This window comes from Urocampus carinirostris, chromosome 2 (genome assembly GCF_059441175.1).
Source record: "Urocampus carinirostris isolate Australia breed hairy pipefish chromosome 2, RoL_Ucar_1.0, whole genome shotgun sequence".
Lineage (NCBI taxonomy): Eukaryota > Metazoa > Chordata > Actinopteri > Syngnathiformes > Syngnathidae > Urocampus > Urocampus carinirostris.
In genome coordinates, this window is record NC_142350.1 from 7612725 (window position 1) to 7747193 (window position 134469).

The 134469-nt window shown below is 39.6% G+C and overlaps 9 protein-coding genes, 1 long non-coding RNA gene and 1 pseudogene across 15 annotated transcripts; 6 read left to right on the forward strand and 5 right to left on the reverse strand.

Annotated features, from left to right (window-relative positions):
- Positions 1-11964: 11964 nt before the first annotated feature.
- Positions 11965-24525, reverse strand: cdc42se1 (CDC42 small effector 1). 2 transcript variants are annotated; one of them, XM_088328662.1, is made up of 5 exons: positions 24372-24525; positions 19281-19450; positions 15809-15913; positions 15660-15731; positions 11965-13769 (listed from the first exon to the last, which is right to left on the reverse strand). In XM_088328662.1, exons 2-4 carry the CDS (start codon positions 19332-19334, stop codon positions 15663-15665), a joined length of 228 nt encoding a protein of 75 aa, XP_088184788.1. In that variant the 5' UTR covers positions 19335-19450; positions 24372-24525; the 3' UTR covers positions 11965-13769; positions 15660-15662. The 2 variants fall into 2 exon arrangements, with proteins under 2 accessions (XP_088184788.1, XP_088184790.1); XM_088328664.1 differs by lacking the exon at positions 24372-24525 and adding an exon at positions 22308-22332.
- Positions 24526-25228: 703 nt separating this feature from the next.
- On the forward strand, positions 25229-29919 carry mllt11 (MLLT11 transcription factor 7 cofactor). Its single transcript, XM_088328661.1, has 3 exons — positions 25229-25379; positions 27563-27710; positions 29528-29919. The coding sequence occupies exons 2-3, from the start codon at positions 27570-27572 to the stop codon at positions 29621-29623; spliced, it is 237 nt and encodes a 78-aa protein (XP_088184787.1). The 5' UTR covers positions 25229-25379; positions 27563-27569; the 3' UTR covers positions 29624-29919.
- A 1490-nt stretch (positions 29920-31409) lies between these two features.
- On the forward strand, positions 31410-46928 carry gabpb2a (GA binding protein transcription factor subunit beta 2a). Of its 2 annotated transcripts, none has more exons than XM_088328659.1 (8): positions 31410-31658; positions 33449-33556; positions 33623-33790; positions 38864-39058; positions 40987-41131; positions 43130-43303; positions 44831-44949; positions 45646-46928. In XM_088328659.1, exons 2-8 carry the CDS (start codon positions 33449-33451, stop codon positions 45961-45963), a joined length of 1227 nt encoding a protein of 408 aa, XP_088184785.1. In that variant the 5' UTR covers positions 31410-31658; the 3' UTR covers positions 45964-46928. The 2 variants fall into 2 exon arrangements, with proteins under 2 accessions (XP_088184785.1, XP_088184786.1); XM_088328660.1 differs by lacking the exon at positions 31410-31658 and adding an exon at positions 31872-32485.
- An 875-nt stretch (positions 46929-47803) lies between these two features.
- LOC148370874 (acidic leucine-rich nuclear phosphoprotein 32 family member D-like) lies at positions 47804-58207 on the forward strand. 3 transcript variants are annotated; one of them, XM_088328665.1, is made up of 7 exons: positions 47804-47998; positions 50085-50234; positions 50346-50468; positions 52732-52894; positions 55120-55250; positions 56289-56346; positions 56452-58207. In XM_088328665.1, the coding sequence occupies exons 1-7, from the start codon at positions 47945-47947 to the stop codon at positions 56523-56525; spliced, it is 753 nt and encodes a 250-aa protein (XP_088184791.1). In that variant the 5' UTR covers positions 47804-47944; the 3' UTR covers positions 56526-58207. The 3 variants fall into 3 exon arrangements, with proteins under 3 accessions (XP_088184791.1, XP_088184792.1, XP_088184793.1); XM_088328666.1 differs by having other exon boundaries at positions 55120-55211; XM_088328667.1 differs by lacking the exon at positions 47804-47998 and adding an exon at positions 48033-48181.
- Positions 58208-59264: 1057 nt separating this feature from the next.
- Positions 59265-59428, reverse strand: LOC148370875 (U2 spliceosomal RNA; annotated as a pseudogene).
- Positions 59429-59594: 166 nt separating this feature from the next.
- Positions 59595-80400, forward strand: LOC148370876 (uncharacterized). Its single transcript, XR_015849738.1, has 4 exons — positions 59595-59746; positions 75858-76069; positions 76304-76355; positions 76516-80400. It is a non-coding gene; the product is annotated as an uncharacterized LOC148370876 (long non-coding RNA).
- Positions 68206-85245, reverse strand: LOC148370877 (pleckstrin homology domain-containing family O member 1-like). 2 transcript variants are annotated; one of them, XM_088328669.1, is made up of 12 exons: positions 84431-85245; positions 81046-81285; positions 76395-76536; positions 75864-76016; positions 73174-73314; positions 72696-72800; positions 72315-72413; positions 71952-72242; positions 71793-71890; positions 71505-71661; positions 70913-71025; positions 68206-70846 (listed from the first exon to the last, which is right to left on the reverse strand). In XM_088328669.1, the coding sequence occupies exons 3-12, from the start codon at positions 76509-76511 to the stop codon at positions 70243-70245; spliced, it is 1878 nt and encodes a 625-aa protein (XP_088184795.1). In that variant the 5' UTR covers positions 76512-76536; positions 81046-81285; positions 84431-85245; the 3' UTR covers positions 68206-70242. The 2 variants fall into 2 exon arrangements, with proteins under 2 accessions (XP_088184795.1, XP_088184796.1); XM_088328670.1 differs by lacking the exon at positions 76395-76536.
- A 395-nt stretch (positions 85246-85640) lies between these two features.
- tatdn1 (TatD DNase domain containing 1) lies at positions 85641-89402 on the reverse strand. The gene is made up of 12 exons (XM_088328671.1): positions 89125-89402; positions 88992-89057; positions 88877-88926; positions 88532-88595; positions 87958-88104; positions 87832-87874; positions 87683-87768; positions 87577-87617; positions 87438-87514; positions 87299-87369; positions 87108-87234; positions 85641-86034 (listed from the first exon to the last, which is right to left on the reverse strand). Exons 1-12 carry the CDS (start codon positions 89189-89191, stop codon positions 85932-85934), a joined length of 942 nt encoding a protein of 313 aa, XP_088184797.1. The 5' UTR covers positions 89192-89402; the 3' UTR covers positions 85641-85931.
- ndufb9 (NADH:ubiquinone oxidoreductase subunit B9) lies at positions 89397-95090 on the forward strand. Its single transcript, XM_088328673.1, has 4 exons — positions 89397-89578; positions 93527-93719; positions 93817-93930; positions 94814-95090. Exons 1-4 carry the CDS (start codon positions 89490-89492, stop codon positions 94943-94945), a joined length of 528 nt encoding a protein of 175 aa, XP_088184799.1. The 5' UTR covers positions 89397-89489; the 3' UTR covers positions 94946-95090.
- Positions 95091-95825: 735 nt separating this feature from the next.
- LOC148370880 (uncharacterized) lies at positions 95826-102719 on the forward strand. Its single transcript, XM_088327783.1, has 6 exons — positions 95826-96039; positions 98816-98929; positions 99089-99214; positions 100193-100365; positions 100616-100731; positions 102119-102719. Exons 1-6 carry the CDS (start codon positions 95946-95948, stop codon positions 102288-102290), a joined length of 795 nt encoding a protein of 264 aa, XP_088183909.1. The 5' UTR covers positions 95826-95945; the 3' UTR covers positions 102291-102719.
- Positions 102720-105831: 3112 nt separating this feature from the next.
- On the reverse strand, positions 105832-118431 carry LOC148370881 (guanine nucleotide-binding protein G(I)/G(S)/G(T) subunit beta-3-like). The gene is made up of 9 exons (XM_088328674.1): positions 118246-118431; positions 113550-113653; positions 113323-113468; positions 113164-113227; positions 110759-110915; positions 110619-110685; positions 110355-110556; positions 107622-107838; positions 105832-106400 (listed from the first exon to the last, which is right to left on the reverse strand). Exons 2-9 carry the CDS (start codon positions 113616-113618, stop codon positions 106294-106296), a joined length of 1029 nt encoding a protein of 342 aa, XP_088184800.1. The 5' UTR covers positions 113619-113653; positions 118246-118431; the 3' UTR covers positions 105832-106293.
- Between the last annotated feature and the right edge of the window lie 16038 nt (positions 118432-134469).

Here is a 134469-nt window from a genome sequence, read left to right on the forward strand (position 1 = left end):
ACTGCACAAAATATAAAGACAGAGGTACAAATATAAATGACAGCTATGTAACTTTCAAAAAATGACCACTGGATGTTGCTATATCTTGTAACCCATAACGAGTGCTAAAAAGTTCAACGAAGAACACAAACTTCGGAGACTCAAAGTACCGTGTTTTCCGCACTATAGGGCGCACCGGGTTATAGGGCGCACCCCCAAAAAATAGTTTTTGGTCCTATATCTTCCATAGATAAGGCGCACCGGATTAATAAGGCGCTACAATGGGAACGTCGACAAAACAGTCAGATAGTTCAGTCCAACTTATTACCCCCTTAACATTCCCAAAGCTTGCAAAGAAGCAAATACGTGTCGTAGACACGTGCGGATGCGGTGTCTGTACGATGTCACTCAAATGCATCGTTCCAAATATCATTCGGAAGGTTAAAGTCTTGGGATTCAAGAAATGCCAACCATTCCTTAGTTTCTATTTTCTTTTTCGCTCGCAACTTTACTGTGCATATGACAATAAACACTTGGAATTGAGTTTAATTTAAAAAAAGACCCATCACAGAAACATCGATATCACTCTGAAACAAGATACTGGGAAAATATATAGCCGGAGTAGCTCACAGAAGTCGTTGTGTTCAATAATAATGTGCAACCATGGTCCTCTTATATCCGTGAGTGTAGTAAATCCAGGAGAATAAAATATTTACAAATACAGAATAGTAAAACATGCTTTCTCTATGCCGTAGACAACCAACCAAACTTGCTATTCACATTCATCTTTTTCGGCCAATTGCAGGCTTTGTTTTGTCCCTTTAGCCTATGCAAGCCCGTAAATGATAAAAAGGATCCGCCCCCTTTACCTCCGAATAGCTTTAGCCAATAGTGATCGATTCAAATAATGATTAACACATTGGTTAGCCAATGAAACGCCGGTATATAAATCCCATCATACACCGCGGACTACTTCACGTTCGGGGGAAAATCTAGTCGGCGGCTGTTGCATTAGTTGCAAGACTTTGCGACACACCATTGAGCCATATATAAGGCGCACTGTATTATAGGGCGCATGGTCAGCTTTTGAAAAAAATTAGGACTTTTAGGTGCGCCTTGTAGTGCAGAAAATACGGTAACCATACGCCACCACTTTTCTTCTTGTTTTTTTTCCCAAGCCTTTCTTAAAAGTGGGGTGTGTCGTTTGCGGGGTCCACAAAAAGTTGAAAAGTAAATATTTTCTCTTTTAAGAATCTGTTAACAATGGCCCACTAAGTTCACAGATCCCTTTTGCTTTATTTTCCATTGAGCCAATCTGCTTTAAATATGCTCTTAACAGTCCAGTTCGGGGCGGAACAAACCCCCAAAAAGATGGAAAAGAAGAGTTTATTTGAGCGTGTCTGAAACAGAAGCAAAGCAAGCGTTACTCTGCTGCCACCTCCTGGCTTAAAGTCATGATTGCAGACTTGAACATTCAGATAACAAACCCCTGCTTCAAGGCTTTTGGTTTTGGGGGGTACCCGTAGAAGCAAGATGATAGAAAAATATCTCGGGTCCCTTTAGGTTAGCCTCATTTTATGTAAAAGAAGTACACATTTCTTCTTCTTCGGATTTTACGATACATTTGTAATCATTTTTTACATCCAGTACTTCTAGAAAAATATAATTAATGGGTAAAAGATATATGCCATTATTTTTTTGTTTTTTTCTGGTAAAATAAGAAAATAGTTTAGATCAGCTAATTTATGTGAAAGATATTGACTTCATTTGATTTATTTTAGTATTTTTTTGTCGTGCAATCATAAACTGTCCTGAAACAAAATAAGTTGTTGAATACATTTCCATGTACAGTACTACTTCATGAGCAGATAATTAGTACAGGACAGTCTTAGAAACTAGAACTTTCTGATATGGTTCTTTGTTGTCTGTCATGCAATTAAAATACAAATCGAAAGAAATATTGCAATATTTCATTATACTACTGCCAATAATGGCTTACAGTTTACTGTTACATGACCAAAAGAAGTACTAAATGACAAAATGCATGCCAAAATAAATACAGAAATAGATAAATGACAAAATACAGGACAAAATAAATGACTTAAATAAATATCAAAATAGATAAATGTCAAAATGCAAAAATATATGAATATTTTATCCATACATTTTCACATACATTTACATAACGTATTTAGGTATTAAGTGATTTGTTTATGTTTTTATTGTTTTATATGGCATGTATTGGTGGGAATTTATTTGTTTATTCATTTGTTTCTACATATGGCATTATTGGTCCTGGTTGTAATAGCAGTCGAAACAGCAAGCACCTGGGGGTTCAATACAGCGATCGTCTTCTACTAGTAACTAGCTGATCACAAAGTCAGTACTCGGTGATCTTGGAAAATAGAATCAGGGCTTTGTATTTGTCGGGGCACGCTGCCATCTAGAGTTCAGATGCAGTTAATCAACAGTAGAGGAGTACAATGTTTCTTATTCATACCTGTCAACCTGTACGTTTTTGCCGTACAAAGTACGTTTATTATGCGTTTTAAGGCGTGTACGACATACAAGGAAATCTGTACGGAAAAACGCAAATTTGTCAATTCTGGGTACCATCCGGTATACTCCGACTATCACGAAACGGCAAATCAATCAAGTCAAACGAGTTCGCCGCGGTAGCCTCTCTCTCTGTATCGTTTCTTTCGTTGCAAACGAAGCAAGCGGTTTGATGCTACTGTGCACATGCGTCTGCCGCCTGGGGATTTCCCATCATGCATTATTCCGTGGTAGTTGTGTAGTGAAAGGAAGTCCGTCTCTTTTTAGAGAACCGGCTTTTTCGGCTCAACTCATTAAAGAGAGCCGGCTCGCAAACGTCTTACTTGCTTTGATGCATTGCACCACGAATTATTATGTTGTAGAAAGAAGTTAAGAAAAACAGGAAGAATAAAAGGAGAAAATGAAAAAATACAGGTTTGTGGTTATCCCTTTAATCAGTATATTACCAACAATAATTGAATGCAGAAAATGAATTAATAATTTGAATAAAAAATTCTGCTTAATTTTATTTGCATGTATTTTTTCCTTCTACAGTGAAAGTGCAAGCTACTTAATTTTCGAACTTTTTTATGATAAACCTGATTCATGTCGAGCAACTCAGTATCGCACAACAAAATGTTCATCAACAATATATATGATATAACGAAACACATGTACAATATAACATGTTGAACTACGTAAATAAACACGTTTGGGGGAACAAAAATTGGTGTAAGATTATTTTGTATTTTGTAGAGAAAATACGACACTTTGTAAGGGCATGGAGCCCCGGAGGTTGACAGGTATGGTTATTTCTTTCGATAGTGTTTTAAACGAAAACTTTGGCCACGAAAAACAGACAAATTGAGTCCCGCTGTTGACACTTTTTACAATGTGACTATTTCCATTTACGTTCATTAAATGTATAACGATCGTCAACTTTCGGTTACACAAATCGGGACAATTAAAATATCCTTAAATCAATATTCTTTGTTTTTAGTATTAGGTGTGATTAAAGCATCCTGAAAACATTGGAAAAAGAATTTGATGTTATGCATTGTTTGTGGTAGGATGATCATTTTGACCTGCTGAGTTTCTAAGTAGCTCGCATGCTGAAAATTGAGAGCACCCCTGGCACGTAGGCCTACAATTGGGGTTTTTGCTAAAATACAATCGTAAAACACGAACATTTATACTCATATCTTTTCATCATTTTGCATTAATGTGACATAGGAACTTACTTTCAAAACATCCAAGCCAGCCTCTTTAGTTAATTCACGCCGAACTAAGATTTCCGACGGACCATGAAGTCCACACCGGCCCCGCAACAGTACAGTACAGTACCTGGGTTTCGTCATCATTTGAGAAAATTCTGCAGACTTTTCGCAAACAAAACCGAAATGGACGCGCTGAAATCAGCCGGACGAGCTGTAATCCGAAGACCTGCTACAGTTAAACAGTCGTGGGCTGCAACAAGACACATAAGTAAGCAATAAATGTGCCTTTTAACCCGGATCTAAACGTAAAAGTGTAAGTCTTTCAAAAGAAAATCTGATATATTCTTGTTTATTGTTTATCAATTTGCGCGTTTTGAGAAATACTACTTCTAAAAACGTTTTCAAATATATTTAAAAAAATGCTACACCAAAATAAGATCTAAAATGTAAAAATATCAAGAATGAATGTGAATATAAATCAGTCAGTAATAAATGATCCATAATTTGAGTAGGTTGCACTTACATCAGTGGAACAGTGTGTATTATTTGACCATGAGATGTCGCTTTTTTGTGCCATGAAACCAAAAACGAGTGCTAAAAAGAAAAGATGAACTTCAGGGACCTGGGTTAGGGTTAGGGTTAGGGAACGTCGGGCCCTCAAGTAGTGGCGCCCTCTAGCGGATTTTTGAGGTACTGCACTCCCATTGGAAATGCATTGGCCATAGGAATACATGGGCGCTCGGTCCACTACAATGTAATTCCCTCACAATATCTGCCCCTGCGTGGCCGCGGGATGCTACTGCAGCCCCGTTGGGAATGAATGGGCCGTTCGGAGGCCATAAATACAGCGCCACTGCATGGATTTTGGCGGTACTGCGGCTGTCGTTGCAAATACATTGACCCGTTAGGGTTAGGGTTAGGGTTAGGTTTTTAGGGTTAGGTTTTTGAAACAATATTGCTTTCCCAAGGTCCCCCCAAAAAAATTCTTCTGGGGGTCCTTGGGAAACCAATTTTTTAGCACTCGCCATACAGGAAAATATAGCGTTTTTTTTTGTGTGTCTTACCTGCGTTCGTTTAGTCCGTTAGGGTTAGGGGTTAGGGGTTAGGGTTTAGAGGGTTAGGGTTAGAGGGTTAGGGTTAGAGGGTTAGGGTTAGAGGGTTAGGGTTAGAGGGTTAGGGTTAGAGGGTTAGGGTTAGAGTTAGAGGGTTAGGGTTAGGGTTAGAGGGTTAGGGTTAGAGTTAGAGGGTTAGGGTTAGGGTTAGAGGGTTAGGGTTAGGTTTTTGAAACAATATTGCTTTCCCAAGGTCCCCCAAAAAAAATTTTTCTGGGGGTCCTTGGGAAACCAATTTTTTAGCACTCGCCATACAGGAAAAAATAGCGTTTTTTTTTTTTTTTTTTTTTTTTGTGTGTCTTACCTGCGTTCGTTTAGTCCATTAGGGTTAGGGGTTAGGGGTTAGGGGTTAGAGGGTTAGGGTTAGAGGGTTAGGGTTAGAGGGTTAGGGTTAGAGTTAGAGGGTTAGGGTTAGGGTTAGAGGGTTAGGGTTAGAGTTAGAGGGTTAGGGTTAGGGTTAGAGGGTTAGGGTTAGGTTTTTGAAACAATATTGCTTTCCCAAGGTCCCCCAAAAAAAATTTTTTCTGGGGGTCCCTGGGAAACCAATTTTTTAGCACTCGCCATACAGGAAAATATAGTGTTTTTTTGTGTGTGTCTTACCTGCGTTCGTTTAGTCCATTAGGAAAGGGTTAGGGTTAGGGTTAGGGTTAGGTTAGGGTTAGGGTTAGGTTTTTGAAACAATATTACTTTCTCAAGGTCCCCCCAAAAATTTTTTTCTGGGGTTAGGGTTAGGGTTAGGGTTAGGGTTAGGGTTAGGGTTAGGTTAGGAAGCAATCTTACTTTCTCAAGGTCCCCCCCAAAAAATTTTTTTTTGGAAGGTCCTTGGGAAACTAAGTTTCTGCACTCGCCATCCAGGAAGCTGGAGCGTTTCTCACCTGCGTTCGTTTAGTCCATCTGGGAAAAGAGTGTTAAGTCTTTCTATCCAGTGTCTTTCTGCCCTGCGTCTTTCCCTTTGATTCCAATTGCTATTTGTTTGCAGGCCCCATATTTCTAAAGCCTGTAGTCCATGTTGAATGAAGTGGGCGACAAGATGTGTATTATTTTGTCTAATGTTCCTAATGTTGTAAATGTGTTGTGCTAACCTACATCTGATAGAATTTCCTGTCTCTCCTATATATTTAATGTCACAGTGTTTACACTTTATGACATATATACAGTTTTCCGTAGTAGGTGTGATTGTTTGTTTAATTAGGTAGTTTGTGTTGGTGACGGTGTTCCTAACTGTGGTGGCTTGTTTGTAGAATGTGGGGCCCTGCGTTTGTGTTATGTTGATTTCTGGTAATTTACTTTTTACTAAGTAGTCTTTTAGGTTTTTGTTTCTTTTAAAGGCTGAGATGATTTTGTAATCTTGGATTATGTCTGTGTTCTGTAGTGTCTGGTTTATATTTTGTCTAATTTTTCTGTTAGCAGGGTTAGGGTTAGGGTTAGGGTTAGGGTTAGGGTTAGGTTTTTAGGGTTAGGGTTAGGGTTAGGGTTAGGGTTAGGTTTTTGAAACAATATTGCTTTCCCAAGGTCCCCCATAAAACATTTTTCTGGGGGTCCTTGGGAAACTAATTTTTTAGCACTCGTCATACAGGAAAATATAGCGTTTTTTTGTGTGTCTTACCTGCGTTCGTTTAGTCCATTAGGGTTAGGGGTTAGGGGTTAGGGGTTAGAGGGTTAGGGTTAGAGGGTTAGGGTTAGAGGGTTAGGGTTAGAGGGTTAGGGTTAGAGTTAGAGGGTTAGGGTTAGGGTTAGAGTATCCTCTTGGTCGCAGTGCCTTGAAAAGGGTTTGGGTGGCCTTTTCAAAGTCCGTACGTTGCGAGCAGATTCTGTGGAATCTGAGCAACTGTGATTTTATTAAGCCTCTGTAGGTGTGCTTTGGATGAAGGCTGTTTTTGTGTAAGAGTGCATGTGTGTCTGTGTCTTTAAAGAAGACCTTTGTGTCTAAAGTTTGTGTTTGAGTGAATGAGGGTCCCTTATAAGTAGCTGTTGTCTAGAAAATCTATCTGGTGGTCATTTGTGGAGTGTTTGACCGTAATTGTACTATGGTGTGTGTTGAGCATTTCTATGAATTTTTGAAATTCTTCTTTGCTATGTGTCCACGTTCCCCAAATGTCATCTAAGTACCTAAAATAATTGGTGGGTAGTTTGTCGCATTTTTCAAAAGCTGTTTCCTCCCAATGCGCCATGTAAATGTCAGCATAGGCAGGTGCAAACTTTTTACCCATGGCTGTGCCACTGATCTGTAAGTAGAATTCCTTGTTGAATTCAAAGTCGTTCCTAGTGAGGTTAATTTCTAGGAGTTGTATTAGTACTGTGTCTGGGCGTTTGTCGTCCGGGTATTTTTCCATCCAGCGCTTTACTGCTGTTAACCCTGCGACCGTGTTTATGTTTGTGTAGAGGCTATCTATGTCTATGGTAAATAAGATTGTTTCCTGCGTTATTTTAATCTGTTTTATTTTGTTTACGAAATCATATGTATCTTTAATGTAGCTATTATGTTTTGTGGATAGTGGAGTGAGAAAGTGGTCTATGTATTCCGCGATCCTGTAGGATTCGCTGCCACAGTCTGAGACGATAGGTCTTCCTGTCGGCACTTCATACGGAATAGTCCACGTTAGTGGTGATTTGTGTATTTTAGGTAGCAGGTAAAATCTACGGGGTCTGGCTTCCTCTTCCCCTATTAGGTAGCGTTTTTGTTTTTTAGTTATATATTCATTTTCTAGAAGTGTTTGTAGGATATCTTCTATTTTCTGGGCTGTTTCTGGGTATATTGGTTTTGTTAATTTCTTATAATGTGACGTATTGTTTAATTGTCTGTGTGCTTCATATATATATTGTGTTCTGTCTAGGATAACTATTGCACTACCCTTGTCCGCTGGTTTAATAACTATCTGTTTGTTGTTAGCTAATTGAAAGAGGGTTAGGGTTAGGGTTAGGGTTAGGGTTAGGTTTTTGAAACAATATTGCTTTCCCAAGGTTAGGGTTAGGGTTGGGGTTAGGGTTAGGGTTAGGGTTAGGTTTTTGAAACAATATTGCTTTCCCAAGGTCCCCCAAAAAAAATTCTTCTGGGGTTAGGGTTAGGGTTAGGGTTAGGGTTAGGTTTTTAGGGTTAGGTTTTTAGGGTTAGGGTTAGGGTTAGGGTTAGGGTTAGGGTTAGGGTTCCAGCCTTTTCTAGGTTTACAAACCATTGTTTAGGCTTAAAGAAGGGTTTAAAGCAATTTTAGGATTTCCATATAGTCTTTAAAACTAGTTTTTAGGTTTAAATAGGGCGTTTATAGCATTTTTATGGCTTCCGGTGTCAAACTCGTTCTTAGTCTTCATGATAGGGGATTTAAGTGCTTTTACGAGTTGTAGCTAAGGTTTCAAACCAGTTTTTAGGCTGAATGAAGTTCTTAAAGCGTTTCTATGGTTTCCAGAAAGTTTTTGAAATTAGTCTTTCGACTTTACAATAGGGTTATTAAGTGTTTCTGGGGTTTCCAGCTTGGGTTTTGAACTAGTTTTTAGGCTTAATAATGGGTTTTAAAGCGTTTTTAGGGTTTCCAGGTAGGGTTTTAAACTAGTTTTTAGGCTAAGGAAGGGTTTTAAAACCAATTTTCAGTTTCAAAACAGGGTTTTAAATTAGTCTCCAGGCTTATTTGGGTGTTTTAAATTGTTTCTAGGGTATTCGGATAGGGATTCAAGTTATTTATGATGCTTGGTTTTAGAGTTTTAAAGTATTTCTAGGATTCCAATTCGGGTTTTAATTTGTTTTTAATGTCGAATTAAGTGTTATAGGTTAGTGTTTTTACGATTTCTAGCTAACGTTTCAAAATAGTTTTTAGGCTTAATGAATGTTTGAAAGCATTTCTAGTTTTTCTAGAAAAAGTTTAAAATGTATCTTTACACTTTTTAATAGGGGTTTAAAGTGTTTCTAGGGTTTCCAGCTTGGGTTTTGAACAATTTTTAGGCTTAAGGAAGGTTTTTAAAACAAATTCAGGTTTTCCAAATTGGATTTTAAATTAGTGTTCAGGCTTATTTGGGGGTTTCAAACTGTTTCTATGGTTTCCAGATAGGGATTAAAATGATTCATGAGGCTTCGTGATAGGGTTTGAGAGTGTTTCTGGGAATTCCAAAGAGGGATTTGTATTAGTTTTTTGGCCTAATTAAGGGTTATAGGTTAGCGATTCGGTTAAGGTTGAACAGTGAGGGCTAGTGTTACGGTTAAGGTTAGGGTTAAGTTTCAGGTTAGGGTTTGGGTTAGGGTAAAGTTTAGTGTTAGGCTGATGGTTAGGTTAGGGTTAAAACTCTTCTAGGGTTTCAAACCATATTTGAGGCTTTATGAAGGGTTTGAATTAATACTCAGATTTCCAGATAGGGTTTTAAAATAGTTTTTAGGCTTAAATGGGTTATTTAAAGTGTTTCTAAATTTTCCAGATATGGTTTAAATTTAGTTCTCAGGCTTCATTATAGGGTTTTAAAGCATTCCTAAGGTTTCCAGGTAGGGTTTCAAACTAGTACTTGGGCTTCATGATAGGGGTTTATAATATTTCTCACTAAGGTTTCAAACTATTTTTTAGGCTCAATTTAGGTTTTAAAGCGTTTCTAGGGTTTCCAGAAAGGGTTTTAATTTAGTTTTTAGGCTTTATAATAGGGTTTTAAAGTAAATCTGGGGTTTCCAGTTTGGGTATTAAACTAGTTTTTAGGCTTTACAATGGGTTTTTAGGCTTAAGGAAGGGTTTTGAAACCAATTTAAGGTTTCCAAATAGGGTTTTAAATTTGCCTCCAGGCTTATTTGGGGCTTTTAAATTGTTTCTGAGGTTTCCAGATAGGGATTCAAATTATTCATAATGCTTGGTGATAGGGTTTAAAGTATTTTTATAGATTCCAATTAGGGTCTTAAAATAATTTTTGGGCCTAATATGGAAACCTTAGAATTAATTAAACCCTTCATTAAGCTTGTACAAAGGTTTGAAACCCTAAATAAGGCTGTAACCCTAACATTAACCCTAACCATAACGCTGACCCTGACCCTGACCTTAACCTTCAAACTGTTATAATGCAAATTCTAGCCCTAGCCCTGACCCCAGATTGTTTTACCTGTCTCTTCAGGTTACTATGGAGACGGGATGAACAACTTAATCGTCTTTACCCCTTGCTACCTGCCGGAGAACACTTTAGAGAATTATCACGATGTGATGGATAACCTCTTCAGGTATGGCCCTCACTTACTCAAAAAACGTGTTGTTCTTCTCGTTTTTTTGGCAGATGTGTAAAAAATGCTTTTCCCTGAAAAAAATCCTATAAGTTTCATTTCCTTTCCGTTTAAAAAAAAACCTCAAAAGTATTTTCCATATAAAACCCGATAAAATCATTTATTTAAAAATATCACTTTGCGTTTCCCTATTTTGTCCACCTAAGGGCAGCAAAGAGCTGTTTAACCTGTTGAATTATTTCCTTTTTGTCTTCTCACCAGCTCGAATTATATTTTGGCAAAGCGAATTTAAATTACACTGACGTTATTATCTGTATTTCAATATGATTGTGATACAATAACGATGATAAATACCCATTTTTTTTAACAAAATAGGCGGTCATTATGTAGTTTAATTGTAATGTTTAATATCTAAACGAGTGATATGGATCCAAACGCAGTATGAAAAAAATAGTGATTAAGATGTACAGAACACTGATATGTACAGAACACGCTGTAGCAGCCCGAGAGCTGAAGTGCCTACGTGGCGGCCATATTGGTTGGGTAACCGTTCCCGCTGAGAGAAGGTATGTGTATTGAAAATAAGCCAGAACTTTCTCATTTTAGAACCGATTTTCATGCAGGTAACTTTTTTGTCAATGTCAACGCGTGCTTTTACCACGAAAAATGTACTTTAAAAAATACCCAAAAAATTTTATGTATATATATTATTTTAAATCATGATAACAATAATGAACAATCATTCAAATAACAAAACAACTGCATTCAAATTTTAACAATTTGAAAATGATTGAAAAAAACTATTGGCAAATTAATTTTATGAGAAAGGAAGCATCAGAGTTTTTCTCGTTGTATTTTTTTAATCGCTGTATTTGTTTGTGTTTTTGTAGACTTAGGAAGAACCTCAAAGGTGTGTTTGTGGTCAATCCCACTTGGGCCATCAAAGCGCACATCACCATCATCAAACCCTTCACCAGGTCCGTACCTGACGAGTTGATGTCACATGTGACCTATATATTTCAAAGTTCAGCAGGAAGATAGTTTAACCATAATCCCATCAAAAAAACAACAACAACAAAAAAACACGCAGACGTTTGTAATTATACTACAATACTTGAAGAAGCTCACGTTGGGCAGGCATTTTACTACTGCGGAAGCCTGAAGGAGTATTTTGTGATGCTAGCTTGTCAAGGCCAGTGTTTTTAGGATTTAACAGCCCCCTACTGCAAATGTGATTGTCGTAGAGTGTTGTAAATCTTTGACTTTTCCCCCTGTTTTGTCCTCTAGCCACTCATGTAAGCCAGTTGCCTGCACATTGTGGCTCTCTGCTAGCCGCTGTTGTTATCGTTAGCTACTCCTGCTTCGTCATGAGGCAAACGTCAAATAGTGATTCGGGCATATTTGACTTTTCTTACGGTTTACTTCCCATGCTATTCATGTTAACCATTTGGCTGCAGGCTATGGCTTGTCGCTGGATCAGGGGTCCCCAACATGGTGCCAACAGGCACCAGGCTTCCCCCTAAAGAAAGCTGAGGTGCAAGCAGACCTGTTCAGAAAATAGCTCACCAGTGCTGGGTCATTGTGAATTTGTGGTCAAAAATGTTTTAGTGGTTGACTGAGTATATAACCCTACTTCAACCAATTGACTTGGGAATATATTATTTTAGAAATGCAAATCAAATTGGGTTTCCTTTGAAGTAGTTAGTTACAACAAGGGTCTTTCTGCTCGAAGAAGTTGGGAGACCCCTGCACTAAATTCTATTTTTGTTGTTGGCATCTGATGCATGGTTCAGGCTTCAACTTTTCTCTCACAGTTGCCTTCTCCAGCCACTCACATCAGCCACATGGCTACAGGCTATAGGTGCTCTTTCTTGTGTTGTTGCTAAAAAATGGAAAGCAATGAAAACACAATGCAAGATTTTAAAGATTACACTTTGACAAAATGTCATTTTTTATCATTTAATGAAATAATAGTACAATTCTTTTTATTTTTTCACGTTTCAAAAGTGGTTCGTTGTAGAAGTTAGCAGGACCTGCTCACACCTCCCTCGTGTTTATGGCAAGACAGGAAACACTGCGGCCATTCATAGTACAGGAAAACCATGTGTGTGTGTGTGTGTGTGTAGTCAGGAAGGAAGTGAGGTGGTCTGCTGAGGAAAGTCCATAAACAGAAACACACAACTCGAAGCGGCTCAGTCCTGGTATTTCTCATTAGCTCGCTGTTACGAGGCAACACAGGCGCCCTCTCCTGGTAAGCAAAATAACTCATAGGTCAAATCCTTGAGTTTTGCATCATATGTAGGTGAGGAACTTTAATAACACATACAATTTGTGTTCTTCTATCATGACATAGGGACAAACTATTTCCTCCAGCTGTCTCCATCGTTTCCACGACAACACACGTTCACACAACTGCAGTTGTGTGCAGCTGTTACTAATATGAAAAAGATGACGTAAGTGTACGATGACACACACACACACGGGAAGAAAAAAGCACAGAAAAAAATCCACACGTGTGCAAAAAACGTGCCTACTCACATACAAAACATTCCATTTTGTTGCACTGAGTCCTTTTAAAATAAAACAGAGCATCAGTTATACACACTGAGGAAAAAAAAAATCTTACCCCGTTATCAGAAAATTTCACTCAAATTATTTACATAGTTATTTTGTGGAATAAAATGGCGGGGGGGGATCTAAAATTAAGAACAATGTACTAGTTAACTAATTTTGCTGGTTAAAAAAAAATATCTAGCGAGTTTAAAAAATTCCTTGCTCTCATTTAGGTTTTAGATAAGGGGTTGGCCTAATAATAATAATTATAGTCTGTAGTAGGCAGCGCAGCACAGTTCTCAAGTCATGAGATCAAACCTTCCTGTGTGGAGTTTGCATTTTCTCCCCATGCTTGAGTGGGTTTTCAGTTTCCTACCATATTCCAAAAATATGCATCCAAGGTTAATTGGCCAGTTCAAATTGTCCCTAGGTGTGAATGAACGAGCAAGTTGTCTCTCTCTCTGTGTCCTGCGACTGGCTGACAACCAGTTCAGGGTGCCACCTGCCCACTACCCGAAGACAGCTGGGATAGGCTCCAGCACCCCCGCGACCCTACTGAGGATAAGCGATGCAGATAATGAATGGATGGATAAGCTGGAATTTGCAATAGTCTGTGGTCTGTGCAGCCCTTTGGGACTTCTTGTTATTTAGGGCGTCACTAATAAATGTGACTTAACTTAAAATGAGCAAATTAAAAATGAATTACACTTAAAATGTGCAAAGTTTTCTGGGTAAGATTTTTTTTGCAGTGCAACTAGCAAACAACGCTTTGCTAAGCTAGTAGCGAACAACATTCCGTGAGTTTCGATCACATGATCTGAAGGTCACCCTGAGCTTCTTTTGAGGTCAAAGTTCGTATAGAATGCGGTGACATTTCTGAACAAGATAAAACAATCTTTAGAAATAAAGCTTAAACGAGCCAAACGTTAGCGTTAGCATCTGACATGATCAGGAAATGCTCCAGTACGTCGGTCCTTGATGTCATTGTGACCGACTAATGGGAGTCCAGCAATTTGAAATGGAACCATGAATAGTCCAGCAAATGCCTGAGAATAGCATTGTGGGAAGTCTAGTCCGGTAATGAGAAGTGCCGCTTGACTCGAGTTTAACCGTCTAGTTTGGTCCCTGAAGTATTTGGCACAAGTGGCGAGTCACACCCGGACGCAACATCACCAGTCTGTCAGCAATGCAGGACACCTAAAAAGAAGTTTAAAATGAATACACCGGAAAAAAATAAACATTGAAAACATCAAATAGAAATAAAATAAACCAACCCAATCGACAGAAAATTATAACTTACGTTAAAATTAAATTTAAAACATTACTTTAGAAAAATGTTTCCCTCTAAGATGCGCGCGTGCGCAATTGCGCACTGCTCGCACATTCTCAGCGCACAAGGAAATCTAGCCAGCGCACAAAAATGAGGGCTCAAAATTACTAATTAAGAAGCGACTTAAGTCAAAGTTACAGTGCATGAGGGTAAAAATACACGGGTTCCCCTGACGTTGTGTCCTAAATGTGGTATTTTGAAGACGAGTCAAAGTAGCATGAATTTGAGTAAAATTAGTAGTTTGTCGAGAACCGGCTTCTTCGGCTCGGCTCTTTCGGGTCCTAAACGGCTCTTCGGGTTGTTTTTGCTTCTTTAATCCCAACATGACCAAATATTATGTAAAATTATGCACAAAATGACTTAAAGGAAGGGGGGAATAGAACAAAAAAGAAAGAAATACCAAAATGAAAAAGTAGTGAAAAGCTGAGAAAAAACGAAGGAAAACTTTAGAAAAAAGCCAGAAAACAGAAAAGACAGAAATGTAGGAAAAAAGTAAATAGAGAACAAAAAGAAAAAAGTAACAGCTCGGAAAAAATTAACACAATGAGATTTTTTTAAAGGAATTTTAAAAAAGTAGAAAAAAAAACACGGAAAACAGAAGAATAATTTCCAATTATATCAAGTGAATCTTGTCGCCAACACTGTACTTCCACTAAAAAATGTGATTAGGTACAGTTCTGTGTCTTACAACCGACTAAATAAGCCCCCGAAAATGTTAATATTATGCGGAGAAAATATATCAGGAAATAAAAAGAAATGGATATCTTGTGAAAGAATTGCAAGAACAAATGACGTTTGTAGGCCGTACAACCTTTGCAATAGTACATGAGTCAATTCATTCAAAAGAGAAAAATAATTTTGCATTGCCGGAAACTCCGCAAAATGTAACTTGATGTCAAGTTTTGGACATGTTTGATAATTAATTATCTTGCCACACTTGGGATTATGGTTGCTCACTGTTGTTTCAAGCGTTGCTCACCGACTTTGTGTGAACGCTCAGACCCGTGGAAAATTAGAGGGAACATTGCACATGGCAGATCATTTTTCTTATTTTATAAATACTTTTTGAATTATTATCTTACAAAATATTGTTTTACAAATTTGTCAAAAATCGTCCGTACATTTTGCAAAATAATCAACGACAATCCAATGGCAATGGTGTCCGTAACTTCAAAAGTATTCTACTCAATGAGGCCATCTTCTGGCTGAGATCATTATAGCAGCATCTGTCAAACTGCCTGTGTGCCGCATACACGTATATGTCGTTTTAAGAATAAAAAAACTACCTTTTTCGTCTTTTTGGGTTAGCATTTGGACTGCATCTAAAACAGTCTTTTTCTCACTTTCACTGTTTTCATCGTACAGTAAAAGAAAGCTGTGAGCATGCGCGCTATATCACTCTCCAAAATTAACAATAAAAAAACCTGCAAATTATTTTTTTTAATAAATTACAAAATTAAAAGATTAAACATTCCAAAAATAAAAAGGAAGAATTTAATATTAAAAAATAGTAAGATTGAAGATATAAAAAGATTACAAAATCAAAACAAGTTAAAAAAAAAATACAAAATTAAAATTATATTTTTTTAAGAGATTTAAAAATCAAACACTAATAATAATTTTTTAAATTACAAATGTATCAATTAGAACTAAAATCAAAATAAATGAAAAAAAATTACAAGATTACAAAATGATAGCTTTACCGAAATGATCAATTTAAACATTTTAAAACCCCAAAAATATTAGTGTTGCCTTACCGGCTATAAGAGGCTGTTCCTGCCGTTCATCTTTGGACATTTAGACCTCATCTGCTCCTGAACAGTCCCCGACTAGACAATTGCATAACAACAAAAACACGCAAATAAAATGAAAGTCAGTTTTAGCGCGTTCATCCGATTGTCCTTACGGGCTGCAGTCCGTCGGCCATCTCCCCCGAACCGATGTGCGTCAGGTGGATGAAATTTGTAGGCTCGCCGATCATGCTGCGGTCGATTCGCCGCCTTCTCTTTTTCTACACGAGCATACAAACATGTTAGCAAGCACAGACACGCACAAAATAACTTAAATGTTTGAACACGCCGGCATCATAGGCCAAAGAAAACAAAGAGTGACTCAATCGAAGCAATGGGATGTGGGGTGGCGTTGAGGAACACTAAAAAATTTTTTTCCCACAAGGTCCCACGAGAGCTGGGTGACGATTTTGTCATTTTTTTGGGAGACCTTTCAGAACAATTTAGAGGATTTGGTTTGGAGGTGAGCTCATCACAGGGAGTGGCGCCACCCTTGTGCTGTGAACGCCTCTCAAGGATATATTAGCACATTTTGCAAGGGAGGGGGAGATCATAAATCTAAAATTGTCTGGCGATCAGTTCAGGGTGTACAAAGGCATTGGGATACTTAAATTACTTTTAAAAATACACAGAAATACAGTGCCTTGCAAAAGTATTGGCCCACCAAGAACTTTTCAAAATGTTGTCATATTTCAGGCTTCAGGCTTATGGATAAAAAAAAAATCTGAGACACAATCATGAAAATAAACCAAATTTGTATCTAAAAAGGTTTTTTTTGCCCATAATTCCTTACAAAACACCTCTTTTGAGCACAGCATTTTTCAGATCTTTCCACAAATACTCTATAGGACTGAGGTCTGGACTTTGTCTTGGTCATTCGAACACCTTTATATTGTTAGTTTTAAACCATCCCGTTGTAGATTTTGTTTAGTGTCATTGTCATGTTGGTGAACTTGTGCCCCATTTTCCTGCAGACTCCAACAATTTTGCGAGAATCACCCTATATTAGGCAGGCGCATTTAAACTGAGACTTAATGCACATTGTTAGTCATTTAAGTCAACATTGGATCGTTCGGAAATCATCAGGTAACTTCTGGAGTAAGTGGGCTGAGCTAGAGAGCAGAGGCCAATATTTTTAAAACACCTACTTTTAGGTTTTTTTTCCGTTTTAAACAAAATATAAAAGTTGAAGTCGTTTTTTGAGGTAGAACCATTGTGTCTCACATGTTGTTAATCCTTAGAAAAATATTTTCAGCTTTAAGTTTGAAGCCTGAAATGTTCCGAAGAGGCCAATACTTTCGCTAGGCACTGTGGGGTTGAAAATTTTTGATGATAAAAATTGATGTAAAATAAACTGGAAAGTACCCCTTCCTAAACAAGAATTAAAATATATTTGCCATTTCTCCATTTAAAGGGACAGTATGTATTACTTGACCACTAGATGTCGTTGTATGGTGTAGTGCAGGGGTCAGGAACCTTTTTGACCGAAAGGGCATTGCAGACGACGCTGGGCAAGGTGGAAGAGTGTAGAGCTCTGCTCATTCCTACCACTAACCCAACCAAATTGCTCTTGTTGCTGTGCTAGAGCTTTTGGGTAATAAGTTTGTATTGGTTTAATGTTTGGTGTGTGGTTTTTTATCATAAAGTGTCTAAACAATGAACATGGATTTTTTTAACAACCTTCCGTATAAAGGATTCTGTAGTGACTAACAACCAAAGCGGGATTTGTTGGTGAGACAACTTGGCTGTAAACTGTGGGTAAAATTGTGTCCGATATGTACTGGACCAAAACTTCATGCACCGGTAATATCTCGGTTTCGCATATGCGACAAACGGCTGTGCCTGTGACCATATAATAAATAGCAGCACAAGTTCCATTTTATCTCTGTGCCATATGTACTCATGAAAAGAACCATATATGGCTCGCGAGCCATATGTACTCATGAAAAGAGCTATAACAGGGCCCGTGAGCCATAGGTTCCCAACCACTGGTGTGGTGCAACTGAAAATGAGTGCTACAAAGCTAAGGAAAGTACAAACTACGGAGACTCAAATTGACCAAAATGCACCATTTTACATCTTTTTTTTGCCTAGCCTTTTTGAAGTTTTCGAGTACCTATAGCAGCAAGATGTCCGACAATAATGTCAGCTTTCTTTTAGAAGAGGCTCGTGTTATGCCATAAAATGTTGACTTTGCATCCTTTATTACCTGAAGTGGTTGCCAGACAGTCACAGGGCACACAGAGACAGACAACTCGCTCACTTATTCACACCCAGGGACAATTTGGACCAGCCAATTGACCCGACATGCATGTTTTAGGATTGGGAAAGGAAACCAGAGTGCCTGGAGGAAACCCACGCAGGCACGGGGAGAACATGCAAACTTCACACAGGGACGTTGCGGTAGCTGGACTTGAACCCTGCACCGTGGGGCTGAACAATCCAGCCTCCGTGGCGCCCAGTTGACTTTGCAATTATTTGGAAAAAGAAAATCACATATATGACTTTTACTCATCATATAAACCAATATTGGTTTTTTTTTTTAACGTACCAGGAGGAGGCTTAAAATATTGTTCACTGTCCCGTTAAAAATGGGAAATTTAAGAGGAAAAAAACCCCACACATTTTTTTGCAGAAACTTATCCCACAGATTTGGGAGGAAAACAAACCTCAAATATTAAAGTAGAAAAATGTGTGACTTTTTAAAGAGGTAAATTTACAGCTTAAGCAGTTAAACAAGAAAAAAAAAACGATTAAAAACGGATCCATGAGAAATTAACTATAAAATTTGCAATAAAAACAAAAAATCTCCAGGAAATAAAGTGTTAAATTCTACAAGAATAAAATACAATTTAAAAAAAACTCCAAAGATAACAAGAAGTTGAGTCATATATTTGTTTCTCTTTAAAGTGGTAAATTAACAACTTTTTCAATTTTGACAGAAAAATCAACGCATTCACAATAAATAAACTGGCAAATTTGCCCTAAAACTGAAAATTTGATGAGATATAAACTGTATAATTTGCGGGGTAAAAGATAAAGTGGCAAATTTTAGGAAAAAAAAATCACAATCTACACTCATGAGAATTTTTTTACAAAACACATGGCCTTCTAAATTGGCCTTCACCCAAATTTACGAGAAAAAAATATACAACTTTAAAATATGTCAGAGAAACAGAATTTCCCTATTAAAAAAAACAGACACAGTGAAGAAAATAGTGCAAAAATCAACTTTCCATTAAAAAAAAAAGCCCAGGTTTTTCTACGGAGTGGTTGTCAAATCACGAACTTGAATAACCCTTTTCTCCAGGTAAGCCTTACAATATCATTATGGGGACCAGTCTCTTAACAAAAGAAGTTAAAAAAAAAATTGCTTTTCCTGCCCGGCAACATATAATGGAATGAGCTCATCAGTGTGCATGACTGGACATTGTTGCACTGTCAGAACAGGACAAAGACAAAACTATAAATACAAACGGAGGTGGTGTCCACTTCCTTTGAGTTTTTTTTTTTAAAGTATAGACAATCGTGTTTGAATAATCGAAGCTTCATCAATTGCCGACCGGTCTTTTTATTTTATCATCTCACCGGCGGCGCTTTGGCCATGACGCAGCACGCCATCTTGTGCCAAAATTCGCTCATCCCGACGGCCGCACCAACTCTGCCGCCGCCCTGCAGGCCGGGACCAGGAAGTGCAGCCGGCGGCTAATACGGGGACATTCAGGTGGGGATGCGTCCAGCTTGGCCCGCTGGAGGATCTGTGAAAATAATAGTTTAAAAGTCAACATTAAAGCTAATCATGACGTTATAATTAAAAGGCTACACAGGCTGAAAAATAACCCAATTTGGGTCACGAGTTGACACATCCACTACTTGGGCTAATTCGGCCCACAATTGTTTTTTTATGCTTTACAACCTTCAAATGCGGTTCCCAATATCTGGGTTTTTACTTTAAAAAAAAAACAACAACATAAATTAAGGTTATCTAACACGTTATGATTTGGTAGTTTGTTTGACAGAAAAGTTCAAAAGTTAAATTGGGTCAATTTTTTCTAAACCAACAAAATGTAAATCGTTTGTAACACACATAGATTGTAAGAGAAAAAAAGATTGCACCAATGAATTCTTGAAATAATTGAGTATTTTTTGTACAAAAAAATAGATCAAATTAGTCCAGGTATGGGCAGCAGGGCAAATGGGTGTTTAGTGCACAGCCCCACGGTGCAGAGGTTCATGGTTCATGTCCAGCTACTGCAACCTCCCGCTTGGAGTTTGCATGATCTCCTTGGCCTGTGTGGGTTTCCCCCGGGCATTCCCGTTTCCTCCCACATTCCAAAAACATGCATGTCAAGTTAATTGGTCGGTCCAAATTGTCCCTTAGGTGTGAATGAGCGAGCGAGTTGTATGTCTCTGTGTGCCGTGCCACTGGCTGGCAACCAGTTCAGGGTGTCCCCTGTCCACTGCCCAAACATAGCTGGGATGGGCTCCAGCACCCCGCGACCCTACTGAGGATAAGCGGTGCAGATAACGGATGGATAGTCCAAGTATTAGGAAGGGGCAAATTCAGACCCAACTCTCTTTGATTTTTTTTTACCAAATGTCTAATCGAGAAAACACGTGCTTGGTGTAAATGTTTAGAAGGCCCGAGTTTTACTCTTTGAAACGCAATCTGGGAATCAGTACATCGTGATTGTTTTTGGGGCGTGTTTTTAAAGTTAAAACATTTTCTAATATCCTATTTTTTTAAATGCAGTGCAATAAAAACAGTGGGCCCCCAATATAGTATGTTGTATTTTAAAATAACAACATCAATAAGGGTCGTTTTGTTGTAACTCAAAACCACACATGAAAAAGTAAAATCAACTTTAAAAAAATAATAATAAAGAAAATTGGGTAGTTTGTTTAAAACACACAGTGGTTCAATTGTAAACTAACAAAAATGTTTGAACCCATGAAACTATTAGTTTTTTCTGCACAGAAACAATGTCAAATTAAAACAGTTTATGAAGGGCAATTCTTGACCCAATTTGGGCTCTGTGTTTTTTTATCATTTAAGAGTGCAGTTTAGATAGATAGATAGATAGATAGATAGATAGATACTTTGTTCATCCCCGAAGGGAAATTCACATTTCCAGCAGCATCCCTGGGCTGAGAACAATCGAGAACAATCGAAAATAACACGGGAGCTGCTGGAGTGGCTGCCATTCGTGACGGCGCCGGAAGAAAAGATTCAATTTGAATCATAGTTTTTTTGTGATTTTTCTTATTACTATCCCAAACCAAGAACTTGAAACATTTTCACCAGGACACAATTGCATACTTTTCAGGCAAGTCGAAAGACGAAAACAAACACGTGGAGTGTGTGAGTAAGTAAACACAGGGTGGGGTCCTAGCTGACACAGGAAGTCTCTCAGCCCAGCGAAAGAGATCGTTAGTGTGAATAAATAAAGACGAGATTTTCTTATTTGGACGTTTTTCAGTGAGGTATGTAGTAAAAATGTGCGTTATTTACCATTTAAAGGTTTTTTTCAATTTTATTTTACAATAAAATTTCTCTTTTTTTCTATTTATTTTTTAGAACAAACACTGGAACTGTAGTCAAAATAACCATTAATGATTGCAACTGTATTTGACGTCTACAATCTGCAGTTATTTGACTTTAATCAATATGATCAAAACTGTTCTTCCGATAAGAGATGTCAAAATGAGGTGCAACAACTCACCGGTTCATCATCAACTAATTATTAAATTACCGTAATTGAAACTTTTCTTTGATTTGATAAATCATTTGGATACCTTCTGAAATATAAATTCTTGACAATCTGATTTTTAGCTTCTCAAAAATGAGACATTAGCAGATTATAGCCGTCAAATAGAGTGGCAACAATTACCCAGTTAACCATGATTAATTAATCAATTTATTGACACTTTTAGGTGTAATTTTAAAATACCTAATTCCGGACAAATTCGGCTTTTGTTCGACTCCAGCAATTTGCTTTTGTTTTGAAAAGTAATCATAATACACTTAGTTGATCGTTTTTTTTTTTTTTTTTTATAACAATTTATTTCATTTTTTCCTGTTTTACACTAAGTATTATTCTGATCAAACAGAAAAATTGGAGGTTAAAATAATTTGATTTTAATGGTTTCCTTAAAGCAATTACATCAAACCTCCAATTTCCTTTTAAGTGGGCAGTCATTGAGTGCCATTGACGGCAATAGATGTCAAACCTCCTTTTCCCGGACGTTTAGGCATGATTCAAACATCCGATCAATACATTAATTTTAGCGTACGATAAAGCAGGAATGCGAGTGCAACAAGCAGCTTCACGCTCGTGGACAGGAATGTTCTCCGGATCGCCGCGGGGGAGGAGCTCGTCTGATCTGACACTAGCCACTGCATTGGCTAATCAAAAACGCAGCAAGACGACACTCGTGACCTAGCTTGCGTGTGAACGCGTCCCATGATCATGTAAATTCGAGTAACATTCCAGAAATAATCGGAAATTATTACAGATTAGACATCATTGGAAAAAATGCCCTCTTCAATTACATTCTGACAACCACAGTTGACAAAGGTCAAGCAGAAAATTAACACCAGTTGTGACGACTCACTTCCTGTTCCCTTTCAAAGGAAGACACCAAAACACAAACAATTAGGTTGCATGGCAACTGACAACAAAGGAAGAGCACAACAGGTAATCTAAAATGACAACTAGCCAACTTCCTTGAAGAGGATTTTGAAACTACGACCCAAGTGACGTAATCGCTTGTCTGGTAGATGCTAATGAATGTTAGCTCTGCCACGCTACATACTAACAAACGAAATAAAAGACAATTAGCCGAATTTATTGAGTTGTGTATTCCTAACATTAGTTGAATGAGGAGCAAAAATTAGACAATCAACAACTAAAAGCCTACAAAATTAATTGATTTGATCAATTTCCTAATAAAAGCTAGGTTGACGATTGTTTTATCATCTGTGTGTGGTTAAGATCAAAATTACATTTCAAATTACTATAATCGCTTACCAATGCACGCTACAAACTTCATGACCCCAGTGTATGATGGGTTGAATAATATTCGACAGTCCAATATCCCATTTTTGTCAGGCCTGGCGGCTCTTTTTTCATCATTCTGTCAACAAAAAAGGGAACTGCAATCGCAATCCATTATCCCCAACTGTATATTGCTGCAAACGGGAGTTAGCGATGCACATTTTTGTCAAGTCTGACGGCTCTTTTTTGACAGTCTGTCAATTAACTGAACTCGTGCTGCCGCGATCCATTTTCCCTGATCGCGTATTCCTGCAAGCCTGAGCTGGCAAATAGGTACTTTTTATAGTATGGCGGCTCTTTTTTTTCCTAGTCAATCAAAAAGTGAACTGCACTTTTGCGGCCATGATCTATCATCATTGCTGGCATATTGTTGCAAGCAGAGACATACAGCGTGCACATTGGTTGGGCCAAGCGGCTTTTTTTTGTGCAGTTACTGCATTTCTGTCTAAAATGAACTGCACTCATGCCACAGCAATCCATTATACGTAGATCTATATTGCTGCAGAATGCACGTTGATCAGAAGGCGTGCTGTTCTAGCTCACCTAGAGGCAAAATAAACGACTGTAGCTTTGATCCATTATCATCAACTATTGCTGAGTGCGGGGGCTGACAGGGCGCTTTTTTTCAGCCGAAGCGTGTCATTTTGGCTCACCTAAAATGAACTTCACTGTTTTGTCCGCAATCCAATATCCCCGGTCAACTATTGCTGAGAGCAGAGGCTGAGAAAGATAAGCTGTTTCATGCATGACAGCTTCTTTTACTGTTCTTTTGGCCCTAAACAAACAGCCGCCATCCATTATCCCTTCTCAACTACTGTATTGGTGCTTTGAAAGTTCTGGTCCCCATTCACCGCAATAAACCAAGTATTAAAGTACGACTGCCATATGTTACATACTGTTAGTCTAAAAGTTAAATGTCAAATAAAAACACAATTGTGTAGACGTTTTAAACCAATTAATTCAACAAGAAATAGTTATGAATAAAAAATGGGTCATTCTGATCAAATTAAGAATGTATACCAACATTAAAATTAATAACTGTTACTTTTATCATTTAAATGAGACGTCCAACAATTTCTCCGATACAAAAAAAAGACTCCGCCCTCTTTCCCAAATACGGTTTGCACTTCCCCTGGAGTACGGTAGTTTAAAGCTTTTAGACTCTCAGTCATTATATTCAAAACAAAAGAGTAATTCTGATAATATAAAGTATGAAGAAAAAATATGTTGTATTTGTATTTAACAGACGTCAAAGTACTCAACAAAAAAATTGAAATACTGTATCTCCATAATAAATACGGAATGACAAGAATGACTCCGCCTCCTTACCCAAAAATGGTCCGCACTTCCCTTGAACTTGTTTCAAACGTTCGACAGACTCGAAAGTCATTATTTTATCAAAATGTATCACATTTCAATCAAAAAAGACACTTGAACGTTAGTTTAGCATTCTCCCAAACACAAAAGACACTTTCATTTCAGTTGACATGGCATTTTATCGAAGAGTTTCCAAATGACGTGTTGTCAATCATTAACTCCTTCAAACGGCCCCCTTTTTATCTGAACTTTGGCACATTCCAGGAAGAGTGACACAAGCTAAAGAAAAGGACAAAAATCTCACCGGACTCTCAAAAAAAGCAGCCAAAACTCTTTAAGTAGTAATCCACCGAGCTCCTCTTTCTCAGACTGACTCGAAGTTTGAGCTTTTTTTCCTGCCTTTTCGCCTTTTTGAGGCGCGGCCCCGAGACAGGAAGTCCCGCCCTTCGGTGCGAAGCCGATCTCTGTTTACTGTCGCCCCCTGTCGACGATAAATTGACAAAGCAGCGTGATTCCGACCCGAAACTCCTCAGTGACGTTAGCTTCTATATGACGAACTTCTCGACATATTAAAGTAGTTAATCCTCCATTAAAAAAGAAACGATACCATCAACAAAGTGCCATTTTGAGCACATTCTTGTTCTGCGCATACATCGCTTCATTCCATTAATTGTTAAAAGTGTCGATAAAACCTCATATTGTTGGAATATGATATAATTAAATTGTCTCATCAGCAGCACCGCTTATCCTAGGATAATGAAATTGTGAATGTGTTTAATTGCTGATAAAAATATCGACACAATTTTTTCAAACGTCATATTATTAGAAAGAGATATCACGAAATTGAGAATATGCTTGATTGCTGTTAAAAGAGAAAAATGTTCAAACCTCACATTGTTTATTTGCCGTTAAAATGTCAATAAAATTGTTCAAACAAAAAACATCTAAAAACTACAAACCGGAAATAGAATTTGAAATCATAAAGTAAAGGCTCTACTTTATACAAATGAAAGGTAACGAAGTAAACAAAATAGCTATTCCATCTACTTTTATCGTAGAAAAAAACACTGCTAAATATTTTTTAACCATTTGTAAAACAGGCATCCTTATAGGTTAGATTCCTGGACTTTTTACGTTGTTTCTTTCTACAATATCTAACAGGAAGTAGTCGTGCTTGTCTCCGTGAAGGTGGTGCAGCTGGACTTGAAAGCTCCTCTCCAACCTGCCGACCATTGCACCATCTCCATCTTTATCTTTCCAAAAAGACCTTGACATCACAGTGCAGTTTCTTGAATTCACACGCTGGAATAAGGTGATTTAAAGCTTTATTCTATAACGAAATTGATACATTCGGGCTCTTACGGCGACGCATACCATCGTTTAATTCATTTTGTAAAATTCTTGATAAGTATTACGCTTTGATGCAAAAACATGCGTGCGTTTTATTTTTATTGTAATTAAAGGAATGTGAGGGTGTTGCCAATGTGAGGTTGTTAATCTTTGTAGAAAAATAAAATAAAAAAATTAGCCAACGCCTATATGATGTGATAGGAATTCCGGCCCTTTTTTTATAGAACTGGCTTTTTCAGCACGGCTCACTAAAATGAGTCGGCTCTTTTGTCTATTATTTGTTGCTTAATCGCTATTTTACCAATTATTACGTAACATTTGCACGAAATCACTTGATAATTACTTTTAGAAATGTATTCTATTATCAAAATACAATAGTGACTATTTTTTCACTCCGTGTTGACCTTTTAACTGCTTTAAAATATTTACTTTTTCCCCACACTAAGAAACTTTAATGCCAAGCAAAACAGAATCCCTGGAAAACACTCGACACTGCTAAATGTAACAACTAAATTATGAAAAAGAAGAACAAATCTTTGAATTGGTCACGTTGTGTTTGGTTTTTTCTGTATATCAGAGGTGATAACTTTATATACCAGCTCAGTAGCCTAGATGGTAAGGCGCCCGCTCTGAGACTGGGAGGTCGCTGGTTCGCGCCTCGGCCGAGTCATACCTAAGACTTATAACATTGGTAAAAAAAAAAAAAAAAAAAAAAAAAAAAAATGGCGGCGCCCTCTGTTGGCTGCGGTTGCATCGGCTCGCTAGAACGGGTCAGGTGTATCGACATTTCGTTCTGTGTACATTGTTACAAAGAATGACAATACAAAGGAAATTATTATTATTATTATTATTATATACTTCTATTATATCTTATAATTGTTTATTTTTGCCAACTGGGGGGCAACTTTAAGTTCCTTGTAGCAACATCACGATAATGAAGGTGATTCTGATTCTGATATATAAGTCAAGTCAAGTCAAGTCAAGTCATTTTTATTTGTATAGCCCTTAATCACAATAAGTCTCTAAGGGCTTCACAGATTAGTACACTATGTTACACAGACTATTTTTCAGCCGACAAGAAGAGTAGGTTATTATTCATATGCAATGGAGTAGAAGTGAGTTTTAAGTTTAGATTTAAACATCTCAGGGGGAAGAGCATTCCACAGCACCGGTGCCCGGATGGAGAACGCTCTCGAACCAGCAGAACACTTCTTTGCTCTCGGGATCACCAGAAGACCGGCACTCTCAGATCGTAGGCTTTGGACCGGGACATAGGGGCAGATCAGATCTGAAAGATAAGAGGGAGCAAGTCCATGTATGATTTTGTACAATACTAAAACCCTAAAATAGAAACATTGGATCCCTAAAAGAACAATATCAATATATTCACAGACGTAAAAAGTTATAAAAGTTATACAATACACTTTAAAAATATATATTTATACACTCAAAAAATATAAATTAAAAAACATAGAACCCCTTAAAGAATTTTTATTGACGAGTTACAGGATAAAAAATAGGTCTTAAAGGGAGCCGCTCCTGTCGTTCACTCATAGAACCGTTCCAATAGCGAACGACACGTCAATATTATATTGGAAACGGCAAAAACAGAAATGATCAACTTGAGGGATGTATTAATTGATTTTGCATCTTCATGATCTCATCTCATCTCATCTCATTAGCCGTACCGCTTATCCTCAGTAGGGTCGCGGGGGGCTGGAGCCCATCCCAGCAATCATCGGGCAGTGGGCAGGGGACACCCTGAACTGGTTGCCAGCCAATCGCAGGGCACACAGGGACAGACAACGCATTCGCTCATTCACACTTAGGGACAATTTGGACCGGCCAATTCACCTGAAATGCATGTCTTTGGAATGTGGGAGGAAACCGGAGTGCCCGGAGGAAACCCACGCAAGCACGGGGAGAACATACAAACTCCGCACAGAAAGTCTGGAGCTGGATTTGAACCCACGACAGGTTCCCATGACATGAACTGTGCCGCACAAGCGCTAACCACTGCGCCGCCGTGCTGCCCCATCTTCATGATGAGTGCAGTCAATGGCAATGTTCTTAAGAGTGACTTGTCAGTTTAAATGTGTGTGCGTACTCTCCGCTCAGCTGACCCGCAACCTTTCTTTATTCCAGGTGCATCATGATGGAGATACCTAACAGCCAGTACGACTCGTTCCTCTTCTGGAGGCAACCCATCCCGGCTTTGGACCTTTCCGAGCTGCAGGACCTCGGCTTGCTCGATGCTCCTCGGAACCAAGCCGGAGACAAGCTGGATGAGCAGGTGAGTTGGGAAGGGCTAAAGATTTTACTGATGCCTTGACAGTAGACCCCCGGGATACGACATTACTGTATATCGTTCTATGGTGGGCACTGCGAAGTGAAAATGCCATACAGCGGGGACAGAAACCTTTGCGTAGCTATTGTGTCCTCTCTGTTTAAAATGTGATTTTAAGGTTTTATGGACTTCCCCCCTTGTCATATTTCAGATTTAATATATCCCTATGCAATATGCAACTGTTTTCCTGCTCCAACCCTTCACTCAAAAATGCTGGTTTACCAGTGATCCCAAGAGCCAAGAAGAAATCCTCAGGTTCTAGAGCGTTCTCCATTCGGGCCCTGATGGTGTGGAATGCTCTAGCATTAAGTGTTTAAATCTAGGCTCTAAACACACTTATATTATATAGCATGCTAGCAATAGCAATTATTAATGATCTTGACCTTTTGAATTTTTCCTTGTCCTTATGTAGGTGATAGGGTTATAGCAGTCTGTACAGCCCTTTGAGACTTATTGTGTTTAAGGGCTGGACAAATGGACATGACTTAAACCACCGTACACCATATAAAAACATTACAATAACAAAATAGCCTGTGGTAATTAGTATTTACGTGTAAAACCTGTGTATAGGGTTAAATAAAAGTTCACAAGGGGAAATAACATTTTAATTCACTGCATTTGAGCTAGTAGAGTGGTGTAATGGGTGGATGCAGAGAGGTGAGGGGACAGCGAAGGCGGATGAAAAGTGAAACTAATTTTAAAACTTCCACTCGCAAGGAGTGAGGTGCCCTCAAAAGATGTCCTCTTTTTAAACTCACACTTTTAAATTGAATTTTCAACAATTTTCCATACAAACATGACAAAAAAATCCACCCTAATTCAACTAGAAACAGACAAGCAAAAGAGCAATTCAACATTATATGTGGAAAAAGAAAAAAACAGTTTACTTAATTAGGATTGTGGTGAAATGCACTACGAACATGTAGGCGTTACAGATTCTGGTTGGGATAAAAAGTTACCAAAGTCATCTCGACACTCATTAGTCACATTCAAGCCCTTAAAACGCAGGTTTGTTGTATTCATCAAAGCTATATCTTTAGAATATCATCTTCCTTATTTTTAATAATAGTCCCATACAAGCAAGTGTTGCCTTATTCATATTTCTCGAAAATAGAAAACTTGTATTGTAATCATGATTTTGCTTCTCAAATTAGCATCAGTACAAGCCTCGGACAAATAGCATATAAATACAGCGCAAAAATATAGTATTGTGTATCACTGATCGTAGATTGGGTGTGGCCATGCAACTTAGCAAGGGTTGCCAATCGTGTGCCTTATTCATATCCTTTGATAATCTAACATTCATTAGCATCTACCAGACAAAGAGAACACAAAACATAGTACTGTATCGGAAACTTTTTTACCATACGGGATTCTGAACTGAGTGAAAAGAAAAGCATTGTGGGAGGTAGTTCAGCCAATAGCATGTAAGCATTTTCATGATTCCATGAAGCAAATAGTAGACCAGCATTTATTATGTTGTCAACCAATAGCAGGCAGGCATCTTAGAGATGTAAGTCTACATTAGAATTTGTATTCTATATAGTTTTGGGCACGCAAAATAATTTGTTGTTGATGTCATATTCTACGGAACATGCACAATGGGGAAAAAAAACATCTTATTTCAGATCGTTAAGTGAAAACGTCATAATGTTAGTCCGCCCTATCACGGACGTATACTTTATTTAAAAAGTTTGTTGTATTCATCCAAAATGTCCTTCCATTGGATAGCATAATAGCTTTTGCTATGTGTTTCGCTGCAGGGCGAAGAGCTGAGCGAGTTCTCGTACTTCAACTATTGGAGGGATCCGATCGCCAATGTGGACGCGCTATTGGCTGACCTCAACCTGCTGCTCTAAGCCACGCCCCTCTGCCCCCACTCCCTGACGCATTGTTCAAATTAGAGGACGCAATGTGTTTTAAGTTGCATGTTGCGTGATTGGAGTCTGCAAAAATACAAATCTCAGTTTGGGGTTGCATTAGCTCATGACTTGGATATTTAAATATTTTTTATCACATTTAGGTTGCTATATTAATAAATTTCAAGCTGTGTTTATGTATTTGTTTTCTGCTGCTTATTTGGTGTTTCACTGGATAAGAGAAACTCTACTATTTGAATGTTTGAAAAATAATAAAATATTTCTGTTTATTGTAACTGTGTGGTCAATTAATAAAGTTGACAGTTTTCTTTCAAATAGTTTGATCAGCTTCGGCACAGCAATTTTTTTTATAATTATATATATATATATATACTATAATCCATCCATTATCCTCAGTAGGGTCGCCGGAGCCCATCCCAGCCATCCTCGGGCAGTGGGCAGGGGACACCCTGAACTGGTTGCCAGCTAGTCGCAGGGCACACAGGGACAGACAATTTGCTCGCTCATTCACGCCAAGGGACAATTTGGGCTGGCCAATTCACCTTGAACATGCAAAGTCCACACAGGAGGTTTAATCTCATGTCCTCAGAACTGTGCCGCACACGCGATAACCACTGTGCCGCTCCTAATTATATATATATATATATATATATATATATATATATATATATATGAGGTCGTGGGAACCTCCTGCGTAGGTTCAAATCCAGCTCCCGGCCTTACTGTGCGGAGTTTGTATGTTCTCCCCGTGCTTGCGTGGGTTTCCTCCGGGCACTCCGGTTTCCTCCCACGTTCCAAAGACATGCATTTCAGGTGAATTGGCCGGTCAAAATTGTCCCTAAGTGTGAATGAGCGAGTGAGTTGTCTGTCCCCGTGTGCCCTGCGATTGGCTGGCAACCAGTTCGGGGTGTCCCCTGCCCGATGATTGCTGGGATGGGCTCCAGCACCCCCGCGACCCTACTGAGGATAAGCGGTGCAGCTGATGAGATGAGATCTAATATATATATATATATAATTTATATAATATATTCACACCTTTTTAAAATATATTCATAAGCTTTTAGTATACTCAAGAAAAACTACACAAGGTGCATCTGAAATCCCATTTTATTCTTTCAAATCAAGTAACGACAGTACAGGACACGATTACTAAAACAAGCACGGTGGTTTCTAAGCAAACACGGAGGCACAGGATTGTGGTAATGTTTTTGTTTTATATATTTTATTACAAAAACACAGAATAAAATCCTAATAAGCAATGTATTTTTCTGTTTTCAAAAACTGACCTGAGTGTAGCAAATCAAGCCTATACGTTATACACTTATCTTCAAGACTGATTTGCAGCCTGTCAATAGAAATCCCGCCCTCGAACGTTTTGATAAAATATTCTAAAAACAATTGGGCGAGTCTCAATAGTCACACATCATTTTAAATCATAAAAAGACCAAAATGGGACCGCCACTGTACACTAATGGTAATAAAAGAAACATGAAAAATATTAAACAGCTAACCGCTAACAGCTAAACGAGTATTTTTTTAAAGTTAGACGACGTTGGTCCTGCACCATGCTTTTGTCATGAATTTCAAAATAAAAACGTGCCAGGAAAGACTGTGCACTTAAATACTCGCTGTATTTAGAAATACTGTGCATCAAACAATTCTCCATAGACTGCAGTACAAACTAAGAATACAGTAAATGTGTTTCAAATTCCCCTTACCGCCGTAACGTGAAAACACTAAACGCGTTTTCTCCTTTATTTTGCATGCTTCGCTCACAACATCCGGGCATGTTACGGCGGTCTTCTTACTTTCGCCAGTAAACAATATTCCTGCGGAGGCGAGCATGCGTCGGAGTCGGTTAATAATTGACATTTAAATAAATAAGTAACCGATAATTACATTTCTTTTCTATTTTAATAGCGATCGAAACACGAGTGTTGCTGCATTTAGCCCACTAGCTTGCTAACGTTAGCATAGGACTGCCGCCCTGTGGCTGCCAACAAACCTGGACGCGGTAAGTCGTTCTTCTTCCTTATAATAAAGTTAAAAAAATACTTTTGTTTTCAAACTCCAACGTCTGACATATCATATGCTTACAAATTCTCGTCCCGAAACCTCTTCGAAGCGCGTCGATTTTCCGTACTCGAAGAAAAAGCTAGTTAACCGGATGTGGAAGTAGTTTTTTTCTCTGCGTAAAATAGGACATTTCTCGCTGACTTCCCCCGGAAAACCCAACAACTTTATATCAAACAGTTTCCTGTTGGTCGCTCGTTACATATTCTTGATCGACTCTAATTGAACTAAGTCATTATTTGTGAACGAGTGATGGGGGGGGGGCATACGTGGCACATGGCAAACTCTTTTCTCTCAGGAAGGCGCGTAAAATGGCTCCTCGGCCCGGCTGGAAAAGCTTCGTCTTTCCCCTTTGAAAAACATAAAGAAACCCCTGCACCCATTATCGGACGCCGCCACCCCGCTAGCTTTGTTGCTACCTTTAAAGTTACGCTTCTTGCTAGGGATCCCAACAGGAAATCATTATAGTTTGTTATTAGATATTTTGACTAGATAGCGCTGAGTTTTTAAACAGTATTTTGATATTAACAACCCATTTTTTTATTTTGTTGAAGGCTTTGAAAACATGCACAATATGCATTTTAAGCATACAAAGTTAGACTGAGATAATTATTTTTAGTGAATGCAAGGCTATAATAAAAAAAATAGTTTTATTTCCCGAGGGTTATGCAAGTTAATTGCTAAAATGCATAATCACTAATCTGTCAGACTGGAACCAAATGTTATATATACTGCAGGCCCTGGAATACGACATGAATCCCGTCTGAGGTGGGCATCGCAAAGTGATGTATCTGTAATATATGCAAGAGCGTAGTTTTGGCATGTCCCCACCGATATCTAGTATTAATAAATATTTTGTCCTCACCAATATTATGAAATCAATTTAAAAAATGAGCTATCTCTAAACCAATCTCGAGAAATCATTATTTGGCCCGTATTATTCATATGTGATCACTTATAGGATTTGCTATGTCCCCATCAATCCCAGGATCAAACCTACGCCCTTGAATATATGCGTATAAGATTTAAATAAAATCATGAATACATATAAATGTCAAGGGGAATTTAAATTTATTTACCTCTGGTGTGACATAACTTGATTGGTTGAGTAGAGTGGCAGGTGGATGCTGACAGAGGAAAGACGGTGACGGCAGATTGAAAATGAAACTGATTGTACTTAATGAGGGTAGCAATGTGTGTGCCTTCTTCATATTTCTTGATGATTGGAAGCTTTGTTTAAACAGATTATTATTTTTGCTTCTCTGTTTAACATCACTGCAAGTCTTAGATTCATAGCGGAAAAATACAGAATTCTATCGCCAATTCCCAAAGTCTAAACAACATTTCAGTATTTAATGAGGAGAAAGGCATTGTTGTTTACGTAATTTGATGTTGATGTCGTATAGTGGGGAAAATGCTGAAGAGAGGGCCTTAAATTGAAACCATGAAGAGTGGGTGCTGTATCCTGGGGTATCCTGGATGCTTAAACTATTTAATGTTACATTTATTGTTAGATAATGAACTTCTGATGACAATGTTGAAATATCTTGCCCACCTGCCTAAATTATTTTTACATTTCTCCTTGCTAACTTGACATCCAACTATAGTGTTCAATAATAGAAAGTAATAAACATTCCAGAGACCCCTAATCAAGATGAGCGTAAAACTAAGTACTTCATGAGTTTGTAAATAATATCAGTTGCCAAAGATTTGAATTGCAATTGTTATCAGATGTCGCTGGTGGACCTGGGTAAGCGTCTGCTGGAGGCGGCGCGTAAAGGGCTGGACGATGAGGTGAGGAACCTGATGGCCAACGGAGCTCCGTTCACCACCGACTGGGTAAGGTGTAGTCGTGAGGGTTTGATTCTCAAGACATGATGAGCGTTAATTGGAGCATCTACGCAGCTCGGGACGTCGCCTCTACATCTTGCTGCTCAACACGGCCATTATTCGACCGCAGATGTTCTACTGCGAGCTGGTGTCAGTCGGGATGCTCGAACGAAAGTGGACCGGACGCCTCTTCACATGGCCGCCGCCGAGGGGCACACCATCATTGTTGAGCTGCTGGTCAGGGTGAGTGCTTGCAGTCTTGACTCTTTGGCCCTCTTTGATTCGTTTGCGATCTACAAATTAAAACAGAATTTGAGTTGAATTATTGTCTTTATTGTCGTTCTACAAAAGTGCAACAATATGAGGGATTCTCCCTTCAGAGTAAGAAAGCAATTTAGAGAGCGTCTGGCTAGTTGCACTCTATCATTGGGGCCCCACGGATTTAGCCAGGTTTCTACAATGATTAAAATACTACAATCCCGAATATAGCAGTTTCCCCCAAATCCTATTTTCAGGTCATCCGTTTCATAGGAAATGGGCCTGGTGTTGGTGTCTAGCCAGGTTCGGCAAGGGTGGCTTTAGAGTGTTGTTAGTCTAGCCTAGCAATTTGCTGGAACTTCAACTTTGCTTTTGCTTTCTCCTCCAACACCGCCTCAGTCGATTCCTGGACATGATAACAATCCACGAAGTACCCGCTAGGGATCACTGTTGCTTGATGCTCTTCTGACTTTCCTGAGAATCCGATTGGATTGATGATTTCCTTTTCAACGTAACGAGCTGCTAAAAGCTATTCTGGTGCAGTTTATTCTGACCGGACCCATTGACTTTAGAACCTGCCCACTCTGGCTGTTAGGCTGGTGTATGCTGTCAGTCAATCACAGTCGCGCGCACACAGTCACGCCAACCCAATACACACTGTGCGACGTGCAGCATTTGCTGTGTGCTCTCTGATGACCACAAAAAAGAATGGGGCGGTAGGAATACACCGGGGAGCCGAGGGGGCGCCAGCCTGCAAAAGTTTGGGAACCATCGGCTTAGGGTATAATAACCCTTTAACGTTCCGACCACCTGCTGGCGGGCCATGGGACTGTTGATAAATAAATCCGTGTCTGTATGATGTCACTGAAATATGACATGCCACATATTATGGTCAAATTCTAATTAAACGCATGAACTATGAAACAGTCGTAACTCACCAATTACGTCCCCCTGGCCGTCATTAAATTAGTTGAATGTCCACAAAAATGGCTTTGCTACATCCAAGACAACCCAGAGAATCCAACTGTAAAATATTCACTCCAAAAAGCACAATAATGCTGACAGATTGAAAAAATCCGCCCAAAGGCATTTCTACTTCGTTGGATGTTCCTTGTGGTAATCCGCTTTTTCCGCTCCAAAACTCCCCATTAAAAATAAATAGTCTCGTAAAATAATTCCAAAAATGGTCATTATTCTCTGACCTTTTGATTGACGCTCCTCCCTGTTATGTGTTGAAGTGTCCTTGGGCAAGACACTGAATCTCTCATACCCCCGATAGCAGTTAGTTCCCTTGCATGGCTGACGCTGCTATCGGTTTGTCAGTGTGTGTAAAAGGAAAAGTGTGAAGCACATTGTAAAGAGCTTTGGAATATCTTCAGTGACATGAAAAATGCTATATAAATGCAGACCATTTGTAGATTTGTAGATTGACACCACTCTCGGCCATTAGCAGCCTTTTTCACGGTACAGCCAATGTTCCCTCTAAGCAGTGCGCGTGCGCAATCGCGCACTGCCCGCACATTATCAGCGCACAAGAAAATCTAGCCCACTCACAAAAATCTGGGCTCGAAATTGCTAATTAAGAAGCGAATTAAGTAAAAGTTACAGTGCATGAAGGTAAAAATACACAGGTTCCCCTGACGCTGTTTTCTAATTGCGGTATTTTGATGTCAATGTCGAAGGAGAACGAAATTGAGTAAAGTCAGTAGAGTTTTTCGAGAACCGGCTTCTTCGGCTCGTCTCACTAAAGAGAACCGGCTCTTTCGGGTCCTAAACGGCTCTTCAGGTTGTTTTTGCTTCTTTAATCCCTACACGACCAAATATTATGTATAATTGTGCACAAAATGACTTGAAGGAAGGGGGAATGAACAAAAAAGAAAAAAATACCAAAATGAAAAAGTAGTGAAACGCTGAGAAAACGGAAACAAAAGGAAGAGAAAGAAGAAGGAAAATTTCAGAAAAACCTAGAAAAACAGAAAAGAAAGAAACAAAGGAAAAAAAGTAAATAGAGAACAAAAAGAAAAAAGTAGTAGCTAGGAAAAAATAAACACAATGACATTTTTTTAAAGGAATTTTAAAAAATGAAAAAAAAAACTGGGAAAAATAAGAGAAAGTTTGTGTTGCATTCAAATAAATTCCAATTATACCAAGTCAATCTTGTTGCCAACATCATACTTCCACTAAAAAATTTGATAAAATACAGTTCTGTATTGTGCAACCGACTAAATAAGCCCCTCCAAAATGTTAGTATTATGAGACAAAAGATACCAGGGAAAAAAATGAAAATCTTGTGAAAGAATTGTTGTAAAAACAAATGATGTTTGTAGGCCGTACAACCTTTGAAATAATACATTAGTCAATTCATTCAAAAGTGAAACATTTTTTTGCATTGCCGGAAACTCAGCAAAATGTAACTTGATGATAAGTTTTGGACATGTTTGATCATGGATCAGTTTCCACACTTGGGATTGCCGTTGCTCACTGTTGTTTCAAGCGTTGCTCACTGACTTTGTGTGAACGCTCAGACCCGTGGAAAATTAGAGGGAACGTTGTCCACAGCCCTTATTACCCTATGTGGGCCTGAGATAGCCTCCTGTAGCTTCCAATATCCTTCACCAGTAGTAACCGATTCGAATGATGATTGACACATTGGTTGGCCAATACAATTCCTAACATAATTTCATGCCAAAATAAATGTGTGCAACGCATTTTGTTTTTACGCACTATTATTACGTGCACGTTTGCACAATCATTCATTGACTTCTGGAAAGAAAGGTCTAACATTTTCAACTCTTTCAAAATGTCTATAAAATTGGCCAAAGAAAATACACAGTTGCAGAGTTTTAGTAGCTGTAAACTTGTTGTCTCCAAATGGCCACGTTTGGAAACACCTTAACCTACCCATAGAAAAGGGTGTTAAATACAATGTTTAATTTTTTAGATTGTGATCAAACTTGTCAAGGTACCAGATGAGGCTGCAAGATACTGTCACCCCTGTTTTTGAACTAAGATTGCAAAAATAAATCCTGGCGAGAGTCAAACCTACTGTTTCTGTGCGTTCTAACTCCGTAAATTCCTTACTATAAGCCGCTACTTTTTTCCCGAACTTTCAACCCTGCGGCTTATTCAGTTATGCGGCCAATTTATGTAAGTTTTCTAACGGCCGCCAGCTACGCTCGAGTACAAAGGGTAAGATTTAGACCGGTGGAATATATGGGCCGAGGAAGACTGCAACTTCTTGGCTTGTGCATGAATTAAATTAGCGTAAACATACCCCCATCATGAAAATTCAAAAAGATAGGCACATCAGAAAATCCACCGTCACTAACGGGTTCCAAAAAGCCGGTCTGCTGCGTGACGGAGTGGAGGGCACAGAATCAGGAGTCGATGAGAGTTCCAGCGACAGTGACAGCGCGAGTGAGGCTGCGGGAGCGTGGGACGACGTCTATATCACAGTTTCTTTCCGACACTGAGGAAGACGACTTTGATGGCTTCAGTTCTAAGGAGGAAGATGAGGATGGTTTACCGTGATTTTTACAAGTACGGTATGTTTTTTTACCAGACCCGTTTACTGTGTTGCTAGCGTGTTGCTACCATTAACTGCCCTGTCACAGGCACTGTTTGGGATGAAAGTTATATTATTATTATTAAAGCTTTGAAAACTCTCTCGGTGTACCGTCTTTCTTTGTAAATATGTGTAACCATGTATAATATGTATTTGCAACTGTATATTTTTGTAATGTATTTATTTGTATTTATTTTAGATACTTATTCTGATATGTTTTGCACGGGCGAATGAAAAAGAAGGGGCGGAACAAACGCGGGGTGACGGGAAGTGGGGTAAAGGTGAGACCTGTTTGTGGACGCGGCGGACAATAGTGGATATATCTTTTTCCCACCCTCTGGAAATATACACTTTTTTCCTTGGATTACTTTCAACGGGACCCGGACTCTGCAGGTCTGCATCAAACTTTAAGTATCTGTATCATTTTCCGTTCATTTTGCCGGCTGTGACTTTTGGACTGTGCACTTTAATGAAGGACATTCAGTTTCAATCGCGGGACTTAGTCGGGTTTGGGTTAATTTTGTGTTTGTGTTACATTTTTTAATGTGGGCGCATGCGGCTTATATACAGGTGCGGCTTGTGTAAGTACAAAATCGGTTTTCCTCTTAAAATGTGGTGCGTGCGGCTTATAATCAGGTGCGCTCTATAGTCTGGAATTTACGGTAGATAACTTGGATGTTAGTAGCACTTGCAGTGATTATATGAACTGGGGTGAAAAAAAGAGTCTTACCTTTCAAAAGAGAAGAAAACATATTCTTTAAATTGTTCAAGAACAGAATTCAATTTATTTTGGGTACGACTTGGATTGTGATTTTAGGCAAATTTTACAGGAACGTTAATATTGGAATGAAAGAATAGGGCCTCGTATCAGTAGTGTAATAAAGGTAGTAAAATAACATTAAGCAGCAACAACAACAAAAAAATCCCAAATAAGTCACGATGTCTATTTTCAAAGTTTTGCATGTTTGTTTAGGATGGCGATTGCCCTGGGTAAGAAACAGTCTCAGAGCCTGTTAGTCCTTGTTTTAAGGGACTTGTAGCTCTTATCAGAGGGCAGTCCTTGGTTTAGCGCATATTTCTGATAATTTAGCCGCATTAGCAAATTCTATCACTTTGCTGTCTTGCAATGCTGTCGCCACTATCATCACATTAGTAGTATATATTATATAATTTAATTCCAGTGTTGAGGGAAAACACTCTTTGGTGTATCTGATTTATTGGACTTCAAAGGAAATTAATACTTTGGAAATTTTATCTCGTTATTGTGTTCATAGTTGTCAATAAATCATTTGAGTCGTGGTGACATGTATTCAACGACGTTAGTCACTTTCAATGCTTATTTTGAGAAAAAGTTAAAAAAAAAATCTTACACTGGTTTTTATTTATAAAAAAAAAAAAAAAAGAGGTGCGCGTTATACACAAGGTATTCCCTCCACACCCTTTGAAGACCTGATCAATTTTTATGCCTGAAATTGTTCCTCTGTCATGTTTAGAGCGGCGCTGACATCAATGCCAAAGACATGCTGAAAATGACGGCGCTGCACTGGGCGGCGCAACACGGCCACCACGGCGTTGTGGAGACGCTCATCAAGCATGGCGCCGACGTGCACGCCATCAGCAAGTTCGACAAGACGCCATTCGACATCGCTGTCGACATCCAGAACACTGAGCTCATGCTCCTGCTGCAGGTCGGTCACACCATTCATCAGCCTTCACTTTCATTGATTGACATTTTTAATTTTTCCCACTGATCATCACATACAAGGTTATACTGAGTTCCAAATCAACAGTTTTCATAAACATTTGACAAAACAGAAGGAAAAAAGGGCTGAGAGGAAAAAGCTGCCGCTTGTCCCGTTGACAATGAAAACCCCTTTCACATTAATCATGTCATGCAATCAAGTCAAGTCATGTTTATTTGTGACGCCCTTAATCACAAAGAGTCTCAAAGGGCTGCACAGATCAAAGACTATTGCAGACTAAAGTCTATTATGACACCATCCCCTGATCTAAAACCTACATGAGTGCAAATAATACATAGATATTGTCAACATAAAATATAGGTTATTCATATGCTATTGAATAGAAGTGTGTTTTAAGCTTAGATCTAAACCTTTCCACTGAGGTTGCAGATCGAATTTCAGGGGAAAGAGCAGGGGGCCTGAACGGAGAACGCTCGAACCTGCAGATCTCTTCTTGGCTCTTGGGATCTCTAGTGGACCAGCATTTTGATAGCAAAGGCTCCGGACCAGAACATAGGCTGAAATTAAATCTCAAAGATATGAGGGAGCAAGTCTATTCATGAGTTTGTATAATACCAACAGAACCTAAAAATCACATCTTAAGATAACAGGGAGCCAATGCAGGTTAGCTAAAATCAGGGTAATGTGATCAAACTTTCATGTCACAGTTAAAAGCCTCGCTGCAGCATTTTGTGCTAGCTGAAGGCTCTTGATTTTGGATTTCGGGAGATCGGAGAGTAGTGCATTACAGTAATTGAGACAGGAGATAACAAACGCGTGAATTATAATTAATCCCCGCATCCGACTGATACAGCATATGGCGAATTTTAGCGATGTTGCGAAGAGCTGTTATAGTAATACTCTTTACATGTGTTTGAAAGGACAGATCGGGGTCAAATATGTCACCTAAATTTTTGACTGAGACACTCTGGGTGATATTATTTGTCAATGTTCACAGCCGTTTTTGAGAACAAGTCATGGCATTTAGATGGACCAATAACTAGCGTTTTGGTCTTTTCAGAGTTAAGGCGCAAGAAGTTGAGTGACATCCGTTTTTTTATCTCAGTGAGGCAGGCCTCCAAATTTCCACAGTTTAGTGTGGCAGATTCCTCCATCGGAAGATGTAGTTGAGTGTCATATGAATCACATCTCATCATCATACAAGATAAATAATAATTTGTTTTATAAGGAAGAAGAAAAATCTAAATATTTTTCATTGAATGGATAGAATTTCTTTTCCTTTTCATTTCATTGACTCTTAATCTTTTTGCCATGACATCTGACCATTTTGGATTATGTTTTAATTTAATTTATACGAGAAGGGCCAAATTTCAATCTTGATCCGATGAAACCAGTCCATTCCTGGGGAACACCACACTTAAGTGATTGTTGATTTGACTACCAGCATTTCTTAGCTTTCTCTATAGTATTGCATGATCAACTGTGTCAAAAGCTTTTTCATATCAACATAGATCCCAATAGCAATTTTTTTTTCTATTACTGTCGTCATTGATAACGTCCAGCTTTTCAGCAAGAGCTCAGGCAGTAGAGTGTTTCTTCCTGAATCCGTATTAACTATCACCAAGAATTCTGTATTTTTTTCTGAAGCGGTCTAGTCCGATTGTAAAGAGTTTAAGTATTTCTGAAAGTTGATGGAGTAGAGGAATAGGTCAATAGTTGCCAGTATCATGTATACCTCCTCCTTAGTGGATCGGGTCGTCTTTCGCCATGGTTCGTCATGGTTTTGGGAAAGACCCCCTTCTGGAACGACGAGTTAAAAATGTATGTCAGCGATGAAACAATTGAGCATAAAAATTCTTTAATCACTTTCATATTTACTTCCTGCTTTAATCCCGCCCTCTATTTGTGTGCAGGAGGGTATGCAGAACCAAGTCAACATGAACCAAGTGAGCGTCAACATGGAGTCGGGCAACGGCGGCAACCAGCCACAGTTCATTATCCAGGGCATACAGGGAGGGGTGGTCAACCTAGCTGACCTGCTCAATAAGGCTGGCACAGGTACGCACGTCGGACACCAGGGAAGGATTTTTGTAGAAGATTAAACACACAGTACTCCAACGGGATACAGCAACTTCACTTTACACCTTTCTTGCTTTACTTTGTGGATTGTGATTTTTTTTTTCTTCCTCTCTTTACGACATATTCCTTTATGACTTTAGCGTATACAACTTAATTTCGTATGAAGAGTTATGTCTATAAAATGGCTGTCTGCTATTGGTCGACGTCATAGCAATGGTATGCTATTGGTATGTGTTACGGCATCATAAAAATACTGATATGTTATTCGTGGAACTACGTCCAACAATGCCTTTCTGTTTTGTGATTCGGTCTTGTTTCGTGTGGTTCTAAAGACTTCATTAGCTCTGGGTCCCAAGACTTGTAGTGATGTTAAATGGAGAAGCGAAATTATGATAACTATGTAAATAAAGCTGGCCGTTTTCAAGATGTACAAAGAAGGCATTCTAATCACTACCCGTGCAAAAATCCATTGCTATAATCAACAATGTGTTTTTTGTACTGGATTTATTGTCTGTGAGGTCCAAGGCATGCAGTTGTGTTAAATGGAGACGCAAAACATGCTAACCGTGAAACCGAAGTGGTCATTATCAAGAAATACAAAGGAGGCACCAGGATCACTGCCCTCGCTAGGTTGCATTGCTATAGATTACTGATCGGGACTGTTATTATTTTTTTCGTCTCCTCACCTCTCAGCATCCACCTGCTACTCCACTCGGCCGCGTATATTAATTTGTTATTTAATCATACTGTTTGACACTTTTTACACACTTTACTATGACCACACGACGGATGGTGCCGGTGCAATGACGGATGGCAGTAAACCATAGTAAATATTACTCGCCATAGGTGTGGCCAGTAAACAGTAGACCACAACAACAACAACAAAACTATACTATTCAACGCCAATGGCAATGACTAGTCAAACGAATATTGTGCAGCTGTTGGATGAGGTGTGTCACCTTGTCGAAAAGCACAAAGAGCGCTATTTAGAGAAACGAAGGAAATCCTTAGCAGGACTAGCTACCAACCTATACAGTCTCGCTCCAAAGATATTCTAACTCAATCGTCCAGGCTGATTGAGTCAGTCACGCGATCTGAACCACTATATCATAAATGGAGTAGCCCCATACACCGGTGCTGATCTTAAAGCTTATAAAAGTCTGGATGCTTACCGATTTACTAATGTTGGCTGTGTAGGTTTTATCCAGGGCGTCATTAAATTTCAAATCAACTGTAAGCGAAAGCTGTTCAAATTATTCATCATTTATGGTCATTTTGAATAGGCCATTGAGTTTATCCACGGCAGACGACAAACACACTCAGCTACAGTAGCACCTACTAACTTATTGGTAGCTTCATTGAGTGTCTTTAATGTGGCTCATACCTACTTAATGTAAAATTGCTCAGAAATACACAAAAACTTACCTTGTAAAAAATTCTCACTGCAAACGCTGGAGTACTTTAAGGGCTGCCAATCCCCTGATTGATTGCAAATATCCTTCGCTCTCTTCTGTCTTTATCAAAAGGGATACGACAAAATTCTAAATCGGGCTCCGAACCTTGCCTGTTCGCACAGCCCACCAAACGGTAAAAAAATCGTGGTTATACTGTTCTCTCATTGTTATTGGTATTTGGTATTCAGACGCTTATTCAACTCCCTTTCGCTCCTGTGCTTTTGGCGTCCGTCATGGTGCTCATATTTCTGAATTCACATGCAAAGGGCCAATACACATGTCTCATACGTAAATAGTACTTACCATATACTATTTCATTCTTTTTTAAAGTTTTAATCTGGAGAACCGCGTGTTTGGAAGACATCAGCTAATTACCTGGGTTTCCATTTCCCACTATGCGGCAATACACTTTGCGATCCTCCGAATGATTCATGTAGAAACTGGGGGTCTACTTTGCAACTCTGCTCTATATGAACATAAAAAGTTGCAGCATCAAGTCATCCCGCTTTTTCTCACCTATCAGAATCTGAAGAAGCCATGGCTGCTAACGCTCTGGACAGCAACATCCAGCATGCTGCTGTGGTTAGTGAGGGAGGTCAGAGAGTCATCACCATCGTCACTGACCAACACGGAAACCTCCAGACCACGGGGGGCATGACACAACCTTTCTTCGTCACAATGCAACATGGACAGCAGAGTAAGTGAATTAAACAAATAAATGGGCTGGCTTGTGTGATGTCAAATGCCATGATCACATGCTTTTAATGCTTTAGTATTGAAAAACCATAGTAATGGAAATAACAATCCTAACACTGCACTAATAAAACTATCCACCAGAGGGGGCCAGGACCACCGACATGGAGTACAAACCAGCCTTTATAGTTATCAAATCAATTTTTAAAAGCACTTTTCAGACAATAAAATTCAACTGAATATATATTATTTTTGATTATTAATCTTAAATATACAATATCATAATAAAAACCTCAAAAAGGCTGCGCAAAAAAATCGTAGTAAAATGGTGTTATTTGGTCACTTATATACGCCTTATTTGTATTCTTTCTTTTTAGCCCTTGTTTTCGGTTGATCTACACCAGGGCTGTCAAACTCATTGCACGGCGGGCCGAACAAAATAAACATTCATTGAATACACTAGAACTTGACAATTTTTTTAACATAAACATGAATTCAAAACGGACACAAATATTATTCTAAAACCAACAAACTTAAACATTAAATAACTAAACATACTTGGTACTCCATTAAGTTATTTTGTCGAAACGAGACGAATTCGAAATATGAAAAAAAAAATTACAATATTTGTGCTTTTCACCACAAATGTGTGCTTTTGCTTTTAGCATTATATTAATTCAAAACAGACAAAAATATTACTCCAAAATAAACATACATAAACATTAAATAACTTGACGTACTTTGTTCTCCATAAAGAATATATCCTATTGAAAAGCTTTTTTCAGCATCAATTTTTCCTTTGACCATTGTGATGGTTTAGCATCCACGTTATCCACGCCACGAGAAACACCTTCCTGCTTGTCACCGTTTAGCCTTCCTTTGCACCGTGATATTTAGATTTTTGTCCCTGGGCGTCACTTCTCCACTTCCTGACACTTAAGATTCACTCTGCTGGTTCGAGAGCGTTCTCCATCCGGGCACCGGTGCTGTGGAATGCTCTTCCCCCTGAGATTCGATCTGCAACCTCAGTGGAAATGTTTAAATCTAAACTTAAAACTCACTTCTACTCCATTGCATACGAATAACCTACTCCTCTTGTCGGTTGAAAATAGTTTGTGTAATATAGTGTAACAATCTGTGAAGCCCTTTGAGACTCTTCGTGATTTAGGGCTATACAAATAAAAATGACTTGACTTGACTTTTAATGGCCTATGTGTTGTTTGTTACTAGAATAGTTCGTTAATAGTTTTAACAGTGGGTGCGCTTGTCGGGCTCAAGCAAATCAATTGATGAGGGAATGTATTTGTAAGTCTTGCGGCGGCAGCTGAAGCGCTGCATTCTGGGATTTGCGGTTTGATAGTTTTCCGTGCTTCATCTTGCCGGGCCATTTTAGTAGATGTATATAAAATTATTTCATGGGCCGGATTTAATTGTACACGCAGGCCACATGATCCCAGGTACAAAAAAAAACCCCCACCAATATTAAAACCTTTTTTTGTGTCATGTACCATTTCCCGACTCACACGTGCAGTGCTAGCGGTACCCGCCAACACGGTGACAGAGGAAGTTGTGACAGAGGAGTCCCAAGCTCCGCCCTCCAGGAAGCGAAAATTGGAAGTGGCCAATAACCACAACGACACGGGAGAAACGGTGAGTGCGAACCAACGGGGTCAGATGGGAGCTTGAATTATTCTGTTGTGGTTTCATGGATTGAAAAGTGCTTGAATTTTGGGTAAGGTGCTTGTAAATGCTTGAAATTGTTGTCATGTTTCTCAACAAGTATGTTTACAAATGACCCTACGCTCCGGTGGCTTCGCTTTGCGTTTGCTTTTCTTCCCTCGTGTTTAACGGCAGCTGGCATTAGTTCGTACGGCATTGTCTTATGACGCGTCATCGCCCCCTGCAGGTAGCACCCAAGAGAACAGGTGCACATTGTACCTAAACAGGGCACTATGAAATGTGTTTTAGTGCAAGGATTATGTATCAAACAGGGACATATATTATTGGCCATGCAAAAAATAATGGTAGTGTTTCCCAGTGGTAAATTTTGATGGAATAAATGTCTGCAACTGAAAATGCAAACTACATATTACTGTCATTTTTACCCAACACCACCCATATGGGGAGGGATTTGTCTCGAAAACAAATATTTGGCATTTACTCAAGCTCTTAAAATCATTTGTCTTGATAAATGCACATGCAAAATTAATAATATATGGTAATGATACTGAAGATATTGGAAAACTGGCTTTGAAAGTCCTAAAACGTGCTTGAATTTGGCCCTGAAGGGGGTACGAACCCTTGTAACACCCCACCACGGCTTATGAAAAACATGTGATGCTGCAGGAGTTACTCCAGAGACAGCTGCAGGAGGCCAACCGGAAGGCGCAAGAATACCGACAGCAGCTGATGCGAAAGGAGCAGGAGGCAGAGGAGTACCGCATCAAACTGGAGGCCATGGCTCAGAACCAGGCTGGTAGCGCCAACTCCGCCAACAACGAGGAAGTGGTAGGCGGGGAGGAGGAAGAGGAGGCGGCAGTGGCAGCAGTGGAGGACGAGGGCGAGATGGTGGTTCTGCAGGAAGGCGGCATCATCATGGAGGGCGACGGGGCCCGAGTCACGCTGGTGCAGACGGCCGCAGAACCGGAGGGGGTCGGGTCCTAACGAATCCAAAATCCTGGACCTGGAGACAGACTGGATGCGGACTTCAGCAGTTTTCTACATGGCCACTTTTTTCCCCCTTCCACTTTTTTTTTTAGAATTTCTCAGTCGCTTCCTGGGACTAAAATACCACACAGACTAAAGTTTTTCGGACTATAGTGATTTCTTCATATTTAATTTGCTTAAAAAAAAAACAACAGCGCGCAATTCAACCAAAGTAAACTTGAGTACTGTTTACTCCTAAAATAGTCTCTTGTTATTTTGATAGTAACCATAAAAACTGATGAAAATAATTTAAAAAACAAACACATTTTTTGACATAGTGTTTTCTTAAAAAAACAGTACTGTCTCAGAATTTTTTGAAAATTGTGGTTCCTAAAAAAAGAAAAACCATCTTAATTCTGCAATATATCAAAGACAATATTTTAGTCTGTTTGTAATGAATCTAGAATGTATGGCATTAAAAAAAAAAACATTACAGACAATAAATAACAGTTTAAACCTTTTCTGGGACAATCCTGTACATTTTCAAACTACCACACTTCAACTCTTTCCAAATTTAATGTGGACATGTAAAACCTTTCTAATACTCAGATAGCCTTATTTTTTTCCCTTGTGGATTAATGTGTCAAATTGGCGACCATTTCCGTGGCTTTTCCTAGGAACTTGTTGAAAGGAGAAAGTCAATAACGTAGGCCCAAACAATAGCGTCTTTATTTTATGTTCCCTTCATTGTATTTTTATATCATCTGTGCATTCAAATGTGTAAATCTGACCTTCCTTCCTTAATCCTGTGAGATGAGTTTGATATATATTTTTTATAAATAAACTCAACATTGCAACCTTTTTCCAATGTATATATAAAATTCTATTCCCCTTCCCCATCTTTTTGTATCTGGATGCCTCATCGTGTTGATAGCAATGTTTCAATAATTCTGATGCATATAAACTTGTTTACCTAAAAGTTATATTTTGTTTTCACCATTGTTGGAAAATTCTTTGATACAGTGATACTGTGGTATTTAAATGACTACAGCAAGGGGAAAAAATGTGTCCCACCCAATCATTGAGTATTTTTTGCTGTAGTGTTTGATCAAAAATTTGGACTTCAACACAGCTGAACATGAGTAAAATGAGCCAATATCTTGGCTACTCTTGCCAGGTTGGTTAGCATAACATGTTTTTTTTATGTGTGTTTTATTGCCTTTTTTCCAATGATAAGTGATTAAACGAACGACAAAAGGAAATCACAACAGCGGTCGAGCTGATTATCAAAGGTACAGTAAATGCTTTTAAATTATTTTACCTTTTTATGTTCTATCCTTATTATCTACACATTTAATCAACATAGTTTAGGTACTCACTATATACATATTCTTGGATGTAAAGGAACGCATAAATATACAATTATTTCTCACGGTAAAAAAACGTTTCGTTTCTTGACACCGATTCCGAATTCATTATGGCCGAATACTGAGTAAACCGATGGCTGATTCAGCCAATCAGAGGAGAAACCAGGCGAGCGCCATTTTAGTCCCGCCTACTAACTATATATGTTTTATCGAATATCGTGATTCCAGTGAATATTTATCCGTCCATCGTTGAACAATTAGATAATTCAATATAATGTGGCTCTAATTCGCCTGTTATTACTCGCAAATATTGATTATTTGATGAAAAAACAACGAGCGTGTCCACGAGGTTTACACTAGAAGCCCGTCGAGGCCGAGGCCTTCCCCGCTTTTTGGATTAACACGGCTCAGCCTTGAAGGACACGCTTGACGTCCAATGGCGGCCAGGATTGAGAGACACAACCAATCAGCTGCATCAACAGGCGGGCCCCCAACTAAGGGGGCAGGGACCTGAGGTATCATGGAGGATCAGTGAGCAAACTGTGGACATCACAGACGAGCAAGCGACGCTCTCTTTCCGGAGAATTTACACCACACTTTTTATTTTCTCCGCTTCTCCGAAATTTATCACCATGGACATGAAGAAAAGGATCACTTTGGAGCTCCGGAAGAGAGACCCCAAAGAGGTGAGTGGGCTCTGCGCGGGCAAGGTGGGGGAGCCGATCGGATCCAACTGAGTTGAGCTCCGCGGGAGAACATTCTCCGCCCGCCGACTTTGCTTTCACACACTCGCCCCTCTCGAGTCGGCCAGAGCGGCATGGAAGCGCGGCGGCTCCGGGGAGGATCAAGCGGGTTTTCGGCTAGTGCTTGTAGGTTTTTAGTGTGGGCGTCCGCCCCACTCCTCCACCCATTGCATTTGTCTTCTCAACGCAACATTTATTTTTAACCTAAAACATTAATAGAAAGTGCGTATAAATATTTCTTATTCAAAGACCAATTAAGGAAAAATAGGTGGGATATAGTGTAGTAAAGATAAAGAGTAGCAACGGCAATAGGCATACGCGTCCATTTTGTTATGTTATCGTCGTCAAACACGTTGTTGACCTTTCGCCATTTGGGCGCGAGAAGACCACTTTCCTCCCCCTCCGACATTTTGAAACTCAGGCGAAAGACGCCATTTTGGCTCAAATAAGTCTTTGTAAGTCAATTACTGAATTAAGTGCCCGTTTTTCTTTCGTGATTGGTTATACTATTTGATGCAGGTGCTTGACCTCGGTAACCACGGTAACAATGGTTTCACACCTGGATTTATTGGTCAAATGAAATTAGTTTCATCTTAATTGGATAATTATATGTTTTAATATATATTGTACTATTACCGCAATTTTCCTCTAATTTGACGACCGAGTCTCGAATCTTCCACAGAGAACTCTTTTCTCCCTCGGGCGGCTAACACAACTATGGCGGTAACACAAAATGGAGGCACGTTCCTCGTCGTTGTTGGATTAACGCGCTTCACTTTCCGAGCATCATAGACTCCGCCCGTACATTATCCCTACCCACTAGCCTCACAATGGCGTCTCTAGCGAGCCGAACTTTCACTCGACTCTGCCTTCAAAACTATCGTGTTCGGCGACCTCCGCGTGGCATCTTCCTCATTTACGGGGCAGACATTTTGTAGGGTGCGCGTGCACGTCCGGCGTGGTTATATAACGGGGAGAGGCGGCCCTGTCGCGTGTGCGCACGTACACAACTTGAGGGGGGAGGGTTTTGAGGAAAGCAAAAAGTGTGACATGCGTGTGCACGCGACAGTCCTATTCGCCATTGGTCGAAGATGGCTTTGCGACCAGAGAAAACCCCACTTTTATTCCTACCAAAAATGTACTTTTTAGATTTTTTTTTTAACTATGTAACATAATTATATCACCATTGTCTTCACAGGAAGGTACATAATTACTTATAAGGGTTAAGAATAAATCATTTAAAATCACTAAAATGTTATATTTGATTACAGGACAATAAAGATAATTCTCTTAGAATAAGACAATAATAGGCATTAAACATAATTTTAAGTTTATTAAGTGCCTGCTAGTGGTACCAAAACAAACTCACTAACTAAAAACAAAAACATTGTTTCTAATACTAGGCAACAATACCAATATTACTGTCATACCAATATTACATTTTATAAATAAATATCATTGGCTGATAAATTTGTATTTCTTTTACATAGTCGAATCCCTACTTAGGATGCCGCCATGATTGTCTGATGTCTTGTTGCCTGCTGCAGGACTGGTTTTCGTTCGTATTAGACAACGGTGTCATCTAGTGGTCAAATTTTAGACATTAGGGTTCTAATTTGTCACAAATCCTGGGGGAACCAGTATCCAATTTTAATTAGAATTGCTGCCTTAAACAGTCAATATCCTACACAAAATACTATACTGCTGGTTTCCAACCTTTTTCAAGGTTAGGGCAATGTTTTGTTACTAATTGGCACAAAAGGCACCAATTTTGGCATGCATTTCTGAAAAAACAAATTATCGTGGTATTGATATGTTTTCACTATGTAATTACCAGGGTTAATCTTGAAGGTAGGGTTAAATAGACTCGTTAAACTACTAAAACATCGTTTTACAAGATAATCACACTGACCCAGCACCGATGAGCGGTTTGCAGAGCAGTTCCACGGGCACATTAGCTGTCCTTACTGGAGGGAGACCCCTACTATATTGTTGTACTCGATATTGTTCTCCGTGTTTTGTTTTCTAGGTAGCGGAGTTGGTGGTGGACAACAGCCCTTCAGTAAGCGGCGAAGTGGAAGGCCTCTCGGACAAATTTGTGGAGCTTGAGGTCCTGCGTATGATCAACGTGGGCCTGAATTCGCTGGCCAAGCTGCCCTCGCTGCCCAAACTACGCAAGGTGACTCACGCGTAACTTGTGTGCGCTTTATCTTTAATGTCCTTGTGCTACTAAAAAGGTCAGTGTTTCCTCTTCAGAACCTTCTCAGGAATGTTCTTTTTCTTTCCCCAGCTGGAGCTGAGTGAAAACAACCTGTCGGGTTCTTTTGAGACCCTGTCGGAAAAATGCCCTAACCTGATCTACCTCAACCTGAGCAGCAACAAGATCAAGGAGCTGAGCAATGTGGAGGCGCTGGTCAGTACACTCATAGAAAAACATTTCAGTGTAATGAATAGATTAACACCATCATGTTATCAACTCATTTCAAAGGTCCTGTAATTTGGGAATTCAAATTGTGATACAACAATTCTCTCCATGTTTGAAATACACTGTCCTCCTAATATCTTGCAACATGGTAATAAGAAAAATCTAGTGTTTTAATGTACTTAATTGTTTTAATTTAAGCGTGAGTTGATTCAGAACTTGCAACAGAAGATTTCTTATAAAATACATGCTATTTGTGGCTGATTTATTGGCTGTCATAGTGGCATTACCCTAGACAATTCATTGTGCAGTCTCGAGTGTTGACAGTGAAACGATAAGGTCATCTAGTAGGAAAAAAATGACCAACACGAAATGCAACCATAATATAAGAACTGTGGTCAAATTGTAACCTAAAAGACATGTTATAAGTCTACACATTGCTTTTTGTTGAAAATTAGGAAGCTCTCTGTTTTGACAAAGTTATCCTATAATTCATTTGATGATTTTGCACAGCACTTTGAGTCTCATTTCGGTGTCTGAAAATTGCTGTAAAGTATACATTGGATTTAGAGAAATTCACTCTTCTGTCCCATATGTCGACCAAGGAACGCTAATGTCATCGAGTAGCATAAAATGTACCACCACTAAATGCAACAGTATTGCATATAGGGAATGCAGTCAGGTTTTAACCAAAAAGACATGTAATGAGTGTAATTTTAAAACAAAGTAAGCAGTCCTTGTTAAAAGCAATTTACTGTGCTGTCCAATTTAGACCATGAAACGCTAATGTAAACCAATGGGCAGAAAAATGATCAATACAAAACGCACCAATATGACATATAATAGGTCTATAAATTATGATTAAAGTTGAGCCGCTTTACATATTTCTTGAGGATTTCAATGCTATTCCCAATCTCGACCATGAAATGTTGATTTCATCTCGTGACGGATAAATGACAAATACAAAACGCTGTATATAATCGTAGGAACTTTAGTTAAGTTGTAAGTCTAGTATTACATGTGATCCCAAAGCTGGTGGCCGCACGCTTTGAGGCGGTTTCCTACAGACCTGGATCCCGTTAGCCGCCTGCAGTTGTAGAAAGATGCCGGTCGTCTAGGGTCTCCCTTGCCACTGGAACCATCTTCTTTACAATCAAGATAGTGGCGTTGGGGAAAGCGCACCCCTTACGCCACTTTAAAAACCGTCATTGCGCAGGTATCCTCTTTTACCTGAGTCTCCGACCACAATCCAGGATCGGACTGTTCAAACATCAGCAGACTCGCAAATAAAAGAAGATGGTCATCATCGAATCGATGGACAACCCCAACGAACATGTGATTAGAAAAAAACAGCTTTCTGTATTTGTTAGGGTGACTACACAGTGAATCCATCCTCTTATTGATCATGAAACACGTAGGACATCTAGTGGCAGACAAATGAAAGCACAAAAGGCAATAATGTCACACATGAGTCAAAAGTTAAGTAGCTATTCGCCTCCGTTGAAAATTTACCACTCTGTCCACAATGTTGACCATGAAACACTAATGCCATCTAGTGGCAGAAAAATAACCAACACATACAAAAATGCATACAATCATAGTTATGGTCAAGTTGTAACTTAAGACTAGTGATAACAGGGATGTGATTTTTCCGACTATATTCGGAATTCCGACTTTTTCACTTGCGTAGCAAACAAATCAGACTCTCACTCTTCCTTTATTGCTCTGGCGCACCCTGGTGGCCGTTAGAAAAATTGCATAAATTGGCCACATCGTTGCACAAGCTGCAGGGTCTGAACTGCATTTGAACTGACCTTGCAGTATTTACATAAAAAAATCAGGTGTGTGGGCAAATTATTTTGTTATTTAAATCTTCTAAAGATGTTAAATTATTAATTTAAGTATGGTTTTGGACAAGTAAATTGCTTAAAACCCAGGAGCTTTGGGGCGGCATCGCCCCCCCCACTGGGCTCTGCCCTGGGCCCCCAAACCCCCGGCTAGGTTTCAGACTTTTTCTCCTCACCTAAATCACATCCCTGTGATAAGTCTCATTAAAAAAAGTAGCAGCTCGCTATACTTAGGAGGAATTCCTTGGGCCGTCCCCAACGTCGATCGTGAAGCACTATTTCCATCTAGTGGCAGCAATTATACAATCACAAAATTGATACTGTACTTTAAACTTTATTTAAAACTGCCTACTTCAGTTACTCCAACTCCTAATAATTAGAAATTGTACTCTTGCTCAACTTTGCAGCAAAATCTGAAGAAACTTCAGAGTCTTGACCTGCTGAATTGCGAGATCACGTCCCTGGAGGACTACCGCGACAGTGTTTTTGAGCTCCTCCCTCAGATAACTTACCTGGACGGCTTCGACCAGGAGGAGAACGAGGCACCCGACTCGGAGGCTGACGATGAAGGTGAGCCGCGTAAAATTGAGGACCGGCTGATTTGTCTTTTACAGGACTGATACCTATTATAGTAGTGGTATTAAGAGGACAGTGACACCGATAACTGATATTTGGAGCCAGTGTAAATTTGCCGTAAAAATTTCAACAATCCAAAAAGAAACGGAGTGTTTGTTATACATTCCCCAAAAATGTTTAAATGCTCTATGAAACATTTTACAGTGAATACATAAGAATTTCAACAAAACAAACTTCATCTTTCAATTAGATCAAGTCTGTTTGATAAACACTTAAAGGCATCGCAAAAGACCCCTTATAAAACCATATTGCAAAAAGCAATCAAAGTTATAATAGAGTTCACGAATTGCAAAGTGTAGACACTCCTGTCTTAGAGCCGTATTGATGAAATTATGTTATTGTTACAGCTTATCACTCGGTCTTCCTCTTAGGCTTAGTTTTTATGCTCTCAATCACAATCACACATGCTTGAATGACGCATCAATGTTATGATGAGAGCTAATATATCGGTCTCTAGCTGAACTTTCTCCTCTAAAACAAGTTAACTACGCTTTTTACTCTCTCTTAATTACACATCTGTTCTTCTACCACATGCTCGTTATTAGCGGTTTTGATTTGCCACTGTTTTACTACGCTCTAACGTTATTCTCCTGCCCATTGCAGTATTCTCGTTTGCCTGCGTCCTAGATGCATCAATTTTGCTGGGGACGCAGTGTCGAATCAATGTGCGTCCCCAGGACGCAACTTTTTTGACACAAAATTGTCATTATTAACCGATTATTTTTTTTAAACAAAGATTCACCGCACTCAACTTTTCGTCAGGCAGATCCGCCATTGTTGTTTTTGGTTTCGTCTGCACGCCGATGTCGGCCAACGAGATCTTGTTGCGTCGAGATTACGTCATTGTTGTGGTGCTTGTCGTCGAGTTAAGGTGAAAATCAACACAAAATTGGTAATTTCTTCAGTGGCAGTAATAAGTCGAAACATAATGCAGAAAGTGATAACAACTGCAATAATTCCGGCACGAAAAAACGGTGGAGAAATTCTTCAGAAGATCGCTAAGGCAAGGAAAACGCGTGCGTTGAAGCGAACGATTCGACGGAAGAAGAAAAAAAGAATACTCCTAGCAAGAATAGGACTTTTCTGCCAAAATTGACTAAATTATATTCCTGGTTACGCTATGAGGAGGATGATAATGGAGGCTACATGTTCTGTGATGCATGTAACCAGCGTGACAAAAAAACTGGACTGCATAAATCATTTTGCAATACGAACTTTCAGAAAAGCACATTGGATCGGCACAATGAAAACCACAAATTAGTTATGAAAGTTGGGGAGAGGCAAGTATGAACGGATACGACATCAAAAAGACTTGGCCATGCTTTCACTGCTAAAGATAGTTAAGTGGATGGCAGTATTTTCAGTATTTTGTATAATGTACAATATTGTGAACTGAAAAACCTGAAGCGATAACTGCTTTGTATTACCAATTAACTGTGATGATTAAAACTGAATGAAAATATAGATTTATATAATTATTTCAGCAATATTATTATGTATAATTTTCAATATTGTTGTGAACTGAAAAATCTTAGAGATAATTGATTTGCATTACCGATAAACTGTGATGATTAAAACTGAATGAATATATAGATTTATATTACATGTTTGTCGCCGGTTTACAATTTCAACCTCGATAACACTAAATTTCGGGAACCCATAGATCTCTGTTGGGACCCATAGATTTTTGAGCATGCGAGTCCCCAGGACCCATCACTTTTCAGAGGTAAAATGAACACTGCCATTGTAACGTTAGTGATAGTGGAGAGGTGTGGAGCACTGGGATGTTACATTTTCGGGGGAGTTTTCTGTGTTTACCATCGTCTGTACTGTCGCTCCGGTCTGCAGTGTGTGACTGCAGAGTCCTGATAGCTTCTGCTTCCGTGGTTCTGCCCCTTGTCGCTGATCCAATCAGACGGCACGTGGCGGGTAGCGTCCGAGGCAGACGGCGGGAGAGAGGGTAAAAGAGGCTCGAATGAATCCGAGACTTAAAAAACCCAGTTATAAAAATATTTATTCGGCCGGTCGGATAAATAAAAATGCTGACACCGATATCCGTCAAATTCCCAGAATATCGGTGCAATAATCGGCCCACCCAATACCCGGTCGTCATCCACATCAAATCGAGAGGATTTACCCGTTTTTTTCCTGTGCTGCAGACGAGGACGGCGAGGACGGGGCGGGTGCAACGGGCGACTACGATGACGAAGACGAAGAGGACGATGAAGAGGACGGCTCTGAGGGAGGAGAGGTGGGGCTGAGCGTTGGTGGGAAGAGGGCCACGCATCAGGTGGGCAAGCGCCAGCATCGGGCCGACTGCTCGAACAATCCCCTCCCAGCATGCACCTGTGCTCAGGCGGCAGAGAGCGGGCTGGCGCTAGGTCCCCGAAATGACAATTCCCGTTTAGGGATTAGCTCACAATGAGACAATCATTGGAGGATGAACCCATTAATGATAAGAAAGCTAGTCTGATTGGTTCTGGAGGAAGTCTTCTCTGCCGCCTCGGACCTATGATTGACCCCTCAGCTCCCTTAATGATAATACTACAAATATTGAGGAGAAATATAGATTCAAAACCTAAACATTAAATTAAAAGAAGCAATGAAAGGGCAATACTTGCAAATAATAAAGATGAGGAAATAAATTACATTTCTGCAATTTTTTTTATCATGTGATACAGTAATATGTCTAATTAAATGATACAAATGCACATTTAAAAACGCCCATTAAAGAAATAGTAGATTCATAAATATACAAAATATTAAAAATTCAAGTAGATTTTGTACAAATCTTTTAGATAATGATGTAAAAATACATTTGAACCAAATACAAATGTAAAAAATCAGTGCAAATTTAAGAAAACAACAGTTAAAAAATACATTTTATAAAAATCTTATCTAATCTGATGATACATTTCGATTCATGAAATACAAATCTAAAATAAAAAAAGATGATATAAATTAATAAAATGTAATATTGATTATACATTTTCTCGACTGTTTTATGTAGTCCATAGATACATTTGGATAAAAAAAAAGACAATAAAATGAGTTCAGCGTAAAATATTTTAAAGTTGTGCTTTAATTGATTAAAATATAACAATTTAGGGTGCATTTCATTCCATAGAGCACATTTTTTAAGAGAAGTCAAAATGAGTTTTCATATTCTTGGAACTTATCAATGATCATAAAGTTGAGAATAGCTACAAAGGAGCTGTGGTGGTCGCCATGGTCACGCTGTAGTAGACTCCTTGATGGCGTCGTCATGTGCGAGTGTGTGCTCTCAATTACACGACACGTTCCTGAACGATTGCGCGCTCGTCCTCAGGAGGACGATGACGAGGATGAGGACGACTACGGCGAGGAGGAGGAGGATGATGAGGAAGGTGGGTACCACGGCTCCGGCACTCGGCGGGGCTTACCGATCGATGGATCCCGTCGCTGCACCTCAGCCAGGCCTACTAATCGATCGCAAACCTTGGTCATTGCAGACGAACGAGCGGACGCTCAGGGACAGAAGAGGAAGAGGGAAGCGGAGGACGAAGACGACGAGGACGACGACTAGCTGGGCTGTCGTCGCGTGTGTGCGTGTCCCGTCCTACGTTTGACGTCGTCCCCTCTAGCCCTGCCTACCATTTACCCTGATTTGAGGGATTATTTGAGAAATTTAAGATGGAAATCTCTCCCGAATGGGAAACTTTGCATGGGAATTAACTAGGATTTACGTTTTACTTTGTTTTTAAACAATTCTCTATCTTGTAAGAGACAAAATTAAGATATACTTTTTTTTACTTAGGCCTGGGGTCAGCATCAAGTAGCGCCGCTCTAGTGGCCTGGAGCTTTTTTGAAAATGCTAGGAATTTTGAAGAGGGAGGGAAATGTTTTTAACCCATATGTTGTGTTAGGGACTCAGTTACCCTTTTTCAAGGATCTAAAATGTATATCAGCGGCAATAAAATAAAATTAGAATGGGAAAAATTGGTATGCATGCATATGTTATTTACGATGTAATAACTATTGATACTCTCTTTATTTTTGGGGGTCAAGACTGGGCTAGAACAATGCTCGAAATGGACCCGCTAGCAACGGTTAGTATTGGCAAACCTAACGCAACATGGGGGGTTAAATAAAGCTTGGATATTTTGTTCGACTCCATTTTGTTGACCCCCGACATATGCCAAATCTAGAATCGGTCATCAATAGTGCCAGCTGGTGGATTTATAGGGTAATTGTGTAGCTTTTAAGGAAATACTTCAAGATATGATCACTTTTTGTAAAATCTTAATGTAAACTCCAAATGTCGACAAAATGTTGTTTTAGAATTTTATCTTCTGCTGTAAATATATCGGACTAATGTACAGGTGGATAAATATCAAAATGCTAAGCATCTATTTTTTATTGGCTTTCATAAAACTTATTTTATCCTTTGGTTTTGTAAAGGGGGTTCCGTTAATCCCCACGCAAAGTTATCTTCATTGAGCAATCTCGTTCTCCCCTCACGGCTGCCAAACGCAAGAGGGCGCCAACCCTACTTCCTGTTCGTCAACCAACAGCTGCCACACGCAAGATGGCGGCCACCTGGTCTTAATTTTTGAGGACTTTTTTTTGTTGCTGTCATTCAATCAGGAATCCGTATACATTTTTGTAAGGACACATGAAAATTGGAAAATCTAGCACAACAAAATAAGGCAAACATTTTTTGAGGCTATAAAGAAACCAAAGTGAGCTAGATCAAGAGCGCCCCCGTCAGGACATTATTTTGTGTTTGTGGATCAGGATTTTCCTGTAGGCTTGATCACGTGACTTTTGCCCTGCCCACTTTTGGGAATTTGCAGACCATCGTAAACTCCAATACTTATTCCTTGTGTGTGTGCGTGTTTTATTGTAGCTTTTTAAAGTCAGCGACTTTTTTTTTTTTTTTTACAGTTAAGTGACTATTCCAATAAAGTCGAGTCCAATCACTGCTAAGCATTGTGGGAAAAGGGAAACGGACATTTTTAAATGAGCAATACTTCTAGATTTCTATAAAAATATTGTGACTGGTCGATAAATATTAGTGATTATTTTAAAAAGCAAAGGAGGATCAACTCATTGTTGTGTTTTTACGTCACTGACGTCAATATGGGTGTGCGTGTGCACAATGTGTGTATCACAACATTTATTAAATATGATTTTGTTTTGTGTACATACGTTTTTTATGCTCTTCAGATCCGACAGAAAATGAAAATAAAAGCCATTTAGTCCAAAGTTTGTTTCGTTTCGTGTATGCTAATGCTAGCAGTTAGTGAGCTAGTGGTTTCTCTGAGCGACGCCAGTGAGCGCGTTAAATCAAATGAAAGGTTTTCATTTGTGTGTAGATTCAGGAGCTATTTGTGATTCCTTAAGAATTATTCTAAGGAACATGCAGCTCATCGGCCAGATTAGGCCTGCCAACAGATTAAATCCGTTCATTTGATGACGCTCAAAGCCCTGTACAATTCCCACAGCAACTGTAGCGGTATTTCTTTCTCTTTTTTTCTTTGTTCATTTTTCTTTTTTTCTCTGTCTCTATTTGTTTCCCCTCTGTCTTTCTTTGTCTCGTTTTCTCTCTTTATTTTCTTTATGTGTCTTTCTCCCTCTCTCTCATTTTATGTCTTTATCTTCTTCTTCTGCTCCTCACTGTCTCTTTTTCTCTTCTCTCTCTTTACCCACTATGTCTCTCCTTTTCACTCTTTTTTTGTCTGTCTCCTTCTCTTTTTCTCCTTTTTCTCTCCACCCCTCTCTCTCTTTTCTCATTGTCTCTCTATTTTTCTTTCTTATTTTTTTATTTTCTCTCTGCTTTTTCTCACTTTCCCTTTCTCTCTTTTTCTCTGCCTTTTTCTATTTCTCTATACCTCATATTTTCACTTGCTTTTTTTCCTTCTTTCTCTTTCTCTTTAACAGCTGTTTTTTCTACCATATGTCACCAGGCTAAAATGAGTTTGATGGTCCTAACTATATATACATACATACACTATAATAATTATGTTTTTCTCAGAAGCAGTTGTACAGAACGGTACATTCGTTGTCCACCAGATAGCGCCATTGTCATTCTTCACCAACGCGTATCTGCCCGTCAACAAAATTAACATTTATTATTCATAATCCAAAATGCTTTTTGTTCAGATTCAGTCGATGACGTCACACCCACTGTATTTGCGTGTTTTTTGTTGTTGTTGTCAATGTCCATTTTCCATTATCCATTATCAGTCAAATCATGATACACATGATCACAGCCAACAGGCCAAAACACTTGATCCTAGCCAAGAGGCCAAGAAGCAATTAGTGCGAATGCACCGTTCCCGGAGATACTGCAATACCGGGCCGATGCGTGGAGTGGACGGAGCAAGCTCCTATTCCATCTTCCCGTTACAAACATCAATCAGATCTTAGCCAAAAGGCCGAGAAGCGATACTACACTTGATCTTAGCCAAAAGGCTGATAAAAACAGACACTACACTTGATTTTAGCCGTGTGCATTTTTTTGCCCGCGCCATAAAAATAAAATGAGAACCAAAAGCTTTCAGGTCATTGTAAATATTTAAGTAAACAAACACGCACACTTGCGGTGGTTGTGTGGATTACGTCACAGTGAAGTCGTCCGATGACGCCAGAACGTGCTGGCAAACACACAGGAAGTATTTTTAGCTCTGTTGCTAGCCGGCTCAAAATAAAAAGGGACAGAAAAGAGGAAAAGAAAGAAGTTGTCACACGCTGCGGGGTTAAGACTCAGACACGCGTGTGCGCACGCACCCTCAGATGTTTCAGGTCAGTGTTACAGATCATTCCGTGCGCGTGCGCGTGAGTGCCGCTGCGTGAATAAAAGATGCAAAGTGATGATGACGATGACACACAAGCGTAAATAATTGAAACTTTTGTGAGTGGTTTGATGTCGCTGGGTAATTTCGTTAACGTGCACGCTAGGACACGGAGGAATTTTCTTTTATTGTATCCTGGTTTAATATTTGTCGACAGAAATTGCCTTTGCATCCTGATTTCAGACCCAAATTGAGTATTAAAAAACCACAATGCAACCTTGAAACCCAAATTCTAATCATAGGTACCAGTTATATTGGTTATTGGTATCAGTATAATTGATTATGTTGGCCTGATGAGGAATGGGGGCCACCAGGTTGTCCTTGCCCTATACGACCCTTGTGGTTGAGGGATCCAACCAACCAACTCTAAGTACTTATACTGCCAAGGTTACCTAATTGGATCACATCTAAAAACCCTTAACGCGTGTAATGCCCATTTTAAAAATCTACACTTTACTCTGCTAGCCTCTGGGAAGAGGTACTGCAGTGTGCGGTGCAGGACCACCAGGTTCCACAATAGTCTTGTCCCCCTGGCCATTAGACTGTTAAATGGTCACTCAAACACATAGTAAATCTAAACTGCTGCTAATCTGTACATCTGTGGGTTCTGTTTGACTTTTTGCACTACTGGCAGTTCTTTATAGCTAGCCACTCCTTGCACATCTGTTTCTCTGCACTATTGTACTTAAAGCGTTATTGTTATAGTGTTATTGTTCTGTTTACCTGACTTGTTTACCTGACTGCCCATTTTGCACATCTGGTTGGCTACTCCTCTTGCACTATTTGCGCTACTGTAAAATACTATACATAGCCATAATTATTTAGTATATTATTAGCACTCAATACTACAACTCAACACAACATTTTATTTATATCTGTACATTCAAGGAAACTGTGCGGGTCAGATGTATCGACATTTCGTTCTGTATACACGTGTACTAGAATGACAATAAAGTAGATCTGAATCTGAATCTGAATATTCTTTTTCTTAACTTTAACACTTCATCATTTCACTCCATGCACTTAAATCCATATACATGACTTAAAACCTGATCCTGTTTTGAATCGAAAAGGATTAACATTAATTTTAAAAGCTAATTTGTAACACTCCTCACTAGTCCAAAAATACAAACTCTAAATAAAAATGGAAAAATCTATTCACATGATAACTTGAAATCCCAATCCTCTCCCAACCTGATTTTGCCTCAAACTCCCACGAGTCTTGAAACCTTGACTTAGAATGGTCATAATACCTTTAACTGTTATTTTAAAACTCAAAAACACAACATTTTCGAAACCCCAAATAGAAATGGGCTCATTTAATCCAAATGCTAATTCGAAAGCCCTATCTTAGAAACACTTAAAACAGATCATGTCTTGAAACCCTGATCTAAAATGGTATAACAATACCTCATCTCATCTCATTAGCTGCACCGCTTATCCTCAATAGGGTCACGGGGATGCTGGAGCCCATGATCGCAGCAAGGCTTTAGGGCTAGGACCTTAGCTTGGCCTTTTGGCTGAGAGTAAGTGTCCCGGCTCCTAGGCTTTGTAGCGTATTATGAACTGACCGATAACGGATAATGGATAATGAATAACGAAGATAGATCAATAACCCTTAAAAACCCCCAGCTATCATCGGGGAATGGGCAGGGGACACCCTGAACTGGTTGCCAGCCAATCGCAGGGCACACAGGGACAGACAACCTGCTCGCTCATTCACACCTAGGGACAATCTGGACCGACCAATTCACCTGAGATGCATGTTTTTGGAATGTGGGAGGAACGCAGGAGGTTCCCATGACCTGAGAACTGTGCCGCACGCACTAACCACTGCGCCGCCGTGCTGCCCATAACAATACCTTTACATCCTAATTTAAAACCTTATTTCTCAGCTAAAATATGAACGTGCCTTGAAACACTGAGTAGAAATGGGAAAATTCAATTCAAGAGCTAATTTGAAACCCCAATCCCCTAAACCCTGCATGGGCATGACTTGAACTCCTGATTTATGACCGTATAAATGCCTTTCCATGCTAATTCAAAACCCTACTCCTTAACTAATGAATAGACCCAGTTTGAAATATTAAACAGCAATGGGAAAATTCCATTCAAATGATAAAATATTACCATAAACCTTTCCTAAAAATATGATCCAGTCTTGACGCTCTGATTTAAAAACACACTTACATGCTAATTTCAAACCTTACCCCAAAGCTAAAATATGAACCTGTCTTAAAAACCTAATTAGAACTGGAAAGGCTCAGATACTTCAGATAAACAGAATAATAGAGAGAACAGGTATGTTCCACATAAACATTCCCATAATGCAGTGGATAGCACATTCGCCGAACACGTGAGAGGTCTCTGGTTCGAGACCGGGAGAGGGATGGGCGCCACCAGGTTGTACTTGTCCAAGACACACCGTATGACCCCAGTCGTCAAGGTATCCAACCAATATACATACATACGTACATATATAACTATATATATATATATATATATATATATATATGAAATGAAATGAAATGATATGCATTTATATAGCGTCTGCATTTATATCGCGCTTTTCAAGTCAAGACTTCCCAAAGCGCTTTACAATGTGCTTCACAATTCCCATTAGCGGCCGTGCAGCCATGTAAGGCGCTAACCTGCTTATTGGGGGCATTAGGGGTTCAGTGTCTTACCCAAGGACACTTCGACATGTAACACGGAGGAGCCGGGATCCGAACTGCGATCTCTTGATCCTAAGACGAGCGCGCTACTTCCTGAGGCACTGCCACCCCATATATACAGTATATATATATATATATATATATATATATATATATATATGATACATATTTAATCCAATTGCCCTCCCCCCATTTTGCGTGCCTGTTTGTATATTTGTTAGAATAATAAATATAAAAGACGATGCTCGGAATTCCCCTTGAAGGCGTCAACGCGCACGGCAGCAGATTACTCATATGCGTAATGACGCGCGCACACGCCGTGTCGGAGGTGTAATGGAGCGATGTTTCATGTCTGGCCTACATCTGCTCTCTGCTCTTTATTACAGCTCACTGACCTGCGCAAGAACTCATATTGCTGCTTACATTTCTGTCAAATGATTGTTTCCTGCCACACATGGAGTGTAATATGAATATTAACCATTACTGTATAAATTCATATTCAGTATCAATTGTCGAAAATGCGCGGGATGATGACGTCGTACAAGCTTAAGAGTGGTTGCCAATAGACAAGTGCTAAGTGGACTAAACACAAAATACTGCTTAAGTAGTAATAATATGAACAATTCTTAAATAATAAACAATCGTGCATTTTCTCCCTGTAAGCAAAATAATGACAATAAAACATCATTGATGATAATGAAAATGAAAAATAAGCTCTTAAACATGTCCTGCACCCTTTAATATTTTGAATTTTCGGAGTGATGACGTCAGAGAGCGCACTGAGCACAAGGTGCTTACTGCTGGCAAAAAGTCTTATTGAATAAAGACGAGCGACAACTTTTGTTCCCTAATAGCAAAATAATAATAAAACACTACTACTACTACTACTACTACTAATGAAATACTCTCGATAATTTATTGATTTTGGGAGCGAGAAAAGGCGGCAACGTTTCTGTCGTTCCTCACGCATGGATTTTATGACGTCATAATTGTGCACCTCACTTCGCTTACACGATGAAATACTGTAAAATGTTTGTAAAGTTTAGTAATGATGTTACATTTTTAATGGAAATGTGTACGTGTTTTGGGCAGCACGGCGGCGCAGTGGTTAGCGCAGGGGTGGGCAAACTTTTTGATTCGCGGGCCACATTGAATTCTAACATTTGACAAAGGGGCCGGAACAGGAGCAGATGGATGACATGCTTTGGTAACCTCACCTCATTGGAGAAAAAATACACATCTGGGATATAGAGAAAACACATGCTTTAATTTCCAATGAAAATGAAGGAAAGCATTACAACAAAATCTCTGACTTTGAAATGAGTCTTTAAACACAGAAAATTAAATGAATAACTATTTTATTTTAAAGCACTGAAAATTCTGTTATCCTTCAGGATATCACCATCACTCTCCTCTTGACTGTCTTTTTTTTCAAAAACGGTAGGAGATGCACATGTACTTGTCCTGCTCCTTCTCTTCAATTTGTTTCCCCGGTGCCAAAAGTGAACAACGACCAGTGCAAGAATGAAACAGTTGCAGCAATTCAGTCTGTGGAGCGCGTTATATTTGATCTGCACGAACTACGAACTACGAACGAATTTTGACAACCTGCGCATCACGGAGACACACACATTTTAATGGGAGCAGTGTTGTTGGTCTCCTTTTTTAGTCAGCACATCAAAGTCTGGAGTGAGTTTTGTTGTGGCGATTCTCAGAATGGATCTGAGGTGTAGGTCTGTTAACCTGGATCTGTGGCTGGCTTTGTTGATGTTCATGACGCTAAAGGTTTGTTCACACACGTAGGTTGAGCCGAACAAAGCCAACATCATCTGCGCTTTCCGCCGGAGATTTGGAAACGCGGCTTCATTGAGTGAAGCATAGAAGTCATTTAGTTTCATAGAGTTGAACTTCTCTTTTAAGACAAGGTCGGACTGAAGGTCGATCAGTTCGATCTGAAGCTCCTCTGGAGCTGTTTCGGGGTCTTGTGACAGAGGACAGGCCACCAAATGAAGTGACTTGTCAATTTTGTCGAAATCCAAAAACCGTTGGCAGAATTGTGCGTGCAGTGCATCCAGTGACTCACTGTATTTCTTCACCTTTGCTCCGGCATCTTTCAGTGTGGCAAGTGTAGGAAAATGAGTGAATGACTTGTTCAAAATCTGCCTGGAGATTAAAGCTAGCTTGGATTTGAAGGCTTTCACGTTTGTGTACATGTCGTGCACAAACTGCTCCTTCCCCTGCAGTTTCACGTTGAGCTCATTTAAGTGTAAAAAAACGTCCGTAGCAAACGCAAAGTCACGCATCCAGCTCTTGTTGCTCAGCTCAGGAAACTCATCAGTCTTCCCCTGTCGCTCCAAAAACACGCCAATCTCCTCTTTGAGCTCCCACACTCGTTGAAAAACTTTGCCCAAACTCAACCAGCGGACATGGGAGTGATAAAGCAGGTCCTGGTGATCCGCATCGGTTTCCTCCAGAAATCCAATAAACTGACGGTGCTGAAGTCCCCGTGCGCGTATGAAGTTAACAAGTTTCACCACAGGATTCACAACATGATTCAGCTGTAACACCGATTTACATAGAGATTCCTGGTGGATGATGCAGTGGAGGAAAATGACATCCTGGTCAGGGTTTTCATTTTTCACTTTATCCTGGATTCTCCTCAGCAGGCCAACGTTTTTTCCCGTTAAATTCGGAGATCCATCTGTGGTGACATTGACAAGTTTACTCCAGGGAAGCTTCATATTTTTGATCGCAGCAGACAACTGGTCAAACAAGTCCTCTCCCCGTGTTTGTCCTTTCAGAGACTCCATTGTCAAAAATTCCTCCGTTATTTCAAAAGCGTTGTTGATTCCTCGGATAAAAATGAGGAGCTGAGCAGTGTCTTTGACATCGTTGCTTTCATCCAGTGCCAATGAATAGAAAGTGAATGACTTCGCCTTTTTGTTTAAGCTGCTGATAATATCTTCATCAATTAGTTCCACATGGCGAGTCACTGTCCGCCGTGATAAAGAGATTTTTTCAAATTTGTCTTTGGTCTCCGGGCACACAATACCTGCTGTCTCTACCATACATTCTTTTAAAAACTCGCCCTCAGTGGTTTGCTGGTCTTTGCTATTATGAATGAAAGCATACAACTGGCCTTGGTACTTGACTCTTGAATGGCAGTTTGACGGAAAATAAAACTTTGCTGAGCCTTTAAATTAGCTGCCAACTTCTCAGCAGCAGATTTCCGTTCTTTTGTTGACAGCTTGCTAGCATAGTTAGCATGCTTTGTGGCAAAGTGACGGCTAATATTATACTCTTTAAAAACCGCCACAGTTTCTTGGCATATCAGGCAAACAGCAGATGATCGGTGTTCAGTGAAAAAATATTTAGTTGTCCACTCCTTATTGAACACTCGACATTCTCTGTCCACTTTCCTTTTCCTAGGTCCGCTCATCTTCACAGAGGGGCGGTGGGTCAAAGGGTAAAAGGCATGTAAAGGGCGTCTCGCGCCGTGTCTGTAATATCCCGAACATATTTGGGCACTGATTAAAAGAAAGCTTGGAAATACAATTTTTTTATCAGTTGATGAGTTGAAAAAACAAATCATTTCCATATGGACATCTATTGATACGGAGTTTGTACAAAAAATATATTTCAGTATGCAAAATAGAATTAAATCAGTTTTAGATTCGAAAGGAAAACACACAAAATACTGAATAAAATGTTAGCCTAATTTATTGTTTATATTTATTGATTTAAAACTTGAATACTTTTTTTGACATATCCAGACATCTATTTTATCAAATAATTGCATTTAATCTTAATTTTAAATGATTTCGATTTTTTTCAAGCCTTTTATTTGACGACATTTTTATTTTGGCTTAGTGTATGTCTCCACAATTTGTATCACTGACTTTATTCTGCTTGTTTAAAGTCCTGTTTTATTCAATCTGATCATTAGAAAAGACTCTGTGACAACAGGCTTTTGTCCTTTATCAGGGACCGTATTCAAGATGGCGGCGCAGCATACCGGCGCCGCGGATACGCTACTCATTCATTCATCCATCTCCTAAATATGTATCTCTTCACCCGTTTCGGATCAACTGGCATCGCGGGGTCCGCTGGTGCTTCTCCTTAGCTCACACAGGGTGAAAGGCAGTGATCACACCCTGGACAGTCTCCATCACAGTGTTTACGTGTGTACTCTATGTCTGTGGAGATTCTCATTCATCCAGGTCATAGTAACCAATGGTCAGTCAGGGCAACTGACCATCAGGTGTGTACGCTATGTGTATACAAACGGCTCATTCAGCAGTGAAACGTTGCAGTTTGTTGTTTCTACTAATAGACCGGATTAAATGCTGGTGCGCTACAGATACAGGCTTTGATTGGAACATAAATATTGACTTTATTATTCCCCCAACACTGACGACAGGTTTGTTTCTGCAGCCTCCGTGACGTCAAATATCGATAGTCCGCTGAATGTAAACAAGCTCTTCTTCTTCGTCTCCTAATGGTGCAAATGTGGAGTAGTCTTATGCTTCACCTCAACAAAGCTAATATATATAGAGTGCGCCACTCGGTGGTGAAACATCAGAATTGCAGAGGAAATAAAACAAGGTTGATTAATTTAATTATTTCAAATTCGGCGGGCCGGATTAAGATGTTTAACGGGCCGCATGTGGCCCCCGGGCCGTAGTATGCCCATCCCTGGGTTAGCACGTGTGTGGCACGGTTCTAAGGTCTTGGGAACCTCCTGTGTGGGTTCGAATCCAGCTACCGAACTTCCTGTGCGGAGTTTGTATGTTCTCCCCGTGCTTGCGTGGGTTTCCTCCGGGCACTCCGGTTTCCTCCCACATTCCAAAGACATGCATTTCAGGTGGATTGGCTGGTCCAAATTGTCCCTAGGTGTGAATGAGCGAGCGAGTTGTCTGTCCCTGTGTGCCCTGCGATTGGCTGGCAACCAGTTCAGGGTGTCCCCTGCCCACTGCCCGATGATTGCTGGGATGCAGCTAATGAGATGAGGTATATGCGTTTTGTTCGATACAAAAATAAATGCAAACATGTATAGCATAAAATACTGTACTGTAAAATCCTTTCTGTTCAAATCAAAGAGTAAAAACATCCATCCATCCCTCCATTCATTATCTGCACTGCTTATCCTCAGTAGGGTCGCGGGGGTGCTGGAGCCCATTCCAGCTATCTTCACAGGCAGTGGGCAGGGGACACCCTGAACTCGTTTCCAGCCAGTTGTAGGGCACACAGATACAGAGAACTCACTCGCTCATTTACACCTAAGGACAATTTGGATCGGCCAATTAACATGACATGCATATTTCGGGAATGTGGGAAGTGGTTCTTTAAATATGAATACAATTACTAAATTTTGTGCAGGCTTGGGGAGTAACGGAATACATGGAACGGCAAAAATGATGTTGGCAAGCTGTTTGGATTTTTTTTTTTTTTTCATTTTGTTTCTGTCGCATTTTATGTTAGTTTTGCTGGAGATCAAAGCCAGGAGAGAAAGCTTACACGTGTTGTGAGTCCTTATTTTATTCATATTTAGTTTCTTTTGTCTTTTATTAGCATATTTGGTATTGGAGTAATCCAAAAGTAATTGAAAGTAATCAAGTTAAAGTAACCCTAACAACCCTGTATATATATAATATATATATATATATATATATATATATAATATATATATATATATATATATAACCAATAAAATAATTGATGTGCGTCACCCAACTTGGTTTATAAGACTTTTATTTCACGTGCGCTTCCAACAGGAAGTAAAACATACGCAATACCAAGAAAACAGGAAGTGTGTGGACGTGCGGCTTTTCTACACTTCCTGTTTCAGGATTGTCAGTGCAAGTCAGTGCGCTCAGCTTTCACCTCACATCCCATAATCGCCAGGTTGTGTTTGTGTCGGTAGGTGACAAAACAAACAAAAAGTAAGATTAATAATAAAAAACATTAATATATTTCATTATTATATCATTAGAATATCAAGTGAGGTGAAACTTCTTTCAAAATTAAAACAACAAATATCACTCATGTTGAAGTTCAATTATTTAGAAAATTATTTACTAAGTGCTGTTTTTTTTTTTTAAGCGGAAGTGAACATTTTTTTCAGTGTCCGGACTAGTGTCCAAACACAGTATTGCAGTAGTGGAATAACTAATAAGCAGCGAAAATCATTGAATGTAACAGGAGTCAGCCATTTTGTCTTGTAAAAAGGACATCAGAGTGGGTCCGATCACTGCTCAGCTTGCGCAACTGAATCTTTTTTTTTTCGTTGACTTTTTTACATCAGTGAAACGGTCTCTTTTTTTATGACATTATCATGACTGATGAGGATGTTATTGCTTAAGGACAAAAATAATCCACTGGTTGACTTTAAAAAAAGTCTGACCCCAAAAATTGAGAAGCACAAAAATTGTAATTTTCTATAAAAAATGGGAAGTTGCGCGTGTTCCGAAAAATTTCGGACTCAACAGGAAGCCACAAAAAGAAACTCTTCCTGTTTCTAGGTAGAAAAGTCAGCTTGAAAAAAAAAGTTGAAAAGTGCGAGTCATCGCAAAGATGACTTTTTCTTCTGCTGGTAAATTTCCGTGCTGGTTAAAGGAAGGACAAATGTCCCCCAGATTGGAAGAAAAGTGGAAAATTCCTGAGGAGTCAAGATCAAGGAGACTCAGACTTGAATCATGAGTTTTATGGACTCCCGAGGAGTCAAATTCAGATGGACTTGAGTCTAATGAGTCCAAAAGAGTCTTGTGGTGGAGTTGAATCAGATAGAGTTGGATGGAGGAACCCATTTAGAATCATTTGGAGTCAGATGACTACAAACTGATTCATAGGGATTCACATGGAGTCAAAGACAGTCAGATGGCATCGAATTTAGTCATAGAAAGAATCCCTTGGACTGAATTGGAGTAAAAGAGAATCACCTCCTGGGTAAGTTGGATTCACATGGAGTCCAATGACTCCAAACTGAGTCAGTTGGAGTCACAGAAGGTCAGACAGCATCAATTTGAGTCGAGAAAAGGGAATTAACTAAAGTCATTTTGAGTCACTTTGAGTCAGATCTAGTTAGTTCTCAGAGGGGGACGGTTGGGGTTAAGGTGAGTCACTTTCAGAGAATGTTGGTCAAATGACACCAAACTCAGTCAGCTTGAGTCACAGAATGTCAGATAGAATCAAATTAAGTCACATGGAAGGAATCACCTTGAGTAATTTAGAGTCGGGTCAAGTCAGTTGTCAGGAGGGCTGGTTAAAGTCAAAATTAGTCACCTGAGGTCAGATGGCATCAAATTCCAGAATAAGTTGGAGTCAAATGACACCAAACTAAGTCAAAGTGAGTCCCAGAAGGTCAGATGGCATCAAATTAAATGGAGTTACAACATGTCGGTTTTTAAAAGGTGCCAGTTGGAGTCAAAGTGGGTAATTTGGAATCAAATGCTACCAAACTGAGTGGGTTCAGGTAACAGAAGTTCCAATGGCTTCAAATTAAAACATCTGGAGGGATTCATCTGGTTAGTTTTAAGTCAACTCGAATCAGTTGTCTGATGGTGCTGGTTGTAGTCAAAGTGAGTCACTTAAGGTCTGATGGTGTTCAATTCCGTGTTGGAGTAAATTGAGTCAAATGATACCAAACTGATCAATTTTGAGTCAGAGAAGGTCAGATGGCATCAAATTGAATCACATAGAAGGAATCACCTCGGCTAATTTGAATTGGAATGTCCCAAAAAAGTGGGAAATACCTAAGAAGGACAATTCTTGCTCAAGGAGTTTCCGCCTCCTCCTCGGGGGAGGTGGCCACCTTGCCTGCCTCGACTTCTCCCTCAACTTGGGTGGGTGTGATCGGCGACATTTTCTCGTAGGTTTTTCGGCGTTGGCGTCGCAATGTTTGGCTCTGCAGCTCTTTCACCTCCTGTAGCACTTCCTGAGCTTCCTGCCAGGAACACATGGCCTCCACCAGGAGTCGCTCTGCCTCCGCACGCCTCTTTTGCAGCTCCTCCTCCTCGGGTTTCTTGGTCTCTCCGGTCTCTGTGGACTCCGATGAGGTTTTGTTGCCGCTGAAGGACGACTCCTCACCGCTGTGGAGAGACGATTCCACCGACAGATCCGCGGTTTCCTGGTCTGATCCGAGAATGATGACCGGAGAGTCTGGAAGCTGGAGAGAGTTTGAGGAGAGGGGTGAGTCAGTCAGACGAGGCGAATCACTGGCACAAGCCGGAGAGCGAGAGCCTCGGGAGCAAGGCGAATCCACATCCCGAGAGCGATTCTTTCGAGTTTTGGAGCGTGGAGAGTCCCGCCCTTTTAACCTCGGCGAGTCTTTTCGTCGGAAACCAGGAGATTCCCCGTTACGGCTACGAGAAGATGACCTAAGGGAAATACAAATTCACGCTGGGTCTACAGATGTGAAAGGCAGATGTTTCCTCGCGCTTTACCTGGAGTGAACTGAGTCCCCGCTTCTGAGGTGATAAAGACGAGGAGACTCCACCCCTTTTCCATAAACGGAGCTTCCTCCTTTCTCTTGCTCTGCCTTGGCCTTTTGCAGCTCCTGTGGCAACAGGAAAATTTACATGTGTAAGGTGTTCAGGGATTCCGAACTTGCCCATAAAAGAGAGCTGGGGGAGTAATAATTTCAAAGCTGACTCAAAAGAATACATTGAAATTATCTTGTTGTCCTATGTCCTATTGAAACTGTCAGTACAATTAATTTTGTCGATGTGTTCAATCCTGTGCACGAAAGATTGCAATGACGGACACATTTTTTTTTTGAGAGATGTAGCCGATATGCTAAATGTCTAAACTTTAATCCTCATATAGTTTGCATGTGTGAGTTACATTCTTGATGTTAATTTTCTGAGAAATGGGTCAGGTCAATCGGACCGTTCGTCTCTTTAAAGAAATAAACAAATAATTTCCATCGACTGGCCTCACACACATGGAGTTAGATGCAAAAAATTAGACAAGAAGAGTGACCAAAATTAGTTTAATCAAAAAACTGGTCATCAATAAAACAGGATTAATCATAACCTGCAACCGTAGTTCCTCCAATAATTCCTGCGCCCGTTGCATTTTCTGCGCGATTAGACTCTGCAGTTGACCCACTGGCTGTACGGAAGCTCCGCCTTCTTCCTCTGAGGGGCGTCGGCCTAAAGCCCAACGTAACTCTGAGCGGATCATAGCCGGTCTGTCAAGGAACAATAATGGAATAAAGTGTTCTATTTTCACAACTTTTGGTAAGATAAACTTGGGAGGTTCTCTAGCACCACCTATTTACTTTGTGTGCACACATCAGTAAGGAGTAATTTCAAGCCTTACCTGGAGGACAAGACTTCATCCATTGAAGCGCAGCGACTGCGTCCCGCGATGCTGGTCCTTTTCCCAGGTTGAGGTGTCCTGGAATGGTTTTGAAGTACCTGAGAGTGAACATACATTTCACATAAACATGTTCATCCAGGGCACATTTGATATTCTCACCTGTAGCTGCTGGCTCTTGTGCACTTTAGATTTTTCCAAGTGGGAATATTTCCCCCAGGAACGCTCGCTCCCTCTGGGCAAACTTCCCGTCTTCACTTTGGATTCTTTGGTTCGAACTTTCAGTTTGGACACGTCCGTCCCCGCCCGCTGCCGTCCTACCCTGTCCGCTGCCACCTGTCCGCAAGATCCCACTCGGAACACGTTCTCCCAGGAGGTACCGTCGCATTCGGAGAACCCTTCCTCCTCGGCCACCAGGTCGAGGGTCAGCATGCCGTGACAGGAAGAGGACGCCTGCATGTCCATCATTAGACAACAAGTGAGATGACAAATTGATCATCACCAAATTATTTAAGGGAAACATACAGCGGTCATGAGGTGTCCCCGGGTGGGAAGACGGCGTCCTTGTGGGATCTTCGCTCGGTCTCTGGTGGGATGCACCAAAACGTCTTCCTCCATGGTCACCTTCACACAAGGATGTCTTGTTATTCTAGGTGGATGTCATCTCGAGAATACTTTGAAATTTGGAGATAGAGTTTTTTTTATGTTTCCTTATGGACAAACGTTGGAGAAAATTTAAGATTTGGTCAGTTTCCTTTCGATTACTTATTTTTTTTCCTCACTCGGGGCAACAATTCCGTAGGTTATTATTTTTTTTTTTAATGGACATTTGGATAGTTTGCGGACAAAGGGGGATATGACAAGATAAGAACATATCTTCTTTGCACATTTGGAAAGTGTGGTTACCTGGTCCAAAACTCTATTTTTAGCTTTGATGATGGCGGCATTCAGAGCGTTGATCCAGGACTCTTTCTCTTCAGGACTGACAGCCAGGAAGAGAAGGTTGGGGACCTGAGAGATGACAAAAAATTACCAAAGACACCCTCAAGGATACATGATGATGCATAAAGATTAGGATAAAGTTGGCAACGGGGCAGTGCGCTAATGCAAACGCCCTCAGATTATTCCGCTCCGACTAATGTAGTGACACACTAATGAGATTCTCTGGATTAATCTTTTTACGGAGGAGCTACGGTTCAGCCAATCGGACCTCATGAACCAGAGTCATCATTGGTGTCAAATCCCGCCTACTACTGCAGGAGAGAATTCTCCAGTGAGAGTCGTGCAGAGACAAAATAAATCTCTCAGGGGACGCTAGTGAACACGCGAGAGTGATCCGGACCACAAATTTGGATCACTATGACAAAATTTTGGATTAACTGACCGTGTTCCCGGGCCGTCGACATCGTACTAGAGTAAATCGACTATGGTTCTTCTTGCTCCGACTTCTGGCCTTCCTCAACTCCTCCGAGCGCTCGTAGTCAGCCAGGTCCAGAACTTCTTGGGCCTTGCGCTCGTCTTTGACCTGGAAAAACATGTCGGCATCAAACCCAACCTACTACCCGGACTACAGAAGATGCTTTTTTGCAAAAATAAAAATAATAGCTTACTCATATTTCTCTAAAACTCAAATTTACTGCTCTAACCGCTGAAACACGAACACTTTTTAATTCATTCATGTTCACTTGTAGGAATCAAGCGAAAAGCTGTCTCACACACGACTGAAATGCTCCGAGGAAACTGACAACTGAATTTATTTACTCACACTGTGAAAACAGTAATCAAACACACTATCCAAAATACATTTCTGTCAGTGAAATACATGCAAACACCACACAAACACTTATTCCAGTTTATTTGCTCACACAACTGAAGCTCAGATTATTCAAACGCCCCTACTAGGATTCATGAGAACAATTCGCTTACATACATAATACTTAAACACTACTGAAACGCTGCTAGGAAACACTACTTAATATTACGCACGGTATAAAAATATTAAAATACTAGGGAAATGCCCTCACACATTAAAGACGCAACTGAATTCTCTCATAAAATACCGAAACACCCTCACACTACAGAAACATTCATTCACTACTGCAATCTTTCTTTGTCGCTATTTAAACAGTCCCACAGTACTGAAATACTCCTATACTAAATAAAAATTCAGCTGTACATGTCAAATACTCATAAACTAGTGAAACGCTCACATACCTTGAAAACTCATATGACTGAATTACTTTTCTCAAACTACGGAAACAGCCATTCACTGCTGTAAATTATCCTAATGTTTTTTTAAAGATTCCAACACACTACTGACATACTCTTCCCTATAAAAAACACAAAAACATTAAACTCACATCCTAGTGAAAGGCTCTCACACATTAAACAGGCAACCACATTAATGTTCTCATAATAAACTAATACACAGACTACAGAAACATTCAGTCACGACTGCAATCTTTCTTCGTCGCTATTCAAACAATCCGAACCTACTGAAATACTCACATAACAAATAAACATTTACCTATGCGCATCCAAAACTCAAACTAGTGAAACGCTCTCATACTTTAAAAACTCACATGACCGAATTACTTTTCTGAAACTACAGAAACATCCATTCGCTACTGTAATCCATCCTAATGGTTGTTTAGACATTCCAACGCACTACTGAAATGCTCCTCTTTAAAAAAAAAAACTATACACATGCCAAAAACTCTAAGCTAAGAGCTACTTGTTGTTACAAGTTAACCCAAAGGGTACCCAGTTTTATATGCATTTCTAAAATCCCAACTCATCATGTTGCTACCAATGTTGTTACAGTGTCATTGCCGGTTTAATTGTTAGAAGGAGGGTTAAAAAATAATTTGACTTGATGATAAAATTAACCAACTACTGGTGAGCTATTTTCCGAACAGGTCGGCAGCCAACTTAGCTGTCCCAACGTTGGAGACCCTTTCTCAAGTGAATTGTTCTCACACTTTGAAAACTCGCACGTATAAATTAGTTTACTCATACTCGTAAATGCTCTCATACATTAAACCAAAATGTGACCGAATTAATTTTCCCATAAACAACCGAAACACTCACACACTACAGAAACGTGCACATTTATTTTTGATCTCACACAACGTTGAATTAGCTTCTCACACAAAAATCCTCCCACTTCTGTGAAAATTTGAAACGATTCACATTGTCACAAACTACTGAAAGTATTTGCTCATCTACAACTAAAAGACTCTCACATTCACTGAATACTCGTGTGACAGTGTTGATATTCTCACAAACCTTTGAAAAACAGAGAAACTAGTCATGTTTATTTGTATGGCCTTTAATACAAGATGCCTCAAAGGGCTGTACAGACTATAGACTACTATTACACCATCCCCTGATCTGAAACCTACATGAGGACAAGGGAAAACTGAAAAACCTCGGCATGGGGAAAATGGAGAAACCTCGAGAGGGGGCCGCTACCACACAAACATGCACATTTTTACCCAACACTGAAATGCTCTAACAGTAGTTGTGTGAATTGATGTCAATACTGAAGAGTAGAAAACAGACCAATCAGCCTGCGGGGGCATTCATTAGTCTAGCTCTTACATAAGAAGAGTACAAACCAGTCAATACGTTTGTCCATATGTGGCTAACGAACAGACGCTAAATCTTTGGCATGCCTGACCGTCTCCCTTGCTCATCAGGACGGCACTAATATCGCTCGTTAGATCTGAGCTCTGAGCCGACACATGATGGCACTCGGATAAAAAAAAACCCCCCACCTCAAATAGCTTCCGTGTTAATCTCCGCCTGGAAAAATGACTAACGTGTTTGCGTGCGTTTTGTGCGTGTGCAGGCGAATACTCATCAGCGCACAGCATTAGCTGTCTTGTAGCGCGCGAACACGCGTGTGTCGGCTGCAGGCTGACTCGTGTCACATGATCTGAGATTGACTCGCACATGTCGACTGCTCAGCCAGCAGCCTGTTTGGGTTTGGGATAAGCGTGTGCATGTATGATCGTGCAGGCACGGCCGTAAACATGTTTTTCTTTTTTTGTACTTGGGTGTTAGCGCTACCTCCTTGTCAGAGATGAACAAGTGCTCTCCTCTGAGGACCACATAGCGACTCCGCCAAAGCTCCCTGAAGATCCCGCGGCCACAGAACTTCCTCAGCCAGCCCAATTTGTCCGGCTGGGGGTGTGCGCCTGGGTGGGCCGGGTCTTGGGGGCCCTGCAAAACAGATACATGAAAATGGAATATGTACGGAGGCAGGTAGTAACGAGGTACATTTACTCCATTACATTAATTTAAGTACGTTTGGGGACAATTTGTACTTTAGGAGTATTTTTAAATCTTTTTACTTTTACTTGAGTAGATTTGAGAAGAAGAAAACTGTACTCTTACTCTCCTATATTAGGCCACATTGAAACTGTTACCTAAATCTCCTCCACGTATGTGTGCGTCTGTCTATCTCTGCTGAGGTGCATTTTTTGTCAGACTTTGTTTCCTTTATTTAGATTTGACCAGTGAACCAAACAACCACCAGGTGGCGCTTGTAAACAGAATTAGGTAAGGTTCGCGCAGTATATATAGCTATAATGTATATACCGTAGCTTTTAGCTGTATCTCTGTGTGGTGTGGAGGCTGCAGTGCCTCCGACTGGGGTAGTGTTAGGAGGGTGATGAGGACAGCAGTGAAAATCATCGGGACTTCTCTCCCCTCCATTCAGGACATTGGCCAGAAGCGCTGCCTATCCCAAGCCAAGAACATCATTAGGGACCCCTCTCACCCGCATCATGGACTGTTCACCCTGCTAGCCTCTGGGAAGAGGTACTGCAGTGTGCGGTGCAGGACCACCAGGTTCTGCAACAGCTTTGTGCCCCTGGCCATTAGACTGTTAAATGGTCAGTCACACACATAGTAAGCCTACACAGCTGCTAATCTGTATATCTGTTTTTTTTTGTTTTTTTTTGCACTACTGGCAGCTCTCTTATTCAAACCGTCAACGTTAGCTTCAGGCGTGTTATTCACAAGCTAACAGGTGAGAGGAGTAGCGATAAGAAAAATTGAACAACAGAAATTGGTATGGGTACACTAACTTTTATCAATTGATCTACTCGCTAACGAGTGATTGTGGTACGTTTCAAAAAAGAATTGCGTGAATGAAAATGTGATATGTACGTTAGCTATAGGTGTATTAGCTACAGGCTAACAGGTGAGTGTGGGGGGGTGTTATAAAAAGACTAAAACACAAAAATAGGAAATATAGGCAATTTTTTAGCATTTTATTCACAAATTAACAGGTGAGCGAAGTGGCAAACTTAGATAACATCAAAATGGAATATGTAGGTTAGCTTTTAACATTTTAGCCAACAGCAAAGCATGGTGTGTTTAAAAAAGAATAAAACACATGGAAAATGTATGCTAGTGTTTAGCAAGTTATTCACACACTAAAAGGCGAAGAATTAAAAAAAACACACAAAAATGGTATAGGTAGGCCATATTTTATCAATTTATTTAAAAGCTAACAGGTTAAGCATGGTGGTGATTCAAAAAAAATAAATAGCATAAATGAAAATGGAATATGTATTTTAGCTTTTAACGTGTTAGCCACATGCTAACAAGTGAGCATAAGGGTTTAAAAAAAAAGTAAAACACACAAAAATGGTAAATGTTTGCTAGCTTATAGCGTGTCACCTACAAGCTAACAGGTGAGCTTCGTCACGATTAAGGAGAAAAAAATACTATTACATACAAATTTCGACATAAGCCTATGTACACTAGCTTTTAGCATTTTATCTACTAGTTAAGCAGGGTAGCGATTAAGAAAAAGGCATTCACCAAACCAGGATATGTACATTAACTCAATTATTAAGTGTGCTAGCCACAAGCTAACAGGTGAGCGTGGGTGTCTTTGAAAAAAGATAAACATACACGAAGATGGGCCATGAAGCTAGTATGTTAAATACAAGCTAAGAAGTGGAGATTGTAGTGATAGCAGTAGTGGTGATTACAAAAAAATATAATAATTAAAAAACATGCACATAGAAATTGGATGTATGCTAACCTGTAGCATGTTAGCTACAAGCTAACAGGTGAGCATGGTCTCGTGTTTTGAAAAAAAACTGTCCGGCAGATTATTAAAAAAATAAATGAAGAATTCCAAAAACATACAAACATTAACAATAGAAGATGAGAAAAAAATGTTTTTCCACTAATAAAACAAGTTTGACATGTAGTCAATAAAAATAATAATACCGAAAAAATGAGGAATTTGTCGCCCAAGCTAACGATGGCTAACTTTCAAGCATGTGGTAATAGTAATAATAATAATAACAATACATTGTATTTCGAAGCGCTTTTCAGGTCACCCAAAGTACGTACGAGTAGGACGCAACAATAAACGAAGAGTAAATCAAGCAAGTAATAAATAGCCAATAAAACACATTATAGTTAAAAGGGGCAGTGTGTGAGGCATAAGGTCAAGAAGAGGTGAGTTTGGAGTCCGGATTTGAAGGTGGACAGGGTCGCAGAATTTCAGAGGTGAGACAGCAATGAGTTCCAGAGCTGGGGGGCAGAGCGGCTGAACGCTCCGCTCCCCATGGAGTTGAGGCGGGCAGGGGGTATAGTGAGATGGAGGGAGGAAGATGATCTGAGGGTGCGCAATGGCGTGGCAATACGAAGGTCGGAGAGGTAGGGAGGAGCAAGGTTATGAATGGCCATGTAGGTGTAGAGCAGGATTTTGTAGTTGAATCTATGGTAGATTGGGAGCAAGTGGAGTTGCTGAAGGACAGGGGGGATGGGATGGCGAGAGGGGGGTTTTGGTGAGGATGCGTCCAGCAGAGTTATGTACCAGCTGAAGTTTATAGAGGGACTTGGGGTAAGCCGTAGAAGAGGGAATTTCAGTATAAAAGAAAGATTTTTTTTCATTCAATTACTGATGTCAGACAATTTAATCAAATAATTAATCTATTTATATCTCCTGCAGTTTCGTATGCCAGTTTCATTTGAGTGTTTTAAATTTGACTTGCTGGTAAAAAGAGAAAGACATTTAGTGATGGAAAATTAACTAATTAATGAATCTACTAATTTTCATACTGATAGTTATACAAGTATATATGCTCTTAACTGTCTAATGTGACCTGTAACTTATGAATTTTTTTACATTTTCTGCATTTTAGAGTATTTTTAAATTGTTTGCATGGTAAAAAAAAGAAAGACCAATACAATTTAAATAATTAAATGATCTATTAGTATTAAAGCCAATATAAGTACTAATGTATATGGTCTCAGTCTCTAATGCACATGTGTCAAACTCCCGGCCCGCGGGCCACGTCCGGCCCGCCGTGTGATCATATCCGGCCTGCAAGACCATTTTACATTATTGTTATTAATGGCCCGTTCTCCATCTCATTCAAAACTTGAACCATTAATCCTGTTCAGATACACGCAAAGCCAAACCAAAACTGAATCAAACTTGCAGTACTTTTCAGATTATATAGGGCACGTTTTCACGACGATTTACAGTCAAGGTGCCACACAAAAAACAAAAAAAAACTCATTTTGGCTGCACAACGCTAAAGAATCCTTTATATAAAAGCTCACTATATAATCTGTGTTCAGTGTTCAGATACTTTTTACTGAATCCACGGAACAAATTGTAAATACGCCAAAACACCGGAAGATAACTTGAAGTGATTTGATTGGGTGAGTGGGAGGGATGGGTGGAGTTATGCAAAAAGTGCAAGCGCCAAAGGTAAGCACATCAGGCTCCCTGTTCTCAGAATGTTGTGACGTTTTTACAAAATAAATGCTTGCATCTGGTTTTGAAACCAATATGTATGAAAAAAAGGGTCAAAATGAGTTTAACCGATCTTGAGTAATTGCAAGAAAGAGACAAGTTTAAAGTGGTATGTTTGGTCGATTTTAGGACACGGGCTCTGGCATTACTCTCTTTTCATAATTTTTATCAAATCATTAAAAATAAATGTGCTGAAGATTAAGCTTTTGATTTAGTAAATCTGTCTCATAATATATGGTGTAGCTCTTTCCCAAAATAAAATTAACATGTTTTGCTTTTATGGCCCATTGAGTCAAAAAGGTTCCCGACCCCAGCTATATACTATATACTAGTATATATACTATACCCTTTTCGCCGCGCTGAAAACACAATACTGCAAAGAACTACACAGTGTCCGGCTGCGATCAAAGCAAATGATCAAATCAGAGTCATAAGAGCAAAAAAAACGGAATGATTAGAATTGTTATTTCTGAAAAGTACATGTTTTATGTATATTTCCAGGTTTTGTAACATTTTCATATTTCTACTTTTGTCAGGAGATATATTAAGGAGAGCAAAATCTTTTGGGATATTTCAGTTTTTTTTAATACACATTGACATAGGAGCAAAGGAATTTGAATGTTATCTTAATGTTAAGTTGTTAAAGTTCTAAGTTGTATAATTTAACAAGATATTTTTATTTAGAGCAAAATGATAAATACTGTATAAGTTATTTAAGGTTTAAATTTGATATTCATGTCTGTTTTATTCATATTTAAGTTCCAAAAACATCAACTTTCAGTGTGTTCAATAAATGTTGGCCGGCGACCCTAAGTGTGTTTTGAATTTTGGCTCCCTGTGCAATTAAGTTTGACATCTCTGCTCTAATGTGACCTGCTGCAAACTGATTTTTACATTTTCTACGTTTATGAGGTATGAATTAATTTGCTTTGGTGGTTAAAAAAAAGAAATTTGACAATCGAAAATTAACTTACTCATTGATCTACTAATACATCCAGGGGCAGATATACAAATATATATGGTCTGACTCTCTAATGTGACTTGCAACACACAGATTTTAGTTGATATTTTCTGCAATTTAGTATATTTTTAAATTTATTTTCCTGGCAAAACGGAAAGAAAATTGACAATAGACAATTTGACTAATTAATTAATCTACTGGTATTTGAGCCGATATCTGTACTAAAGTATATGGTCTTAGTCTTTAACTAAGCAATCTTTAGAACGATTCCCGATGCATTATGAATATTCGGTTGCGTTAATCGGCCGCGTTAACGATTAACTCGCCTGCTGTACCCAATGAAGTGGCCTGTCATGGATCGCATGGAAGGATGGAGACGAGGATGGAGGAGCGATGAAGGTGCGAACTTAATGTGAAGGCATGATGCACGCGTGTGATGAGAGGATGAATGTGTGGCAATCGCGCACGAGCGTGGGATGCGCGCGCGTGTTCCTTACCAGTCCTGCGTGGTTGCTCTTCTTCATGCTCGCTCGCTATCTTCTCCTTCTTGAAGTCTTCCTTGTGTTCGTCTCTTGGTTCGTCTGTTGTCTGGCGGGAGGTAGGCGGAGTCCACCCCTGCGAGCGCGCGCACGCGAGTGCGGGCAGATGCTACCCCCTCGGCATGCGCGCGCACCTTAACCTAGATTCCGAGGGCGCGTAAAGGCGCCATCTGGCGTTACTGACGTGCCTGCACAGACCTGGATAAAGTTTTTTTGTTTCTTAACCATTACAGCATAAATGTGTACTCACGTTGTCGAATGAAAATGATTCAAATGGTGTTGCCCCCCAAAACACGGAACGAAAAATTGATTTCTATAGCTTATGAAAGACCTATATTGATGTTGACAACATCTGTTTATTATTTGGTATTGCAACATCCATCACAGACTGGTCATCCTGGAAAGGGGATCACTTCACGAGCGGTCCCTTCTCAAGGTTTCTTCATTTTCCTCATGTTGAGCTTTTTGAGTTTTTCCTTGCCCTCATGTGGGTTTTTAGATCAGGGGATGATGTAATAATAGTCTGTGGTTTGCAAAAATCTGTAGTCTGTGACTCCTTGTGATTAAGGGCGTCACAAATGAACATGCCTTGATTTCAAAACATGAAATACAAAAATCTTTTCATCTATCAACATATTGCATTACAGAACAATAACCCTCAAGTCATTATGAAAAGTATTTGCCAAATTATTGTACACCTTTCGGGTTATTTACAACAGTGGTTCTCAACTGGGCTGACTTCATGCCATACCATTCCACCCTATTAACAAGCTGCGACCCAAATCAAGAAAAAAAAAAATCAAAATTTAAAGAATGAAAGGATTGTGCAGTTTAAAACATTGGTTGTAGAATACATTCACCTTAAAAAAATGACCAGCAAAACCAAAACGACTTCAAGTATTAAGGGCTATGCAAATAAAAATGGCTTGCATTCAAGCCTACGTCGCATAGAAATAACCACCGGAAGCTGCTTTAATATAGCTACCTACTAAAAGAAGATCGTATAATAGCCACATACAAAAAAAGTTCTTACCCATATTAATAAAACGTGTATTAAGATAACAGTAATAAAGATCATTGTAGTGGTAAAAAAAGGAATCACACTTCTCAGCCTCCTTGGTAAGGTCTATTCAGGGGTACTGGAGGGGAGGGTCCGCCAGGAACTCGAATCTCGGATTCAGGAGGAACAGTGTGGTTTTCGTCCTGGCTGTGGAACACTGGACTAGCTCTCCACACTCTGCAGGGTCCTTGAGGGTGCATGGGAGTTTGCCTGTCCGGTCTACATGTGTTTTGCGGACTTGGAGAAGGCATTCGACAATGTTCCTCGGGAGGCCCTGTGGGGGGTGCTTCGAGAGTATGGGGTACCGCGCAGTCTTATCCGGGCTATGCAGTCCCTGTATGCTCGGTGCCAGTCTGGTCTGTATTGGCAGCAGTAAGTCGGATTCGTTCCCGGTGAGGGTTGGACTCCGCAAGGGCTGCCCTTTGTCACCGATTCTGTTCATAACTTTTATGGACAGAATTTCTAGGTGCAGCCTTGGTGGGGCGGGAGTCCAGTTTGGGGGACCTCGGCATTCCGTCACTGCTTTTTGCAGATGACGTGGCGCTGGTGGCTTCCTCAGGCTGTGATCTTCAGCTCTCACTGGAGCAATTCGCAGCCGGGTGCGGAGTGGCCGGGATGAGGATCAGCAAGTCCGAGACCATGGTACTCAGCCGGAAAAGGGTGACATGCTCCCTCCGGGTTGGGGTTAGATCTTGCCCCAAGTGGAGGAGTTCAAGTATCTTGCGGTCTTATTCACGAGTGAGGGTAGGATGGAACGAGAGATCAACAGACGGGTTGTTGCAGAGTCTGCAGTCAATTGACCCTGTACCGGTCCGTCGTGGTGAAGAGGGAGCTCAGCCCAAAGGCAAAGCTCTCGATCTTCCGGTCGATCTACGCTCCTACCCTCACCTATGGTCATGAACTTTGGGTTATGACCGATTGAACACAATCCTGGATACAAGTGGCCGAAATGAGTTTCCTGCGCAGGGTGTATGGGTTTCCCTTAGAGATAAGGTGAGAACCTCAGTCATCCGGCAGGGACTCTGTGTAGAGCCACTGCTCCTCCGCATTGAGAAGAGCCAGTTGAGGTAGCTCGGGCATCTTATAAGGTTGCCTACTGGACGCCTCCCCGGGAGGTGTTACGGGCATTTCCCACCGGCGGGAGGCCACCGGGGCGACCCAGGACACGCTGGAGAGACTATGTCTCTCGACTGGCCTGGGAACGCTTTGGGATCCCGTCGGATGAGCTGGAGGAGGTGGTTGGGGATAGGGACGTCTGGGCTTCCCTTTTAAGGCTGCTGCCCCCGCGACCCAACCCCGGATAAGCGGAAGATAATGGATGGATGGATACTGGTAAAAAAGAAGCTAGAAATATACCATTTTGTAACTCTTTTCTGTATCTTCAAGCCCTGCTTCAATGGCAGACACTTGTACAATATTTCCGACTGGATCAGTGTTCTCACCGCTTTTCCTTCTTCTATCACTAATGTTCTTATGGTCATTTATTATGGACGAAAAAAATAAATCACAAATAACAAAACCACAATAAAATGAGAAATTTAAACTCACTAATTATGCATATGAAGCCAGATAGTAGCATGTAGCTAAAATATTTTAAACTAATAATGGCTCACTTGCTAGGTTGTTTTAAACATCTGTAGTTACTTGAAACTAATTTTTCATCACTTTAAGATAGTCTTTAGCATGGAGCGCTTAAAGCTACCTTGTAGCATAAAAATAGCCAATATAATAGAAGCCACCTTAAGCTTGCATGTACCATGTAGCAATAGTTACAACTTCAGGCTAATTTTGAGCATCCGGCTACATTGGTATTAACTAAGTATTGCTGACCTTTTGACAAGTTAGTAGCCACTCTAAGTCAGCTATTAATTATTTTATGCCTTTAGCACAGAGCACTTTAGGCCAGCTTGAAACATGGAGAAATAGTCGCTGCTTTCAGGCCATTTTGAACCATTTACCTACATTAGTCTGAATTAATGAAGGTTGGATTGTTGTAGACAGGATGGTAGCCACATGAAGCTAGCATTTAATTATTTTTAGTTATCGTTTAACACAGAGCTCAATCTAGCTTATAGCATGTAGAAAAGCCAATTTAAGCTAGTTTGTAGCATTTAGCATCAGTAGCCGATCTAAATTGATACATAATGAAGAGATATTTAATTTGTGCAAATCAAAACTTCGAAAAAGGTTGGGGCAAATTCCAAAGCTAAAAAGGTAAGTAGAGGCAACTTCTAAAACTCAACTGATTTGTTTTTGACCGTCAATATATGCATTTGGCTTTACCTGGCTGAAAAGACCGTCATCTAGCAGAATATAAGTGTCCTTCTTGTATTTAGCATGACTTTTATGCCAATTTGTCCTGATATTTGTCACGTTTTATTTTATTACCGTAATTTATTAGACTAAATAAAAGCTGGATCTGTCCAGCATGGCCGGCACGACTCTGGAATGACATCATACAGCTGTGTCGACTTTAATAAAAAGATGACTACCTCTCTTACGGCGCTGTCGCCAAAAGTTGTCCCACAGCTGGCAGGATGCACTCCCGCTTTCCAACAGTGCGCTGTGGAGGGAGGGGCAATCCCGCCCCTCTCAAGACCTGAAAATCCACATTGCTCTGGAGAGAGATGGACGTACTCCGTCAAGCCATCCAAGAAGTGGCCACCAGAACCCAGAGAGAAATGGAGAGCCTTCGACAGGAAGTCCACGGCGCTGTCAGCCAAACACACCGGGACGCCAAAACCGCCCGGCAGGACGTCAGAGCCCTTCGTCAGGATCTGCAGAAATCCTTCGGTGGGAGCACGCCGGAGGCAGAAGTCCTGCGCCAGGAGATCAAGAGGGACTTGAATGCTCTCCGTCAAGAACTTCTCAGCATGCTGCAAAGAGACGTGAAGCTTTTCCGGCAGGAGTCCAAAAGACTCAGGCAGGAAGCGCAAAGCGTGGCAAGCCTGCGGCAAGAGTGGGAGGAGGTCCGAAGTAGCTTGTGCTCGCTGTCGGACCGGCTAAAGGTGGTGGCAGAGCATACTAATGCGACCGGAGGGGCCGCCAAGGCCGTGGCGTGGACATCCACCAAGAAGAAGATCCGAGACACCTGCTGGGGGATTTCGCTGCCTCTTGCCATGACATTGTGTGCCGTTTTTGGATTTGGGATCGGGATCACTTTGTCTTAGGATGAGACTGCAGTTTGAACTAGATTAACGTGGACAGACGAAAAAAAGAATTGTGATATATTTTGTGATAATGACCCTTGAAGCTGCACTCAATTGTGGCCCTTTATGAATTTCTTTCAAGACATGCAAGTCTGCTTATTCAGAAAACATTCAAATATTTAGTGTGTTTGATACGTACTTGGCAGATTGATAACATCCATAATACATCATTCTTGCTATTTGTCCAATAAATATCAGTGTCCTAAAACACAAGCTTCTTGTTTGATGTACATTTATGTCCACGCATTTGGCCGCCTTGTCTTGAGAGGCTAAGGAGCAATCCGTGAGATTTTTTTTTTATTTTTTAAAGAAAAATGATGGCACATTTGTAAAAAAAACTTCTTTTCAACAGTTCTGGAGGTATAGTCGTAGGCTTCCCTCTCCTTCCTTGAAACCCTGAGCACACTTAGATGCACCATCACTAGATGGGAGCAAAAAACACATTAATTTGACAATGTGCTGTAAATGGTGTATGCTGTTGGACCAGAATTCTCCACCAGATCTTCAGTTAAAAGAGTCTAAAAAGATCCAGTCTTGCTTGTACGTGAAGTTTGCGGAGTGATATCAATTCCAAATCACCGAGAAGAAAAGAAAAGTTTGTCAGTATTGTCGTAGATGTTGCTGGAAAGCTCCATTGGGTCCTCTTCCCTTGCTGCCGCCATCACCTCTAGAACTTGTCTGCAGAAAATAGGCAAGTGGAATTGGTAATACATCCACTTTTAAAGCCCGGGTGTGCATTATAAAACGGTTTATTTAAATAAAACACTATTGACTTTGATAAAAAGAAAAAAAATTCTGTGCCATCTCATGAACATGAACTTAGCATTTGAATCTTTTAACCATCTGACATACCTTTGTGAAGATGACGTGTTAAGTCGCCATCCCCTCAGTAAAAAAAAAAAAAAAAAAAAAAAAGGGGGGGGGGGGGCTTTTAGCACTTAACAGCCACACACCGCACAAAGATGAGCCCTGCATGTGATGGTCACCAAGTCCTGTGATTCTGGCATCTTTACCTATTCACCAGTTTCCTTATCTAGCCACTCATGTTGGCCGCTTGGCTGCAGGCTATGGTTCACATCTCGTCTATTCTTAATTGTCAGCTCCTGCTTTCTGCTTCAGTGTTACTCAAATTTAACAGCCTGTCATATAAGTGAATATCACAGAGTCTCGTGATGCAGGCATCTCAACTCCCGCCTACCCTCAGTTTCCGTCTCGAGCCACTCATGTTACTTGGCTGCAGGCAATGGCGCACTGTTGTTTTCTCTAGCAATCTTAGACTGTCCTATTTAGTAGCATCTCTCACTAATTAGAAACTTCCATCAGGTCTGATCAACTCCAGCTATTGTCTCTTGTCAGACACTCTGGGTTTATGCAGTTTGCTCGATCTTTTCTTCTTGCTCGCAGGGATCGGAAACCAGCTTTCGTTGGCAGAAATTCATCCTTGCCACGCAAAAAAATATGTAAGCAATAATCTGAGTTTTGCCAAGTGGTATCTTGATGGTTTCAGTAGTGTGTCTTCCAAAATGAACGCTTCAGCTCCATTCTAAGCGGTGACCTCTTGCGGTAAATTATTACCCACTGGCACTTTAAAAATCGTGACAGTTAATCTAGTCCTTCATATCAAGTATTAATTAGTGTGGGAAAAAATTAAAGCAAAGTCAACTTTTGATTATTAAAAGACAAAAGTCCTATTTACAGTGACTTTGGCCTGACAGGGCCATAGCCATTGAACCAATCCACCACCTACTCACATGATGTGACAAGGCTCATTTCTGTCCTTCAAGCAGTTCCCCGCCTCCCATTTCTTCTTGGTAGGAAAGGCAGTTTTAACAAACTTGAAGCCAGCATGCATGCTCTTGACGCCACACCACGGAGCATCTGGCGGCCAGACGGACACGTCAATCTGAAACTTTTGGACTGGGTTTTGGTAAAAACAACTCACCCGTTTCTATCATCAAACGCTCAGTGGGAATGTGCTTCATGGCTTCAATGTTGGCCTCGGTTTTCAGGGAACTGAATGGGAAAGTATTTGAGGGTCAGGAATATACTTCTAAAGCTATCAGTTATTTTCTGGTTCTCACCATCCGTTGATCCCAATGTAGAGGTCCAGTTCGATAAGAGCCGCCACCTCCTCAACGGTCCCGTCAAACGAGTGGACCTGGATAAAAGATCCATTTGAATCCAAAAGCTCGGACCGATCAGAGATACAAAAACACTTACAACGCCTCCGACGCATCTGTCTCGATTCCTCCTCATGATTTCTGAAATCAGAGAAGAGGATCAGATCTTGGAAGAGAGACCGGACCGGCCTGGACCAGAGACTCACCCACAAAGTCCTGGTGGGAGTTACGGCAGTGCAGGAACATAGGAAGCTTGGTCTCCTCGGCCAGATTGAACTGCATCTCGAAGTATCTGTGAGATGTATTGCATAACAAGTCAAATGATATAGATTAAGGAAAAGGCATGAAAGCTTACTTGAGTTGCGTCTTTTTGGGGCAAAATTCCAACCTGTCGAAATCTAAGAAGACAAAAAATCAAAATGATGTCGCCACAATCGCCCCCAAGCCATCCCTCAACCCCCACCCCGATAATATCACTCACCTAATCCGCACTCTCCAATAGCCACCACCTTGGCCTGGTTGTCTGCTGCCAGTCGCTGAAGCCGAGCCAGGTAGTCCTTAGCGCCCGCATCCTCCTCAAATTGTCCGCAGCGGGTTGGGTGGCAGCCCACCGTGCAGTAAAAACTGTCTGACCACAAGTCAATTATCCAGAATTTTTTCCTACTCCATAATTGAAGTCCTTATTTCATTGAGTGGAGATTTCATATGATGGATTCAAAATTAATACTGTGAAAAACGCCATTTTAACAATCTATGAAAAATATAGTAAAATACGTAAAATAATCTCTAATTTGCATTGTACTATATTTCAAATATATTCTCTGTATTTTGCCAAAGAGGGGTAATAAAATTCAAATATATTTCTATATTTGAATGTTTAAAAACAATTGGCATGCTTTTCAACATTTAAAAAGAAAAAAAATTGAGGACTGGACTTACACAATAGGTACACAATTTAGTAAAAACATCAAATAAAAACGATCACTCCAAGTAAATACAAAGTTCTGCAAGGTGACAACTATGGAGCAAAAATAACTTCCCGTTGTCATGGTTACCTCTGCTCTGGGCCAGTTGGGCAGCCTCCTGGCTGTCCTCTAGGCTTCCTCCGGTGATCATGAACTGCCAATAAGATTACTGATTTATTATTATTTCCAAAACAACATTCTGGTGTGTTTTAGAAACAGATTCCTGATAGGTATCCCATTTAAGGGGCGGCCTTATTTTGTCACTTGATTTTTGGGCTCAGATTTCAACGAATCCCAGCTGAATTATTTTATGAAGCTGAGCCATGATCTGTTGTTAGTTGAGCAACGATCACATCATTTTTCTAAAAATGGCCGCTCTAGGAAACCTGCAAACATAACGCTGAAAAAAATAGGCGGAATGAGAAAAAGTGTCACCTTTTGAACGCCCACGTCAACTGCTCTGCTGATAACGTCATTGAAGTCGTCTGAGCACAATATTGCAAAAAATAATAAAATGTCGGTTGGGTTTAGCGTTAGAGGGTTAACTCACCTACGTGCTTTCGCTTCCCTCGGTAGAGCCCATGGAACATAGGGTCCGTCAAATTTACGCCGATGTCTACATTTTTGGATAAAACACTTCGTCTTATATTTTATGAATAATATACGATATAAGAAGGCCTTACCGATAAATTTGTGCTGTGCCATTGTTGAGAGAAGCTTTCTCGAAAAGAACTCACATGTACGCTTCATCCGGGAAATTACCGTAAACACTACACCAAACTTACTTAATTCAACACACACTTACCCGTTTTCGACTTTAAATTAAAACATCAATTGTTAAAAAATAATTTATACATGCAATACAACTATAAGAATGAAATGAACTTCTAATTTATTTATTTAAGTACGACTTTTAATTTTGAGAACCCAGTATTATGGTAAAGCATGTGACGTCATTAAATCCCAACATGCTTTGCTCGACGTTCGAGGAGAAGGTGACACGAAAGGCGACCGAAACAGCGGAGAAAAACATAGAGCTACCCAGAGGATGGCGTCCGCCTTCCTAAGTCATCAGCAGAAAGTTCTGCGACTTTATAAAAAATCCCTGAGGCATCTCGAGTCCTGGTGCATCTTTCGGTAAGACCGACAAGGACAAACTTACTCATGTTTGCTCGACCAGTTAGGGCTAAGCTAGCAAGTAGCCAGCTCGCTGTCAAACTTCCTCCTATCAAATTCGTATTTATTTATTTTACTTATTTATTTTTTCCCCATTGGAGCCTTCTTATCTGAACATATTAAGGTTTAATATGGTACACTTTTAAAAATGGATATTAAAATACTTTGGCATTAAAAAATTCTCACGTTCAATAGAAATGTATTTGGATTGATCCGAGGAGAGCACGTTTTGAGTTTGATTTCACAGAGTAAATCGGTTGTCTGAGGTGGTAGATTTGAATTAATATCTGTGTAGTTCGGTCAGGCAGATGCACTGTATTTATTCGTGTGTAACGCGCATTTTATCTCATTACCCACACATTATTCATGGTATCAAAGACTAATCTTAGAGAATGGCGAAAACTGAAAATTGTTTTGAATTATATCAATAACTCAAAAAAAAAGTATGACGAGGAGCACAACTATTTGGTGCATCTGATGATAAACTGTACTTTGAACACCATCCATCCATTATCTGCACCGCTTATCCTCAGTAGGGTCGCGGGGGTGCTTGAGCCCATCCCAGCCATCCTCGGGCAGGGGACACCCTGAACTGGTTGACAGCCAGTCGCAGGGCACACAGGGACAGACAAGTCGCTCGCCAGGGATGTGATTTTTCCGCTAATTCGCGGAATTCCGCTTTTTTATCTCCAAAAATTTTTAAATTTTCGATTTTTTAATTGGTAAAAACCCGATTTCGTCTCGACAGCATTCCATTTTAGTGTTTCCGTAACTGAAATGAAACGTACTTGCGATTGGTTGAAGTCTCCGTGTTGACCAATAAACGCGCTTGTTATAAAGGCGTAGGAGTATGCCATTGTTCATTTCTCACACGTTTTTGCCGAGTGTTAAAAGAAGGATATCCGAGATCGAACGCAAAGATGCTCTGCGAGTTAAAGAAATTGCTAAGATCGTAAAAAACAAGTTTCGATCGGACTGGTTAGAGTAGGAATTATCTACAAATGTTGGTGACCCCGACGTGATCCAATGTAGCGAGCAGAGACGGGAGTCGTAGGCGGAGTGTCAAACAAAGGTGCCAACGAAAGCTGCTTTAATGACATTTAAACTGGCAATAACAAAACAAACACGAGAGTGGCTAGAACCGGCCGAATTAAGAGTCCCCCTAGGAACTCGCTAACTAAACAATGGTTCCGTGGGTGAATTATGTACAACCCACTACAGTACTTTCATTTGTAGATAACATCTTCTGCTATAACAAAGACATTTGTGGTATGTTCTAATATGAGTTACTTTTCATTTGGTCATGATACAATTATTTGTTCATGAAATGTGAACTCTTCAACATGATTTATGTGTTAACTTAGTAATCACATGAGTTAGATATGATGATATTCTCAGTGATAGTTTTTAAAAGCAAAGGCAGTCCAATGTTTTTCAATGTGACTGATTTTGAGTTGACTTAAACTGTAATTTTATATGGGATAGTTCAAAATACATTGAAAATTTATGTTGTTGTTTTGTCTATTTCTTTGTCATCTGAGTGCATTGAAAGTACTTAAAAACACGGAAAACCCATGAGCTCCGGGGGGCTTCGCCCCACTTGTCCCCCCACCAGGGCACTGCCCTGGACCTAGCTGGGTGCCCGCGGCCCCCAGACCCCCGCCTAATTTTCAGATAATTTCACTTTGGTCAAATCACATCCCTGGCTCGCTCATTCACACCTAGGGACAATTTGGACCGGCCAAATAACCTAACATGCATGTTTTTGGAATGTGGGTGGAAGCCAGAGTGCAGAGAACATGCAAACTCCACACAGGAGGTTCGATCGCATAACCTCAGAACTGTGCCGCACACGCGCTAACTGCCGCCGTGCTGCCCACTTTGAATACCATGAAATAAATATATTATAATTTTATGTTGGTGTAGTGTTTCTGAGTGATTGTTTAGCAAGGTCCAAGTTTTGAGACCGGGTGGAAAACGTTTGTTAGCCTGGAGAGGGATGGGTGCCACCAGGCTGTATTTGCCCAAGACACTCCACAGGAAATGATGCCTCTATGACCCACCCTAGTGGTTAAAGGATCCACACACCATTGTGTTTACAATTAATGACTTGAATCATGGCTTAATGTATCCAACAACGTTTGTCACTTTCAATGCTTACTTTAAGTTAAGGAAAAAGTCAAGCTAAATGTACCGATTTTTTTATTAAAAATGAGGGGAGCACGTTATACACCAATAAATACAGAATTTCCTCTACACCAGGAGTCAGCAACCTTTTTGGTGTGGGGTGCCACTTTCAAATTTCCTTGTAAATCCGTGTGCCACACCAAGATTGATGACTCGCGCATTTTTTTTTTATATCCAACTGAGCTGTCATTTTACACTAGTCCAACTATACAACATGGATAGACATTGAAATCGTATAACTGACCCATTTATCTAGCACTATTCTTGTTCGTTAAAAAACTAAAAAATGAATGTGAGCAACATGTGGAAAGGCCTGTAGACATCCATGACTTCAACTTTTGACCACAAGAATCAACCATTCTTTGTTAACAATGAACTATAGTCAAAAAACAAGTGATATGGACAGCTACCAAACTATTCACCAATGAAATCTTATAGCAGAAAATATACAATTGAAACACACGCTTTCTGCCAGCCCCACCTTTTGATGGTCAACACTTCTGGCTGACATGGGAATGTGCTTTATTTTGGTTTTTTGATTGTCTATTTGTTAGGCAAGCCCCCAAACAAAACCTCCGAGCTCGAAAAGAGCGCTTCTTTTAATACATTCGCATTAAGTAAAAGATTTTCCGTGCTATGCTTTGCAGTGAGCAATGGCGTTTTTAGCAGTGAAAATGGTTTTCAGGGTCGTGTTTGTTTGCAGTACCTGGACAGAGCGCGTTTTAATGTCTCCACCTTGTCAGACTCGTCCTTGAATTCATGTTCATGATTCGTTACGTATTGACGTTTAACACTTGAAGTGCGAGGTACAACGCTCTCGAGGCATAACGCACAAACAGCACGGTCAGTTTTTTGCACAGAGCCCCAGTCATTTGCCCACGCTGGCTGAAAAGAACAAAAATTTTTCACTGGAGGATCCGTCATGATTCATTCTTTTATCGCATGCCTGTGTTTCGTTGGCTGGGTTAAAACACTGATCTCTCCTTGGCGCCGTGCAGACATGCTCACAAACCGAGCAAAGGAGGAGGGGCGCGACCGTAAAGCCTCTAAACAACACGGCGCGCAACTTAAAATGTCTAAATTTAAGGTAAATGCGCTTTAAAAAAGATCATTGTTATTTTGCGCTCGCGTGCCACTGGTTAACCCCTCGCGTGCCACTGCTGGCACGCGTGTCATTGGTTGCTGACCTTTGCTCTACACCATTCTCACCCTTTTAAGCTCTGAAGAATTTTCATGCTTGAAACGCAGTTGTTAGCTCGTGCTAATGTATGCGCAGAATGATGACGTATGAGGAACAACATATGGGAAGTGTGCTGTTGGAATAACCTTTTGTGTGGACTTTTTGTGTAGCCCCCAACCTTCATCAAACACAGTACGTTATTTCAACAGCACACCTGCCATCTCTTGTCTCCTTTCTTACATCTTCACTTAGTGCAATCAAAACCAGACCTAGTAAGGTTCAATTAAATGCATGAAGGGCAAAGTATGCTATAAAAATAAATCATTAGTTAAATGAAAGATAATCGTATGTAAATTGGGGCAAAACTTGTCATAACATTTGAGATGAAAAGTAATGATTCACAAGATAAAAACTTACAATAATGCGCTCAAAAATGCATTAAAGATACAAGAAAATATTTTTAATAAAAATACATGGCATTTAAACAATAATGCTGCTATGGAGCACTTCTAAGCCAAGATATTTGTGTTTGCGACTTCCAGGGACAAGTATCGCTTCTACGCGTGCCTGCTACGTGCACGCTTTGATGAAAACAAGGACGAGAAGAACATGATGAAGGCGACTTTAATGCTAAAGAAAGGCGAGGAGGAGTTCTGGGAGAATCAACATCCTCAGCCATACATCTTTCCTGACTCCCCTGGTGGAACCTCCTACGAGCGCTACGAGTGCTATAAAGTGGGCCCAAATGCAACCATGAATACATTTCAGATAGTGTAATGTCATAGCTAGTTGTGGATGGCCAATAGTGAATGTAAACATTTTGCGGCTGCAGGTTCCTGAATGGGTCTTGGATCACTGGCATCCATCTGAGAAAGCAATGTACCCAGACTACTTTGCCAAGAGAGAGAAGTGGCAGAAGTTGAGGGCCCTCAGCTGGGATAAAGAGGTGTGCTTTGTCTTGGGCTACAATTATTCACATCATAAAAGATAAACAAATTGAACTGATGTAATTTTGATACATCTCATGAATTAGGCATAATCACATGAAGGAAGTCAATTTAAAAAATAATGTAGGGTACAAGTTTCAAAGAACAGTCAGACAACAAAAGATGCACTATTTTTGAAAGTAGTACTATTTTCCCTATAGTCAAAGCATATTTCAAGAATAAAACCCTTTTTCTTCCAAATTGCTTTGGGTTCATTGAGTCCTATAAAACCTGGAAAACTAGAAAAGGAAATCCTCAGTCTTCTTAAAAAATTGAAAGTTGCTAAGGAATTAGTTTTTTTCTCCCTCTGCACCATCTGCTTGCAACTACTTACAATTGGCAAGTTTTAATTTGTTGTCATGCGGATATTTTTTTAATAGAAAGTTAATCAGAAAAATTCCATGGTGCAATTATTAAGATTTGTCTTTGTTAAAAATGCTTCTTTATGTTTGATTTTCTATTATTGATTTTGGGGTTTTCTACATGTTTTAACTTGTAACTTCCCCCCATAAAATACACTTTCTATTTCAATTAAGTACATCTTTATTTTTTTAACTTTCTATTTAGTACCTTGTAAATAGTGCCTATCCTTAAATATTGGTTACTTTTTTTCTTTAAAGTATTTTATTACGCATTATTTTGAAGTGCCATGCCTAATATCGTTGTGAAGACACTAAAAACATGCCTCTGCCAAAATACCACAGTATAAAATGACAATGGGGAAAAATGTGAGTCCCTTAAAAACAATCCTTCTAGGCTCTCAAATGTTCGAAAACACATCCAAGCAAAATAAATCCACCAGCAACTGGCTTTGAAATGTTGACATTTTTGCTCACTTCCCAGGTGGCCCAGCTGCAAGCCGAGACCCCAGCCGACGGCCCCAAGACCGAGGCACTCCCCCCAGCCCGCAAGGAGGGCGACTTGCCTCCCCTGTGGTGGCAGATCGTCACGCGCCCCAGAGAACGCCCCACCTAAACACCCTCACCTTCTGCTGAAACAACACCTAGAACCATGTTGGAGCAGGTCGGAAGTTGACTTTGGACAGCCTGCTCACAATCTTTTTGGCGAGTGACGTATTACGTGACTCCCATTTCTTGAAATAAAGACATGAAGAAAGAAAGTGCACGTTTACGATTATTTTGCTAAACTCTTGTTTTTTTTCTTCAAACACTCAAGTTCGGAGCTCCATTATGGGGCCAGTGACATGCGAAACGAAATCTAAAAGGTGACCCCTCGTTTTCTTGTCATACCATTGCTCAAATGTTTGTTGGAGAGGCGGGATGTCTCTCTGTTGCTAAGACAACCTGCCTGACCGTATTACTGTCAATGTCCCTGAGGGAGAAGAGCTTCAGTTTTTGCAGGAGAACCCAACCCTTTAACCTAATCTGGTATATGGAAGCATATTTGTATTTTTCACTCTTACTCCTTTTCAGTAGTCAAAAAGAAAAAGTTAGCTACTCCAACATCCCCTCCCTCCCACAAAACTACACGATTGTATAAGTGTTTTCCTTATTATTTTTTTTTGTTTAATCTGGACACGTGTGGGTCTCGATTTGTACATGAGTCTCGACGGGGTACTCAAATTCCCGTAAATTCCGTTTGACATAAGACAAGCTTAAATTACACATCACGTAACCTTCAAAATAAGAGCCGATTGACCAACAAAGCCATCACTCAATATGAAATACCAAATTAGCGTGACAAACTACCACGTTAATATAGGCTTCTTTCAATTAACACCAACCTCACATTTAAAGCTACATTATTCATAAATTACAAAAGCCGTTGCAGAGCGATTTTGATTTTGACGGGACCAACAGGAAACGCTACTTTGACGCAAGCTCACTTGACGTTTGCACGTACTATCGCTCGTATTTCATCGGTCTTGTCTCAAAAACTTGCTCGGCGCATTTTGTGGTCTTTTCAAGAGACTCAACTCAGTTGTCCAACTTTCTCGATCTTGATACATTAAAAAATGCCGACTGGCGGCCCGTCGCAGACGTCCGACCGGATGTTCAGCAAACTGATGGATGAGCAGGACTCCGGTCCAGATGTGCACATGTCTTTAGGTAAACAAATTAATTATGTGTACACAAATGTACTCAAGTGTGGGGATGTCGACTTTGTTTTTGTGTTTGATTGTTAGGAAAGTAGTAGATTGAACAATAGTTTTTTTTTTAATCATCAAATAGATTTTTTTTTATTGTCTGTTGATGCCCTTGCAACATCCATTGCATCCTGGTCATCCTGGTATGGGGGTTACTTCATGTGCAGCCCCTTCTCAAAGTTTCTTTATTTTCCTCATCTTGAGTTTTTTCAGTTTTTGCCCTATGTAGCTTTCAGATCAGGGTACTGTATGTCGTAATGATGGCCAGTGGAGCCATATGAGACTTTTTGTGGCTCACGCTGCATGGCTGACGCTGCTATTGGTGTGAGTGTGTGTCAATGGGTAAGTGTGAAGCAAATTGTAAAGTGCTTTGGGAGGTCTTCAGTGTCTTGAAAAGCGCTATATAAATGCAGAACACTCCTCTTTACATTTAAACCTAGGAAAATGGGAAACAAAAGAAAGAAAAAAGGGAAAAAAGGACAAAATTACAGCTTTTGGGGGGTCCCTTTGTTCAATATATTACGACTTACAAAGTAATATTCTAAAAAAAATAATAAATAGGTTTTTGAAAAATCCCTTCAACCTTATTACAATACCGTTTGTTTTTCACCCTGTGATTCGCTCTTAATTAATTTAAAAAAATTTTATATACTGAGCAACTTTAAACTGGAATCCATGTAGGACAAAACAAAATGTCTGTTAAAGATATCGACTTCTTTCAGTGCAACAACAAATAAACTTAAAATACAAGCAGCAACTATACATTTAAAAACAGGCTAATCTTAAAACACATCCCTGGAAACAATGCTAAGCACATTTTTGCGGGGGAGTGTGTTGGGGGTGGGGGGTTTTGCCCCCCTTGAGACTCATGTCTGGCAACGGCCCTGCCGCGCCGTATCTTGTTGTACACAGTGTACACACTTTATCAATGAATAGTCTATACTATTCTAGAATTTGAGGAGATGTGTAGTCATATGCGAAACTTAATCCCAGTTTTACAAGACCTAAATGAGAATGAGAAATAGTTTGCATACCAGTAAAACTACAACTATGCTTTTACATTTTGGCCACTAGAGGTCAGTGTTGTAGCCTGTATTCGTCTCTTACATTGTCGATTGTAAATCATCCATTTGAATGAGAACGGTAAAAGTGGCTGTTTTAATTCATTAAAATACATCTGATGGCAAACATTGGGGCGAATATGTTATTCAAGTGGTGTTATTTAACCTGTCTTTCTTCCGCTTTAGTGTGGCCTCCGGAAGTAGCATTCGAATGCTAGCAATGACTTGCAATGGCGATACATTAACAAAACTTAAAGAAACAAAGCTTATTTCATACATACGCTTAGCGTTGTTTTGTCACTCTTCTCTTCTTGTCTTTCGTTATAAATTCAACATCAACTTGAGTTTTTTTAAAATGTAAAAATAGAGTAAAATTAGGTTTTTCTTCCAGTTAAGCTGAAAGCGATGGTCAGGGTAGTATGGAACTTGTTACACACATTTTTCTTCTGTCATTATATCTAACAGATAAACCAAATTTAAAACATGAATCAAAATTATAATGATTTGGATAACTAGTTTGAATTTCATGTTTTCTTTTTTTTTACATTTGAAGTTGAACGCAAGGAATGGTGTATTTAGTGTAGGAGGGAATTTATAAATGGTGTTTTACACACATGTATTCAGTTATTATATTTAAAACATGCATAAAATGTAGAAAATCAAATCAAAGCGTGTCAATTTAAATAATGTTTACGTTTAAGTCCGATTCCTGCTCTTTTATAGGTTGACCAGGGATGGGGAAACATGTGGCCTGGCGTGCTTTTTAATCCGGTCTGCCAAACAAAAATGGTATTATAATGATGGAGCCCATCCCAGCCATCTCCAGGCAGTGGGCAGGGGACACCCTGAGCTGGTTGCCAGCCAATCGCAGGGCACACAGGAACAGACAACTCATTTGCTCACAATTTGGACTGGCACCATTTCCTGTGGTGTGTCTTGGGCAAGTATGGCCTGGTGGCGCCCATCCCTCTCAGGGCCAACATATATTTCTACCCAGTCTGGGACAGCACAAATCCTACTACGGAAATACGACAAAAATGCAGCAAAAATACAATGACAATAATACGACAAACCTAATGTTCCGATTAAGGGCTTAATATATACGTTTGCTTTAATTATGAGCTTTTCAAAACCAGTTTGACAAAACTAATCTATTTAAAAGGAAATATGAATGAATATAATACGTAAATGTCTGCATGTATATTTTTTCATAAATAAAAATGTTGGATAGAACTCCAGAATCGGCCCCATGGCAAAATATTGGAACCCAATGTGGCCACCGACTCTAAATAGTTGCCCAGCCCTGGGTTAAATGCTCGAGCTATAGGCAAGGGTGGTCGGGTATTTATAAACGCAACGTTTTACAAACATTTTCTTTCAGTTAATACATTTAAAAAATACCTACAACTTAAAAACTGGAATCAGAGGGCATCAGTTGAGATATTGCTAGTATTGAATTGGAATTTCAATTCTTTTCATGGGTTTAATGTCAGATAAATTAGGTCACTTTATTATTGTTTGTCGCCATGTAATGCTCACTGTTCATGTTGCAATCTAATTATTATGGTCTTGAATTAAAATGTCAATTTAAGCTGTATTAGATGTAATTTTCATATATTTTTATATGATTTACCTGTCGACAGATTTTTCTGTCTCTCTCTGCTTTTTCTCCCTCAGCCTCTCCAATGAGAGCTCAGCCCATTGGTTCTGGTCTGTACCGAGTTGCCACCATCTGCTTGGCTTTGTTGTGCCTTGTGCTGCTCATCTCTGTCATCGCAGTCGCAGCGCACTGTGAGCTGAAACTTTGAACATTTTCGTTCTCTGTTTTTGACATCTCTATTTAGTTTTACAAAATTTTCAAAACATTTCCTTGCAAATTAATAAAAAAAAATTTCAATTTAATTTTCCTAACCCAGGTGGTGTGTCATTTATAAAACATTGTGGTTGTAGTCAAATATGCAGACAAGAAGGAAACATCGAGTGCAGATCTGACAGAGGATGTTGATTCCCTCAATGCCCTCATCAGCGAGCTTCAACGCAAAAAGGACGAACTACAGAAGAAACTCCACGTGGCCGGTAAGAGGTACCAAGATGCAAATTGTTTCAGGGAAAGGGAATCCGTTTTGGATAATGTACAGGAACAGAACAACAAAGTTTACTAGGATCTTCACACTTCAAAGATATTAAAGCTACTCTAACACAGGCTCGACAACTAACTAGATCTAAATGATCAAAACAAGACTGCTAAAATTAAGCAAACACTGACTGGTAATAACTAAAACAATCATGAAAAAGGGACATATGAAAATACATACATGTACTTACACATGGCTATAATGTAGTGGCCTGACGGCAACACCAAATCAAATGCAGGCAACCTAACTAGCTGTGACTTAATCAAAACATGAGTTTGATCACAAACTAGTTTGCACCAAACAAAACATGAAAAGAAGGACACGCCATATGTAGTCAGATGTGGATGTAACAATAACGGGAGTGCGGATGAAGATGATCAGAACATGAAACAGTATGATGGAACACTAACTGGCTGTAACTGAACCGAACATGAAGGGTGACGAAGGGCAACATAAAAATCGTTTGTCAATATATAGTCAACATAGTGTTCCAACACCAACCACCATTAACAGAACAAAACTTTAAAGACCACACGTGAAAAGAACACAGCATAATGTTACAACACCAACCAGTGCTCACTGGACGAACATGAAAGATTGACAATGAAAGAAAACCTCCCACATGTGGGCAGAACAACAAGAGTGCTTTGATGACTAGGCTATCTAACACAGGCATTTTTACTAGCTGTAACTGAACAAAAACATGAAAGAAATACAAAACGAGGTATGTTGTAACACAAACTAGCTCTCACTGAACCTAACACGGAAGTGAGACCATGACACATAATGATGGCACACTAACTGGTTATAACGGAACCAAACATGAAAAGAATATGAAAGCAAAACTAAGAACATGAACCTAGAGAATGTACAGAAAATTTATGAGCTTAACCACCAATGCGATTTGTCGGGTCCACAGGAACTCGTTTGCCTACCACGCCACCTTCTCCAGCTGTTTGTCCATCGAATTGGGTGTCCTTCAAATCCAGCTGCTACTTGATCTCCGAAGATCCTCGTAGCTGGCACTCAAGTCAAGGTTTTTGCCAGCGCCACGGAGCTCACCTGGCCATCATCCTCAGTGCGGACGAGCAGGTGCATATCATATTGACGCATTCTTCCTTTTGCTGTAGAGTAGAACCCCAGGATACGAAGTTATTGGCTGAACAACCTCCCACAACGCCTTTCTCTTCATTCAGTTCATAAAGTCTTAGATAGTCGGCGAGACAAGCAAAAACACGATAACCAGGGAAACAAAGCTTGCGATCATTAAGTAGCTAACATACCAGTAAATCATTTATGCTGTAGATTTTCTTTTGTATTTTAACGTACTTTTCCTGCTCAGACTTTCTTGTGGGACCAGCTCCCCCGAGGGCACTGGAACGCGTACTGGTTCGGGATCACGGACGGCGACACGGAGGATCGCTGGATGTGGGTGGACCAGACTCCGCTGGAAGGCGGGTCAGTACACACACAAAAAAACAACCTGCCTAAAGGCTGTATTGAAAATTTACTCAAGCACACTAAAGGCTAAATAATTATTTATTGGTAGTCCATCTTCTCTAGCATGCCAAAAGTTGAAATACAATTTTCTCTAGCATGCTAGAGAAGATGTGCCGGTTCTCCAAGAATTTTTTTCAACATCCAAAGATAAAAATAGTAAGCAGTCGTTTAAATGTACACTGGGCGGTACCGAAGCATCTGCCCTTCTCTTTTGACTCAACAAAAATTCCATTGGACAATTTTCAATACTTGCATTACATTTCCTTAGCATGCTAAAGGCGAAACCATAGTTTTCCTTAGCATGCTAAAGGCGAAATTATAATTATCTTTAGCATGCTAGAGGCTTATGGCCAAATGATCATTTTTTTAGCATGCTAAAGAAGATGTACGTCAAATATTTCTCAACCACATAGAAAAAGGAATTAGTAGTAGCAGTTTTCTAAATGGACAGTTGACTTAAGATTTTGCCTTTAGCATGTTAAAGAAAATAATTGTATTGCCTTTGAAAAAAAGTCTTAAAAGAAAGTTATAATTTGAGTTTTTGCATCCTAAAAAATTGCTTTAGCCTTCAAAGTAAATTATGATTTAGCATGCTAAAGACAATTTTGATTCAGACTTCAAAGAAACACCTTTAAAGAAAGTTAGGATTTAACATTTAGCCTTTAACATGCCAAAGAAAATAGAGAGGTAGCCCTCAAAGAAAAGTCTTTAAAGGAAGTCATTATTTAGCCGTTAGCGTTCTAAAAGGATTATGATTTTATTGTTTAGCCTTCAAAGAAAACTTTGATTTAGCCATTGACCGTTAGCATGCTTAATAAAATTGACTTCATCTTCAAAGAAAAGCTTTTAAAGAAAGTCATTATTTAGTATTTAGCATGCTACAACGATTTTTATTTTTTTGCTTTAACCTTTAAACATTTATTTTAATTTAGCCATTATCCTTTAGCATGCTAATAAAAAAGTTGTGTTTGGGAATAGTCTTTAAAGAAAATTGTAGTTTAGCCTTTAGCAGGCTAGAGAAAACTATGATTTATCCTTTAAAAACATTTAGAGAAAATTATGATTTAGATTTGAGCATGATAAAGATAATTATAATTTTGAGATTAGCCTTTAAACAAAATCCTTTAATGGTTTAACCTTTAGCCTCTGGAAAGCTAAAAAAATGTTGAGCCTTTAGCATGCCAGAGTAAATGTACTCGAAGTATTTGTCAACCACAGAGAAAAAAAGAAAGAAATAGGTGTAGCGTAGGCCGTTAAATGGACAAATGGAAGCTAGGCGGTGCTGAAGCACCTACCCCTCTGTTCTCGCTCAACAATTTTTTTGTGTGTGTGTTGTTTTGTTAAGTTTCTGGGAGAAGGGCGAGCCAAACAACCACATCGACGAGGACTGCGGCTACATGGTAAAAACACGCGTGTTGGAGAGGGTCGCGGTCCGCAGCTGGTTTGATGCCCCCTGCAGTATGCCCTGCCCCTTCATCTGCGAGAAGGAAATGGGTGTGGTCCAGACCACCCAATGAAAGTCAAGTCAAGTCACATTTCTATGTATATCCCTTGATCACAAAATGTCATAAAGGACTGCACAAGTTATAATGTCACCATCCCCTGATCTGAAACCGACATGCGGGCGAGGAAAAACTCAAAAATTCAGCACGAAGAAAACAAGAAACCCACAGAAGGGCCCTCATAAGTAGTAATCCCCCTTCTAAGATGACGAGGGTGTAACAAATTTAGCATTGGGTAACAGTACACATCGTTTTTGGTCATCGAAAATGAATTCTATTCACATTTTTCTGGATCGCAGGCAGAATATATCAAGCGCACATTCTCCTCAAGCAGAAACAAGTACTATTTGTACACTAAAATATATTTTGTTTTCTACAGTTTTAATTTGGTATTCTTAGTACACTTTAAGATTAAAAATACATATTGGAGAGGAATGGGTGCCACCAGGCTGTACTTGCCCATATGGGTATTTTTAATCTTAAAGTGTACTAAGAATACCAAATATATATATATATATATATATATATATATATATATATATATATATATATATATATATATATATATATATATATATATATATATATATATATAAATTGTATTGTTTTCCTTTTGTCCACATATTATATATACAGGATATATCAAGTCGTTTGTGTGTCTACTTGTAAATAAAATAAAAAATACAGACCTTTTGTTTTACACTATCATACATGTCAACCTGTTTTGGCAGTGCAAAGTATGTTTATTATGCATTTTAAGACGTGTACGACGAACAAGAAAATCTGTATGGAAAAATGCAAATTTGTCAATTCACCAAACGGCAAAGTCAGACGAGTTCGCCGCGGTAGCCTCTATCTCGGTATCGTTTTTTTACCGTTGCAAACGAAGCGAGCGGTTTGATGCTACTGTGCGCATGCGTCTGCAGCCTCCGATTTCATGTGGTAGATATGTAGTGAAAGGAAGTCCGTCTCTTTTAAGAGAACCGGATTTTTCGGCTCAACTCATTAAAGAGAGCTGGCTCTCAAACAGCTCACTTGCTTTGATGCATTATATTACGAATTATTATGTTGTATAAATAAGGTAAGAAAAAAGGAAGTATAAAAGGAGAAAATGAAAAACAGATTTTTGGTTATCCCTTTAATCAGTATATTACCAACATTATTTTATTGCAGAAAATGAATTAATACTTTGAAAAAGAAAAATCTACTTAATTATATTTGCATGTATTTTTTCCTTCTACAGTGAACGTCCAATCTACTTAATTTTTGAACTTTTTTATAATAAACCTGATTCATGTCGAGCAACTCAGTATCTCACTACAAAATGTTAATTAACAATATATATATATATATATATATATATATATATATATATATATATATATATATATATATATATATATATATATATATATATATATATATATATATATATGATATAATGAAACACATGTACAATATAACATTTTAAACTACATAAATAAACACGTTAGAAAAAAATATGGTGTAAGATTATTTTGTATTTTGTGAGAGAAAATACAACATTTTGTAAGGGCATGGAGCCGTGGAGGTTGACAGGTATGCACTATTTACGGTAGGTTTGAGAAAATGTCTTGCTGTTGCTCTTATTTTCCAGCAGGGGACGTAAATGTCAACCCCTCTCATGGTCATGCTTTTTTGGGGGGAAACTATCTTACCATCCATCAATCCATATTCTGCACCGCTTATCCTCAGTAGGATCGCGGGAGTGCTGGAGCCCATTCCAGCTATCTTCGGGCAGTGGGCAGGAGACACCCTGAACTGGTTGCCAGCCAGTCGCAGGGCACAAGGAGATAGACAACAATTCATTCGCTCATTCACACCTAGGGGCAATTTGGACCGGCCAATTAACCTGACATGCATATTTTTGGAATGTGGAAGGAAACCGGAGTGCCCGGAGGAAACCCACGCGAGCGCGGGGAGAACATGCAAACTCTACAAAGGAAGGTTTGATCCCATGACCTCAGAGCTGTGCCGCGGACGTGCTAAACACTCATCCTGCCACTTGGGGACACTAAAATTTTACAATTCATTTATTGACAATAAAAAAAAGTTGATTTTAACAAAAACGTCAAGGAAAAACGGTCACAATTTTTTGAGTATAAGTGCTTTAAGTGCTTTGCTGGCATTTTATCTAAAAAGATTCCCGGTAATCAAAACCCCCAGAAACAAAATAAATCAAACCAATAATAATCAAAACACAATGCAAAAAAAAGACAACCTGGAATACCAAAAAACTGCAATTTAAGTGAAATAATATAATATATCGGAACACAAAAAAATATAAATAAATTATTTGTTCATTCATTTTGCAAACCTCTTATCCTCAATATAGATACATAAAAAAAAACAAAAACAAATATAATAATTGTTTTTTATGAAATGTTTACAATGTAAACTTTGGTTGAAGAAATATACCAAAAATAATAAATATTCAGAAAAACGAAAGTAAAATTAAAATAAAAAAAGGGTTGTTTGAAAAATAAAAAATAAATGCATTTTGGGGGGATAAAAAACATACTTAATAATTGAAACTCAAATGATGTAAAAAATACCATTGAAAAGGGGAAAAATAAAATAAAAATAAAGGGAATGTTTACCATGGCAACATTTGTAAGAAAGTACCGTACATTAAAATGAATATAAAAACTAATTCCCGCGACCCTAGAGGATAAGCCCTGCATATCAATGATTAAAAGTAATTTAATTGATATAAACGAAACAAATGTTTTTTTTTTTTTTAGGAATATATATGGGAATGTTTACCACAGAACATCCATAAAAATACAATAAAAAGAAAAGAACAAGCGAGAAAAAACTAACGGCAAGTTAGGTAAATAAATCAGTCAAACATATCTGATATTATTAATCAGATACTTTTAAAAAATTATTCATACAGATAATGGTGTAATAGAACTATCTGAAAAACAACGGGTTGCGGAACTCTTTTCAGTGGATCGCGGGGCTTTTCATTGGCAAAATAATGCAGAGAAAAAGTAAAAACGGAAGGTCAATCAAACTCCATTTCCATCTTCTGTCATCAAAAGAGATACAATAAAATTTCAAATCGGGCTTAGAACCTTGCAGGTTGGCACAGCAATAAATCACCATCATAAAAAGTGACGGTTATATTCCTCTGTCGTGGTTATTGGTATTTGTTTCAACACAAATGCTCATTCAAATGCTGTCACCTAGAGTGCTTCTTGCCGTCCGTCATGGCTCCCATCCTGACGTCACATGCAAAGGGCCATGCGATGTTATACTTTGGGGATCATTTTCTTTTTTGAAAAAAGAAAAAAGGTGAATATAATCCACTCTCCATGCTTTAAACTGCACAATCCTTCCGTTTGATACATTTGAGAAGTAGAAATGTTTTCTTGATCTGGGTCTTATCGTTAGGGTGAAACGGCGATAGTGAATCAAGAAATAATCAGAGTACCGATACCTAAAACAAGGTCAGTATCGGCACGGATCTCGGTAATGGCATTGAATACACCACTGCACACGCACACAGGCCCTGGATGCAGAATTCTACATTTATTAGAAAGTTTTCTTTTTACAGAGGAGCTGCAAATGCAGTTTGTAGTGGGAGGACCCTCCGGGATGATGTCATTATGTGCAGCCCAGGACAAAAAAAAATAGTGTTGACGCTAATGTTTGACAGAATTAAATATAAATGAGAGCATCTAGCGCTTCCTATATACATACAAGTAAGTGCAGGCCTAGTTTACAGTAAAAACACGTCTGCATTCCTACACTCCAATTTATTTTTAATATCATTATTATTATTATTTCTTTTATTATCAAATCCTCTTTAAATATTTTCATAGTTTGTTCTAGTGACTTCAAATCCTGACATCTTTCCACAGTGGATGCTTGCAAGCCATCTTGGTGCCCACTTTGGTTTTTATGTTTATTTAATTTATTTATTTTTGCATAGAAGAAGACGCCTCAAAATCACTTCTTAATTTTGTCTATCTCAGTTCCAGAGTTTGAGGAAGCTGTCCCAGGAACCCGTGCAGACGCCCATGCCGTCTTCGGGGACCCCGGTGCAGCTCACTCGGTTATCGTGGCCGGACAGGACGCCTGCAAAAATAGAATAAAAGCAGGAGAAAAATTATTAGAGATTAGAAAGATATTTCATGAAAATTTGGGCAAAAAATGCAGCCGAAGACTGTTTTCGGGTTAGATTGAGGATTTTTTTGAGCACATTTTTTAGGAAAATTGAAAAAAAGATTTAATGTCGCAAATTTTTTGGGGGGTAACATAAAAATTCGTATTCTAAAAGACAATCTAAAAACTTAAAAAAAAATCCTTAAAAAAAAAATCAAAATTAATATTTTGTATATGCTGTCCTGTATATTTTTCTATTTTTAATACATTTTATAGATCCTTTATTTTTAGCAAAATAGAAATATATATATTATGGTTTGTATATATTCACTATATTTTAATCACTGTTTTATTGAAATGGTCATACCTATTCTTTCAAGTATTTGTTGGCCTGGAGAGGGATTGGCGCCACCAGGCTGTACTTGCCCAAGACACACCCCAGAAAATCGTGCCCCTACAACCCGTGTGGATAAGGGATCCAACCAAAGATTTTGTGTTTATACTTGCGATACCAACTTCATTTTCAAGACTGTACTCGCATGGGTGGCCAATACCAGTATTATGCTGCCTTTTAGTAACTTTTGCAATTCAATATAAAAATGAATAAATTATTTATTGCAAATTTATTTTGGTGGGAATAAAAATATTTCTGTTTTATAGAAGAAGAATTTACTTTTATTGTCATTCTTTGTAACAATGCCCACAGAACGAAATGTCGATACACCTGACCCGTAAAGTTAAACTGTAGCGAGCCGATGCAGCCGCAGCCAAACAGGGCGCAGCCATTTTTAGTCATTGGGTGACCAAACCTCACAATTCCAACACTTAATGCCGAGCACCAAGCAGGGAGGCAATAAGTACCAATGTTGTAAGTCTTAGGTATGACTCGGCCGAGGTTTGAACCAGCAACCTCCCAGTCTCGGAGCGGGCGCCCTACCATCTAGGCTAAGAGGTAAAAGTATCTGGTATCGTTTCACAGACTACTCAAGAGTTGAGTATGGGTATCTGTCGAAACAAATTGGTATTGAGCTTCTTTTCTTACCTGCAAAGATATTTTATGATAAAATTTTTTTTTTTGTAACTGTTGCAATTGAATGTGAGTAAAATAAATAACAGATTCAATGCAAATTTCCTAAAGTTATGTCCAAGTGGTTTATATTTATTTTAACAAAGGAAAAGTTAAACGTGACTGACCAACTTTCTCGCCCTTGAGGGAATCCCAAATGTGGCAGTTGAAGTCGTCGTAGCCGGCAAAGATGAGTCGGCCCGAGTTAGACAGCGCCAGGGACGTAACGCCCGCGTTCAGGCTAGCGTCCTGGTAGCCGATCACTTCCTGGTCGGCGCGAAGGTCGTACATCTTGCAGGCGCAGTCGTCCGAGCCCGTGATCACCGCGTTGCCGTTCGGGAAGAACTGAAAGTGGGCGGAGCAAACATGAATAACATAAGTCAAAAATAACCCAAAACGGACCAATCGGTTCATCGAGTTAGACAATTTGCAATTGCAGTTTTCCGAGCCCGTAATAATGGTGTTGCCGGTTGGGAAGAATTGAAAGTGGGTGGGGCAAAGTCATTTGGTGTAGAACAACATGGGTCAAAAATAACCCAAAATATATCAATCTGTTAACTAAATTAGAAAATTAGCGGGTGCAGTCGTCCGAGCCCGTGGAATGCGTTCCGCTCGGGAAGAATTAAAATTGGCGAAGCACACGTGAGAGTCGCAGTTTGGTGTTAGTAGAACATCCGTCCATCCATCTTATGCACCGCTTATCCTCACTAGGGTTGATTCCATTCCAGCCGTATTCAGGCAGTGGGCAGGGGACACCTTGAACTAGTTGCCAGCCAGTCGCATGGCAAACCTCACTCGCTCATTTGCACCTAACGAGAATTTGAACATGCCTATTTAACAAAATTTTGCAGCTCGGGAAGAACTAAAGTGGGCGGGGAAAACTGCAAGTAGGTCAGGCAATGTGAACATGGTTGTTTGGTGTTACTAGAACATCGTAGGTCGAAAATAACCCAAAGTCGTTAACTGAATTAGACAAATTTAGGGGGCAATCCTCAGAGCCTTTGATGACATTTTTGCAGCTCGGAAAGAACTGAAAGTGGGCATCTTCGTTTAGAGTTCGTAGAAGATCGTAAAAAGAAAACAACCTAAAATTATTTAACTGAATTAAATAATTTTAGGAGCAATTTTCCAAGCCTGTGACATTGACATTCCCACTCAGAAAGAACCTAAAGTGGGTGGGGCAACCTGTAAGTGGACGGGCCCATTTGCAAGTGGGCGGAGCTGACGTTAGACTTGTCAGTTGGTATTAATAAAACATTGTATGTCAATTAAGACCCAAAATGGTTAACTGAATTAGACGACTTTAGGGGAAATCGTCCAAGCCCGTGACGACGGCATTAACACTCAGAAAGACCTAAAAGTGGGCTGATCAAACTACAAGTAGGCAGGGCAATGCGAGTATCATCGTTTGGTGTTAGTAGAACCTCGCATGTCGAAAATAACCTAAAATGGTTAGCTGAATTAAACAATTTTAGGGGCAATCGTTCGAGCCCATTAATTATGTAATTGCAGTCCATAAAGAATTGCAAGTAGGCGGGGCAATATGAGCATCGTCATTTGGTGTTGGTAGAACATCGTGATTTAATAATAACCCAAATTAGACCAATCGGTTTATAGGATTGGACAATTTGGCGGTGATATTGTCTGAGCCTGTCATGACGGCGTTGCATTTCAGAAAAGGTGACAAAAGAGTGGGGCCAACTGCAGGTAGGTGGAGCTAATCATGGCTACAGTTGTCAAAATAAAAAATATATGTTTTTGTAACTTGGATATTAGGATGTTGGTCAGTCACCATTAGCACATCGATAGGATTGCGCATTATATGTTAATGTCAAGCTAGCAAAAGTACACAATACGGTATGATTGATTTGTTTCAGACCACTTCCTTTAAATGATAAATGGTTTGCATTTATATAGCGCTTTTCAACTCCCTGAGGACCTAGTGCCAGTGACGGCTATGGACATCAAATAAAGAAATATGTATTTTAACAAGGATTGAAATAAATTGGTTAGGGAGCCTTGCATTATATTTTATATATGATCTAACAGAAGTACACACTATAATATGACTATAATATGATTACGTTTTCGACCATTCCCTTCATCGCCAGGGACAGCTACAGACGTCAAAATTGGAAATATGTATTTTTTAAGGGAACTGTACAGAACTCTGAACTTTTCTACTCGTAGCTGCCATCCTCTGGATTCGATCATCATTGCAGCCTCAGTCAGCTCGATCATGATGTGCATGCAAGTACGTCCATTTTTTAGTGTAATTCACCCTGGTCATCCTGGAAGGGGAATAACACTTGTGAGGTCCCTTCTCAAGGTTTCTCTTTTTCGTCACGCTGAGGTTTTGAGTTGTTCCTTGCCTGCATGTCTGTTTAAGATCAGGTAAGTGTGTCATTGTAATCCTGTGCAGTCCTTTGAGACATTTTTGTGATTAAGGGCTATATAAAAAATTTGACTTGACTTGACTTAAATACGCTCGAATAGACTCGTTTGTAGCTTAGCTAAAAGTAAGATAAAAGCAGATTGGAGCAATGGAAATAAAACCTAAGGGCTTTTTGAACTCAGTTGGGCATTGTTAACACACACTTATTAAAGATTTTTTTTTAACTTTCAACTTTTTCAAAGAACGGAAAGAAGGAAATTGGTAATTTCCGAACTGCAGGAGATTTTGCAATATATGTTGGCATCAAAATAACAGAAGCACACAAGATAAGATAACATTGGTGGACTATTTTGGACTATTTCCTTTAGTGCCAGTGATGGCAATAGAGGTCAAAATAAAAAGTGTTTTTTTTAACAAGAATAAATGGAAATTTGTCATTTTTTGGCTTGTTTTGTGCGTGTCTCACAGCGATGGCGTTGATGTCGCTAGTGTGTCCGATGAAGGTTTGCTTGCAGGCGCCTTCCCGGATGTCCCACAGCTTGGCCAGCGAATCGCAAGCGCCCGAGATGAAGAGGTTCATGTCGGGGGACAGCGCCAGGGACATGCAGTCCCCAATGTGGTTGGTGAAAATCACCTTCTGCTTGCCCGTCTCCAGGTCCCACAGGCAACTGGGGGCAAGAAAGGGACGTCATAACCGCTTTGGTTTCACCTGGTGGTGGCTACGGCTCACCAGGTGGTGTCGCCAGAGGCCGTGAGGATCTCCGTATCACTCAGGAAACGGCAGCAGGACAGGTACCCTAAAAAACAATAAATAAAATATTTTTTTCTGTTATACTTCGTATGAGACTAAGCTTTTTGGGGGTTTGTCACCTGTGTGAGCATCCAGCTCCCTGAGGGTCTTGGGACTGGCAGCCTTGATGTTGTAGACGGTACACATGTTGTCCAAGCCGCCGCTGGCAACCAAGTTCCCAGAAGGCGCAAAAGCCACGCTCATCACCCAGGCCGACTTCAGAGGGACGGCTACTAACTAAAACACAAAAATGCATCTGGAACTTAATGTGACCGTGTGTAGTCATTTACCACAAAAGCGTGTCCAGTTTTAGAATGGAGCTGAAGTCTGTGCAAAAAGACTACGGGAGACCGAAGGATACCACTTGGTATAAATGGTAATGTCGAAAAATGTTAATGTGAGTAGCTAACTTTAGCAGCTAGCGGGATAAGCGACTAAAAAGATTGCAAAAGCGAAGCATAATTGGTCAAACATTGAGTCCCGGAATCAAAAAACTCGACTGCAGCGGACCAGTGATACTTAATGACCAGGTAAACTTTATTTACACGGTTCAGCGAACAATAACAGTCTTACTATCATGGCTAGAGAAGGAAACAGTGGAAAACAGCACCAGATGATTGAATCAGTGGACTTGGCAACTCAGCGGTATAAGGATGAAGAAAGATTTATTTACACTGAGCCACTCACATTAACAATAGCAGCTAATGACGAGCCATAGCCTACCGCAACGTGGCTAATATTGGTGACTAGAAAGGAAAACAGTGGGGAAAAAAGAAACTAGGTGCTTCAATCACTAAACTTGGCCACTCAGCTGTAGAAAGAGGAAGCAAGCTTAATTTACACTGAACAGCCACCTATAACAATAGTGGGTAGCAACCAGCAAAAGCCTGCATCTGAGTGGCTAACATTATTGGCTCGAGAATGAAACAGAAGGAAAAAAGCGGATTATTCATGAATGCAACTATGTTGGTTTGCATGACCGGCTAGGCAAGTGGCAGAGATAAAAAAAGGAGCAGATAACCATAACATTAGTGACTGGCGGCAAGCAATAGTTCCCAAGTGGCTAACATGAGTGGCTAGAAAAGGACATGGCAGAAAAAAGATGCAAATGATTAGAAAGGATGGTCGACATTTTTCAGAAATATACTCAAACTCTTGAGTAGCCATCGATACCGATACCAGGCACAGAGTTTATGAAATTATTATTTTTTTGCAAAAAAATAGAAAGATAAAATTGAATATTTCATCTCTAGCTAAATATATTTTCCCTAATACTTACTCACAGAAATATTACAAGAGAATAACTACAAAAATACCAGTACAGAACACTGTAATTCAAACATGGTGCATATATATTACAACAGAAATACTACAAAAATACTTCCACACAAATATTTTTAACGAAACACTTCAAAAATACAACTACAGTACAAAATTGCTCCAAAATGTTACTATGGAAATACTACAAAAACACTACTGTAGAAATACTACAAAATACTTCAAAATAAAAGTACAACAATGCTATAGAAATACAAAAGAAATTCTACAAAAATACTACAAAAATAAAATCATAGTTATACTACAGCAATACTACAAATTTATGACAACAGAAATACTACATAAAAAAACTACAGCAAAAATACAGACATTTTACCAAAATACTACTGCAGAAACACTGCAGGGATACTATGATGAAGTGCTAGGAATGAAATTTACTGCACTTTTTCAAGGCAGTGGAGTATTCCCGATGTTGTGTTGTTCCCAATTTTGTTTTGTTCTACTTTGTATTGTTTTATTTTCTAATGTAGTGTTTTTCATCGTATTTTATAAACCTATACTGTCCCTTAATGAGGAAAAGAGAGTTTTAAAAATGCTACAATTGTTGGGGGTGCTTGGGTTGAATTTGGGGGTTCTTGACCACTCCCAAAAAGGGGCAGGTTATGCCCATTACCTCAGCATTGACAGGCAGCTGCGTGTGTCAATTCTGATACTGGATTCTGAACAGTAAGGACATTTTACTGTAATTTGTAGTAGTACTATCCAAAATATTTTGCATCTCAAAAGACATACAGTATTTTGGGGTCAACTGCCATGAATAAATTGTAAGTATGCTGGTTTCCCTTGTTTTTAATAATGGAGCACATTAAAATGTAATTATAATGAGAAGTACTGATTGGGTGTTACCGTATTTCTGTCCACAAGATGTCCTACGCTATTCTCCTTTTTTATGGTAAAGTAAGAAAATAATGATTCAAATCATCCAAATTATGTTCAGTATTTTTACATTATTTGATCTAGTTTATTATTTTTTGGTATTGCAATCTTAAAAATCTTCATTGAACTTTACTGAGCTGGAGAGCAACTATCCTTTTATTTAATGATAGTCCAGAGTAGCCCAAAGTTAGCAGAATATAGCTTGAGCAAAGTGTTGTTTAATGCCACGTTGATACAAAAAACGAATCCAGTCTCCGTTTTTCCGACTCACCTTGTTGCCTGTAAAGGTGTCCCACACCAGAAGTTTTCCGTCCTGTGACGCGCTCACCATTTGCCTGCACGCAAATAACCCCCCCCCCCGCATCTGTTAGCTTAGCATGCTAGCAACTCCGGAGTCTAAAACATGTAAATAAGCTGTATTTTTTCTCACCTGGAGTCAGCCGACCAATGCATGGCGTAGATTTTGGCCAGGTGACCTTTGAGCGTCTTCCTCTGCTTTAATTGGACGCGACCCACAGAGGCCACGCCCCCCGCTGCCGAAGACATGCTGCTATCGTTGACGGCCTTGCGAGCCGCCTAAGATGAAATTGAAAATTAAATGATATTTATTGACACAAAAGTTTATGTCGCGTATTTGACAGGTCGATGCCAGCTTACCTCGATCTTGGAACGGAGCCCGTCGCATTCCTTTTTTAAGGCGTCGATCTCGGCTTTCTCGGCGGCCATTTTGACAGTCGCTAGGGGACCTTAGTGTTGGGGAACTTGGAATAAAAAATCAAAAGAAGAAAGACCAGAAATGAAGAAACGACTAAGGACTTTGTTTTGTGGGGTGGTTTTGAACTTATTTCCCCCCTCTCCCACATGGTCAAATGTATGAAATGAAATGATGTGCATTTATATAGCGCTTTTCAAGTCAAGACTTCCCAAAGCGCTTTACAGTGTGCTTCACATTTCCCAATAGCGGCCGTGCAGCCATGTAAGGCGCTAACCTGCTTATTATGGGTATTAGGGGTTCAGTGTCTTACCCAAGGACACTTTGACATGTAACACGGAGGAGCCGGGATTCGCGCTGCGATCTCTTGATCCCTAGACGAGCACTCTACCTCCTGAGCCACTGTATCTTTGACGTCTATAGCTGTCGTCATCAGTTGAATGAGCAGATTTAATTTCCCCCAATGTTCTGGTCGGGAGACTATGAAAATCCTGGTCTACTAGTGATCCCAAGAGCCAAGAAGATATCTGCAGGTTGAAGAGCGTTCTCCATTCCCCTGAGATTCCATCTGCAACCTCAGTGGAACTGTTTAAATCGAGGCTTAAAACACACTTCTATTCTATAGCATAAGAATAACCTATATTTCCTGTTGACGATATCTGTTTATCATTTGTGATTGCAACATCCGTTGCAGCCTGGTCATCCTGGAAGGGGGATCACCTCATGTGCGGTCCCATCTGAAGGTTTCTTCATTTTCCTCATGCTGAGGTTTTTGAGTTTTTCCTTGCCCTCATGTAGGTTATGGATCAGCCGATGGTGTAATGATGTCTGTGGTTTGCAACAATCTGTGGTCTGTGCAGCCCTTTGAGACTCCTTGTGATTGAGGGCTATACAAGTAAAAATGACTTGACTTGAAAAACATTTAAATCCACTTGAGATCATTTAGCTAATAATTTTCCTGGTGTGAAAAAAAAAAAAAAAAAAAAAAAAATAAAAAAAAATATATATATATATATATATATGGATATATAATATGATATAATATATATATATATATATATATATATATATATATATATATATATATATATATATATATATATATATATATATATATATATATATATATATATATATATATATATTATATATCCATCCATACATTATCTTCACCGCCTATCCTCAGTAGGGTCCCGGGGTGCTGGAGCCCAACCCAGCTATCTTCGGGCAGTGGGCATGGGACACCCTGAACTGGTTGCCGGCCAGTCTCAGGGCACACAGGGACAGACAAATCACTCGCTCATTCACACCTAGGGACAATTTGGACCGGCCAATTAACCTGAGCTGCATGTTTTTGGAATGTGGGAGGAAACTGGTGTGCCTGGTGGAAACCCACGCAAGCAGAGGGAATATGCAAACTCCACACAGGAGGTTCTCATGACCTCAGAACCCTGCCGCACATGCACTAACCACTGCGTCGCTGTGCTGTCCATATACTGTGTATATATATTTATATATTTCTTTTTTTTTCTTTTTTATCCTGTTAACCTAATATAAAGTATTTAAAATGAGTGACATTCTGACATATTGCTTAATAATGATACTTAAACTGACTAATAAAAGGGGAAAAATATCATTTAAAACAATTCCTATCGGTCAACTAGACGCAAACACTACGGCATGGAACGATCATTATTCTAAGTCAAGTCAAGTCAAGTCAAGTCATGTTTTTTTGTGACGCCCTTAATCACAAAAAGTCTCAAAGGGCTGCACATACCATTATTACAACATCCCGTTATTTGAAAGCTACACGAGGGCAAAGAAAAACTCCCATAATCACAGCATAAGGAAAATGAAGACACAATTTCCCTTTTGAGTAGAAAACAAAAGGCCCACCCAAATATTGCATTCTTTTATAAAATCACAATAGAATTACATACTATGTAACCTATTTTACAAAATGTTTCCTCAAATTTTAACATGCATCATGAAATATTGTAAAATACATAAAAAAATGAGAAAAATATTTAAACAAATATAAATTATCTGCTCGAGTATTTTGGGGGGAATTATGATCATTTTAACACATTTTCCTTAAAATGTAACTGACTCTATAAGATAATCCTAAAATAAATTATTAAATTAGATTTTTTGATTTAAACTACTACATTTCTTCCTAAATTCTTAAGGGTTCTTTTCTGGCATATACAACATTTTAGTTCTAATATTTTTTGTCAAATATTTTTACGATTAAAAATTCCCGAGACAATTGCGAAACAATGCTACAAAGGTTAAAAAATGTGATCAAATAAAATCTACAAGATTATTCATTTTTTCAATATTTTGTCTGGCTGTTGCTGATACTCTGTTGAGTACCGACACCACACTTGTTAAACCTCCCGATTTGGTCGGGAGACTATCGCTTTGGCTACGATTCTTCCGCCTACCGATCTGAGAGCATCTACTGATTTCTGAAAATTTCTTTTTTTTTTTTTGTTTTTTTTTTTGGGTCGCCGAAATTTTTATGTGAACAAAGTTTTGCCAATTAAAATGTAGCCAAATTATCCATAGTTTTTATCATCGTCTTTTTCGCCGTTCTGCACCGGAAAAAGCTTTGATCGAGACTCTGCAATCATAATCTCGAACTCCACGTGATCTCATTCCTTCGAGAGCAGCAGACGAATAAAAGTGCTACATGTGACTATGTTAAAGAACACCAGAAAATTTGGTATAATTAAACATTGTAATAATCACATGTAAACATAAAACAACAATAAAGTAGATTGAAAAACGAATTTTATTGTTGTCTTTTTAAATAATAATAATAATAATAATAATAATAATAATCGCGTCGGGAAAAAAAAAATCTCCCGATTTCCCATTTCTGAAACTTAACATGTATGCGACACCACATATCTCATTGATTCATTTTCCTGTGTTTATACACCAGTAGTGTACAAAAAATAGTCCAGGGTCACAATTCCTCAAATCCTAATGACTTGAAACGTTTCTATGGCGACCTCAATTCAAGCTAAGATGACTTTAGCCTCGGCCTAGATACAATGACCCCGGATACCTTTGAACGTGAAAGATTAGACATGTACCTGACGGACGTAATCCCGTCTAATACTGTTAACGCTCTGACGACAAGGGAAAGGTGGCGAAAAACTTTTGGCCGCCTGAAAATTTCAACAGAAAAACCAAAACCGCTAATTAAGAACTCATACATATTGCTCCTTTTCCGTACTTTGGTTGAATTAGCTTAGCGAAACACCTGGAGAGTATCTCAAAAGTATCTCAAAGTATCTGCAAAAGCGTGCAATTGGAATCGGCGATAATCGGTGAAACAATTTGAACGTTTCAAGACACAGACGACCTGGGACTTATATTCCATGTGCTCAGAGCTAATGAGCTAGCATAAGTGCTAATTGGCACAGAGAAAATCTCTTCGTCTTCTCACGTAGCGCATGTTTCTATCTGCGGATACCCCTCAGAATGAAATGTAATAATCACATATTTTTGCCAAAAACAAAATCCTAAACTCTAACTTATTTCCCCCATGCTGATGGCTAAAAACACTACCCCAAATGTTTAGAATTGACACTCCAATCTTTGTCTTTTTGAAATCTGCTAACATTCTACGTAAAAACACCAAGAGGACAAAATATTGATTTAATTTTAAATTCTCCCCTCAAAATTATACCTAAAAATATTATACCAAATATATACCTAAAAAAAGTGCGAATGCTAATATTCAAAATCAAAAAAATATCTGACAACGATGTGGTCTCAGAATTTCGCTGAGAGCTTTCCTTAATTTACTGTAGGTGACTTCTTTACTTTAATGGTTTTAAAATTTAAGTAACTTAAGGAAAACATACATCAAACCATTATCATCATTGAGCAACATAATAAAACATTGTTTTTTGAAAAAGAAATTCAATGCAGTTAATCACAACTTATTTTTGCTAATACTGAGCAGGAAAATCTATATTCATTTTCCACATGCTAATAAGTAACTGGCTAGTAGAAATGTTAATTAGCTGACCTTTATCCTTTTTAAAAACGTAAAAAAATAGTAAAAAATTAGCCAAATACTAATTAGCTGCTCATAAAGCCTCCTGGACTTATTTTCCATGTGAGCTAATGAGCTAGCATCGTTCTTAACTAGCTTCTCCTGGGCTCTACCAAAGAAACTCTCGAGAAAACGTCTTACATATCGTAAATTTTAATTTATTTCCTGATATTTTTTGAAAAAGCTGAATTCCAGAGACAAAAAAAAGAGACGAAGGTGCCGCTGCAAATCCCTCAGGAGATCTTTTCACAGCAAGCTTTAGAGCTTAAATCTCCTGTCATCCGATTACCTGCTGCTCTTTAGCCCGGCCAGGATCAGGAAGCAGGACGGGGGGACATCCTCAAGGAGAGGACGGCAAAATCAGGAAAAAAAAACGACCTGGTTTTGATAGTTTGTACTGAACAAACACGGAATCCAGGTTAGGAGAATCTTGTAGAGTTCTAAGAATTTCAAGTGAATCTTATTTTGTAAACCAGAACAACTTTTTAGGCTAGAAGCAGCAGACAGCACAGAACTTCTCAACGGCAGGGAGTAGGGAAGAAATAGCCAGAAGTTCCAGGCCTCACCTTTCCTTGACAATCCCAGGTTGCGGCTTCTGCTGGCCTGTTCTCGGGCACGCTCCCCTTCCGACTGCCTCCTGGACTAACCTGGCGTCCACGGGGGGATTGCGGCGGATGAAGGAGATCAGAGATGAAGGGATAAAGCTCAAAGATGGAAATAGAGAGAAGGAGCGAGTGAGAGCGAGCGTGGCGAGGAGGCTAAACCGATTGGGAAATCGCAGGGGGGGTTTGGTGGGGAGGAAACGGGTCATCGGGTCATCCAATTGGGATGATGAAGAAAGCCGATAGGTTAGCGAGAAATGGAGATGATGGCCAAAGTCAAAATAGACCCAGGTCGAAAAAATTCATACAGGGATTTGAGTCCATGCTCGATGACTTTGGGCAAAATCAAACAGTGGTGTGCACAGGGAGACAGTAAGGAGTGTTGGAGCTCCTGCTCCTGTGTTCTTTATTAAAAAGGGAAATTTTGTTAAATTCTGTATGCAATTGTTTTGTTGTTCTTCTACCGGCGGCAGCCGAAACCTAGTATTAATACAATTTGCAAGTAAATACAAGCCTTACACTGATCCCTTATATTGGTATTCCCTGATCCACGCACTTTGCATATATGACCATTTGGAAATGAATGGATGAGCAGACTAGAATACCAAGGTCAAACTAGGCTCAGGTAAAAAAAAAAACACATATCAGGATTGACTTTGGTTGAAATCAAACAGCAGTGTGCACAGAGAGAAAGTAGGTGGTGCTACGGCTCCTGCTCCTCAGTCCTCTAGTAAAATCTTTTTAAGTAAGTTTCGTGGTGATTTTTTTTTTTAATACGTTCGGCAGCAGATACAAGTATCAATGACGAGTACCGATAAGCCTTGCACTTATCTATGGTATCATTACTATGCAATCCATATAATGTATGACAATTTGGAGATGAGAGAATGTACAGACACCTAGGCTCACGTCAAAATACAAATGTTTGAGGAAAAGCGGGTGCCCATATTAAATGACTTTTGACATGTTAAAACAATGGTGTGCACATATTTACAGTATGTGGTGCAAGAGCTCTTGTACCTCGAGTACGTTTTTTGGCAGATTTTATTTGTTTTGTTCTGCAGCAGCCGATACCGGTATTGATACCGGTTGCTTTGCTCATACTGATCTATGATATCATTACTCACATATCCATACACTTTGCATATATGATATATCTGGACGAGAAATCCAAAGTCAAACTAAGCCCAGGTCAAAAAAACTGGTCGACAGCTGGGGGAATCATATCTAATTTTGTACAAAATCAAACAGTGATGTTCACAGATGGACGGTAGATGGTGCTAGAGTTCATTTAGAAAAGGTGTCTTTTAGGTCAATTTCGTGGTGTTTTATTGTTAGTTTCTGTGTCCCTTTTAAAAGTGCATTTTCAGTAGATTTTATGTTATTTTCTTTTTTGTTTTTTATACCTACTACGACCGATACCAGTATCAATATATTTTTCAAGTATCAGAAATCCTCATTCTGATCCCTGGTATCAGTACTCGCCGATCTGTATACTTTGCATAGATGATCTATTGGAAATAAGCAGATGGACGGACGATAAAAATAAAGTCCAAAGTGCCTTTTCGGTAAGTTTTGTGTGATATTTTTTCTATTTTAAATCTGCAGAAGCCGATACCATTATCAATCCCTTTTGAAAGTACCAAAAAGCCTCACTGATCCCTGGTATCTGTACTTGCCGATCGATACACTTCTTAAATATGATCACTTCGAAATGAGAAGACGGACAGATGAGAAAAAAGTCAAACTAGGCCAAGGTGAAAAATAAACGTTCTGGGACAGCCGGAGTCGATCCTAGCGAATATTGGACAAAACCAAACAGTGTTGTGCACAGAAAGATAGTAGGTGGTGCTAGAGGTCCTGGATTTGTTTTCATTTTGAAAAGGTGTCTTTTTGGTCAAGTCAAGTCATGTTTATTTGTACAGCCCTCAATCACAAGTAGTCTCAAAGAGCTGCACAGACCAAAAACTCAAAAACCTCAACATGAGGAAAATGAAGAAACGTTGGTAAATTTTGTGGTGTTTTATTGTTTGTTTTTTACACCTACAACAGCAGATAGCAGAATCAATACCATTTACTTTGCTCATAATCTCGGTATTGGCACTCACATAGACAAACACTTTGCATATATGACCATTTCAAAACGGAATGGATAACCAAATTCAAATTAGGGCCTGGTCAAAAAAATAATAATATAGGGAAAGCTGAAATTAATCCTGGGTGACATTTGGTAAAATTAAACAACAGTGTGCACAGATAGAAAGTTGGTGGTGCTAAAGCTTATGCTCATATATCCACTCTTTTAAAAGAATAGAATAGAATAGAATAGAATAGAATAGAATAGAATAGAATAGAATAGAATAGAATATACCTTTGTTGTCATTGTTACAAAATGGGTTGAACATGTTGTGACAACAAAATTGGACGTGGCACTCCAGTTCACATTTTACAGTGAGGATAAAAGAAAACAAAGAAGATAAAGCTTATTATTTACACAATATTTACACAAGAAAGTGTGGGCATGTAGGATGTTACATACAGTTTTGGGATTGTATTAAAAAGGGCCTTTTTGTTTAACTTTCTAGGATAATTTTCTTATTTTTTTATACCTGCAGCAGCCAATACTAGTAATAATACTCTTTGCACGTAAGAATATAGTGATAACACAGTAACAACATAGTAATAATGCGATAACAGTGGTCATTTTTATAAATGTAATTACCTAGTGCCCCTTTTATATTTTATTGTCTCTTTTTAGAAGGAAGATGCCCTTGTGTTTGATTAGACACCATTTACTTACAGTCCTAATTATAACAACAGTAATAACATAGTAATAAACCATTAGCAACGTTGTAATAATAGTATAATGTTTTTCTCCGTAATGCATCTCAAACTTTTTGGTTTTCTTGTTTCTTTAGGGTCGAGACTTCAGCCCAAAGTCAGACAAAAGCTAGGACAAATATTCCGAGTTTTTCCACAGGGACTCAGATCCCTGGCACAGAGCGCGCTGGTTTGTTAGCGCTAACGAGCTGAGCCCGCTTAATCGCAATCTAATGGGATATCCGGGGACGGCCAATCTCGTTAGGGGTTTAGAGCCGAGGGGCGGGGCTAAATGTGCGTCACCGCCCAAGTGGATCAGTTTGCCCAGACCAAAGATCCCAAAGAGTCTTCCGGTTTTCGGTTTTCAGTCTGGATTCGGACTCGGCCACGCCCAAATCTTGTCTTTTGGGAGGAGACAATATACACTGGCGTTCAAATGCTTGGGGTCACCCAGACAACTTTGTGTTTTCCAGGCAAATCATACACATGTAATACTTAAATGAGTCGTCTCAATGTCTTTGTTCTTTTGCCCATATATTGTAGTCCCTTCCTTTTGTTGTCCAGTCTTTGCTTTGAATGCCAGCATCTCGGGGTCGCCTCTTCACTGTAGATGTTGACGCTGATGGTTTGCGGGAACTACTTTACTACGCTGCTAGTTGAGGACCTGCAAGGCAGGGGTGTCAAACTCATATTAGCCCGGGGGCTGAATAGTAGAAAAACTTTTGCACAGGGCCAGACTGATAAAAAGAAAGAAAGAAAGAAAGAAAGACAGAAAGAAAGAAAGAAAGAAAGAAAGAAAGAGGGAAAGAGAAAGAGAGAGACGGAGAAAGATAAATAAACAGAGAAAAATAGAGAGTGAGAAAGAGATAAAGGAAGAAAGAGCTACAGTTGCGGTGTGAATTGTACCTGACTTTGGCGACATCAAGTGGACATATTTAGAACTGCAGCTCGTTTTTTTTCTTACCCGTGACACAAAGAAAAAGAAACAAAGAACGGATGGATGTCGGATGGATAACTCAAAGTGAAAAGTCAGTGAGAGAGAAGCCAGGCCTGAACCCGAACGTAATGCTTTACATTTTAGGCCTGACCTAAATTTCAGGTTGGGCTCGGGTTTAGGAGTTTACCACTATGGGACGGTCAATACTTTAGTATACATTGTGTTCCTATTGGTTGGTCATTATTTGTAGTTGGACTGTTCTCATACACACAAACTGCTTAAATAAAAATAATAATGCAGAAAAAAACTATGACTCAGAAAAGTATTTAAAAAGGATTTGGTTTTTGACTGACACATCCGCACAGTTTTTGAGTAGAAGACCAAGAGACGTAGGAAGTTTTGGTAACGTTCTGAAATGAAGCGTGAACTTTTTTTTTTCATCTCTTTTTTTCAAAGTCTTTATTTTGAAGACAGTTCGAGATCACAGCAAGGCTTTTATGTTGTTGTTTTTTTTTTTTGCTGAGCTTGCAGAATCGAGAGAAATGTTTTATAATTTAACGTTTCCCGCCACCTTTGAAGTCCACTTTGTAAATTGCCGACTTTGCTGCTTTTTGACAGGCGAGCGACTCGGACCACTAAAAGCTTTTGCACCGATGTGCGCTTTTGTTTTTTTAATGACCGTTAACGCTTTCTTTTATGTTAAGACACACTTCATTAACTTGGGAAAAGCACTTTTTTTCTTCCTTTCCCTTTTTTATTTATTTCTCCTTCTTTCTACTTTCTTTCTTTTTTTTCAATCTTTTTTGTTTTCATTCTTTCTTTTTTCATTCTCTCAAATTCCTTTTTTTTACCTTTTGGTCATTTTTTTATATCTGTCTCTTTGATTTGCTTCACATCCTTCCTTTCACCTTTGTCATGTTTTATCCTGTTTTTTTTTTCAACTTTTGCCCTTTCACCAAAGTTTACTTTTTGTATTCCATTTCTTCCTTTTTATCCCACTTTCTTGACAATTAAACCATTTATCATCATTTAGAGGTGAAGAACGCTATATAAATGCAGACCATTTACCGTTTACCATTTAGCAAAGCAATTAAGGAAAAAAGGTTGTTACATTGTAATAAAGCAGTTATTACAATTTCTGTAAAGTAGTAGTCGCCAGTAGTTTTTCCGACAAAGCACGTGTTTCAGGGCTTTCGAAAAACTGTATAAAAAAGGGCTGCTGTCATGTACGGTAACTGATTGTGCCTGCGCGGCAGACGCGTTATTAGGGTACACACAGGGAGACCGCGTGGTATCTGGAGACATGTCTGTAAACTAGAAAAGACGCTATATCGTGTTCTGTAAATAAACAAGTTCATGTTGGGTTTAAAGAGGACTCCGTCCATCTTTTACATGGTGTCAGAAGTCTGAAAGGATCCAGATAAGGAGACAAGTCATAATGGCCAAGTTTAATCCTCCATCGAACTTTGCTTTCGAGAAACCGTCAGAATGGCCGGACTGGAGGCAGCGTTTTGAGCGCTACAGAATCGCTACGAAACTAAACAAAGACGATGGACAAGTTCAAGTAAGCTGCTTGATATACGCAATGGGAAGCGAGGCGGAGAATGTGTTCAAGTCTTTTGTTTTTGCTAATGACGGTGAAGAGGATAATTATGACGTTGTGCTGAAGAAGTTTGATGATTACTTCGTTCCGCGGAGGAATATCATCCACGAACGCGCGTGTTTTCATCAGCGTTTCCAGAAGCCTGGGGAGAGGGCAGAAAGCTTCATAAGGGCTTTATATAAACTATCAGAACATTGTGATTTCGGCACGAGCCGTGAGGAAAACATCCGAGACCGGATAGTTATTGGAATATTGGACAAGGAAGTGTCGCGTAAGCTTCAGTTGATGGAAGGCCTGACATTGACTCAGACTGTGCAAGTAGTTCGACAGGCGGAAGAGATTACTGCGCACGTCAACATGCAAGGAGAAGCAGTAGGGACGGTGCATGAAGTTACAAGGCAGAGCTACAGATACCCAAAGTCTAAACCACAAGGTGGGGAGAAAGACAGAAAATGGGGAAATGTGAGAAAATGTCTTAAATGTGGAAAAACACAGCATAACAAAGATGAAAACTGCCCTGCTAAGAAATCTACCTGCCATATCTGTCAAAAAGCCGGGCACTGGGCTAGAGTGTGCAGGAATAAAAAGCAAGTGAATGAGATTAGTGAGCGGGCAGAACAGTCAGGACAACCCGAGCAGTCAGCATACTTCCTGGGTGCTGTGTCACATGTGAAAATGTAAAAGAACAGTGGTCAGTTGAGCTCCGGCTAAATAAAAAGCCAATAACATTCAAAATCGACACAGGGGCAGATGTGAATGTAGTCAGCGAGGCGACGTACAACGCATACACTCCAGAAAGTGTGTTGGAGCCACCAGACATTCCACTGGACGGCCCAGGTGGAGAGCTAAATTGTCTAGGGAGGTTCCAGGCCACAGTAACCTACAAAGGAAAATCATATCCACTAACAGCTTATGTAGTAGAGGGGATCACTAATAATCTCTTAAGTCGCTCAATGTCAGTGAAAATGAATCTTGTGAGGAGAATAGACGAAATCAGTTTGAACATTCAGCAACACGCAGACTATGGGACATTGAAAACAGAGCCAGTGAGAATACAGCTTAAAGACAATGCCCAGCCGTATGCTGTACATACTGCACGCCGGGTACCACTCCCGATGCTCCAGAAGGTAAAAGAAGAGCTAAAGAGAATGGAGAGTAATGGCATCATTGAGCCTGTGACACAACCTACTGAGTGGTGTGCACCTATGGTCCCTGTCTCAAAGAAGAACACAGACAAAGCTCGCATATGTGTTGATCTCAAAAGACTGAATGAATCTGTCAAAAGGGAGCGATACATCCTACCTACTGTGGATGAGATAACAGCCAAGCTAAGTGGAGCAACTGTTTTTTCATCACTCGATGCAGCCAGCGGGTTTTGGCAAATTCCACTGCATCCAGACAGCATCAAGCTCACAACCTTTATAACTCCATTTGGTCGGTACAGCTTCAAACGCTTGCCATTTGGAATTACTAGTGCACCTGAAATCTTCCAGAGGAAGATGATGGAGACTCTACATACGTTGGAAGGTGTAGAGGTCTTCATGGACGATATTTTGGTCTACGGGAGCAATATGGAGCAACACAACAGACGTCTCAACAAAGTGATGCATCGTATTCAGTCAGCTGGACTTAAACTGAATAAGGAGAAGTGCTCCATTAGGCAAAGCCAACTAAAGTTCCTGGGGCATCTCATCGACAAGTCAGGGATTCGACCTGATCCTGAGAAGGTTGCAGCAATTCGGAAAATGCCACCTCCAGTAAATGTCACTGAGCCAAAGCGAATCCTGGGAATGGTGACTTTCCTTGGCAGGTACATTCCCAACCTCTCCACTGTGGGGCAGCCGATCCATGAGTTGCTGAAGGACAAGAATAACTGGATGTGGGGACATGCTCAACAGACAGCCTTCGAAAACATTAAGGAAATTACTGACTACTGCACCGGTGCTGGCCTACTATGATGTCACCAAACCCACGGCAGTGTCAGCAGATGCTAGCAGTTTTGGACTGGGGGGTGTGCTGTTACAACTTCATGGAGAACACTGGAAACCAGTGGCATACTGCTCCAGACGACTATCTGATGCAGAAACACGTTATGCCCAGATAGAAAAGGAGTGTCTGGCAGGTGTGTGGGCATGTGAAAAGTTTGACAGATACCTAAATGGCCTTGAACGTTTCAGGTTAGTGACGGATCACAAGCCGTTGGTACCCCTTATCAACAATCAGAGCTTGGAAAATGTTCCTCTCAGATGTCAGCATCTACTGATGAGGCTCATGAGATTCAGTGCGGTGGCCGAGTATGCACCAGGTAAAACTCTTGTGGTAGCAGACACACTGTCACGCAGCCCACTGACATGTAGTGAAGGGGATGTGGATACACACAGTGATGTAGCCTGCTATGTAGCTTCAGTAGTCGGGGGAATACCAGCTTCACCAAAGAGACTTGAAAACATTAGAAACGTCACTGCAACTGACACAGAGTTACAGCTTGTCAGTAAGCTTATCAGGTCAGGGTGGCCTGAACACATAAGTAGTGTCCCTCTGGATGCGAGGGAGTTTACCAAAGTGAAGTCAGAGCTCTCCGTTGAAGGCGGCCTAGTCTTAAGAGGGTGCAGGATTGTCGTGCCACGTTCTATGAGAGCCGAAATTCTGGAGAAGCTACACCAGGGGCACCAAGGCCTGATCAAATGAAGAGAGAGAGCCAAAACATCAGTGTGGTGGCCAGGGCTGTCCAAGCAGTTAAAGGACACAGTGATGTCATGCCAAGTGTGTTTGGAAATGAGAAGGAAACAACAAAAGGAACCTTTTATCTCCACACCACTACCTGATCGACCTTGGCAAAGAATTGCATTGGACCTGGACACAACCACCACAACTACCTGATAATATCAGACTACTACTCTCGATTCCTGAAAATACTGCACCTGTCCTCAACCACTAGTTCACACATAATTGAGAATCTTAAAACAGTGTTCGCTAGATTTGGGGTTGTTGACCAGGCAGTTAGCGATAACGGTCCACAATTTGCGAGTGAAGAGTTTCAGAATTTTGCAAAGGAGCTGGATTTTGAACATATAACATCCAGTCCTTATCATCCTCAAGGCATCAGGAAAAATCATGGTCTAGACCAGCTGTGGTCTCAGGAGAGGCTGCTACAAGTAGATCCTACAATATCACCACCCAAGACGGTGCTGTTCTACGGCGGAATCGTCGTCATCTCCTGACATCGTCAGCTATACGCCGCACTCAAGCATCGTCTACAGAAAGTGATGAAGTGCAGTTACAGTCTACCATTCAAGAAGAGACTGTCCCTGCAGTCCAGGCTACAGGTCCATTCGACACACCTCCACCAAGACAGATTGTGACAGGGTCTGGAAGGGTGTGTAAACCTGTTAACAGACTTGACCTGTGAATGAGTTAAAATTCATTATGGCCTTTGGGGAGAGGGGTTAAGAAATGGAAGAGACAACACACACAGGGGACTAATTGTTCTTGTTCGGATGATAATGCTGTGAAAAAAAAAAAAGAAAAGAAAACATTGTCCCTGAAATGTGAGTTGTGACCAAATGTTATGATTGAAATGACATATTGTTTGCACATTGGATTGTAGTTGCAATTACTGCTTCGAATCCAAAACAGTGACTTGAATGCCAATTTAATTTAGCAATGTGCAATTGACCGTTGATTGTTTGATTTATTGTTAATAATTTTCCCTGTGGTAAGATAATGTCAGATCTACCGATTATTGTTTTAGACAGCCTTGTGAGATGCTGCTATTGGTTTCTTTCAAAAGAAAAAAAAGGGGGGGAGATGTCATGTACGGTAACTGATTGTGCCTGCGCGGCAGACGCGTTATTAGGGTACACACAGGGAGACCGCGTGGTATCTGGAGACATGTTTGTAAACTAGAAAAGACGCTATATCGTGTTCTGTAAATAAACAAGTTCATGTTGGGTTTAAAGAGGACTCCGTCCATCTTTTACAGCTGCCATTGAGGAGTTTACAATAGAATAAAAACATAAACCTGTGTCAGAAAAACAAAACTAAAAGGTTCCAAAGTACGTGTCATTACATAATAAAACGACAGTTACTCAATTTTCAAGAGATTGACAATTGGCAGCTCTTTGACATGAAACGGAGCGGCCCTTTCGTAATTTTTCACTAGTTCACAGCAAAAAGGTCACGGCGCCATCGCTCTTCGCAAGACTGCTTTCAATTAGCGGCGCACATGTTGTGGGCTTAATGAAAGCCCCGAGAACGGCTGCCCCTGAACGCAACAGGCAGCACACAAGGGAAGAGTTGACCTTTGAGAGCAATGCACACAAACCAACACAAATCTTCCGTCCATAAAACGATCTTTAATTGATTTTTTCACCATATTGCTAGTGGTATTGATACTTAGTATTGATATCAGTGAGCCCTCTGATTTTTACAGTTATTTATTCTATCAGTTAATAAAACTTTATTTTTTATTTCTAATCATTGCTAGGCTAAAACTGATAACAGGTATCGATATAAGTGATGATACCAGTTTTTTTCTATTTGCAACAGTGGACCAGTAACAGGTATCAGTATCAACAGTTTATTACTGGTAGTCTATTATTTTAGGCAGTAGACTGATAACATCCATCCAACCATCCATCCATTATCTGCACTGCTTATCCTCAGTAGGGTCACGGGGTTGCTGGAGCCCATCCCAGCTATCTCGGGCAGTGGGCAGGGGACACCCTGCATTGGTTACCAGCCAGTCGCAGGGCACTCAGAGACAGGCAACTCACTCACTCATTCACAGCTCGGGACAATTTGGACCAGGCGATTAACCTGACATGCATGTTTTTGGAATGTGGTAGGAAACCGGAGTGCTCGGAGGAAACCAACGCAAGCATGGGGAGAACATGCAAAGTCCACACAGGAAGGTTTGATCTCACCACCTCAGAACTGTGCCTCACCACTGCTAACCACTGTGCTTCCGTGCTGCCCCTGATAACATCTATTGATACCAATTTGATTGTACTTGCTGCAGAATGTTGATGACGGGTACATATATGGCAATAAAGGCATATTCTATTCTATTCTATTCTATATCAGTGTTATTTGTTTCATTATTTTAGTCGTTGGCCATTTCTGATTTATGTTAGGCAAAGACAAGTAACAGATATCGATACCGCCGTCAATACAGTCTTATTTTACCGGTAAAGGACGATTTAAAATAGCTATCAATATCAACATTCATATAAGTCTTTAACTTTTAGTAGAGGAATGATAACAGCCATCGGTATCTGCATAGTACATTCATAATTATTGATAGGCTAGGACAGATGGCAGCTATTAAGACAAAAGGTAATACATATTTGATTTTACTTAATACCAGCCATCTTTGTCAATATCAGTCATACTCTTCTGGACTGATAGCAGATATCAATTTCAGCATTTCTTTTAATTCGGCCATTTTTATTATTGATCGGATAGGAAAAATATTAGCTATCGATATAAGGGGCGATACAAGGCTTACTTTTTAGTCTTTTTTTACTCACAGCACTTGATTGATGACATGTGCTCACTTAGGCATTATTTGTTTCATTTTTTTTAGTCTTTGGCCTTTTGCAACTGTTTATTGACTAAGAATGATAACAACTATTGATACCAGCATCAATACCGTCCTATTTTACCAGCAGAAGTGGACTGAACGTCTATCGATTTCCAAATTCTTAGCAATTTTTTATTCAAAGCAATGGACTGAAAACAGCTATCAATTTAAGCGTTGTTATTTGCATTGGACATTTAAGATTATTGATAAATAAGAACTGATGACACTTATCGATACGAGGAGCGATACAAATGTTATTTCACTTGCAACACTAGACTGATAACAGGTATCAATATCAGCGTTGTTTCTTTATTCGTCCTCTTCTGACAATAATCAGCGACTTGAGGGCCGATACCAGGCTTACTATTCAGTCTTATTCAACTTGAGGGAGGGGCTTGTAAACAGGTACTGATGTTGTCGTTGATATCTGTCTTGTGTTATTCGTGGCAAAAGAATGATATCAGGCATCGACATCGGTGTTGCACGTTTACTGTAGTTTCAGTCATCTGCCACAAAATAAAAACAGTTTATAGGCACGGATTTGTAATAACTATCAGTATTGGAGTTGTTACCAATCGTGTTTTAATGGCAGCAGTAAATCGATAACAACTATCGATATTGGCGTTGATACCAGTCTTACACCCTCGAAAGTGGACTGTTAATAACTACTGATAAAAGCATGGTTATACTTGCTTTAGCGGACTGATGTCAACTATCGATATCGGCGTCATTTAATTTTTTTTAACCACAAAAACCCTCCTCCAAGCAAAAATAGTGTTGCAAAATCCTAGTGATTATAGTGATGATGATAATCCCGATCTTCATCTCACTTGATTTCCTTCCACGTTGGAGACATCTGCTTTGGGCAGTGCCCACCCCCAAACACCCCCCCCCCTTGCGGCGCCGTTTGGCCGACTTCTCGAGAATATATGGGGGAAAGGCCCGAGTCTTCTACGGTTTGTTTCCATGTGGCATCTCGCTTTTTCTTTTTGCTTGAATGCGTCGCGTGATAAGAAAAAAATAGAAACAAAACAAACCCGATTCAGAGCGACAGATGCTCTCATTTTTTATTTTTTTTATTTTTGTGTTTTTTTTTTCCTTTTAAAGCAACAGCACAAGAATAGATTGGTCACCAAGCTGACCACCCCCGTGACAGTGCAAACCCCCCTCACTTCTCTGCAGAACTACAAACATGAAGATTATCCCACCTCTTGTCCCTTTTGCGCTTATTTGAAATTTTGACAAAGCGAGAGCTTAAAGTTGAAGTTAAGATTTTGAAACTGTTGAACTCTTGCTGACGCTACCTCCCGGCTTAAATCGTCATTGCAGCCTCAGCCAAGCTCCTTGCGTGGCGCGTGCAACTACGTGCATTTCTCAGATGCGCTAGAATAAAATCTTTTTTAATCTTTTTTTGGGTTTAGACTGTGTTCGAAACAGTTCTTTTCTTACTTTCGCCATTTTCATTCTACACTAACAGAAAACCGCAGGCACAAGCATGAAATTACTCTCCATTACCTCTTGCCTCCCCCGTTTGCTGCTTCCTAATGTGTTCCGAATCCTGAACAGCTTTGCTAAACGTAAGGTAAAAGCAGATAGGCGCTGTGGAAAAAAACGTTTTAAATGCTGTTTGAACTCAGTTTGGCATTGTTAACTCATAATAGAGAAATTGAGAAAATATTCCACCTAAGGACACCTCAAACTACGCACCCCACCTTTAGAGTCAAACAAAAATGGACACTAGGTGGTGCTATAGCTCATGCCTCGCTGTCCTCTGTCAAAAAGTCTTCTGGATATTTTTGTCATTGATAAATAGACACAAACGTTAACCTCAACACGCACTACTCCAAACGAGCACACTAATACACTTACACATTCATGTGCACCGATTGCCACAAACCGGTGCTAAAGCTCCTGCTCTAGAGACACTCGAGAGCCAAAAATGTCCTTAGGTTCACTCGTTTTTTCCTCTCTCTGTACAATTCCCGTTACAAAATGAGCCATTCGACACCTATTGCTATCAACCCAGAGAATGAGTTAGGAACGCGCCCTCCTGGAGCCAGTTGCTTCACATGTGTAACCATGGAAACGGTAGCAGCAGCAGGAGGAGGAGGCTGGCAGGTCACATGTAGGTCGGATGGATTCATCCTCTTCCCTCCTCCTTCCTTCTTATCTTTTGTCATGGCCACAGAAAATAAATAAAAATTCAAGATGCTCGATACTACATTTTTTCGGACCAATACCTTAAAAAAGGCTGCTAGCAACGCTAATACTTGGTAATATACTCATCCATCAATTAAAAAATGATAGCATAACTGTCTATATTGTAAAATAATTTACAGTTAAAATTAGATAAAATTGATACTTGATATCCATGAGAGTGACGTGTAAAAATCAGCTTTTTAAAATTGTTTTATGACCCATTCTGAACATTCCTGACATTTCTTTTATTGATTGATTTACGACCGTATTTTTATAAATGAACTGTCATGTTTATGCAATTCAGATATATACAGGTAATATGACTTATTAGTTCATTCCACACATGAATTTCATTGACTTATAAGTGATTGTAGACCACACCTGATGTATTCCTCCGATTGATAAAAAAAGTCGAATTTATGATTGCATTTCTCACATCTCTGAAATACCCTTTGTTTTTGGTGATTGGTGTGAAACATACCTGTCATATTAATGCAAATGATGACTCATATTTCTGCAATTGCTCTATAGAATATAATTTATGATGAGATTGCTTGCATTCTTTATATTCCTAAAATTAATTTGATTTTTTTGTGACTGATTTATGAACCCACCTGTAGTATTTAAGCAAAAGAGCTGTCATACTTTTGCAATTAATCCATTAAATATTATTTATGATTGCATTATTCACATTCTTTATATTCCTTCATTGATTTATGGCCTATTTAAGACCTGTCATATTTTTTGCAATAGGAGCTATATAATATGATTTATGATTTTATATTTCTGCCATTCCTTTAATTGGTTTATGTGTTATTTGATACCCCACCGTCTTATTTGCGCAAACGGGCTGTAAATTGTGAGCTATGATTGCTTTATTCACATTCCAGGCAATCCTTTTATTCTTTTCATTGATTTGTGGCTTAATTATTTCCACTCCTGTCATTTTTATGCAAATGAGCTGGAATATTTATGCAATTACGCTTGAGAATATGGTCAGTGATTTTATTTCTTGGTTTCCTTTCATCCCTGATTTTGATTTATGACAGATTTAAGACCCTGATTGCATATTCATGCCAAAGAGCTGTCATATTTATGCAGTTTTATCATTAAAATATCTCATCTCATCTCATTAGCCGTACCGCTTATCCTCATTAGGGTCGCGGGGGGGCTGGAGCCCATCCCAGCCATCTCCGGGCAGTGGGCAGGGGACACCCTGAACTGGTTGCCAGCCAATTGCAGGGCACACAGGGACAGACAACTCATTCGCTCATTCACACCTAGGGACAATTTGGACCGGCCAATTCACCTGAAATGCATGTTTTTGGAATGTGGGAGGAAACCGGAGTGCCCGGAGGAAACCCACGCAAGCACGGGGAGAACATACAAACTCCGCACAGGAAGTCTGGAGCTGGATTTGAACCCACGACAGGTTCCCATGACATGAACTGTGCCGCACAAGCGCTAACCACTGCGCCGCCGTGCTGCCCTCATTAAAATATAATATGTTATATTTATATGTGCAATACTTACGTTCCTTACATTCCTATTCTTGATTTATGACTGATTTAGGACCAGTCTTTGTTTTGCAAATGCGGTATGAACTAGAATTTGGTTGTTTGCGTTCCTTATATTCCTTTAATAGATTCATAGCCCCGCTTGTAAATATTTATGCCAATTAGTTACACAAAATGATGATGGTCTTAAATCACAGATCGGTATTTAAACAATAAATCGGTTTGTTTTGACAGGCTATGGAAATTTACAGTACAATAGTTTGTGGTGATTATCATCGATAACGTTTTGCGAAAAAAATTAAGATTTTGCTTACAACCACAGGAAACAGGAAATGACGTAATTTGAAGTTGGCATATTCAAATGATCTTGTTTTTGTTTCTGCAGGGTCATAAAACCCTTCCCTTCTATTTGTTTGTCTTTTAAATCAATCACTCCCAGAATATGTGATAAGACGTCCCTCGGGTTGTTGCCGTAACAACGGGGATGGGGACATGCTTGTTAACATTCACATCGAGCCCGCCGGGCGGCAACACAGAAAAATACAAGCATGCGTGGTGAGTCCGGGACCATGAGGATCATGAAAACTCGTTTTTTTTTTTTTTTTTTTTTTTATCAACCGCCTTGAAGTCGTCGTTCTTCTTTGATGAAGTCATCGGATGACGTCCAAACGATGACGTTTATGTCTCAATTCTACCTGGAAGGAAGACAAACTAAAAAATGGGTGACAGATGAGGAGGTTGTCATGGAAACTGATGAAATCACTTTTTTCGTGTTTATCAACATGTTTACTTGAGTCATGCTTAACGTCTATAGAAAGTAATATTAAAATATGTCTATTACACAGTTACTACTTTGTTATTACACCGTTATTACAAAGTGATTACACCATTGCAAATGGTATGATAAAACACGAAATGTATTTGGGGGAAAATGATAGAATAATTGATGTAGACCAGGGTTCTCAAACACACGGCCCAGGGGGCAATTGCGGCCCTTAGGATGATAATTTGAGAAGCTCGCCTTTAGACAAAGGTTAAAGGGATATTGTTTTATTAAGCGACTCCTACATGTTTGTCATTCATTATAAAAACAATACTGATAAACTATGATATAAGCGTGCATTTTTTATAGCTACCAAGGGGGAGGAATCTGCATTTATTGTATGTAACATAAGGGCGCTGACATTATTGTCAACCATCTTGCTGCTACAGTTACCTCCAAAACTCTGTCTTTTTTCTTTTCTGGATTGTTCTTTCTTCTTTTTTTAAAATTTTTAGCTTATGCCTTTTTTCTTTTATTCTTTTCTTGTTTTTCTAATTTCTATTCTTTGTGTTTTCTGTTTTTTCTTTTTTCTTGATTTTTTGTGCTATTTTTCTTTTTTTTTGTTTTCATGTTTTCTTGTAATTTCCTTTTTCAGTGTTTTCCCTTTTCCTTTCACTCTTCTCTTTTTCCTTTTTTTTCTCTTTTATTATTTTCTTTCTTTCTTCCTTTTTTCTTGCTTTTTTTTGCTTTTTATTTCACTTTCTT

Coding starts and splice junctions, on each gene's coding strand:
- cdc42se1 (XM_088328662.1), bottom strand. CDS start 19,334: ATGAGCGAATTTTGGCACAAGATGGCGTGCTGCGTCATGGCCAAAGCG. Junction 15,914..19,280: donor TCATGGCCAAAGCGCCGCCG/GTGAGATGATAA, acceptor ATGCTCGTGTAG/AAAAAGAGAAGGCGGCGAAT. Junction 15,732..15,808: donor TGGCCGACGGACTGCAGCCC/GTAAGGACAATC, acceptor GCAATTGTCTAG/TCGGGGACTGTTCAGGAGCA.
- mllt11 (XM_088328661.1), top strand. CDS start 27,570: ATGATGGAGATACCTAACAGCCAGTACGACTCGTTCCTCTTCTGGAGG. Junction 27,711..29,527: donor GAGACAAGCTGGATGAGCAG/GTGAGTTGGGAA, acceptor GTTTCGCTGCAG/GGCGAAGAGCTGAGCGAGTT.
- gabpb2a (XM_088328659.1), top strand. CDS start 33,449: ATGTCGCTGGTGGACCTGGGTAAGCGTCTGCTGGAGGCGGCGCGTAAA. Junction 33,791..38,863: donor TTGTTGAGCTGCTGGTCAGG/GTGAGTGCTTGC, acceptor TGTCATGTTTAG/AGCGGCGCTGACATCAATGC. Junction 43,304..44,830: donor AATGCAACATGGACAGCAGA/GTAAGTGAATTA, acceptor TCACACGTGCAG/TGCTAGCGGTACCCGCCAAC.
- LOC148370874 (XM_088328665.1), top strand. CDS start 47,945: ATGGACATGAAGAAAAGGATCACTTTGGAGCTCCGGAAGAGAGACCCC. Junction 50,235..50,345: donor CGCTGCCCAAACTACGCAAG/GTGACTCACGCG, acceptor TTCTTTCCCCAG/CTGGAGCTGAGTGAAAACAA. Junction 56,347..56,451: donor GGAGGAGGATGATGAGGAAG/GTGGGTACCACG, acceptor TGGTCATTGCAG/ACGAACGAGCGGACGCTCAG.
- LOC148370877 (XM_088328669.1), bottom strand. CDS start 76,511: ATGGAGGGGAGAGAAGTCCCGATGATTTTCACTGCTGTCCTCATCACC. Junction 76,017..76,394: donor AGATACAGCTAAAAGCTACG/GTATATACATTA, acceptor TCTGTTTTGCAG/GGCCCCCAAGACCCGGCCCA. Junction 72,414..72,695: donor AAAATAGAGTTTTGGACCAG/GTAACCACACTT, acceptor CCTTGTGTGAAG/GTGACCATGGAGGAAGACGT.
- tatdn1 (XM_088328671.1), bottom strand. CDS start 89,191: ATGAAGCGTACATGTGAGTTCTTTTCGAGAAAGCTTCTCTCAACAATG. Junction 88,596..88,876: donor TTGACGTGGGCGTTCAAAAG/GTGACACTTTTT, acceptor TCTTATTGGCAG/TTCATGATCACCGGAGGAAG. Junction 87,235..87,298: donor GCGTTTGATGATAGAAACGG/GTGAGTTGTTTT, acceptor TCTGGCCGCCAG/ATGCTCCGTGGTGTGGCGTC.
- ndufb9 (XM_088328673.1), top strand. CDS start 89,490: ATGGCGTCCGCCTTCCTAAGTCATCAGCAGAAAGTTCTGCGACTTTAT. Junction 89,579..93,526: donor GAGTCCTGGTGCATCTTTCG/GTAAGACCGACA, acceptor TGCGACTTCCAG/GGACAAGTATCGCTTCTACG. Junction 93,720..93,816: donor AGCGCTACGAGTGCTATAAA/GTGGGCCCAAAT, acceptor TTGCGGCTGCAG/GTTCCTGAATGGGTCTTGGA.
- LOC148370880 (XM_088327783.1), top strand. CDS start 95,946: ATGCCGACTGGCGGCCCGTCGCAGACGTCCGACCGGATGTTCAGCAAA. Junction 96,040..98,815: donor AGATGTGCACATGTCTTTAG/GTAAACAAATTA, acceptor TTTCTCCCTCAG/CCTCTCCAATGAGAGCTCAG. Junction 99,215..100,192: donor GAAGAAACTCCACGTGGCCG/GTAAGAGGTACC, acceptor TCGGGTCCACAG/GAACTCGTTTGCCTACCACG.
- LOC148370881 (XM_088328674.1), bottom strand. CDS start 113,618: ATGGCCGCCGAGAAAGCCGAGATCGACGCCTTAAAAAAGGAATGCGAC. Junction 113,228..113,322: donor CATTGGTCGGCTGACTCCAG/GTGAGAAAAAAT, acceptor ATTTGCGTGCAG/GCAAATGGTGAGCGCGTCAC. Junction 110,916..113,163: donor ACACCTTTACAGGCAACAAG/GTGAGTCGGAAA, acceptor TTTGTGTTTTAG/TTAGTAGCCGTCCCTCTGAA.